At 46.1% G+C, this 116,364-nt stretch overlaps 34 protein-coding genes across 40 annotated transcripts; 13 read left to right on the top strand and 21 right to left on the bottom strand.

The window, feature by feature from the left end:
• Positions 1 to 6,067: 6,067 nt before the first annotated feature.
• On the bottom strand, positions 6,068 to 9,772 carry ONS95_014968 (uncharacterized protein). Of its 2 annotated transcripts, none has more exons than XM_058508653.1 (6): positions 8,019 to 9,772; positions 7,962 to 7,970; positions 7,493 to 7,917; positions 7,015 to 7,448; positions 6,515 to 6,966; positions 6,068 to 6,459 (listed from the first exon to the last, which is right to left on the bottom strand). In XM_058508653.1, exons 1-5 carry the CDS (start codon positions 8,969 to 8,971, stop codon positions 6,835 to 6,837), a joined length of 1,953 nt encoding a protein of 650 aa, XP_058356340.1. In that variant the 5' UTR covers positions 8,972 to 9,772; the 3' UTR covers positions 6,068 to 6,459; positions 6,515 to 6,834. The 2 variants fall into 2 exon arrangements, with proteins under 2 accessions (XP_058356340.1, XP_058356341.1); XM_058508654.1 differs by having other exon boundaries at positions 6,515 to 6,871; positions 6,928 to 7,448.
• A 2,080-nt stretch (positions 9,773 to 11,852) lies between these two features.
• Positions 11,853 to 12,308, bottom strand: ONS95_014969 (uncharacterized protein; the record flags this gene model as incomplete). The annotated part of the gene is made up of 1 exon (XM_058508655.1): positions 11,853 to 12,308. One exon carries the CDS (start codon positions 12,306 to 12,308, stop codon positions 11,853 to 11,855), a length of 456 nt encoding a protein of 151 aa, XP_058356342.1.
• A 557-nt stretch (positions 12,309 to 12,865) lies between these two features.
• ONS95_014970 (uncharacterized protein) lies at positions 12,866 to 13,195 on the top strand (the record flags this gene model as incomplete). Its single annotated transcript, XM_058508656.1, has 1 exon — positions 12,866 to 13,195. One exon carries the CDS (start codon positions 12,866 to 12,868, stop codon positions 13,193 to 13,195), a length of 330 nt encoding a protein of 109 aa, XP_058356343.1.
• A 624-nt stretch (positions 13,196 to 13,819) lies between these two features.
• Positions 13,820 to 14,906, bottom strand: ONS95_014971 (uncharacterized protein; the record flags this gene model as incomplete). Its single annotated transcript, XM_058508657.1, has 5 exons — positions 13,820 to 14,001; positions 14,053 to 14,158; positions 14,205 to 14,309; positions 14,363 to 14,555; positions 14,602 to 14,906. The coding sequence occupies 5 exons, from the start codon at positions 14,904 to 14,906 to the stop codon at positions 13,820 to 13,822; spliced, it is 891 nt and encodes a 296-aa protein (XP_058356344.1).
• Positions 14,907 to 15,023: 117 nt separating this feature from the next.
• On the bottom strand, positions 15,024 to 15,702 carry ONS95_014972 (uncharacterized protein; the record flags this gene model as incomplete). The annotated part of the gene is made up of 4 exons (XM_058508658.1): positions 15,024 to 15,187; positions 15,238 to 15,366; positions 15,424 to 15,476; positions 15,536 to 15,702. The coding sequence occupies 4 exons, from the start codon at positions 15,700 to 15,702 to the stop codon at positions 15,024 to 15,026; spliced, it is 513 nt and encodes a 170-aa protein (XP_058356345.1).
• Positions 15,703 to 16,265: 563 nt separating this feature from the next.
• On the bottom strand, positions 16,266 to 17,919 carry ONS95_014973 (uncharacterized protein; the record flags this gene model as incomplete). The annotated part of the gene is made up of 5 exons (XM_058508659.1): positions 16,266 to 17,007; positions 17,053 to 17,235; positions 17,287 to 17,357; positions 17,401 to 17,574; positions 17,626 to 17,919. 5 exons carry the CDS (start codon positions 17,917 to 17,919, stop codon positions 16,266 to 16,268), a joined length of 1,464 nt encoding a protein of 487 aa, XP_058356346.1.
• Positions 17,920 to 18,417: 498 nt separating this feature from the next.
• Positions 18,418 to 20,973, top strand: ONS95_014974 (uncharacterized protein; the record flags this gene model as incomplete). The annotated part of the gene is made up of 2 exons (XM_058508660.1): positions 18,418 to 19,122; positions 19,170 to 20,973. 2 exons carry the CDS (start codon positions 18,418 to 18,420, stop codon positions 20,739 to 20,741), a joined length of 2,277 nt encoding a protein of 758 aa, XP_058356347.1. The 3' UTR covers positions 20,742 to 20,973.
• A 224-nt stretch (positions 20,974 to 21,197) lies between these two features.
• On the top strand, positions 21,198 to 21,968 carry ONS95_014975 (uncharacterized protein; the record flags this gene model as incomplete). The annotated part of the gene is made up of 1 exon (XM_058508661.1): positions 21,198 to 21,968. One exon carries the CDS (start codon positions 21,198 to 21,200, stop codon positions 21,966 to 21,968), a length of 771 nt encoding a protein of 256 aa, XP_058356348.1.
• A 432-nt stretch (positions 21,969 to 22,400) lies between these two features.
• ONS95_014976 (uncharacterized protein) lies at positions 22,401 to 23,735 on the bottom strand. Its single transcript, XM_058508662.1, has 4 exons — positions 23,291 to 23,735; positions 23,105 to 23,192; positions 22,657 to 22,996; positions 22,401 to 22,520 (listed from the first exon to the last, which is right to left on the bottom strand). Exons 1-4 carry the CDS (start codon positions 23,665 to 23,667, stop codon positions 22,498 to 22,500), a joined length of 828 nt encoding a protein of 275 aa, XP_058356349.1. The 5' UTR covers positions 23,668 to 23,735; the 3' UTR covers positions 22,401 to 22,497.
• A 311-nt stretch (positions 23,736 to 24,046) lies between these two features.
• Positions 24,047 to 26,086, bottom strand: ONS95_014977 (uncharacterized protein). 2 transcript variants are annotated; one of them, XM_058508663.1, is made up of 4 exons: positions 25,569 to 26,086; positions 24,783 to 25,521; positions 24,596 to 24,729; positions 24,047 to 24,543 (listed from the first exon to the last, which is right to left on the bottom strand). In XM_058508663.1, the coding sequence occupies exons 1-4, from the start codon at positions 25,698 to 25,700 to the stop codon at positions 24,412 to 24,414; spliced, it is 1,137 nt and encodes a 378-aa protein (XP_058356350.1). In that variant the 5' UTR covers positions 25,701 to 26,086; the 3' UTR covers positions 24,047 to 24,411. The 2 variants fall into 2 exon arrangements, with proteins under 2 accessions (XP_058356350.1, XP_058356351.1); XM_058508664.1 differs by having other exon boundaries at positions 24,047 to 24,729.
• Positions 26,087 to 26,458: 372 nt separating this feature from the next.
• On the bottom strand, positions 26,459 to 28,274 carry ONS95_014978 (uncharacterized protein; the record flags this gene model as incomplete). Its single annotated transcript, XM_058508665.1, has 5 exons — positions 26,459 to 26,855; positions 26,911 to 27,073; positions 27,122 to 27,453; positions 27,503 to 28,115; positions 28,166 to 28,274. 5 exons carry the CDS (start codon positions 28,272 to 28,274, stop codon positions 26,459 to 26,461), a joined length of 1,614 nt encoding a protein of 537 aa, XP_058356352.1.
• A 744-nt stretch (positions 28,275 to 29,018) lies between these two features.
• On the bottom strand, positions 29,019 to 31,295 carry ONS95_014979 (uncharacterized protein; the record flags this gene model as incomplete). The annotated part of the gene is made up of 10 exons (XM_058508666.1): positions 29,019 to 29,086; positions 29,139 to 29,244; positions 29,298 to 29,631; positions 29,679 to 29,809; positions 29,858 to 30,236; positions 30,286 to 30,406; positions 30,454 to 30,551; positions 30,640 to 30,722; positions 30,780 to 30,916; positions 31,049 to 31,295. 10 exons carry the CDS (start codon positions 31,293 to 31,295, stop codon positions 29,019 to 29,021), a joined length of 1,704 nt encoding a protein of 567 aa, XP_058356353.1.
• A 1,810-nt stretch (positions 31,296 to 33,105) lies between these two features.
• On the bottom strand, positions 33,106 to 33,975 carry ONS95_014980 (uncharacterized protein; the record flags this gene model as incomplete). Its single annotated transcript, XM_058508667.1, has 1 exon — positions 33,106 to 33,975. The coding sequence occupies one exon, from the start codon at positions 33,973 to 33,975 to the stop codon at positions 33,106 to 33,108; it is 870 nt and encodes a 289-aa protein (XP_058356354.1).
• A 286-nt stretch (positions 33,976 to 34,261) lies between these two features.
• ONS95_014981 (uncharacterized protein) lies at positions 34,262 to 36,217 on the bottom strand (the record flags this gene model as incomplete). Its single annotated transcript, XM_058508668.1, has 1 exon — positions 34,262 to 36,217. One exon carries the CDS (start codon positions 36,215 to 36,217, stop codon positions 34,262 to 34,264), a length of 1,956 nt encoding a protein of 651 aa, XP_058356355.1.
• Positions 36,218 to 36,393: 176 nt separating this feature from the next.
• On the bottom strand, positions 36,394 to 37,014 carry ONS95_014982 (uncharacterized protein; the record flags this gene model as incomplete). Its single annotated transcript, XM_058508669.1, has 2 exons — positions 36,394 to 36,914; positions 37,002 to 37,014. 2 exons carry the CDS (start codon positions 37,012 to 37,014, stop codon positions 36,394 to 36,396), a joined length of 534 nt encoding a protein of 177 aa, XP_058356356.1.
• Positions 37,015 to 37,925: 911 nt separating this feature from the next.
• Positions 37,926 to 39,787, top strand: CNA1 (3',5'-cyclic-nucleotide phosphodiesterase (PDEase) (3':5'-CNP); the record flags this gene model as incomplete). Its single annotated transcript, XM_058508670.1, has 4 exons — positions 37,926 to 38,091; positions 38,163 to 38,752; positions 38,799 to 39,712; positions 39,766 to 39,787. The coding sequence occupies 4 exons, from the start codon at positions 37,926 to 37,928 to the stop codon at positions 39,785 to 39,787; spliced, it is 1,692 nt and encodes a 563-aa protein (XP_058356357.1).
• A 434-nt stretch (positions 39,788 to 40,221) lies between these two features.
• ONS95_014984 (uncharacterized protein) lies at positions 40,222 to 41,470 on the bottom strand (the record flags this gene model as incomplete). Its single annotated transcript, XM_058508671.1, has 2 exons — positions 40,222 to 41,402; positions 41,452 to 41,470. 2 exons carry the CDS (start codon positions 41,468 to 41,470, stop codon positions 40,222 to 40,224), a joined length of 1,200 nt encoding a protein of 399 aa, XP_058356358.1.
• A 789-nt stretch (positions 41,471 to 42,259) lies between these two features.
• Positions 42,260 to 46,295, bottom strand: ONS95_014985 (uncharacterized protein). Its single transcript, XM_058508672.1, has 3 exons — positions 45,683 to 46,295; positions 44,499 to 45,632; positions 42,260 to 44,455 (listed from the first exon to the last, which is right to left on the bottom strand). Exons 1-3 carry the CDS (start codon positions 46,004 to 46,006, stop codon positions 43,445 to 43,447), a joined length of 2,469 nt encoding a protein of 822 aa, XP_058356359.1. The 5' UTR covers positions 46,007 to 46,295; the 3' UTR covers positions 42,260 to 43,444.
• Positions 46,296 to 47,521: 1,226 nt separating this feature from the next.
• Positions 47,522 to 48,169, top strand: ONS95_014986 (uncharacterized protein; the record flags this gene model as incomplete). The annotated part of the gene is made up of 4 exons (XM_058508673.1): positions 47,522 to 47,537; positions 47,590 to 47,730; positions 47,849 to 48,041; positions 48,088 to 48,169. The coding sequence occupies 4 exons, from the start codon at positions 47,522 to 47,524 to the stop codon at positions 48,167 to 48,169; spliced, it is 432 nt and encodes a 143-aa protein (XP_058356360.1).
• A 618-nt stretch (positions 48,170 to 48,787) lies between these two features.
• On the top strand, positions 48,788 to 50,738 carry ONS95_014987 (uncharacterized protein; the record flags this gene model as incomplete). The annotated part of the gene is made up of 3 exons (XM_058508674.1): positions 48,788 to 49,357; positions 49,402 to 49,744; positions 49,789 to 50,738. 3 exons carry the CDS (start codon positions 48,788 to 48,790, stop codon positions 50,736 to 50,738), a joined length of 1,863 nt encoding a protein of 620 aa, XP_058356361.1.
• A 661-nt stretch (positions 50,739 to 51,399) lies between these two features.
• On the top strand, positions 51,400 to 56,046 carry ONS95_014988 (uncharacterized protein). The gene is made up of 5 exons (XM_058508675.1): positions 51,400 to 53,055; positions 53,107 to 53,370; positions 53,414 to 53,574; positions 53,620 to 54,705; positions 55,237 to 56,046. Exons 1-4 carry the CDS (start codon positions 52,255 to 52,257, stop codon positions 54,332 to 54,334), a joined length of 1,941 nt encoding a protein of 646 aa, XP_058356362.1. The 5' UTR covers positions 51,400 to 52,254; the 3' UTR covers positions 54,335 to 54,705; positions 55,237 to 56,046.
• ONS95_014989 (uncharacterized protein) lies at positions 55,064 to 58,269 on the bottom strand (the record flags this gene model as incomplete). The annotated part of the gene is made up of 3 exons (XM_058508676.1): positions 55,064 to 55,144; positions 55,362 to 56,044; positions 57,657 to 58,269. The coding sequence occupies 3 exons, from the start codon at positions 58,267 to 58,269 to the stop codon at positions 55,064 to 55,066; spliced, it is 1,377 nt and encodes a 458-aa protein (XP_058356363.1).
• An 11,162-nt stretch (positions 58,270 to 69,431) lies between these two features.
• On the top strand, positions 69,432 to 71,191 carry ONS95_014990 (uncharacterized protein). The gene is made up of 2 exons (XM_058508677.1): positions 69,432 to 69,967; positions 70,091 to 71,191. Exons 1-2 carry the CDS (start codon positions 69,704 to 69,706, stop codon positions 70,664 to 70,666), a joined length of 840 nt encoding a protein of 279 aa, XP_058356364.1. The 5' UTR covers positions 69,432 to 69,703; the 3' UTR covers positions 70,667 to 71,191.
• A 170-nt stretch (positions 71,192 to 71,361) lies between these two features.
• On the bottom strand, positions 71,362 to 74,485 carry ONS95_014991 (uncharacterized protein). Its single transcript, XM_058508678.1, has 4 exons — positions 73,996 to 74,485; positions 73,661 to 73,877; positions 72,895 to 73,530; positions 71,362 to 72,841 (listed from the first exon to the last, which is right to left on the bottom strand). The coding sequence occupies exons 1-4, from the start codon at positions 74,057 to 74,059 to the stop codon at positions 71,716 to 71,718; spliced, it is 2,043 nt and encodes a 680-aa protein (XP_058356365.1). The 5' UTR covers positions 74,060 to 74,485; the 3' UTR covers positions 71,362 to 71,715.
• Positions 74,486 to 75,222: 737 nt separating this feature from the next.
• PEX2 (peroxisome assembly protein (Peroxin-2)) lies at positions 75,223 to 76,632 on the bottom strand (the record flags this gene model as incomplete). Its single annotated transcript, XM_058508679.1, has 1 exon — positions 75,223 to 76,632. The coding sequence occupies one exon, from the start codon at positions 76,630 to 76,632 to the stop codon at positions 75,223 to 75,225; it is 1,410 nt and encodes a 469-aa protein (XP_058356366.1).
• Positions 76,633 to 77,258: 626 nt separating this feature from the next.
• Positions 77,259 to 77,950, top strand: DFR1 (dihydrofolate reductase; the record flags this gene model as incomplete). The annotated part of the gene is made up of 2 exons (XM_058508680.1): positions 77,259 to 77,441; positions 77,492 to 77,950. The coding sequence occupies 2 exons, from the start codon at positions 77,259 to 77,261 to the stop codon at positions 77,948 to 77,950; spliced, it is 642 nt and encodes a 213-aa protein (XP_058356367.1).
• A 351-nt stretch (positions 77,951 to 78,301) lies between these two features.
• Positions 78,302 to 80,479, top strand: PUT2_2 (1-pyrroline-5-carboxylate dehydrogenase). The gene is made up of 3 exons (XM_058508681.1): positions 78,302 to 78,528; positions 78,575 to 78,682; positions 78,736 to 80,479. Exons 1-3 carry the CDS (start codon positions 78,382 to 78,384, stop codon positions 80,233 to 80,235), a joined length of 1,755 nt encoding a protein of 584 aa, XP_058356368.1. The 5' UTR covers positions 78,302 to 78,381; the 3' UTR covers positions 80,236 to 80,479.
• A 348-nt stretch (positions 80,480 to 80,827) lies between these two features.
• On the top strand, positions 80,828 to 82,814 carry ONS95_014995 (uncharacterized protein). Of its 2 annotated transcripts, none has more exons than XM_058508683.1 (2): positions 80,828 to 81,032; positions 81,086 to 82,814. In XM_058508683.1, the coding sequence occupies exon 2, from the start codon at positions 81,147 to 81,149 to the stop codon at positions 82,749 to 82,751; it is 1,605 nt and encodes a 534-aa protein (XP_058356370.1). In that variant the 5' UTR covers positions 80,828 to 81,032; positions 81,086 to 81,146; the 3' UTR covers positions 82,752 to 82,814. The 2 variants fall into 2 exon arrangements, with proteins under 2 accessions (XP_058356370.1, XP_058356369.1); XM_058508682.1 differs by having other exon boundaries at positions 81,090 to 82,814.
• Positions 82,815 to 83,515: 701 nt separating this feature from the next.
• On the bottom strand, positions 83,516 to 84,869 carry HIS5 (histidinol-phosphate transaminase; the record flags this gene model as incomplete). The annotated part of the gene is made up of 2 exons (XM_058508684.1): positions 83,516 to 84,725; positions 84,784 to 84,869. The coding sequence occupies 2 exons, from the start codon at positions 84,867 to 84,869 to the stop codon at positions 83,516 to 83,518; spliced, it is 1,296 nt and encodes a 431-aa protein (XP_058356371.1).
• Positions 84,870 to 86,406: 1,537 nt separating this feature from the next.
• On the bottom strand, positions 86,407 to 90,160 carry GCS1_2 (Zn finger-containing GTPase- Activating Protein for ARF). The gene is made up of 7 exons (XM_058508685.1): positions 88,833 to 90,160; positions 88,688 to 88,760; positions 88,569 to 88,634; positions 88,374 to 88,519; positions 88,205 to 88,327; positions 87,571 to 88,156; positions 86,407 to 87,525 (listed from the first exon to the last, which is right to left on the bottom strand). The coding sequence occupies exons 1-7, from the start codon at positions 88,841 to 88,843 to the stop codon at positions 86,515 to 86,517; spliced, it is 2,016 nt and encodes a 671-aa protein (XP_058356372.1). The 5' UTR covers positions 88,844 to 90,160; the 3' UTR covers positions 86,407 to 86,514.
• A 152-nt stretch (positions 90,161 to 90,312) lies between these two features.
• On the top strand, positions 90,313 to 92,733 carry ONS95_014998 (uncharacterized protein). 3 transcript variants are annotated; one of them, XM_058508686.1, is made up of 6 exons: positions 90,313 to 91,026; positions 91,077 to 91,361; positions 91,409 to 91,909; positions 91,957 to 92,036; positions 92,090 to 92,510; positions 92,559 to 92,733. In XM_058508686.1, exons 1-5 carry the CDS (start codon positions 90,741 to 90,743, stop codon positions 92,123 to 92,125), a joined length of 1,188 nt encoding a protein of 395 aa, XP_058356373.1. In that variant the 5' UTR covers positions 90,313 to 90,740; the 3' UTR covers positions 92,126 to 92,510; positions 92,559 to 92,733. The 3 variants fall into 3 exon arrangements, with proteins under 3 accessions (XP_058356373.1, XP_058356374.1, XP_058356375.1); XM_058508687.1 differs by having other exon boundaries at positions 92,090 to 92,121; positions 92,171 to 92,733; XM_058508688.1 differs by having other exon boundaries at positions 91,409 to 92,121; positions 92,171 to 92,510.
• On the bottom strand, positions 92,734 to 94,888 carry COQ2 (Para-hydroxybenzoate--polyprenyltransferase, mitochondrial precursor (PHB:polyprenyltransferase)). 2 transcript variants are annotated; one of them, XM_058508689.1, is made up of 2 exons: positions 94,251 to 94,888; positions 92,734 to 94,090 (listed from the first exon to the last, which is right to left on the bottom strand). In XM_058508689.1, the coding sequence occupies exon 2, from the start codon at positions 94,079 to 94,081 to the stop codon at positions 92,816 to 92,818; it is 1,266 nt and encodes a 421-aa protein (XP_058356376.1). In that variant the 5' UTR covers positions 94,082 to 94,090; positions 94,251 to 94,888; the 3' UTR covers positions 92,734 to 92,815. The 2 variants fall into 2 exon arrangements, with proteins under 2 accessions (XP_058356376.1, XP_058356377.1); XM_058508690.1 differs by having other exon boundaries at positions 92,734 to 94,128.
• Positions 94,889 to 94,898: 10 nt separating this feature from the next.
• Positions 94,899 to 96,190, top strand: ONS95_015080 (uncharacterized protein). The gene has a single exon (XM_058508767.1). It carries the CDS (start codon positions 95,281 to 95,283, stop codon positions 96,130 to 96,132), a length of 852 nt encoding a protein of 283 aa, XP_058356378.1. The 5' UTR covers positions 94,899 to 95,280; the 3' UTR covers positions 96,133 to 96,190.
• Positions 96,191 to 109,743: 13,553 nt separating this feature from the next.
• ONS95_015000 (uncharacterized protein) lies at positions 109,744 to 111,695 on the bottom strand (the record flags this gene model as incomplete). Its single annotated transcript, XM_058508691.1, has 2 exons — positions 109,744 to 109,812; positions 109,917 to 111,695. The coding sequence occupies 2 exons, from the start codon at positions 111,693 to 111,695 to the stop codon at positions 109,744 to 109,746; spliced, it is 1,848 nt and encodes a 615-aa protein (XP_058356379.1).
• Between the last annotated feature and the right edge of the window lie 4,669 nt (positions 111,696 to 116,364).

The raw sequence follows: 116,364 nt of genomic DNA on the forward strand, positions 1-116,364 counted from the left end.
TTCCTTCACCCCTAATAAAGAAATATATATAGAGATAGATTCTTTAGACTAAGCTATTAGAGTTATGCTTAGCTAGCTAGGCGAGGATAGAAGATAGTAACTAGTTGCTTACTATTCACGGAAACTATTACTAGCAGAACTTAACTATAATATATATGATAAAAAATTACTAGTAATTATAGATATAGTACGCGAATAGAAGGTCTACCTCAAGGGCACTGCCTACGAAGTACAGATCCTAATAGACTATAAGAATCTCATTTACTTTATAACTACTAAAGAATTAAACTAACGCTAAGTTTAATAGTATAAAACACTCTCTACTATAAAACTTCGAATTTCTTATATTAAGGGAATAAAAAACGCCAGGGCCGACGCCCTAAGCAGGAAACTAGAATATCTTATAAACAAAACTCATGAATCTTATACTATACTACGAAAGGATAGTAATTCACTAATAGTTAATCACTGATAGCTAGCCTTAACGGGCTAGGTCGCTGAGAAAATCTAAAGGGGCTATACTAACGACCCGGTTATAGCTGAATAGAAGAAGTAGCTAGGCGAAGGATTCTCCTTCACCTTAGATAGCACGCTTTTATACTAAGGACGAATCTATATACCTACTAGGGATAGGATTAAATTCGTTACGTACTAGTATAGGCTACTTGCTTATAAATACTAAGGGGTAGCTAAGATATTATCTAAGCTATCTAGGGAATACTACTTCCCGGGTATAAGGAAAGTAGTTAAAGACGTGGTAGTATTATATAATATATATATCCAGAACAAAGTATTATATTATACTCTGTATAAGCTCATAAAGTCATTAATAATACTACCTCGCCTATAGAAATTAATCGCTTTAGATTTCGTGGTTAAGCTACTACCCTTAAAAGACCTAGTTATAAGAATCATATATAGCTTAATTTATATAATAACAGATAGGTTTATAAAGTATATATATATAGTACTAGTACTTAGAATATAAGACGCGCTTATAATAGCGCAGGTATTCCTTAGAATAATCTTCGTAAGCTATGAAATACTAGATAAGATTATTTTAGATAGAGATAAGCTCTTTACCTTAAAGTTCTAGAAAACTCTTATCACGCTCTTAGGAATAAAGCAGAAAATATTAACTATATTCTATCCTTAGACTAATATATAGATAGAACGAATTAACTAGATAATAGAGACTTATCTTTAGTATTATATAAACTATAAGTAGGATAACTAGGTATAACTACTCCCACTTGCCTAGTTTATATATAATAGCGCGGATCAAGAGACTATTAGAGTATCGCTATTCTATACGAATTATAGGTATAATCCCATGGTATATAAACTACTAATAGCTGGTTAAGGTACCGCGTAAGAAGCTATACTATAAGTAAGTAAGCTTAAATAGCTCTATAAAAAATTATCAGCTGATATTCTCTTTATCACGTAAAGATCTGTGATCTACTATAATAGAAAGTGTAGTATAAGACTAATACTTAAGGAAAGAGATAAAGTCTACTTACTTAGAAAGAATATTATAACTAAATAACTAAGTTATAAATTAGATTATAAAAAGCTAGGACCATTTAGGATTACTAAAGTCAAGGGACTAGTTAATTATTAACTAGCTCTACTAAAAACAATAAACATTCACCCGGTATTCCATATATCTCTCCTTAAACTAGCACCGCTAAGAGTACTACTAGCTCCTATTACTAAAATACAACCGATTAATCTAAACGCTGAATACGAAGTAGAGGCTATCCTCGACTATTAGAACTACTACAGTAAACTATAATATTTAATTAAGTGGAAAGGGTACCTATAGTCAGAAAATACCTAGAAACCTAAGTCTAACTTCTACTACTTTAAGTTACTACGAAGTTTCTATTAATAAAACCTAGATCTTCTTAGAAAGAGTTCCTAAAGTTAAGTAGTAGTTTATTAACTAAGGGGAACTTAGAGGAATCGCTAGCGGATAGTAGTATAAGTAGCTGAGTAATAGAGGCTTACTTCTTCCTCTCCGCTACTCCCTGCGCTTTCGCTTTTTCTACTCTTTCTTTTACTTTAGCCTTATTTAACTTATCTAGAGTTCTTAGACTACGACGAAGTATTTCCCTCCCTTGCTCGCGAAGCTTAGCTTAGTGCTACTTGAGCTTACGGATACGAGCTAAGCTAGCTATAGCTGCTTTAAAAGCTATATCTCTCTTAAACTTTAAGCGATCTTTCTTTATCTGAAGACTTTAGAGGTTATTAATAGAAACCTAAAGAGTATTATATTTTATACTGCGATAGATATACTCTCTATACCTTTAGGACTTTTTATTTAGGATTACGTAATTACGATAGTAGTAGATATAATTAGAATATAGTATACTAAGCGAACTATAAGAGTTAATCGTTTTAATAAGTACTATCCTTTATTTATATTTAGTAGTTTTAAAGGATATAATAAAAGAAGAAGATAGCTATAAGTTGTCGTTGATATTTCCTTTAGTATACTTAAGCATAGGGACTACGCTAAGCAGGAAAGGGGATAGTGTTACGAATGCACTCAGAAGGAGTATCACGTGTATCTTAGCCTTAAGGCTCAGTAGCCTTGCTATATAGAGAAGCTAAGAACTAGGAACAGAATTATAGGACTATATATCACGTAATAGTATAGAGCTTTTAGAACTATAGGATCCAAGGTTCCTAGAGCCTTAGATCGTAGTATCTTAAGGGATCTAAGAAGAACGAAAGTTCTATATAAGACTAGTATATCTGCTATTAGATAGGAGCTTTATACTTAACTTTAAATAGTATTCTAATACTTAGTAACTATCTTCTATCTACGTGATACACCTACTTCTCGATTATTAGAGATTAACTGCAGCTTTCTGTATTTATAGCGAGTAAATACCGGACCGTTATAATAATCTACTAATAACTAGTTAAGGAATCGCGTAGGAGGCTATACTATAGGTAGATAGGCTTAAGTAGCTCTATAAAGAATTATTAGCTGATATTCTTTTTATTACGTAAAGATCTGCGATCTACTATAATAGAAAGCGTAATATAGGACTAACGCTTAAGGAGGGGGATAAAGTCTACTTACTTAGAAGGAATATTATAACTAAGTAACTAAGTTATAAATTAGATTATAAGAAGCTAAGATTATTCAGGATTACTAAAGTTAAGGGACTAGTTAATTATTAACTAGCTTTACTAAAGATAATAAATATCTACTTAGTATTTCATATATCTCTTCTTAAACTAGTACCGCTAGGAGTACTACTAGCTCCTATTACTAAAATATAACTGATTAATTCGAATACTAAATATAAAGTAGAAGCTATTCTTAACTATTAGTATTTCTATAGTAAACTAAAATATCTAATTAAATAGAAAGAGTACTTATAATTAGAAAACACTTAGGAACTTAAATCTAACTTCCGCTATCTTAAGCTTCTATAAGGATTCTATTAAAGAAATCTAGGTTTACTTAGAAGAAAGGGGACTTAAGGTTAAGGGCCGGGCCCTTAAAGAAGGACACTAAGTAAGCGTTAAGTTTAAAAGTAGGGAACTAAGAAATAGGATTATCCTTAATAAGCTTAGAGAGAGGTATTAAAAGGCGAGTAAGAGTCACGGTTTTTCCTATCTTAAACTAATATATAGGTTATTTAGGAGTAAACCTCTTAATATACCCCGAGGTATTATAATTATAACACTTTAAGTAAATATACTTAGAGTATTATTTTAAAATAGATAAATCTAAGAAGTAAGTATAGGAAAAGCTATAGTAGAAAGAATAAGGCTTTATAAGTTACGTAGTACGCTTAATATAAAGCGCGAGCTAGATATTCTATTTTTTCTTTATCTAAGTGATACTTAATTTCTTTATAATATTAGATATAATAGATAAGGAAGATAGTTATTAGTAATTATCGACGTTTCTTAAGGTTATACTTAAGCGTAAGGACTACGCTAGGCTAAGAGGGGGATAGTATTACGGACCTCTTAGCGCTATAGTTCAGTTAGTACTTATATAATAATAAAACTATTAGTAGTACTATAGGGGTATTAGTACTAACAAGGGAGCAGTATTATTAATAGGGTAATACTAGCTAGGGAATAATAATAGGATAAGCGAGTAGTACTACTATATACTTACGCTTTAGTAGTAATAGTTACTTAGATTATAGTAGATAATAAGTCACGTGATAGATCCCTGGATCCCTAGATCCCCTTATAGGAAAACAGATCTAAGGATCTAAGGATCTAGTATCCTAAGGGATCTAAAGCGAATAAAGGTTTTATATAAGATAGGTATATCTGCTATTAGATAGGAGCTTTATACTTAACTTCAAATAGTATTCTAATACTTAGTAACTATCTTCCGTCTACGTAATACACCTACCTCTCGATTATTAGAGATCAACTATAGCCTTCTGTATTTACAGCGAGTAAATACCGGACTGTTATAATATCCAGCGATCCAGAACACGCGTTTTCTGTGGTAAAAATCACTCTTTCGGATCGTCGGAATAAGATAGGTATATATATAATTGAATATCTAGAGTGTTTAAAGTCGTGGACTAGTCTAATTAAGTAGGAAATTAAAGCTAAAGATACGGAGGTTCAACGGAATACTCTTTTAAAAGGGCTAGGAGTAGAGAAAGTAACTAGAGACGTAGTAAAGGTAGATTTATAGGTAAGTTTGTCCGTTCGTTCTTAGTAACGACCTCGTTCCGTTAGTTTATATACTTATAAAACGAACGGCGGTTCGTTATTAGGTATAGAAACGTCAGTTCGTTCAAAAGCCTTAAAACGACGTCGTTGAACGGCCGTTCAACTATCGACTACACTGGGTAGGTAGGTGGGTAGGTAGGTAGGTAGGTAGGTATTAAAGTGAAGTGAAGTGAAGTGAAGTGAAGATTAGTAAGTCAAGTCAAGTGCTGGTCATTACCTAGCCTAGGTAACCTTATCGAAACTTACCTAGTCTAGTCAGTGCGCTTAGCGATTGAGAAATGATATCAAGATCAATGCGATGAAATGAAATGAAGCGTAGAGTCTAGATTAGTGTCTGAGTGTCTGAGAGGAAGAACAAAGCAGGAGGGGGGAGAAGGAGGAGGAGGAGGAGGAGGAGGAGGAGGAGGAGGAGGAAAAATAACCATTGTGCTTGTGAGTGGCAATATGACATAGGGGAAAGAGGGGAAGGGGGAAAGGGGAAAGGGGTAAATAAGATATAAGCGAAAGGAACGAACGAAATAGGAAGAAATGAGAAGGAATGAAAAGAGAAGGAATTCAAATAGAAAGTGATAAAAAGGGACGAAAAGGGATAAGTGTTTAGACTGAAGAATCGTTTAGGATAGAGCAATCGGTACTAGGTGACTGGCTGGATGGATGCATGGATGGATGGATGGATAACTGGCTGGCTGGCTGGCTGGAGATGGAGGAGGTCGAAAGAGTGCGGATAGAAAAGGGAAAGAAGGAATAAGGAATAAAGAGGAGATAGGAGGCGAGAAGAAAAAGAAGATGAGAAGAAGAAGAAGAAGAAGAAGAAGAAGAAGAAGAAGAAGAAGAAGAAGAGGAGGAGGAGGAGGAGGAGGAGGAGGAAGAAGAAGAAGAAGAAGTCCGAACTGCGGATTTTGGCACGGCTCGAAATAAAACTATGGTACAAAAGCACCTCCTGGTGTTGGTAGCTAGCCATCCATGTCCTTGATAGATGGTGAATATATAAGAGTATATATATGTTTATATGTGTGTGTAACTATCAGCTCAACCACGCGACGGGATGGTAGCTTTTCCGGTAGATATATCCCAGTCGGTCCAAGGAACTCCATCACAAATCCGTAATCCGAAATCCAACACCCAATATCCAATATCAAGACCAGGAACCGGCCGTCTGCTCCAAATAATACACCGCTAACCCAAAAACCAGATTATACCTATCCGCTCAAACTCCACGCTAACCGAAAAAGAATAGCAATACCAGTATTGACACAAAAATCCTCCCTAACCGTCTCCTACCCCACCCATCCGTCATGACCCCTTAACCTCCCCCAACCTAAAACACCTCTCCACACTCCCCTCCGCATTCCCCCACCACCGCGGAAACAACACCCTTCCCCCCGCACTAAACCCCATCCACAACACCAACGCATTCAAATTATACCCACTATCAAACGCCGCCGCAAGGATATAATTGTACCGCGCCCACACCTCGTAGTGATACCTATACGCCCAGAACATGACTACGAACCCCCCGATGATGCCGGAGAGGTACCCCGTTGATATGTTGCCCCAGAAGGTGGACAGCGTGCAGAAGAAGATGGTGCAGTTCCAGAGGTGGAATTTAAGGCGGGATTTGGGGAAGAGTCGGTGGAGTGTGTACAAGGTTAGGGGTACGAGGGCCCCGAGGAGGAAGCCGTAGGGAAGGGGGCGGTAGATTGGGTGCGTGAAGAGGCGTTTGGGGCCCTGACATTGTGGGTTAGTCACTTGCTTACTTAGGGTGGGAGAGAGAAGTACATACAACCAACACATACTGCGTCGCAATCGTCAACTGCAGCGTCAACGTCTGTCCCGTCCACTGATTCGCCGGATCCTTCGTCTCAGCAAGTAAATAATCCCCCTTCCTATCAAGCACCCATCTTATCACCGCATAATTGATCGGTACACCCACCAAGGACCCGAAGATCTGAGAGAAGAATACTGTTTTGGGCGGCACGTGCATGTAGTGCCCTAGTTTCTGGTCTTGCAGGAGGTATTGTGCGCGGTACCAGGCGTTGCCCGCGATGGAGCCGTAGATGGAGGCACCGACGGGGTTTTTGTATCCGGGGATGGCGTTGACCATTAGGCCGTAGAGGAGCTCGTTGGTTGTTCCGATGGGCTGGGGGTGTTAGGCGTTGGTGATCGGGAAGAAGAGGGAGAAAGAGGGTGGCTTACTAGTTGGAAGTTGGAGAGGGAGTAGAGCCATCCGAGGGGCTGTATATATTAGGTTTGCTCGTATCTTGATAAGATCGAGTAACTCACAATGACAACGATAGCTCCAGTAGCTAGTGCTATGAAGTATGTCCATAAAGGGATGTATAAATACCCAGTCCCGATAATCGTTACAATGATGACGAACGATACTAGGAACAGAATCATGAACCATGATAGTGGGACTTCATCATACGAACGCATTAAAACGTTCAGTTGATCATTGTACTGTTCATTGACAGTCAACTTCTTCCCATCTCTCGAAACTCGTTGTCGTTCCAGGAACTTGATGATCGTTGTTTTGAGATGCGGATATCCAAATAATCCCATCCAGACGAGGACGGAGGTGTAGGATGCGTAATCGAAGAACGTACCCCATAGGAGTTGAGCACCAATGTACAGAGGTCCGTATTCGGCATAGGCAGTTTCGTTGAGTGTTGCTTGCGGCGTGATGAGTTCGAGAACCGGATATCTGGTTCCGTTTTCTGGCTCGTCAGTCAAGACAACATGAACGGGAGGAATATCTTACCCATAAACAGCCGGTTAGACATCAGCCCATGCTCCCAAATGCCCAAACCTCCCCATTTAGCAAGCGGCAACAAAATCCAGCAATTGAGAACGAAAGCCGAAAACACAATGACCTGAGTATACCACGGCGTCAAGAACAAACTTCCCATAGCACTGAGATTCCCAACACATGACCAATTGAGGGATAAATTCAGGAAACCCATCCCGCCTAGTCCACCACCGATGAAGTTCGCTGCGGAGTTGTTGGGTGCTACCCAGCATAGAAAGGCTAAGGATGAGAGCATAGGGAAGATGTATTCTGGAAGAAATTGCCATATAGCTACGGCGAGGAGGGTGAGGAAGAATACTCTCATTTGGCGCCGAGATACGGGGGATGGGAATTCTCGTTGGCGGGTTTGCGTTTCGAAGAGGGCTGTTTGACATAGGCTAGATGTGTTAGTGGCGTATGATATGAGAGTTGATTAACTCACGCGTCGAACCTAGATATATGTTAGTTCTGGTCATGAAGACCATGATTGAGGACTTACCATGGCTGTTGAGGATCATACACCAAAAACTGACGTCCAATTGCCGCATACGAATACCCCGTCCAAACAATCGCCAACATGAACGCAATCCATATCGCCGGGTTGATCTGATCCTTGAAATACAACTCCGATAACGAAAGTGGTGCCCACGCTAAATTATACGTCGCACCACTCGCCGCCGCAATCACAACAAGAACATGCTCCTTGACACTAAACGGCCCCGGATTCGTGTTGAACTTCCACTTCGTAAACGGCACCTTAACCTCCCACGACGGCATAGTCCTCCCCATCCAATCCCCCACATAGCTAGCCGCTATCTGCACAAAGAATATCGAGTATGGAGCGGAAGTCGTGCGAAACATATTCAATTGCTGCAGAAATGCACCTGGTGGCACGAACAGGAATACTAGCAGGAAATAGCGGAATGTGATGGTTGGTAGAGTCGTGTCGTCGTGCAAGCTGACGATTCGTCGGACGTGCCATGGTAGGTCCCGGATTGCTGCATCTTCTGGTCCGAGATCTTCTCCGACTTCTTCTGATTTATACTCCGGCCCTGATTTCTCATTCTCCTTCTTCTTTTTCTCCTTCTCCTTCTCATTCCTTTCATTGAACTCAGATCCAGGGGTAGTAACTTTCGATTCGTCTGGTGGGATTGCGGTTTTTTCGGAGGCGTCGGAGGTTGAGGATATCTCTGCATCTGAGGTTGTGGCTGGAGATATGCCTTCCAGCACACTTGCACTTAGTCCTTCTGGAAAGTAAGACATCTTTGTGATGGTCGTAGCTGCTGCCACGTTGTTTCTGCTGCGCAGCGAAGCTTGACGCTCGAAGTTTCTGCGATTGAAACCTTTCTTCCTCCCTTTCCTTCCTGCTTTCCTTGCTTCCCTCACAACCCTTGCTTGCTGTTTATACTTCGGCTTTCCCGATCTCACGAACACCAACGACAGCAGCAGCATCAACGACAGAAGGGCGAAGACCAGCGTCTATCGAGCATTGTGATGAGTAGGATAAGCTCATCGTCGTTGAACAGAACAACACAAAACAACACGACGATGGAAGAATGAGTGAGAGTGTAAGAGTGGTGGTGGCTGATGCAGCTTCCACCATCAGGTCATTCAGTCGTCAGTCAATCAATACATTTGCTCACTCCCCCAGTCCAGTCCAGACCAGTACAGGCCCAGTCCCCATGCCCGGTACAATTTTCCACCCCAAGCGGCGGGAGCTGAAGAGGAGTTCGTGCGCTGCAACGCCTGCAAGCGTGCTCTCCCCCAGCTCTCTTATCTGATTTATCCTTGCCATTGGCACGGCGTTCTAGGAAACTCCTAGGGTGTGCAGCGTCTGTGCCGCACTGGAGATAGCGGGTGGAGGCCAGGGAATCCCGCTCTTGTCAGATTACGAGCTAGGGGAGGGGTACACCGCGTGGTAGGGGTGGGGTGGACGCTGGACGGTGGGATTGGTTCCCTGTAGACAGCCTGTCAGGTCAAATCCAATTCGGCACGGGGTGCCATACAAGGTCTGTCAAGAAGGGAACGGCTCCCACGACCACGGCTTTTCCCCAAAGGCAGTGTTTGTGCTTATCAGACGAGACGTCTTGATGATTGCGGCTGATGAAATGGCGATTTTGCCCTCACGTGGGCTTACTTCCCGGCTTGCCGAAATGTCGTGCCGTGTGCTCGAGTGAGAGTTGGATGACTGCTATCTCTTGGCGTTGGATTTGGAGACTGGGAATATTGAACTCTGAAAAATGGACACCTATGTTGGAAGTTGAAATCTTAATATGATTGCGCTTCATCGAAACTCAATACTTGTGATTGCAAACTCAGATCAGCCTGGTCACATCTTTTCACCCTATTATTATGACATGATCGACCTCGCCCAGTCTTTCCAAACCATATAAATACTTCGAGACTTTAGCCTGTACAGGCACTTAAAAGGCCAAGGGTCGAGACTATCCATTTTCGGACCCAGCTGGTCGGTAACCCTTGTAAGCACATCTTCATAAACAGACACTCTCTCAGGAGTTTGAAGCGAAAGACGAATATTGAGAACCTTTAAATATCACGAAAAGTGGTTGTTAAGTTGTCTTTAGATTCCATGGGAGAATTACCCGCTTTGTTTAAGCTCGAACTCCTTGCTACGTTTCGCCAGCACGAAAGTGAGATAGCTTATCGTGACAGTCGTCGGTCTCTGCAGCTACACGGGGTCAGTAATGGTTTGAACAATTCTGTCGGAGGAGCTCCGCACTTTAAATCTTGTTAGTTAATCACACGACGAACATGTTTTCTTTGCTACAATAAGCTAAGCGAGCGTCGGTCCTGAAACACTTCCACTTCAAGTTATGTCGCCGCCCTGCTTCAACTGGTTTCAACAGAGCAAGTGGGCCCTTAACCTACTTAGCTGGTTGTAAGAATACTGTCTGTCCCCCCTACAGTCGCAACGTTGCCAGGAATAGTGATGTCAGGTCACTAGAAACAGCCAATTCGATCAGCGCATTTCAGACCAAGGCTCATCTCATATCAAAAGACTCTGTGCACCCCTGACGAGATGTTTTTCCGCTCTCAATGATCTAAAAATCTAGCACGGGTGAGCAAAAGGTCGTGCCTGTAATAAGACTCGTAGGGACAAACTCAGTAACAGATCCGGGATTCATTTCGCAGCTCTATATGCCATATACCTCTCCAGATCACAATTTTTTTTGTTTATCAAATGAGAACCACAGCACAACAAAATAATAGATATACCGTCGTGGATTTGATAAATTCGTAGATTTACATCAGATAACAAGGCAATGGCGGAAACTGACGTTGGCTCCCCCGTACATATATCCATGGAACCTCAGCTCAGTTCTCCTAATGCTCCGGAGTCTCCTGCTCCCTGTACTCTCACAACACTAGGCTGACCACACGCGACTGCTTAGCTTGTACCTTGAGCATCCCAAGAATATCAAGAAAAGCGCTAGCAGCAATGATCCCCACTGCAGCTTGCTTGCTTCCCGACTCCAGAAGAAACTATCAATTCCTCGAGCCTCCCTTCCAGTCAACACGCTCCTCGGCGCTGCTGTAGTAGTACTCCCCTTACCGCCCTTGTTTTTCTTGTTGTTGAACTTCTGGATTTCTCTATTGCGGTGACGTCCCGGATTTCTTATCATGCAATGCTGTCCGACTCTCTCCTTGGAGAGTGTGGCGGAACGGGGCGGGCAGTAATTACAGATAGTGTTGATGTTAACGAATTGATGAGAGTATATGCATGGCTGAGGGCAGACAGGGTGGCAGGTTTGGATATTTTGGAGGGATTCGTGGCCACAGGTCCAGTGTGTCGTGGTTTCGATGCACATTTGATGTAGTATGGAAGAAGGTTCTGTTGGGCGGGTGCTGGAGATTGGATTGAATTAAATGGACGAACAGTCGTGAAAGTCTGGAAAGCTTGGACAGAGTTTGATGCTTGAAGTGTTGATGGATGGAATAATTATGCAAAGGAAACGGAATGGGTCGTGAGCGTGATTTTATACTGTCTCGGACTGCTCCGGTCTCTGTAAGGCAGCCAAGGTACAATGCTGTGAGCCAATATTAGACGTACAATGACCATTGTCTAACGCTTTCTTCAACTCTAGTCTAGAAACACACCTTTGTTACGATTCGACTCTTTTGAATACGAAGAATGAGGGGCTTTGGTAAGGGAAAATGCTAAGGTTTCTTTGACGTAAAAACTCGAGGCTCTGGGATAGTAATGGTTGTTTTGCTAGCAAATGTGGCAATTCTTTTGCTTTGGTTGGAGACAAGACTGCTTCTCAGCACGTGAGTAAGAGATACTGAACGGAATATTTTCCTTCAGATGTAGTTATTTAAAGTTGGCTAGTTCCAATTTCGAGGCGTTCAGCTCATTCTTCACTTTTTTGCCCTTCTCAGCAGCCACTACAACTTCCACTTCCTTCCTCCACACCTCCGCATGTTCAACTGCTTCCGCTCGCGCGCCGACCTCCATTCCCATTTCATCTTCCCATCTTGCATCTTCAGCTTCCCTCTTCTTGTCCATCAACTTCGCCTTCAACATTCTCTTCCAAGCCCCAGCCTGTCTGTTTTTGAACTTCGGCGTCATCGGCTCTCCAGCTGTGATCTTGCTACACTTGTAGCAGACAATGCCAATGCCTAGACACCATCCATCCTCCCTGTCAAGGTACTTACTGTGTTCGTTACATGTTCCTTCGGCATTCTGTGGGCTTTCCGAGGAGCAGTCTTTGGTGAATTTCTCATAGTGATTCTCGCAGATTGAGCAGCGTTGGTGGGTTATGCACATGATAATTATTCGGATTTAGCTTTCCGCGTTTCGGATGGAGATGTTGTTTCGGGGATGCAGTGAGACTTTGGCGCAAGCGAAAGTTGTGGGCAGCAGAAATCTGCAGTGAAGATACTGGCGAGGAGTAGGAAAAATAGATGTGGAACTTATTCTGTTCTTAGATATAGAGAAGGACAACCGTGGAAGGTCTTTGATATCAACACAATGTCTTTATGCACCATACATCAAAGGTCTTTTGTGCTTTCCGCCACACCTAAATGTAGTTCTTTGACCCTATGAGCAGGTTCACACAAACAAGTAATTGTCACAGTTCTTTCATGGCCACCTCATTGTTCTCCATTTGCATAAGAAAAGGGGAATACATAAATTCTGACCAGGGTCTGCAACAATATCAGAGTAACAGCTCCCCGGTTCCTACTTCCCTGCGTTCTACTGTTCCCTAGGACCATCTCACTCCTCCCCTAAGAACCCTCATCCCAAGTTTCCAGTCTCCTTTCACCAGTAATACTTCCTATTCTCCTCCCTCCCTCCTCACCATCTCCTCCCACCACACACCCATGTGTCTCACCACGCCCACTCTCACGCCCGACCTCACGCTCACCCCGTGCATCATCTTCCACACTATCTTCAACTTCTTCACCAGCATGTGTGAATACCACTACACTACGTTCAAATGTACTCACACGATCCAAGAGTCCACAACCCTCTGCGCGGCCAAGATCCCCGGAGCCTGGACTTTTGCTTCGCCGGCGTGTAAAGATGGGACGCATACGAGAGAGAGTGATAGCCCGTGTCCTGCGTGTGATAGAGAGGAGATGGAGAAGAAGAAGAGGGATGCGGGGGTGTATTATTCGTTCCCGGAGTTCAGAGGGAGTAGAAGATGGTAGATTTGTTGGTGCGGGTGAAGTGAGGAAGGGCTTGGGATGAGAGGGGAGGGGATGACAGGTAGAGGATCACTTGCTGGTTCGTTGGAATAAAGTTTGGTGACCATGTTAGAAATGTTTGTTTGAGCTTCTTTGTATTTAGAGTAATTACAAGATTTTATCGTTGACGTGGCCAAGTACCTCAAATGCGCCGAGCTTACTAGGGGGTGTGGATGTGCACTTAAGCGAACTGAAACGTCAACATCAGGGTGGCAGCGGAAATTCGAATCAGGAATATGCGAGACTAAAAGCGGAAAAGAACTGCTACATCTGTGTAGCTGCAGTGTCTTCGGGATCTACCCCTGTCGGTAGAAATATCTAAACATAAATTACTGTGATGCTTTCTTCTTTCTTCTTCTGGTTAGATTATCTGAAGGTGCCCCGAATACAATTTTCCGAAGTCAATAGTCAATCAAAGCATGGACAGTAAACAATAAATATGCTTTCGCCTGCCGTCCCATGAACTGGTCAAAAGCTGTCAAGTTTGGTATGTGCCAATGTTCCGATATACAAGCTCCATTTTGTTGTAATAAAATAGCTACCTGGTAACTTTACATGAACAAGATCGCTTCCAACTCTTTCAATAAATTAAATAGCTTTCGGCAATGGGATTTGGTCATCATTTGTACTAATCTTATCCCTCTTCACATCTCGAGTCACGAACCACAGGATGACGAAGATCATCGCAAATTCGCCGACACTAAGTGCAGACATCACGGTGAAACCCAACTTAAACCTGGGTGCGTATTTTCCAACGTTTAGAATAACAACTACAAAGTAACAAAGGTTAGATATAGCTGGTAAGAGACAGCAGGACTTACCAGGAACCCATGCGATAAAGACCTGGCCCATTGTCTGCGCGACATCAATCACTATTGCTCGTTCTTCGGCGTCTTCGTGGCATATTTCATTCACCCATGCATACAACTAGTAGATCTTAGCCATGTTCTGGCTCCGTAGCGAATTAACTTACCACAGGCCACAGCCCCCATGAAGCTGCGTTGATGAGGTATCCAAAGAAAGTTGCGCCGTATCCAGGACCAGCAGCCACGATTACCATACCAACAAAGTTTATGGTCTGTAATCATCAGCTGTTTAGTCGTAGTTCGAAGAAGAAGAAGAATGATATACCGCTGGAACAATCATAACCTGCCATCTCTTTCCGCCAAGCCCGTCAGAGATCCAAGCATAAGCGAGTGTTGTGACAAGACCCAGTGCTTGTGCAGCAGTGGGGAACAGGTTGATCTGATAGACAGTGAAACGATCAAGCGACTTCAGCCAAACAGAAAAATAGTTCAGCGGTTGTGTGATAACGCAGTGGAATCTGGCTTTTTGTCAGTGCTAATCACTAGAGGAAAAGCAAAACTCACATGAGCATCAAGGTGATCACCCAAATTGGCCAATGCCCCAGTATCTTCCTGATTTTCACCCAAGAAAGTGGCACAGGTGCTCTACGATCAATTTGTTCCATCCTATCAATATAGAACTGCTTGGTGTCTTCTGGCATCCATCTCGCTTTCGTTGAATACGGATTATCAGGCACGGCGTAGTACCCCCAGATGGGTCCAGGAAGCGAGATAATGCCGCAGAATATGAATAGCCAACGCCAGCCAGGAAGACCGAGGCGACCGTCAAGTCCTTTGTATATCCCAGCTTGGAGATAACCACTAAACATACTCGCGGCGTATGATGCGGAATAGAAAATAGCTATCCGCTTGCCTAGTTCTAGAAATGGATGTCAGAAAATGACCATCCCCATGGAGAAGCGGTCAAGCATACCTCTGGGAGTATATTAACTTCCCATTAAAGTGATAACTCCAACTGCGAAAGGACTCTCCAGCATGCCAATGAGAAAGCGGAGGGCAAACACGTGTTTAGTACTTTGCACTACGGCGAAGCAGAACGTGATTATGGTCCAGAGGAGTTCGGCTGTGGGAAGATAATATGATGGACGAACTTCTTTGATTAGACTACGTAAATCTGTGACTGGGGAGGAAAATACACACGTTTTGTTAAGAGAAGTTGAGACGGTATCTGGCCAACCAGGTATCCCGATGTGAAGAAGGTTGCTAAAAGGTTGTATTGGTTTCCGTGAAAATTGAGATCCTCTTTCATTCCAGATACATATGCATTTGCTACAACAAGAAGCCTCAGCATCCATATCAAATCTATTTTTGAAAACAATCACTTACTGATGTTCCCGGAATCCAAGAGGCGAATGAAGTATCCATAGGTTGCCCAGCTCCTGTAGCCCGGCACTTATCAGTGCGAGTTCTGCAGATCAATAGTATCGACAATGCTCACATGATGAACAGATCCACCCTTTGGATTAGCTTTCTTTCCTCGCGAGATCTTGGTCCGTCCCAAACAACCTCTTGCAGCTTCTGCCATCTTGACTTCCGGCTTTGAACAACCGCATCCTGGACGACACCTTCAGAGATTACCTCCATTTCCTTGGCATCGATACCCATATTGTCAAAGAGGAACTTGATACAGGATAGACGATAGCTTTTGAAATCGAGAAAGCCGTTGACTGCGGTATTTAAGACAGATCCGCCTGTGCCTAGGCATTCCAGGTTATTGGGACAGACAGAGTGTCCACTTCATAAGCCACCAGTGGGTCATCATCCATGTCGTGTTTCTTCCCCTTGTATTGCGCCATCAAGTTTAAAGACTCGCTAGGTCTCTTAGTGCCTATGATAACTTGGCCCTACAAAATGGTCCAAATAGCGATGTCTGTGCTGAGAAATGTCGATATTGACGGTCCTTAACTGGAGTGATGTCCTGTAACAGACCACCAATTGAATTTGCATCCATCCCACTTCTGGTGTTACGAAAAATCCATAAGAGATTCCATCATGAATTATGTAGACCACTTGATCGGCAATTGCTAGTTTTTGAATTTCGGAGATAACGTTCGAAGACACCGGAGATAGCTTAGAACCGCTTTGCAAGAATGTGTGATAATGAGAGGAAACGTTTTATGTCATGCTGAGGAATTGTCACTTTTCCACACTTGTTTTCTCTCCCATTGCTATGTACTTGGGGCGCTCGAAAGGTCATCGCTAGCTTTTCTCTTTAGGCTAGGTACCATATGCTTATACTTGCTCCCCGTATGGTCATCCCTTAGCCCTCTTTGGCCCTGTCCAAATATTCGTTCCCTCATTGTGCCAGACTCACCCTTCGGTGCGTATCGTCCTCGTTTCCTCAGTTCGGGGACCACTAAATGCACCAGGTCTTGGAAGCTTCCTGGAGTGATAACATATCCAACATTAAAGCCATCTAAATCAGCTATATCAATCCATTCCTCCATCACATCCACCACTTCTTCTGCAGTCCCTACAGGTACCGGCCCACTTCCGCCAATTGAGATAACTTTGCCGATATTCCTCGGCGTCCATTTTGGGATGTCTGAACCGTGATACGTCAGACTTGAGATGAGAGAGTGTACTTTAGCATCGAGTGTGGAGTCCTCGGGTTTGATTTCAGCATCCAAGTCAAACTTGCTTAAGTCTATCCTAGAGCCCCCAGAGAAAAAAGCAAGTCCTCCTTCAGCACTGGCATATTTCAACGCTTCCTGATACTTCACCTGGGCTTCTTCTCTGGTCCTACCGACTATTGATGTGAATATAGCGAAAATCTTGACCGATCGTGGGTCACGGCCAAACTCGGCAGCCTTTTCTCTAATGGCTTTGACTCGTGGAGCAAGAATATGAGGCGATAAAGCAGACACGAATATTCCCTCTGCATGAGTTGCTCCGAAGGAAATACCTGCTCTATTCATGTCAATTGATCCCAGTCTGTCTGTCAGGGTGCCTTACGGGGAGGTTCCTGCTTGAAATAGAAATGGCGTTCTTTGAGGCGAGGGATCCAGTATATGCGGTGCATCAACAGTAAAATGTTCTCCATGGTGGTGAACAGTTCGTATACGGTTGTAGTCGGCATATATTTCGTTCTCACAATCCTCAAGCAGTGCATCATCTGCCCAAGAACCTTCCCATAACCTGAAAATTATGTTCAATCTTGATGGAACGAGCGATTTTATGGTTACTCACTGGTAAAGAACTCGTAAAAACTCGTCAGCAATCTCATAACGCTGGTCATGTGCAATGTACTTGAGACCAACCTGCCATGATCAGTCTTGTTCCATCTCTGAAAAGAGCACATACTGCTCTCGTTGCCGATTCCTTCCAAGAAGTAACGATATTCCACCCAAACCTCCTACCCGTGAGATGGTTCAATGTAGAAAACCTTTTCGCAACGATATATGGCGATTCATAAGAAGTCGAAGTAGTAATTGCAAAACCAAGATTCTTGGTCACCGCTGCCATTGCGGAAATTGGCTACCAAATATCAGAATATCCTCCAATGAGTAGCTACGGCTGGGGCATTACAATCGCAGGATCACCCATCGGATATTGAGCTCCTGTCCTGATTCCTGGCTCGGCACTTCCCTTGTACACATCGTACTGACCAAATGTATCTGCAAGGAACAGTGCATTAATATCTCCTTCTTCAAGCAGTTTTGCTAAATTAGTCCAGTATGAAAGATCTCGACGTTTAGTTGAACTTTTATCAGTTGGGTTCCGCCATTGGCCGAATGAAAGATGTCCAACTGTGAACATGTCGAAGGCATTGATGAAGATGCGCTTCTTCCGAGGTGAGTTGGGCTCCCATGAGTTCGACATCTTCTTGTTGAACTGACAGGAATTCAAAGGTGTAGACCAATGTCAAATTGAGGTTGTGCTCAGCGTGGCGGGACAGGTCATAGGACAAACGTGCTTTCGCTTTTCGATACACAGAATCTCCTTGAGAGGCACCTGGACATCACAAGCTAGGTATCATCATGCTCTATCTATCACGACATCTTGGTTTCGTTGACGCATTTGAGCCAAGGGTGGGATTGTTTAGATTTGGCGAGAAACAGTGGGAATGAGGACCGAAGCCAGGGGCGGGTCGCTTATATATTGTGGTGCTAGTCATCCATCTTGCTGGGCACACCCACTTCGTTCCTCTGCTGTGATGTTGATCCGCAATGGCATCTTGTTTCGCAGCCGAGATTCAAGATAAGCTCCCACTCTTGGGAAAAGCTGTTCTGAAACATAACTGTTATGAAAGCTGATCACATCGGTCACCCAGTGTAGCCTCTCGACCATTTCTGACTACTCGTTGCAATCTCTCCGATTATGGCACCTCACTCTGAGTCTCCAAACGGCGCGGAGACTTCTCACAGCTTCAGGGTGAAAGAACCACAAATTTCGGTTATCAATGACTTCCCTATCGAAAAGAGTGTTTTCCCATCAGCAGCAGCAGCTCTGTCTGCCGAGGCGAATGGTATGCCCGATGTTTTGCTTGGAAATAAAGAGACTTCCAAGAGTTCAGCAAAAGTTCAAAGGAACATGATTGAGCTTTTACCCAATCAGTTGGCAACAGTAGCGCATAAAGATGCTCAAGTTCATCACTTTCCAATCTCAGATGTGGCGCAACCGATATCATGCTCAGAGATTGGCGATCCCGAGCCTGTTATTCATGAACCGTCACAAAGCTCAGATAATAAACTTAGGAATGCTCTATATCATCAAACACAAGACTATTTCCAGCCTTTTGACATCGGCAGAGTCGAGAAAACCTCTCGGAAGCCCCAACACGAGAGTACACAAGTCTCTTACTCAGCTCAGCTTCAAGCCGAAGTACAGCCCAAATCGAAACCAAGAGCACCCCTTCGGACAATATTTCCTGCTCTGAAAATCGAAGATTACCCAATCGACCAACCTGCCCCTCTCAAGGCAATTGTAGTTGGTGCTGGCATCTCAGGAATCAATGTAGGAATTCTACTTCCGATCAAGATTCCTGGGTTGGAACTTGTCATCTACGAGAAAGCCTGTGACCTGGTATTTACACCACCTCTTATGAGAGCCCCCGGCTAATGTGTGAATAGGGTGGAACGTGGAACTCCAACATTTATCCTGGGGTCAAGTGTGATGTTCCAGCAGATGTTTACCAAAGCACCTTCTCTCCATCGCTTGACTGGAGCACAACGTATGCAGCAGGTGCCGAGATCAAGGACTACTGGAAGCGCGTAGCCGAGAAGTATGATGTATTGAAGTACATAACTTTCAACAGCCTCATAACTCACGCTGAATGGAACGATGGGAGGAGCAAGTGGATCGTCCATGTGACCACCAATGGTATCGACAGTACCGAGGAAACAGACTTTCTCATAACAGCTACTGGGCACTTCAGCCAGCCACTACTACCGAACTACCCGGGGTTAGAGGAATACGAAGGGCATTTGCGACATAGCTCCAACTGGGATCCTGACTTTGACCCAACAGACAAGCGAGTCGCACTCATCGGGAACGGAGCATCTGGTTTGCAAATTGTTCCACCACTCCAGAAAGCTGTGAAACATTTGGACCATTATGCACGAAGTAAGACCTGGATAGCTGGTTCGTTCGGTGGCGAAGATATGACAAACTTTAGACCAGATGAAGCACGAGACCCGGCCAGATTCCATGAATATCGCAAGAAGTTGGAAGCGAAATCATTCAATCGGTTCGGTGGTATATTACGAGATAGCAAGAAGAGCTTGGAGCTGAGGAGCAACTTTGAGAAGCTCATGGCGCAAAGGTTGGGAGATAGGAAAGAATTGCTGGACTCGATCATACCAGAATTCTCGCCAAGTTGCCGCCGACTAACGCCGGGACCTGGGTATCTGGAGGCTCTGACCAAAGAAAATGTCTCGTACATCAGTACTAAAATCGAGCGTATCACGAAGACAGGAATCCAAACATCTGACGGTGTACATCGAGAGGTTGATGCTATCATATGCAGCACGGGTGCAGACATCTCGTTCTCTACCGCCTTCCCGATTGTTGCTCACAATATCAACCTCCAAACTGCCTGGCGACCAGGTGGAGATCCTGGATTCCCGGATTCGTACCTTTCAATAGCTGCCCCCAATTTTCCAAATCTCTTCTTGCTAGTTGGACCCAATGCCACAGGCCCCGGTGGCACATTCCCTAACGCGGTCGAAAACCAGGTAACTTACATTGCTAAAGTCCTACGAAAGGTGAAGACTCAAAGAATACGAACTATCACTCCCACGCAAGCGGCTACAAACGATTTCCGCGCGTATTGCGAGTCTTTCTTTCCACGTACTGTCATGAGCGAGAATTGCAGTTCCTGGTACAACGGAGGAATCGCAGGTGGGCGAATTCATGGCTTGTGGCCTGGGAGTGGAACGCACGCCAATATCGTGCGACGAGATCCTCGATGGGAAGACTTTGACTATACGTACAGGAGTGGAAGTGGAAACAGATTTGCTTATTTTGGAAATGGCTACAGTGTCATTGATGCACAGGCCGAAAATGACCCTGATGCGAAAGTCGACTTTACACCGTATCTGACAAGAGAAGCGGCTGAAGGGAAAGTGGATCTTCGGGCGTACAATGAATTATGGTTTGATGCTGGAACGGAATGGGATTCGCAGAAATATATCAGCGCGTGATGGAGGATGGAAGTTTGAGCTCGCATGTATTGTTCTGCAAGATGATCGCCCCTTGATAGAAGAACTTGGAAAGTAGTACAGTGATATAGAGATTAACGTCTCAATAGCCATTCTGCCAATCCTTCTAGAGATTTTTACCGAACAAGGGTATCTAACCCAATAGCGCTTTGGCATGCAGAATTTTTGTCCCTGTTCAATAACAATAAATTTAATGTCTTGTCGCAAATTTTATCCAGTGACAGAGTGAACTTCAGGGGAGATATAAAATGCAGGACAGTATTGGACCGATAACTTAACCATTCCTTTAGTCTGCGGACATAAACTCCGATCCCACCAAATAGCGAAAGCCAAGCGAACTTTGACACAAGGGCGTTGCTGGAGAAAGTGAAGTACACGGATGCCTACAGCACGTTCGATGTCCGGCTCCTCACAGAGCGTGGTCAGCAACCATTTACAATGGAAATTCCCTTTTACTTTCCAGAAAACGTTCAAGAATTCGTAGCCGTCGGTGGCAACTCGTTTGTTGGGCTCGTTGACAATACTACGGTTTTCAAGTATCCACGCACTGTCGGAGAGAAATCTGCAATTGCATCTTTACGAGTTGAAGCGCGAATTTACGAGGCTATAGGCCCTCATGATAGGATTATTGGGTTTCGGGGTCAAAAGGGTGAAGGTCTCTTGCTTGAATACGCACCTCATGGATCCTTAGCCCGATATCTCACCGAACATGCCGCAACAGAACAGCAGCGGCTCAAGTGGTCACGCCAAGCTACAGAAGCCGTTGCAGTCACTCACAGTAGAAGGGTTATACATTGCGATATCAAGGTCTCGAATTTATTGCTGGACACAGAATTTAACGTCAAATTATGTGACTTCCAAGGACGTCTCCTTGGATCGAATGGCCAAATCTTGAGCGATGGAGGATCGTCCGAGAATCCGAAGTTTTTCATGCCACGAGATGACCCTACACCCGCCGACTTCATTACAGATATCTTTGCTCTTGGCTCGACGATATTCCACATTTTCCAAGGCCACGCGCCTTTTCCAGAGTTAGACTCTTTCTCCGACGAAGACGAAATAGCCACAAAGTTCTCCTCTGGCCAATATCCAGCGCCGGACTGCACCTCTATCCGAGAAGTGCTTCACAACTGCTGGAGCGCGAAGTATAGCTCAGCAGATGAAGTCTTGTGTGATCTTCAGCAGATTTGCGTATCAGAGGACCAATAGAGAATGACAGACTGGTATGTTGCACCTACATTATATCTTATCAACTCAACTGGATTGAGGGCTTACAACGCACTAGAAGGGTCAAATTTCGACATCAGACATTGGACTGTACTATCTCAACACTTCTGAGACGCCTTAAACAATCGTACATCACATCTTCACATGGTCCATCGCTTGCAGCATACTCCATAGTTATCAGTAAAAATGCAAAAATTCTCTGATTGTCCCCCGTGTTTATTTCTCTCGTTGTTCTCAGCACAAATTTCATCTTCCATGGTATCATGTTGCAGCCTCTTGGCCGGGAGTTGACCTTTCTTGCTTCGTCATCTGTGTCGCTGTCCAACTCAATGTCAACGTTGAGGTTGCAAACACCAAGTACTGTTTCGCCGTCTCCCAGCGAGGTTCTCAAGAGATTGACCACGGTGATTTGTTTTGTCGAAATGCATCCGAGAAAAGATTGATCGAAGGCAGATTGGCACGGTTTGATCTTGGAATGAGGTTAACATCCACCGGAAGGAACATGTTCATTTTAAGCCCAAGATACTCGTTTATCTGTGGCTTCCACAATCAGCTAGTTCTATCTCTACCATACCATCATCATTCACAGCTCTTTGCGCTTAACTTTTCAGCTTATAAGACCGGAGAAGATCAACTACAGCTTGCGACGTCTCCGAAAGTTCCCACTTACCATCTTTCTTTAGAAGAAGTTGTTCGGCGGTTACACAAGAAAATCTCCAGCTATTTACTTTCTTCTTCCGATCTGCGCCTGCATCTAAGAGCATTTTGACAATATCTGCATTATCGTAAAAGGCAGCAAGGTGTAAGGGGGTACCCCAAGTTTCGGACGTGGCTTGGTTGGGGTCAACGCCGTGATCCAGAAGGAATTTAGTCATGCGCTCTCTAATCCCAGTATCCGGTCCACGCCAGCGAAGATGTATAGTAGTGAACAGAAAATTTGGTTCTAGCTTAGTTCCGTACTCAATAAGCATCTCGGCCATGTCTACATGCTGGTCCTCCAGCGCCTTGTACTGATCAAGAAGTTAGCGTGTAGTTTTGTGGACATGCGTTCAAACTCGGACAGCAGAATCCTGGCTCGCTTTCAGACCACAGGAAGCACAAGGGCAGGATATACAAACCAGGGCAGTCTCCCCACGGGGACCAGTGATATTGGGATCAGCTCCTCGTGAAAGAAATTCTCGAGCACACGCGGGGTCGTTAATAAAGCTTGATTTCTATGTCAGCTCTGAAATATCGGAAGCCATCAAAAGCACATCCATTTTAACAGAGACTGTTTCCACATATACTCCACATCTACTACGTACTTAAGAAGAGGCTCGCCACCAGTCTGTACCAGACTATCAGCGGGCTCGAAGTCCCGACTCTGGGACGCATTTGGATCCAAGCCGTTGTCAAATAAAAGGCGAAGAACAGCAGGGCTTTGCTCGAAATTTTCACCGTGCACGGCGTCCCTGACCCTGGGCGTGATAGGTTCACCGGCAGCCAGCAGCGCAGATATGACATCTACTACGCCAGGGTTGATACCTGCTAGCACGGCGGCCACAAATCCCTCGTTGCGGATCTTAGGGGTAAGTTGATCGCTGGCAAGAGCTTCCTGAACTTGTGACGAGTTTCCAGCTTCGCATGCATCCCAAAACGTGTGACAAAAATTCTTATCTTTATCGGCGGACGTTGATGTCATGATCGTGGATGCCCAGGAAGAAGGGGTAATGCAATGGAAGAAGGTGAGTTGTGTTTAGCGGGACGAAATATGGTGATATAGAATGGTGCTTCGCCTAGAACCAAAGATACTGCAGTGTTGCTTCTTCAACCCTTCTTGTAAAAAATATCAATTGTTGATGAGACATCCAAAGATCAAGTGGAGCAATAAATGTGTGTTTGTACAGGGGGATGTGCTGGATTTGGCGGCCGTAAGCGAGGTGTGGAGATACAACATTGCTTGTTATACGACAAGGCGAGCGAGAAAAAATGCTCGGGCCCTCTTGTTGTGGATACTGCATCCCTCAGGAAGAAAGTCAGACCTTCCCTAACCGAAAAGACTGTCGTAGTATACTTGTAGAAGGACCTCGTCGCGCCAAGCTCTTTCTCAAACTTCATCGCACCTTACAGAGACCTACCAAATAGGGGAGGTCTATATTTTTTTACTTGTACCCGCGGTTACATGAATTATTGTTTCACTTAGAGATGTCCTTGAAGTCACGAGGATACGAGAAATTGCAATTTGAACCGAAACGGCGAAGATTACTGCTACTTGAAGCTTACAGGCCTAAAAATCTCATGAAGATTGAATGAACACTTTGGCACAAAATAGCTGCTTTCTGATACTGCAAATCAAACATCCACCAACGTTCCTCAATCCGAAGCGAAAGCCCTGCCCTCCTTCACATTTGAGATCTTTGGTTTCTGCATATATCCTGAAGCCTCATCACACAGCAGCCGTCTCTGCTTTGATATATGGAGTTTCGTATGGGGCCTCAGCTTGAGGTGTAATACGAGCCAAATGTCGCCTCTCCCCTGTGGACCAGTCAAGTGTTGCCGAGTGGACAGTGACACGATTCTACCTTGCATTAGTACTCAAGCTTAATCATGATATCTGCTTTTGCACTTACATCCCAAACGACCACCGTTTTGGGTGCCCACTTCACGCGAACTTGGTAATCGATACCCCTCGCAATGTGAGCGAACAAGAACTGTAGCAAAGCATCTGACTCCTCTTTCTTGAGTCCAACGATACTACGAGTGACTGATCACGATTTAGCATGGGTTTCTACCAAGGTCGGAACCACAAATACTTACATCCAGGGTTAACAAAAAGTGCCTTCTCCCCCGTAGCGGGATGTGTCCTGATGATGGGATGTTCGTTCTTCACTGGCTCGCGTCTCACGACGCCACCCCTATCACGACTGAACTGAGCCTGCTCGAATCCGGAATGAAGAGCCTTCAATCCATGAAGCCTTTCTTTTAATGGTTCCGAAAGTCGATTATACGCCTCAACCTGGTTGGTGAAGAGCGTATCACCGCCTTCCTCAGGTCCATCGAAAATGTACAAGAATGTCGTTCCAGGAGGTTGGGCTTCATACGTCACGTCCGAGTGCCAGCTCACACTGCTATTACGGCCAGCGAGGAAAGAATCGAACTCGGAAGTTCCTGGCATTCCATACCGATGCACGATGTGCAACTCAGGGTAGCCTTCTGGCGAGCCGGAAGTAGGATGGATGTGGTGACGTCCAAAGTAGTTCCCGAAGTCTAGGGCTATATCCAGTGGTAGATCTGCAAGGTTTTGGTCTCGAAAAGCAACCACTTTACGTTGGGCTACCAAGAGGGCAAGTTGGTCTTTTCCTTCGGCTGAGAGCTGGCTGAGCTGCACACCTGTGACTTCCGAACCGGTGGTTGGAGTGAGTTTCTTGATCTTGCTTCCTTCGGGAAGAAGATCTTTGAATGTTGGATCTGCATTTAATCCGTGCTCGATATGTACAAATGGCTCCAGAGCCGGATATTTCTGGCCATGGTTCCACGTTGGCAGATATGCGGGGTACTGCAAGTATGAGAATTGTACCTAAAGATATCAGAATGGAGACATACCGATGCGTCTGTTTTTCCACCTTCCTCCTCAATCTGACGCTTGATCTTGACTGGCTCCTTTTCTTTGAGTGAGAATTTTTCAAAGGAGACTTCTGGGACATCTTCAGCCAGTTGCTGAACAGAGGGTGCCATGATGAAGAATGAATGCTCCGAGGGATGGGTCCTTGTATCACTTGTAATCGTGGTACCTGGAGAGATATGTTTGATGGTGGTCAGATTAATTTGACTCCCATCAGTTCTCTAGATTCATATATCAGCCAGCGGATGTAGTCTTCCACATCATGGTGCACAATGAAGTCTTGGCGTGTGATGCCATCCTTGACTCAGTATTTCGCCATCTCGACCACAAGTAACAGAACAGACATACCTTAAAGCCCCAGGGATTTTTATTGATGGAGTTAAAGCTTACCGACTATGTCCGTCGTCTAATGCCGTATGTCACCCCATCTTTCAACGAATATCAAGTGAAAGCGGCTTGTTAGGCACCACAGTTGGTCAGTTGGCCCAAAATATTGAAGTCTGCAAATCTTGTGCCAATCAAGATATGCACCAATACAGTTCAAACCAGTCATCCATTGAGAGGCTGCGAGTGCCATCCTTTGTCAGGGGCGTCCCACGATATTCGTTGTTCAGGTGATGATGTGCTTTTGCTGCGGATGGTACAAACGGGGGTTAAGCGAATAGCAACAAATCACACAAGAATCTCCCAAGTCGTCGCCATATCTTCCCCGCACCTTCAAGTCCTGGCTCCAGCAGTCAGGGAATTGCACTTAGGAAGATAAGATAAGAAGATCCATGATTATCAAATAAATATTATTATTTCTATCGTCTAAGAGAATGAGAGTCTGGGCGTCCAATCCCAATCACACGTCGCTGGATAGCAAGCAAGATCACGCAGTCTTTGGTCTCTTAACAAAGATGTTGTGAGTCCAGCCATCTTTTCCAATGGTGTTCTCTCGTACGAGCTCGTAGTTCCCAAGTCTTGGGAGGATCTGTGCCCAGATAACCCAGTAGATGGCACCGACGACGAAAATTCCAATGCCAACCACGCAGTGAAGCCAGTACGGCAAGGATTTGTAAACATTCTGTCCCTCATCAGGAGGCACATATGGGGCGATGACCAGAAAGAGATTGGCCAATAGGAAGAAGATCGTGACTGGCAGAGTGGCCTTGAATGGTGGTGCCCATTGCTCGGGATTACGGTTGGGCGAGAAGGGCTTGAGATAGAGATGAATGAGTGCGATGGCAACAAAGACGTTGACGATGGACAATGGGTATGAGATGATGCTATGATCCTGTTAGTATGGAATATGAGTATCCCTGGGAAGTGCTTGTTGCTTACTTGAGGATGAAGTTGTATGCATCTCCAGGGGGTGGAGCCAGCATAGTAATGACAGACACAAGCCAGTGCTCGAAAAGACCGACGAAAGGAGCGTTGAGTGGCTTGTTGCTCGACCAGAAGCGGGAGAATGGCAGGATACCCTCACGACCAATTTCTTGGACCACTTTTCGCTTCGTTAGCTTGGTTTCTCCAGGATCAGAGGGCTACTTACGTCTTCCTTGGGAGAAAATGACACTCAGAACGTTTCCAAATGCGGACAATGCCACGAAAACGGACAGGGCTCGCTCGGCCTTCTCACCCATTACATTGCGGAAGAATGAGGCTGCCAAAATACGACCGGAGCTGACAATCTCTTCTTTGGGAACGGCAGCAAAGTATGCAATGTTCACCAAGATGTATAAGATCGATACCAGAGTAAGAGCGGCAGGGAGGGCAATCTTCAAAGTTTTGACAGGGTTCTTGGTCTCTGCAAGTGCGTAGTTGGCGTTGGAGTACCCGATCAAACTCCAGATGACGTTGTACAGTGCAGTAACGATTCCATAGCTAAGAACTGTCAGTAATGACAGTAGAAGATCAGCTTGATAAAACTTACGCGCTTGCAGTTGTGCCCTCAAATGCATTAGTGAAATTCTTCGGCTTTTCATCAATCTTCAGATGTCCACCAAGGGCGACAAATCCACCGATCACGATGATCAACATGATAGAGAGCTTGATTATGCCGAGAGCATTTTGCAATCTCACTCCCCAGTTCAAAGCCAAGCCGTGAATCAAAAACGCAGTGGTGATGCAGGCCAATCCAATGCCTCTCTGGTTCCATCTGGTAACCTCCACGTTGGCGGCGTGCAAGATGTACTCTCCGAATATGACGGAGTTTCCTCCCGCCCAACCAAGAAGCATAACCCAAGAGGCGTACATGGCTGTAGCGAGAAACTTGGGCCTCGTGAATACATACTCGAGATAATTCTTCTCGCCTCCATTTCGGGGTAGGCCGGTTCCGAATTCGAGATAGACAGCTGCACCAGCAAAAGCGATGACGATTCCAGCCACCCAGATGAAAAGCGATAGGCCAACTGAGCCGGAGAGAGCGACAATTGAGGATGGTGTTGCAAAGATACCAGTTCCGACCATGCGATTGAAAATCAAGAAAATGGCACTGGCAAGCCCAAGCTGGCGACGCTCCGGACTGGTGATGTATGCCTCCACTTCTGGTTAAAGTTAGTCGATGCTGAGTGATGCACCGCAGAACATTACGTACCACCATTTCCATTGTCGATACGCTCACCAGCATGTTTCCCATCACTGCTGCTGCTGTTTCCAGGAGGAGAAATCCCTCCATCTCGCGTATACACTGCTTTCTCCGCCATTATTTGAGCCGCTTCTGAAGAGTGCACGTGTTGATGCGGCAAGCCAAATCGGCGCAGAAACAAGGATGCAAGTCAACTGTGCGCACTAGGGCCCAGAGACAGTGACGACTTAGTAAAAATTGAGTTACGATTGGCTTGAAAACATCAGAGGTACTAAAGAGGCTCCAGACGGTGGCTGACCCACAGCGAACGCCCGCATATTTATCTGTCCGTCAACTGCACCCCGAACCACACTCTAATTTTTTTTTTTGACATGCGATGCAATTGCAACATTCTGGGATATGATATCGCCATCTACGCTGCAAGGTATATATGTCTTGGTATTGAAAATCTTGTTCAAGCGAGCTTCTGGAAGTCTGATGTTGTTCGGTTCTGTTACGTTATTGGTTCCACTACGGACCGAACCGAGAGGCTGATGAAAATGTCGTGCTCGGAACTCTCGCTCATCACTGGACACCGGGAGACAACCGAGAAAATTTTGTTTCATTAAGCAGTTCGTCCGAGTCGTCTCATTCACGCAAAGCCTCTTTTTGCGGGTATCGTCGGTCCTGGATATTCTAGAAGCTCACTCCATCCGTGCCATTGGGACATGGTACACATTTGTCCAGTTGGCAAATCTTACCGCCTTCTCCTTACTTTCATTGTGGCCGAAAGCACGATTTTTGACATATTTGAGGCTCAAGTCTCATCTCCAAAGATCTTGCCACCTTCCTATACTGTCCTGCCATGCCTGGATCTCACGCCTCAAAGACGGTGTTCCTTGATGCAAAACGCCGCCAAGAGGGCGACAGTTGACCCGATTAGTGAAACGCCTATTTATTGTCAGCATGCCATGGAATGAGGCAATCCAACTGACAATCTCACCATGTGTGTACGTGAGACAGCGAACATATGCCTCGGTGACAAGCTGGCCTAGACGCCCTTCAAGCGATCGCACGTATTCAATATCTGACAGCGCCTTGGTAATAATCTGCACCATACTCAGCATCAATGTCCTCATCCATATGGAAAGATGCAAAATACCTGATCTCGGCCCTCCATTCCCTCTAACGATATTCTCAACTGTTTTCGCAAAGTACCTTGAAGGACAGCGGCAGCGATGCTGAGACCTCCCACCATACCGATGTTGGAACTGAGATATAGACCGGAACTTGCAATGGCCAGTTGGCTCGTATCTACGCCTGCAGTGAGAGCGATGAATGTTACACCGATGGCAATTCCATTCCCAAAGCCGCCCGGAACGATATAAAGAGACTCCAAGAAGGAGGTATGACCATGCCAGCGTGCGAGCATCAAGGCGTACGAAAGGGAAGCTGAGATTGCGCCCAGGATAGATATGAGCTTGTATCTCCCTGTTCTACTTATTGTCAGTGGCAGTCTGCAATTGTGTAGGATTCACCGCACCTTCGAATGATATACCCAGTAAGAAGTCCTCCAATGCAATTCCCAAGCACCGATGGCATCAAGTGCGCTCCAGCATTCGTCAAAGTCGCATGTGCTGAGATCTGAAAATATATGGGAACTAGCATCATCATCTGCCGAATATCAGCCTCTACTTATCATCCTCACTGTTCGAGACTTACACCTCCTTGTGCACCAGTCTGGAAACAAAGATTGATATACGATGTAATCACATCTCGATTCAACAACAGTCTCAGAGGGAATATGGGCTCCTTGGCAAAGAATCCTTCCACAAGTGCAAACAAACTCAGGCTTGCCGTCGATGCAGAAAATAGAGCCAAAATCAGCGGATCCGTCCACAGCATCCTCTGGCCCCCCATATCGAGAACCAGGAGCCCGCAAGTTATTGATACAGACAGGAACAAGGCACCGAGGAAGTCGATCCGTTTCAACTTTGCAAAGTTGGATTGTGTAGGACCCTCGTCTTCCATGGCGATGTTGAGCTTCCAGGCGACTAGAACTAGAGCCAGCATGGTCGGTGGACATTGTCCTAGGAAAGACCTGTTGTACCTGTCAGCTGCTGTGTAACTTCGACGGTGAGAACACAAACATCCGCCATCCCACAGTATCCGTCAAATATCCGCCAATTGGTCCTCCTAGACTTCTACCGGATGTTGCGGCGATGTTGGCATAGCTCCTCCAGGAAGCAACTTCTCGAATCGGTACCAAATCTATGGATGTTAGTTCGGCAACAGAAAGAGACCATCACGAATCTGACCTGCAATGACAATGGAAACAAGACATTGTATCCCAGCTCCTCCAACGCCTGCCAGAACTCTCCCGAGAATGACCTGCTGGAGCGACTGGCCCAATCCACTATGAATGGTTAGCCATTGGAAATCAGCAGACTTTGGTGAGCACATCGCTGCGTCAGCCGCTTCTCGTGGATCAGGGGAATACCTACCAAATAGCACATCCAACGATGAAGAATCCATACGACACAAGAATCGTACTTTTCCTCCCATAGATATCACTGAACTTCCCATACTACTCAACAAGTCAGTACAGTACTGACCTGCTTCCCGACAAGCATTGGAGACTCACCAGCGACTGCGTGGCACACATCGCCAGCGTGTACGAAGTAATCAGCCATTCTGCACCTTCAAGATTGTTGAACTCGCTGCTAATCGTCCCACTGGTAGCCAGAACCAAAGAACCATCTGCATTGGCGACGAAAACACCTTTGAATTTTGATCAGCCTGGTTCTGACAGCATTCAAAGACAAAAGTTCGAGAAGTTCCGTTCAATGGAAAAGTACAGGAAGTTACGATAGGAAGTCAGGGTTCCAAACAGAATACAATTGGAGAACCCACCGATCAAAAGAATCAATATAACCCCCGCGACATTTTGCGATTCCTTCTTGTGAGCCCCATCCTTATCTAGCAACCCCCCATTGCAAGCCTCCTCATCGGAGACACTCCCACACGAATCCCTACACCTCACTACTGGCCTCTTGCTTGATACCTCTGCTTTCAACAGGGGCGTTCTCTCGTCGAAGTCAGGCTCCTTCACCAATTCGGAGTTCTCATTGGCGAAGTTTGGCATCGGCGAGCACATCATCGTCTGAATTGCAACTAAGCGAATCGATGGTGTTTTTGGGGATGAGAATGGTGTGATCAGGATAGTGCGGGGGCAGGCACCTCGAGTTTTAACAGTTCAAATAAAGTTTAGAGATTGTCAACACTCGGGATCCGAAGAAAACATGACAGGAGGTGACTTTTCAGTTGATGGGATTTATCAATGCAGGTTTGTTCATATACTCCACAGACTGTGACACGGAGGTCTGCGGAGAGGGTGGAGTCTTCTCTCAGGTTCTGCACAGGGAAAATGTCAATCGATGAGTGCAGCCTGTATCTACCTGCGGCACAGAGAAAGGCAGAGGGAGAGAAGCTTGTGAAAGACAATTGCCGAGTGGCAGTCCTAGATCGGAGGAGACTTTCTGACGAATGTGCAAATCAAAACGCCTCCCGACAAGGGTGCTGGGGTAGAACTTGTAAGGAAACTCTGGTAACCATGCTTGTACTGAGTCTTGCTCTGATCTGATATTCAGCCTTTGATCCATGTAAATTTGTCTTCATTCTTGCTTGTCCAGGCTGGTCCAGCTTCTGCATGCTCAAGAATGCAACGCTTGTTGATATTAATTGGTGGGCAGGTCAGACAGTTCCGCCACTCCTGCTGCAAGGGCCGTTTTTGAGAAACGAGAAGCGTGCGGATTCGACTCTGCCAGCTGCTGTGTAACATGAGGTCTTGAGAACGGGGTGAAGGCAACTGATGGAGAGATCGAGTTGAAGGGGCTTCGACCTGTCACCGCATTGGGTCTTTGGCGGCAGTTCTGTTGCGGAGCCCAGTGTCCGCTCCGTTCGAGAAACAGACATCCCAGCATGTAGCACTTAGCTAATGAGCGCGGGATGAGGCAAAAGTGTTGCTTAAGAGCTCGTGGGGCACTCTTTGAAAACAAGGATCCAGTGTGTAGAAAAGTGTTAATGGAGGGAAAGCGAAAGCCAAGAGACGGCCGAAAACCATTACTGCTTGGCGGAAATCCCAAATGACCGGCATGCTCCGATTTACTCGATTTGAAGCTGTACATGAAGAGCTTATCCGCTGAAATAAAGTCCTATTGGTCTGGGACGTCTTATGCTTGCTGCATTGTACAAAGTTTCAATCATCTCTTATCTTTCAAGTCTGAAAAGATCCAATGGTTGCAACACCCTGAAATGAACGAAAGTCTTTTCTGACTTACCCCTCATTTAGTGTCGCGTACTTGAATGATTGTCTCGTTCCTGCGCGTATATGCGCGCGGAGCAGATTCGAGGCTGATAGACGGATTGCTGCAGACACTCGACCGGTGGTGGACGCGATGGATATCTTAGAAACTGCCCGATCATCAACCCAACCTGTGATGTTCCTCGAAATCTTTTAAATTTCTCCTTGCGTGAGTCTTCACCTCTAGATCACGCCCCGGTTTTTGCAGGCTAAGGATCTCGGATGAGCCCGTTCTGGAGTAATGGCAGATGAAGCGGTGTGAAGGACAAAGACAAGATAAGATAAGACCGGATATCCAAACTAGGGAAGTCGAGCTCAAGCAACTCGCCGCCCTGGCTTGCTCGGGCATGCGGCCATCTACCTCACGAGGGTCCAGGACTCGGTATGGAAGCCAGTATGTTGTATAAGAGGTTGATCATCCATTGAATACTTCTCGCGATACTTGCTGAAGGTAGGCCTGGTGCAGGTTCCATTAAAATGCCCCTGTTGCATCTACCATCTCTAAACTCCACATATGCCAGCCAACTCCAGCCCCGACCCCGTATGTAACGCCAGACCGTGCATGCCTATATTCATTCCCGTGGTATTGATTCCCTCGTACATGCTCTCAATCCCTCAGCCATGCCCTGCGCTTCTCTTCTTTCTTCTGTTTTCGCTTCTCCTTGAACTGCTTCAGCTCGGTCTTTGATATCTTCTTTCCACTCCGCTCAGCCTTCAGACTTTTTCCATCATGACTGTTCGCTGCGGCGTCGACATCGAAGAAGGCGTTCATCTGCCGCTTACTCTTGTTTTCGTCGTTGAAGTTCTCCGGGTTCAGATCCGCCGCTTGGTATCTGCCAGTGAATCTGTTGAAGGCAGCAGTTGCTGTGTATTGGGCCGCGGGGTCTACGGCTTGGCCAGCGGCTGGTTCTGGAGCACTGGGCTGCGCGTACCAGGCATTTGGATCGTAGTCGCCGTGAATTGCTGGGTTGTAGCCGGTTGTGGAAGGGGGAGCAGCCGGAGGAGTCTCGACAGGTAGGGGAGCTTCAACACCTGGGGGACCTGGTAGAGAGACATCGGGAACGCGAGGGTTTGTCCACTGTGTTGCGCCCGTGAACCGATTGTAGAAGTAGAAAGCTTGGGCTGTCTCCTCCCACACCGGGGCCCATCCATCATCTTCCTCTGTCGCAGCTGGTGGGGGCTCTGAGGGTAATGGAGGGAGGTCTTCGTTCGGGAGAGGTGGAGCTTCTTCTGTAGCAGGAGGTGATGATTGCTTGCTCGCGGGTTGCCCCTCGTTTTCTTTCGATGGGCCCTGTTCACCTTCACTCGCCTCACCATCCTCCTGATCTGAAACATCACCGGACTCTGGCGATTTATCAGCCTCCTGCGCCGGTACCTTTTCTTCATCCACATCCTTATGCACCGACGAATCTCTGGCCGAGCTATCCACCGAAGTGGGAATCTGCTCTTCTCCCCGCTCCGTCACAGCTGAAGCCATGGTCTTGGAAGATCAATGCGCCAATACTCCAAATATCCAAACAAAGGAAAGGCGTCGAACCCTGTAGTGTTGGTAGTATGTAAAGTTCTGCAAGAATAGAGTACATTGGAGTTACAAGTTGTGACGCATTTAGGACGTGACGCTAAGAAAATACTAGCGCGCTCTGCACGTGATGATTTAGTGAGGCTGAAAGGTTGTAGGTTTACACCAATGAGGAGCCAGACACGCCGAAGGCTGAGATGGGGTTTCCCCAGTCGTATTACATTTCTATGGGTATTATACAATACTATTTAGTTGCCTTGAGAGCTGCCTCGGCTCTTGCAACAGCATCTCTTGCCTTCTCAAGAGCATCGTCCTCAGCCACAGCAGGCTTCTTCTCCTTGAGCACGTCGCCAACCACGCCTTCGACAGCCCTCACACATTTCCGACCCTCTTCTCGGACTTCTCCTTCCCAGAATTTCCTTGCTGTTTCCCACTTTCCTTGCATTCTCCTCAGACTCCACACGATGCCAAATGCCACCACCCCTCCTGCTTCGTAGAGTGTGGTTGTAATGGAAGAAAAATACATCAGACCAGCAAAAGCGGATGCAAGCGATGACGTGCTTAGTGTTTGGAATACGAGCTTTTGAGCCAGTGCTTGAAGCGCTGGGATAGTTTCTTGCGACAGATATGCTCGCGTTACTGGTATATGGAGAGGCCAGGGTCGTGGCTTGATCCCCGCATGAATCACATCTTGTGGTGATTCGACCAAATCCCGGAGCTTAGGAGGTTGTGGTTCTGAGCCGACCGTAGCTACTACAAGCTTTTCCTCGACAGGTTTGTAGGCCCAGTTCTTTGGAGATGTCTCATGGTCTTTTGATACGCCGGCTTGTGCTATGCAGCCTGCAAGATAGATGATTTCCTTCTCGGCGCTGGTGAGAAATCGCTGGTTCAAAATGTCGGAGGCAATCATTGAGACATCGTCGACTCTCCAGAAGAGCTTCCACCATCCCAATTTCCGCCACCTTTGGCCATTGAAGGCAATATCGAGCTCGTCTCTCAGCTCAGTATGTGCAATTTCAGCCCACCCAGATAAGCCTTTTCTCAAAGCTAGAAGATCTGAAGATGGTACACTGTTTGCTATAGCTAAGCCCAGCTGCTTACTATGTTCTGCCCCAATTGCCGCACTGGCGTTGCTGAGTAGTGATTCCACAAGCTTGCGTACCGGAGCTTTCATTTCACCATCTGTAGAAGCAGTTCCTAATTTGATCCACTCCAAGATTTCTGGCACTGCGCTCTGGAACCAGCTTTTCTCGTAAATCAAGGCATTGTCAACACTTTCTCGAAACGATTGGATGGCTTCAGCTGCCATTGAAGTATCGATAACTTGAAAAGGGAGGGCTTCTCCATCATCAATGCGCAGATCAACCGCCGTGCCAATAACATCTGTATCTGTATCGATCGGGTAGTTCATGAGTGTCGCGGCTCCAAGAACACCTTGCGACACGATCAACGACTTATGAACCGGAGTTGTCACAGGTGTATATCTCCCAGTATTCGATGTCGGTATATCCATAGTAGGAACCAGAACTGCCTCCGCGAATTCGCCCTCCCCACTGCCTGACGTTGGAGGGTCCATCTCCAACACCAGAATCTCCAGCTTATGACCATTCAACGTCGGCGACGAGACATGAATTTCCTCCACCAGTCTGTTGCCCTGTAACGTCTCTTCAGAGCCATTCTGCCCGACCTTCAAGAAGATTGGCCTCCCACCCTCTTGATGTCCAAGTAACGTCCTCTCCCATTTCTCCTCCGTCTTCAATGGATCGGCTAGTAGCAGTCGCAGTAGTTCTTTGGCTTTCTTTAGAGAAGCACCACCATCTGCAGTACCAAGAATTGCTATCCTGATCGTTTCGTCCCCAGCTTCTTGTTCCAGACCTCGAAGAGCAAGTTGAAGTCTTGAAATGTTGACGTAGCTTGCGGCATGTTTTTGGATATCCAGGAGGGCATCTCGCAGTTCGATCCGAGGAGGCCTAGATAGAGGAACAGTAGACGAATCAATTGCAGTTGCGCTGGACAGATGGGATTGCAAACGTGCTTGGACTCGAGGTTGCCGAAGCTGGGTTGCAGTAGGTCGTCGTACAGGGCTGCGCAAAGTTCCGGAGATCGAGCATATTGGACATATTTGTTTGGTGTTGGGAGGAATTGAAAGCCGAATTGATCTCGACTGCCCAATTGCAACCCGGGGTATTCGTGGAGGCATGGTGATGCTCGAGGGAGAAAGTGTGTCCTGGTTTGGAGCTTGCTTGAGGTCGGCAGTTAAGCCTGAGATCTCAGGCACGATCATCAGTCTGGAGGTACATTTGTGTTGGACAATTATATTGCAATATCATGTTCTCGGTATTTGAGTCTCATTAAAATTATATAATCAGGTAAATGCTACTTCTGTATTGTCATACCTCCAAAAGCTCTATCCAATTCATCCCCTTCTCCATTCGTTGCCACAACAGGAGCATTTTGTAGACCTGATGCCTCAGCACTTGATACATCAACATCCATCAAATTACTCTGTGACTGCCCGGCTTCTGGTTTCCTCTCCGGCTCTAATATCCTTGCTTCACTGTCTAGCCAGCCTGGAGCAACTCTCCTCTTTTCTGCAAGATCTCTCGCCGCAATAAACTCATCCCATGCCTTCAACTCCTTGTCTGCGTCATCTTGGACTTTCTGTATGTAGGCTTGCAGCGCTTTACATGATGCAATGATATCGTCCGGGTGTGCAGCGTGTCCCGAGGAAGAGACGACGTACGGGGTCTTCTCTTCGCCTGATGAAGGCGCTCCAGTTGAAGGCTGTGGTAATGAGGAGGGCAGTGTTTTGTAGGTGTATGGAAGTGTAGTTGCTGTAGGAAGAGAGACAAATGGAGATACAGTCAAGGGCACTTGGGCCAGCAGTGGATGAGTACCTGTGGGGTGTTAGACTTGATATACGATACTTGATGTGGGGAATAGAGAGGAATGAACAGGAGGGGTAACATAGGTAGTTAACGTACGATTGTCATGCATGCTGGGCTTCAATACCCTCTTGATTCGATATCAAAAGTACGGGAACCAGATCCTGGATGATTCTCACAAACCTCAAGCCTTCGACACTATCCTACAGTCCTGAGATAGAGGGTCCGCCGTCTGACGCAGCTATGATGCAGCCCTATCGCCGAGTGCCTATTCGGTGGCTAGCCCAGCACAGCCCTATCGGATAAACTTGGGCATTCGTGTCTTAATCTCGACACGGAGCCAAGCAGCTTTTGGGTGCTGCTGATAGCTTGTCAGAAATTAGTGGTTGGCTGAAAGCTGTGAATATCTGGAGATGCGGGCAGGCGTCTCTGTCTTGTCTCTGTCTCTGGCTGTTCTGAGTTGTGAGTTGTCACTCGACTTCCCTTCCCAGCCAAAGTCGAGGCTGCGCTGCTCCAGCCAGCCCTCTTGCGCTAGCGGCCACTAGCGGAAGTCAAAATCAACACCTCACCTCACCTCCTGGGTGCTCCCTTCTCACTTCCCCAGCTGTGGCTCGCCGCTTTGTTTGAGCCTCAGTCGAGTCCGAAGTCCAGCTCCAGCCATCCCGCCCGTCAACTTCTCCCCGACATCCCCTCCTCGTCCAAACATCGCAGCTCAGCCCTGCGCCCCACCACCAAAACAACACTATCGCAGACTCAACTAACAACAGCCTCAAGTAGCTACGTCGAGGACTACTGGGTACGGCGATAACGACGCATTTTCACGACCTAATCCAGCCCCTTTTGCGCTGACCAAGTGGACCTCGCAGTGTGCGTGTGCCTTACGACATTTGCCTTCCTCGACCCCCAAAAAAAGATCATTGCCTCCTGAATACTCGATACCAACATACTGCCAGCTGGTTCTGAGGCTCGAAATATAATATCAACACCCACCACCTCCCTAACCTTCACATCGCCTCCTCCATCATGGACGAGGAACAAAGAGATCAGCTCCCTCCCGGGCTCGATCCTGCCCACCTCGACAATGCGGTGAGGGCAATCCAAACGAAGAAGCCGATTCCTACCATCGACTTCACTCTGCACACCATGGAGGATGGCCAACAGGTCAGCACATTGGAGAGAGTCTGCAAAGGTACTGCATCCCCAGCTACCCCGCGATCAAAGCAAACTACATCACCGGATTTCTAACAGCTGTAATGTCAGACGTCCAAGCTCCTGCAATGCACCCTCCCACCAACGAGCAGTTCTTTTCCCCACAAGATCCAACAAAGCCCAACTTAGCGTTTCTCAAGCAACATTTTTACCGCGAAGGGCGTCTGACTGAGGAGCAAGCGCTGTATATTCTCGAAGAGGGTGGTAAGGTTTTGAAGCAGGAGCCCAACCTTTTGGAGATGGATGCACCGATTACTGTCTGCGGAGATGTTCATGGTCAATACTACGACTTGATGAAGCTCTTTGAAGTTGGTGGAGACCCAGCAGAGACAAGATACCTCTTCCTCGGAGACTATGTCGATCGAGGATACTTCAGTATCGAATGTGTGCTCTATCTCTGGTCCTTGAAGATCTGGTATCCAAACACCCTGTGGCTCCTGCGCGGAAACCACGAGTGCAGGCATTTGACTGACTACTTTACCTTCAAGCTTGAGTGCAAGCACAAGTACTCTGAGAAGATCTACGAGGCTTGCATGGACTCTTTCTGTGCTCTACCACTTGCTGCTGTCATGAACAAGCAGTTCTTGTGCATTCACGGCGGATTGAGCCCGGAATTGCACACGCTGGATGACCTCAAGTCGGTACGTGCCCTGTAGGTGTATGCATGGCCAAGACTAACCCGCTTAGATTGACCGTTTCCGCGAGCCTCCTACACATGGATTGATGTGCGATATCCTTTGGGCAGATCCACTCGAGGAATTTGGCCAGGAGAAGACGTCCGAATACTTCATACACAATCACGTGCGAGGTTGCTCATACTTCTTCTCCTACCCTGCTGCATGCAATTTCCTTGAGAAGAACAATTTGCTTTCGGTTATCCGGGCTCACGAAGCTCAAGATGCTGGATATCGTATGTACAGAAAGACAAGAACTACTGGATTCCCCAGTGTGATGACCATCTTCTCCGCACCGAACTACCTGGACGTCTACAACAATAAGGCTGCCGTTCTGAAGTACGAAAACAATGTCATGAACATCAGACAGTTCAACTGCACTCCTCACCCGTACTGGCTACCAAACTTCATGGATGTGTTCACATGGTCGCTACCTTTCGTAGGAGAGAAGATCACCGACATGCTGATTGCAATTCTAAGCACTTGCTCGGAGGACGAGCTCAAAGAAGACGCTACACCTTCCACTGTATCTCCAGGACCAGTGTCTCCACCGATCAATGCCAATTTGGACCCAGACTCGATCGAATACAAGAGACGAGCTATCAAGAACAAGATTCTTGCTATTGGACGTCTGTCCCGAGTCTTCCAGGTCTTGAGAGAGGAGTCAGAGAGAGTCACAGAGCTGAAGACAGCATCTGGAGGCAGGCTTCCAGCTGGAACATTGATGCTTGGTGCTGAGGGTATCAAGAATGCCATCAGCAGTTTCGAGGACGCGCGCAAGGTTGATCTGCAGAACGAGAGGCTGCCACCCAGCCACGAGGAGGTCGCGAGACAGAGTGAGGAAGGGCGGGCGCAGGCTTTGGAGCGCGCCAAGGATGCGGCGGATAATGACAAGGGACTGCAGGCACTGTCTAGACGTCTCAGCACGTAAGCGACCCGGCGTCATCATCAAACTTTGAGATGAAAGCTGACGAAACTAGTGACCGAAAACGATCGTCGTAGGGGGGAATTCTGACTGATGGAATGATGTTGATGTTGATGTTGATTGCAGGGCACAGCGATAGATATTGATGATTGCGAGGAAAGGGAGATAGTTGGCAACAAATAAAATACTAGCGGCCAATTTCATTTGAAACTCGGCATGTTGTTGATGATGGTTCAAAAATGCGTTTTCATTCGAAGGCTAACCAGTAACTTCTTTCTCGCTGAGCTGCAGTTCAGCCATTCCATTCCGTATCTATATGGTTCTAGGCACCATCTCTACTAGATGAACCCCACCCTTCTTTCAATTTCCTATTTGCGCCACCTTTATCCCCCGAAAGACATGTAAAAAAGAAGGAAAAAAAGAGAAAAAAGTTTTGAATATGAACAGAAGAATCCGAATCGGTCGTATCAAAAGAAAATAGCTATAAAGTCACACCAAGAGTAGATCCAAATCACTCTTTCAGCTCGTACTGATCTCCAAACAAGCCGCTGTCGTTCCTCGGCGACCTAGCCGTCTTCTTCACCGTTGCTTCCTCCACCACAGCAGTGAGGGTGCTACTGCTAGATTGACGAGGGTTTGGCAGAGGGTCGCTAAAAGGACCTTGATCGATTGCTGGAGTGTCATCGATGATGGTGATGGCATTTGAGTCACGAGCCACAGGGCTAGCGCGTGGTGTCATCTCATCATCAGAGATAGAAGGGGCTGGCGTTCCCTTTTTCTGTGTGCTCACCACCTTGACGACTTGAGGCTTGACTTGTGTAGCTGTGTTTGCGTTGTTCAAGAATGTAGAGCCAACGCTAAAAGCAGGACTAGGCGGTCCTCCGGGACCGAATCTGCTGTAGTCGACTGAGGGTACGGGTGGTGTCATTTCTCCGGATGATTGACCATTTGACTTGACACTGACCACAGCAGCCTTGCCTCTGATCATGGTTTGAGCAGGTATTGGTGACACTATAGCGTTCTTGCCATAGATGGTTGACGTAACACTAGTTCTGGCATAGGACGTCCTGTCACTCAGTGCCGAGTAAGTAGAGTCTCTGAGGTCGCCAGGCATAAAGAAGTGCTCTTGTTCATATCGTGGAGTGCCAGCATCAGACAAGGCAATTGGAATCGGAGGAACCGGTGGAACCAGCAGGCCAGGAGTTGACGGAGCAGAACGATTCGTTACGCCAGGAATGTAGGCGATCTGGATAATGTTGGACGCTCGAGTGAGAACAGTAGAAGCTATAGAAGCAACCGTATGTGTCGAAGCCCTCGCATCTCGTCTCATGGTAAAATCCTTCTCTGCCTCCATCGCCTCATCCGGATCCTCTGCCCAATTCTCTTGTTCGTATTGCTGCCTCTTCGTCTTGATACAGAATCTCCATACTAAATAGGTCACAATTGCGATGACCGCGACTCCACCGATGATACCGCCTGCAATTGCTCCGACGTTAGGTCCTGAACCCGACGACTTGGGTGCTGTAGAGATTGTAGAAGGAGCTGCCGATGAAGCGACACAAACGGTCTTTTGGCACTCATTACAAGTCGGTGGAACGAGGGAGCAGATTTGACCGCTTGGGCATGTTTCTGGACAGCTGGGCGTGGCGTCTCCACACTCTACACATCGTCGAAAGAGGGAGGAGAATGAGGCTTTATTAAAGTTAGTTGGGGTTATTTGTTGGGATGTTGATATACATACTTGACCCGTAAGCTGCCATGTTGAACTGTGATGTCGATTATGGCCTGATTGGTCGTAGATTATAGATGAACAAATCTTCGTGAGGATCGGGGAGGGTATAATTGGCGTCGTGACAGAGGTCGTGATTGAAGGAAAGGGCTCTCTCTCAAAGGGTTCCCGGATGTCCGTACTGCAGGATGTGGCGGAAGATCAGAAGGTATGTATCAAATAAAACAATTCGTATCGCTGATACAGATTCGAGAGATGAAGAAAGGATTGTTCAGAGAGCTGCGAGATCCCGTTGGGTGGTCGAGAGGTTGACTCGGGGGCTGCGGTCGCAAGAGCTGACGAACGATAACGAGTGTAAGAGAGAACAAGCTCTGTGTTTGAAGTTGACGACGGCACACCTACATCGGCATCAATGTCAAAGTCAAGGCGCACATGAGCAGCAGCGACAGCGTGATGCCTTGGAGATGCCTTGGAGGTACGGTGCGGTGCGATGCGGCGATGAGGTGTCGTTGAGCGGCGGCGTCGATCGGTCGGATGGGATGGGATGGCTGGATGGGATGGAGGAAGATCAAGAGGGAACGAGAGTCAAGATGGGGCAGAGACAGGCACGGGGCACGGGGCACGGGGCACGGGGCACGGGGCACGGGGCACAGGGCACAGGCACGGCCGGGCAATAAGGTACCTAACCTTGAACGGAATGGGACCTGGACCAATGGGCTGGCAGAAACGCGGTCAGAACTAGGTACGGTGCCCCACCTATTTTATTTCAGGGGCACAGCCCCGACCACTCGTTTTACCTGCTCAACACTATCTCCAAGCCAGAATACTCAGTGTCCGCAGTCTAACAGTCAAATCTATATCAATTCTCGATAAATGGATACTACTATACAACGACAAAAGCTGGGAGAGCGGAACACACAAATAAAGTAAGAAGATCCGATTGTAAGAAGTGCTATTACTCGCATACGTAAAGTCGCATTCAAGAGTAGTAGACTGTCTTACATAGCAGCGAAAGCTAGTTAAAAAGGACAATAAGCTGGAGTTACACACTATTACTCGCATAATAAACAGGTTCACGTTTCACTTTCGCAATAGGAAGAAGACATTCCAAGCGGATATACAACAGCGAAAGAAGAGCAGGGAGAATTGGACGCTATCGGTACGAGACTCTCAAACTTAAAAGTCCAGTTGAGGACAACTACTAGAATATCTGTTGATTACATAAAGGTGAGAGGGATTTAGTAAAGTCATAATCAAAAGGGCATCAGACTCTATTCGAGGTACTTGCCTAGACTATAGGGGATAACTTACTACTTTTTACCCATGCCTTATTCTAGCTCGTAAGCACTGGTTGCCCACTGTTCATTGTCCTAGCAACCCAATTTCGTCTCTCCTACCTCATTGTTTTTTCACATCCACAAGCTTTGCAACGCTCGATCCGTCACTCAAGAGCTTTACTTCATCCTTGGCCATACACGCGTGGATACGCCCCTTTTAAGTAACAGCACGAACTTCAGATACACAAGTCTAGCATAGAACCAAGAGTAGAGACTGATACCCTTTTAAGTCCGACATTACCGGATTTCTCTTACTTATACTAAGGTTACCCTTCAAGGAAGGGGTAGGAGCAATTAAGAGGACAGGTAATTCTGGCTCGGGTGATGGACCCCTCTCAGGCGCGGACCAGCAGGTATATCTCCTCAAATGCAATTCGCCGCGCAGCCTAAAGACCCCTATGGCAGTCACTACAGCCTATCACTGAATATGTGAGGCTCGCCAGAACTCAGTATGTCTGGAGCACTAGATCACCTGTATTTCTCGCTGATCGGCGCTTCGCTTTAGGTAGCATAGAAATTAGCAACATACCGAAGACCAAGACACGATCGAATACTGATTCCGTGGCGTGCCTCTTCAAGTAGGGGTAATAGAATGCTTATAATCCAGCACCTTTCCAAGGCGCAGTCAAAGCAAAGCAATGGTCAAATTTTTGTGGCCCTACTATGTCTCAAGGATTTTTCGCCTTCCACTCGTCATGCATTTTCTTCTGCCTGTCCCACTCCTTCTTCAGCTTCTTCAACGCACTCTTCGGCACATCCTCACCCTCCTTCGTCTTGGTCGGCATCCCATCCGCATCCCAAGCACTGAACCGCTCATCCCGAAACATATCCGCTGGACTGAGTTTCGCCTTCTCTGCTTTCTCAAGTTCGGCCTTCTCGCGATCTAAGCGAGCCTTCTCCTTCTGAGCCAGCTTCTCTCGTTCTTTAGCGGCTTTCTCCTCTTTCTGCGCGAGGAGCTCTTCTTTGGGGATGAACTTGATCAAGGCGCTCTGGCCGTCACTTCTGTCGTCCAGGTACACACCTAGATTAGTGAGATCGTTGTCTCGGATCTGGTCGGAGAGAACAAGAATCTCCTTCTTCGACTGCGAGGTTGGCGCAATCCTTCTCAGCTCATCGCGTACCTTTGCCACAGCACGAAGATATGGCATAGCAAGGGCTTCAGGATCCTTGGTACCAGCAGATTCAAGAGCAGAGAATTCCAAGTCTACATTAGCAGCCAGAATTCGGTCAAGAACCTCTGAATTTAAAGATAGGCTCTGCAACTCTGCTTTGACGGAGTCGTATACTTTGGCGTATGGAGCAACGACTTCCTTGGGAGTCAAGTTTGAGCTTGAGACATTGACCCATCCGAGTCCCTCGTAAGGCGGCGAGGCATTCGAATCTAGACCAAAGATGCCAACCATCTTCGTCACCCAGCGAGCAGCATCCTCCAGCCCCTTGATGTCGAGATCCGATTTGTGCGTTCCGATGTGAATGTTGGCCTCCTTGATCAACTCGGAGATGACGCGCATTGCACGAGGGGTGTCGAATGAGTCTGTGAGTGCAGACCTCATTTCGGCTTGTGCCTTCTCAACAGTTGGCACAAATCCTTCACCAGTGCCATTCAGAGAAAGAGACTTTAATGCATCCGCTGGGCTACCAGCCTCGGCGATCAATGACTTCACAGTGATGAAGAAGTTCTTGAAAGTCAGCATTACTCAAGGCTTACGCCGGTGAACTTACATTGACAGTGCTCTCCCAGACCTCGGCCATTGTCCTCATATCCGCAGAAATCTCAACACCATCATTCCATCTCCCCATCAAGAAAACGACTCTCATCCCTCTAGGCGTGTAGTCCTTCAGCGCATCTCTGATGGTCTGGAAGTTCTTTAAGGACTTCGACATTTTGGATCCCGATATCGACAGATGACCCATATGCATGAAGTATCTGACCCAATTATGAGGGCCATGCTCGCTGCAGAAGTAAGCTTCACTCTGGGCAAGCTCGTTATCGTGATGTGGGAAAGCCAAGTCAATTCCTCCCGAGTGAATGTCCATCTCTGATCCAAGAATATCCGAGGCCATGACAGAGCACTCAATATGCCAGCCGGGTCTTCCCTCTCCCCAAGGACTTGGCCAAACAGGCTCACCAGCCTTCGACTTCTTCCAAAGAGCGAAATCCCCCGCGCCACGCTTCCCACCAACGTTTTTCGACAGGGAGCCCTCACCCTCTTCTTGCAATGCCTTGTCATTCTTGCTTTCTGGCCGTAATCGTGCGTATGGGTTTCCCGCCTTCTCAAATGCCGCGATATCGAAGTAAACTGACCCTTCGGTCTCGTATGCAAAGCCCTTCTGAATGATCTTCTCCACGAAGTCCGCAATCTGGGGAACGTATGTCGTCACCCGAGTAATGACATCTGGTCGTAGGACGTTCAGAGCATCCATATCCCCCATAAATTGATCCTCCCAGTACTTTGTAACATCCGTGAAAATTGTATGGTCAGTTCCATCAATCGATTCCTTGTACAGCGAGTCCAAGTATGGGAGCAGAACCTCGTCTGCTCCTCCAAACACTTTCTTCTCTTGTATGGCCGTCGCTGCTGCAGTCAAGTTCGCCAGGTGCATTTTCATCTTGGCCTCAGCATCTCCAGGTTTCTCTCCAGTCAACGATCCCCCAGCAAGAACCGTGCCGTATGCCGCATCTCTTCTTTCCACGTAGTTGGTCGGACTTAGTTCTCCACCCTTCAATAGCTCTGGTAGGTTTCCTTCCGCATATAATTGGAACGCCGTGACAGCCAATTTGGAGAGGTCGGACTCGGAATATGTCTTCGCTTTCTCAAGCTCCAGCAGCCTTTGTCGCCGCGCCTTCAGGATAATCTGCAGAGGTCAGAGAAATCCACAAAGTGACTTTTCAACAATCAACCTACCTTATCATCCACGTCCGTAATGTTCATAACGAACTTGACACCATAGCCAAAGTAGTCGCGCATTATCCTCCGTATGATGTCCGTCGAGACATAGTTCCTAGCGTGGCCCAAATGCGAATGATCGTAGACAGTTGGTCCGCAGGCATACCAGGACACCTTTCCCTCGTCCTTGGGAATGAAAGGCACTGGCGCTCCAGGCTTGAGGGAGTTGTGGACCTTCAATTGCTCCATCTCCGTAGAAAAAGTGCGGCTGGCGATGCGGGAAGTTCGAAAGACGTGTGGTTTCCGTGCAGAGATGCGGACAAGGTTGGAGAAAAAGAGCATTCAGTCGCTGCGCATATTATGTTCTTCGTAGGCACTTGGACTTTGCCTGTTTCGTCTGACTCGATACGACTGTGTCTCCGGCCTTGTGTGGTACAGGAGGATGTGAAGGCTGAGGAATTTAGGATTGACTCAACGAAGGCGGGGAGGCCACGATTCGCTAGAAAAATGACTTGGCACTTGCGGGATCTCAGCCTCGCCTGAACAGCCGAGCCTTTCTGGTGTCAACAAATATGCCATTCGCTACTATTATTAACAATAATATATCCGAATGACTTTCAAGTGACGAAGATTGTATTTCCGTCACATGATGAAGTTGATTGAAGAATTTCCTTTCGAACTTGTTCCCTTGAACCAGCGGGCATTCCTCTCACAGTAGAATGGCAGCGCACAATAACTTGAAATACACTCAGAGTCTAAACAGTACCGTAGACAGCTTCAATTGGAAAGGAATAAAAACAAAAGGAGGTTTCTAGTTAAGAACGGTTTCTCTCTTGTATCTCCTCTCCAAGTGGACAAAATAAGCATCAAACGCCAAGATTCACCCCACCATTAGCGTCAGGACCCCGCGATTCCGAAAATACTACCATGTTGAGAAATCACGTAGCTCTAGATGCTCGGAGTTACGCAACTAATTGTTTATTTCCAGGTTTCCTCGTCATATGACCGGTCCTTCGCTATGTTAACGCAAGTTTTGCCCAGTCACCAAGTATGGTAATGCCGATTGCCGGCACTGACAGGCAGATGCACGTTGCTGAGCTTGCATATCTAGTTTCGGACATAAAACAAAGTAGATCTAACCGAACACCCAATGGCATGCTGTACCATTGCAAGTAGTTTGGGCAAGTGCTCAAGAAGATTATTTTGCCTGCTACTTAGGCATTTTTCACAGTTAGGAAGCATAGAAACGTCCGAGGAGAAAGAGTTCAGGAACATGGCATCTCACAACTCCAACGAAAGCTTTCGACGAGAAGCAGTCGGGTATCTCTTTCGTACCACTGCTCCATCTTACTGACTCTGCCAATGCCTTCCGGCTAGTACGGAACGGCGGGAAAGCCTCAGACATTGGTGAGGACATTCGCTAGTCGTAGCTTGCTGAAGATGCAGCATACATAGATCTTTGAGAACTGGTTTACGGGGCGGTTGACTGAGATCGTTTCGTTATTGTGTTCCATGTCGTCAATTTTGGATGGCAATGGTCTATAAGCCGAACGCTAAGTCGGCTTACTGTACAGTACTCTGAATGTATGTGGCGGCATGATGACACGGATTTGACGGAAAGAACAGTCGAATTGAAGCCTGCGAGATATTGGACCGGACATGGATAGTCGCATGTCTGGAATATAAGAAACTATCCTGTCCCGCCTGAATACCGTAGTCTCTTGTGCAAACAGGGAGCGCCTGCACGCAGGAAAACAGCAAAGCCCCCGCAGAAGCCTTTCAAACACTCTCAACTGAACATTAAATCATTCAACCATTCCACTAGTCGAACTTTATCAGAGGTAGAACATCGTGAAAATGGCCTACGGTTGGGGTATGAACTCTTTTGCCTTGCATGATGTATCACACAACCTAACCGACAACAGATGATTCAGAACGATCATATCAGGACTCGCGAGATAACACTGGAGAGCCACACCACAAAGCAAAACTCGGTCACGAAGCACTAGCTGGAGCAGCTTCTTTTGGTGCTTTCAAATTGTTTGAGGACCGACAGAGGAGAGAGGGTGAGTGCGGACCTAGTGATCATCTGCTCAGAAGATACGGGATCTGCCAATCAGTCCTTGTTACTAGAGCTCTGGATCCCAGGAAAAAAGACCAATAATACTGATAGAGAACTAACAGGTAAACCTGTCTCCCACGCTTTCGCCAAGGAGCTTCTGGTCGGCATCGCTGGCGCTGAGATCGACAAACTCATCGAAACAAAAGGCCTGGATTACATAGATCGGCAGAAAGCAAAAAGACATGCGCGGGAAAATGTAGAAAACATGTATGATCAACACTATGTGCGAGGACATGGTGCTGATCAGTACGACCCGTGGGTTGCTCCCGTGACAGTTGAAAGACTCGCGCTAATAGACCAGAAATCAATATGCGCCTCCTGAGCACTTGGAACGGCATAGACACCATCATCATGAACGCGGGGAGTGTGCTGAAGACTACTAAGCATGAGAAGTAGTGTTTTGCCCTCAGAATGGTTGAATCGCGAATTTGCATGTCCAACCGTGGTGCAAAGGGGAGGGTTAAGTGCTGTACAATAAATACGGAGTTGTATTCCAAATGAAACACGAAAGGCAATTTAATGTCCGACAGCGGACTGCTTAAAGTTTGCTATCTCAGTTGTCATTGCAAGACGTCTAGACTGTAAAGTGTCAGACGCTGGTAGCGACATGAAGCGTTGTGTTTTGTGTCTTTATATTGCTCCCACTGAGTTGGGGTTGATCTCACAGAAACTTCATCCAGAGCATGCAATGTCAAAAGCGACTCATATAACTTTGGTAATGGGAAGAGAAAGATTTGGGGTCAAGGCTTCGATATCAGTGGTTGCGGCTATTTCAAAGGAGGAAGGAAACGAAAGTCGGCGTTTGTAGGGGATGTTTGCCAGTATCGACGCCAAGCCAATCCAGGATAACTGACCACCCAACATCCGACACCCCAGAATCAGCCTCTCTTCGTTCGTTTCACAACCACAACCACAAGAACAACTTTCCCCTAACTTTGAGCTACTTTAGATATCCTCCACATCCCCCCAATCGAACCCCTCCCCAATACTCGAGCTTCACGATGGTTCGGAACGGCCCAAACTCCCTTCGTGGAAGTGTATCGACATTGTCCCTCCGAGCAAGAGTGGAGGACGACATCGAGCGAGAACATCGTGAACGCATCGCAGAGCTACAGTTTCAACTGGCAGAGTCAGAGCAAAAGATGGCAGATGCAGAAAAAAAGATTGCCGCGAGCCAGGCAGTTACGAACGGCATTCTATCCAACCTGCACGGCACAACAGTCGGAGACGCGCTTGGCCGTGCTGAAACTGGGGAGGAAGCCATGTTACGGTACCAGCGGTCTGCGGAGGAAAGAATACGCCGCCTGCACCAGGCGACTGGTGGTCGAATCACATTAGAAGACACATTTCATTATGATCCGACGTTCAAGAGCTTATTCGAAAAGTTCAATGAGAGCAGGCAGGCTGTCCGACAGAGCCTCATCTCCAACGGACTGATGTTGGGAGGAAGCACACTCAAGAGTCCAGAAGCATACTGCCAGCCTTTTTGCGACTTCTTGACCGAGAATCCAACGGTGTTCCATGCGGTTGACTATTTCGGCACCAAGTTAGAGAAAGCTGGATTCAGGAAGGTACGGATACATTTCAGCATCTAGTACTGTACTAACCCCACTAGCTATCGGAACGCAAAGCCTGGACAGATGAGCTCAAGCTTGGTGGAAAATATTATGTTACAAGAAATGGAAGCTCTCTTATCGCTTTTACGGTTGGTGGTGGGTATGCCAGTGGGAATGGTGTTGCAATGGTTGCAGGACACGTCGATGCGTTGACGGCTCGCCTAAAGCCTGTCAGCAACAAGAAGACATCGGCTGGTTATGTCCAACTCGGTGTTGCGCCTTACGCTGGTGCTCTTAACACAACTTGGTGGGATCGTGATCTTGGTATCGGCGGAAGAGTTCTTGTCAAGGATGCAGATACTGGAAAGATTACTACAAAGTTGGTGAAGTTGGGCTGGCCCAGTAAGTCAGTCGCCTCGAAGATATGTCAGAACTGACTGTCGCAGTTGCCAAAATCCCAACTCTGGCTCCACACTTTGGTGTCGGTATGCTTGGAACGAACAATGCAGAGACGGAAGCCGTTCCCATTATCGGACTTGATGACTCGAGTGCTTCATCAACCGAAGATTTCCAGAATCAGACCCTTGGTGGCGTTGGGAGCTTTGCCGCCACGCAGCCACCGAAGCTCGTCAGAGCTATTGCTGGAGAACTCAGCATTCAAGACTACTCTTCAATCGTCAATTGGGAGCTTGAGCTTTATGACATTCAGCCTGCACAGTGTGGTGGACTGGAGAAGGAATTTATATTTGGAGGACGTATCGATGATAAGATTTGTTCCTGGGCAGCTATCGAGGGTCTCCTTGCAGCAGAACCAACCTCTGAAAGTGATGGCTTGATCAAATTGGTTGGCGTCTTCGATGACGAAGAGATTGGATCGCAGCTTCGCCAAGGTGCAAAGAGTAACTTCCTGCCTGGCACTGTTGAGCGCATCACGGAAGCATTCTCCAAGTCCGGATCCAGCGCCAACGTCCTCTCCCAAACTTACGCCAACTCTTTCCTCATCTCGGCAGATGTCACTCATGCAGTGAACCCTAACTTCTTGGGTCGTTACCTCGAAAACCATGCACCAAGATTGAACGTTGGAATGGCCATCGCCGCGGATTCGAATGGACACATGACTACGGACTCTGTCTCAACTGCTCTCCTTACTCGTGTAGCCGAGAAGAGTGGCAACAAGCTCCAAATCTTCCAAATCCGCAATGATTCCAGAAGCGGAGGAACTGTTGGTCCAATGCTTAGCTCTGCGATGGGTGTTCGAGCTATCGATGCCGGTATCGCTCAGCTGAGCATGCATAGCATTCGTGCGACCGTTGGATCATCAGACCCTGGTCTGGGAGTCAAATTGTTCAAGGGTTATTTCGATCACTTTGAGAGCGTTGACGCAGAATTTGAATAGACTGATAAATGGGAACTTTAGCGAGGCGCGGGTGTTTGTACTCTAGGTAGAAGGTAGACTCTCTACGGCTTGAGAAATTCCTGCTAGACACAAAACCAACCGGATTCAAGAGACCCATCTCTGTTCTACGAAAACCTGTGGAGTTATCTTTAATTCTTGTGTAGCCACTAATCCTCTTCCTATTGGACATCATACGACGACAACGTATTTTTATAGAATCGGTTTTACATCCCCGACATTCTCTGGATCTCAAACATTGGCAACACCTTGAGGTCGCCTATTTCGTCGTGTTTCCATTCAATTGTTCTAGAACGGTTCTGTAGCTGATCGTTACTCAACAGCCACACGTGCAGCTGATATTTATTTTTGATTCCACTCACAGGGCTGATATCAAACGTGCTGACCGTCCACCCTAAACCCCGAACTTTAGCGCACATGTATCGTGATACAGACACGATATAAATTCAAGTTAGGCCACCCAGATGGTATAGAAGTAGTCGATATCGCCCCTAAGAAATTAGAACGTTCGATTTCAAAGTTTAATATTCGTCCGTCTGTCCATTTGGTCATTTTCTACATTGCTTTGCATCTTCGAGTTGAAAGCATCCGACAATGGTCCAAGAAGTAAGTAGCATCACGTGCAATGTTTCACAGCTCTAGACTCACATGGGGTCCCGTTATCCCACTGGAATTTCATCCGAACCACACCGCCGCAACTCCACTTCCGCATCACGAGTCAGAATTCCGTTCAACGTCCACCTGGACGTGTCACAACACCACAGCCTATTCGATCGACAACTACGACCGAGCCCAGGGCGACGTCCACGTCCACCCTTTCCTTCCAGGGACCCAGGTCAGATTCATCAACATGGACGTCGCCGCCGCTGGGCCCGGCGCTGGGATGCAGCAAGATCCTGCGAAGACTCTTGCAAAGGGCAGCACCAGCACTAAGCGGTTTTCAAAAGGCGAAGCGGCGAAGCCCAAACCCCTTTCCAATCTCACAGGCTCGCGGTTTCAATGCCCCAAGTGTCCCAAAACTTTCAGCCGCATTGAGAACCTAACCCGCCATCAAGCAAATCGTAAGTTATATCACCCAATATAAACACGGTGCAACAAAAAGTGAAATAGCAAGCAATGCCGACACTGTATAGATGACGATGTGGGCAAGTTCCCCTGCGTCGTATGCAACAAGCGCTTCACTCGAAGCGACCTCCTCAATCGCCATCGACGTATCCATGGACCGCAACAGGAGTCCAACCCCCACGTGACGAACGAATATGTTTCAGCTTCTCCGGATCAAAGAGCCTACGGTGATCTGGCTCTTCGAGATGATCGTAGCTCAGCTTCTAGAGATGGATCAAGCTCAATCGCAACCTCTTCTCCTGCTGGGGGATACCAGCCGATCCCTCCACCGTATCAACAACCTGTGCAGCCCGTCTACCAACATCCGTTGCAGCCGGGCCCGGACCCGAATATTCTGCAGCACCAAGTGAGGACTCAGGGCTTGACAAGTTTGATGGAGGCTGCTTTAGCACCACAAGAGAACTTTGCCTTTACACCTGTCGAGAACATCAACCCCTCACTGTGGGATGGATTCATGCGGTTCGGTGAGAACACGAATATGTACATGGGCTCGTATGATGCGGATATGTCCTGGACTCTGGACTATCTGCCATCAGAACACTCCCCCAACTATCTCTTGGACCAGGACATGTTAAGTGCATTTGACGACTTTAACGACACATCATATCAGTATCAACAGATGCAGTATGAACAGCCGCCTGCTGTCAACGACACCGAAGACGCGGAAGGCGAGGATGAGGATACTACGGATTGGCCGGACAAAGTCGAGAAACCTGTAGCTCCTACGAGATATGCCCCTCGAGTCATTCCAATCCATCTTCGACAGATTTCATGGCAGTCCGTTGTTGACGAGGCCAGATCAAGTGGATACTCCGCGGTGACAATACGGCCCATGCACAACATCACCAGTCAGCTTCGGGACCTTCTGCTCAACACTCTGAATGGAGATAATATCAGGAATGAATTCTCTCGGCCTGAGATCAGTGAAGCACTCTTCCCACCTGCGGAGGCGCTTGATTACTTCCTTCGTCTCTATGTCCGGTTCATTCAGCCTAGATATCCGGTTCTCCATTTACCAACTTTTGACATTTACAACTCACCTCCTCTAATGTTAATCGCTATGATGTTTCTTGGGTCGAGTCATTCTACTGTAGATCGCGGCCGGTTTTCACGGCTTTTCCACGAACATCTCCGGATAGCATGTATGAGGAAACAAGAACTTGAGAAAAAATGGGTATGTAACATTTTTTCCATCAGGCAGAGAAAATCGTACTGACGCTCGCAGTTACGGAGTATCGACAATATTCTCACTTACTTTCTCCTCTGCTTGGCTGGTACCTGGAGTGGAAGTAAACACTCCTACGAGTTCGCCGAAGGTGGGCGTGGTATCCTCGTGACCGCATGTAGAAGGGCTCGTCTCCTAGATTGCCGTCCTGTATCACGGGTTGAAACCGAACCATATCAGCGTCCTGGTAGGACTCACCTAGAAGCTGTATGGTTAGCATGGATCGAAACAGAGAGGAGGAAGCGATTGGGTCTGTCAATTTATGTAAGTACCAAGTTGATTTCCTAGTGCCTAGCTAACGTCACAGATCTTCGACTGCCAATACCCAGCACTCTTCAACAACCAACCCTATGTCAGCAAAGCCGAAACCACAAACTGTGTCTTTCCCTGCTCCGAGAATCTCTGGGAAGCGCACAACGCAGAAACCTGGAAAATGCTGGTCGGGCCACCAGACATGCCTCCACCAACGTGAGTTTCCAACCTTTCCTCCACCGCCCACTAACAAAATTTCAGATACTACCTCCACGCACTAAACTGCTGCCTCCTCCGCAAATGGATCAAGCCCTCCCCACCCATCGTCAAAGCCGGCGAATTCGGCAAAATCGTCCTCATGTACGCCCTTCACACGCACATCTTCGAATGGCGGCAATCAACCTCGATGCTCAACCCGACAGGCCTAATGGGCACATTCGGCAACTCCGCGCACGACATGGGCGAAGGGCTGCGCGATCGCCGCAAGTGGCTCGTCGACGGGCTCGACAGTTTCGCAGAGTGCTACAAGACGCCCGGCACGAGCATGGCCGCCCAGCTACTCCACTGCCTCGGCTACGTGTCTTTGGACGTCAGCCTCTCGGATATGCACCTCGTTGCCGGGCGCTCGGTTAACCAGAACGATGGGAATTTCGCCGAGGAGAACCTCAAGTATTGGGCGAATAGCGAGATTGCGGAGAAGACCATGGGCCATGTGTATAACATGCTTGCGCTGTGCCATCACTGCATCAACAATGGGATCGCGGCCGATAGCTCGTACGAGGTTGCGGTGTGTCTGTTTACGGGCGGGATGGTGTGTTGGGCGTTTGCGAAGTTGAAGGGGGGGAATGCCTTGACGGAGCAGTATGTCGAGCAGGTGAGGAAGGCGAGTCTCGCTTTGAGGCAGATGGGGTGTTGGAGGATGTGTTCGATGTTTGGGAGGATTTTGCAGGGGTTTGAGAGTCCGAAGGGGTCGTAGATGGGGAATGTCAGTGGTTTCCTCCTATCAGGGACTGGCGAGTTGTTGAGATTGAGTTTTGCTTGCTTGTGTCGCTTAGATCTCGCTTTGGTGTTGACGTTGGGTGTACTAGGTCTGTTCGTGTTTGAACTTAGCGGGAAGGAAAAATGGTTGGCTGGGTATGCTCGATTGGGATGGGATGAATGCCCAAATATCTCTGGTTAACTTACTCCTTGGATCTGGCGTTTCCGGATGGAATTCTGTTTCAAGTTTTTCTGGGATGGGGGTATGGTGTTAGGAATTGCAGAACAGGACATACAGCGTCGGAAAAGTATTGAAGAGACGAATGGAACGACCTGGGATGGGAAGTGAATGATGGATGGTATACCCAAGTACGTACATTTCCAACAGCAGAACTCCTAAAAAAAAAAAAACATCTACAGACCCCTATCCTATCCATCTCTTTCTCTCTACGTATGTATGTATGTCTTTCTTTCAATCTTTCTTTCGTTCACATCAGTCGTCCCTCACCTCATGTCATGATACGATCCCCAGGGCAATCCAATCCCACCAGTTCCTGCAAATGCAAACAACCTCCCATGAACAAGGAAGTAAAGCCTAAAACAAAACGCCAGCAAGTGCTCTCCTCTCCTCTCCTCTTCCTCACTTACTCACCCTTCACGCATTCACGCCTCCCCTCCTCCCCTCCCCTCCCCTCCACTCGCCTGTAAGCGAGTGTTTGCTTCCATCTCAATCTGTTCCCACGCCATCCTTGTGTTCGACACCTTTCCTATCTCCTTCAATGACTTGGTCTCTTTGTTTCTTCAATGCCTGTTAGTTACCAGTTAGTTAATTATATTCTTCATGATTCGCTTCTCAATTTCTCGTTTTCTCGTCCACTCATCTCCTGTCCAACCGCACAGTCCCCCGACTCTCATCTCCCCCTTCGCCCTCACTTTCAACCACACAACCCTCCTTACACACCCTCAGAAAAAAAGCCCGCAAAAAAAGCCAGCAGATGAAAGGGAAAAAGGAAAAAGAGACAAACCTTCAACTCCTCCTCCTTCGGCCCCACAATCAACCCCTTCAAAAACCGATTCTCCTGCTCCAGCTCCCGGATGCGGCTCTCCAGCTTCTCCAGCGCCTGCCTCTTCTCCCGCGCCTGCTGCTCGAGCGTCTGCTCGCGCTGCTTCTTCTTGGCGCGGAACCGCGCGCTGGCCGCCGTGTTGCGCAGCCGCTTGAGGTCGGCTTCCGGGTCGCCGCCTTCGGACGTCGGGTACGATGCCGTTCGGGGGGAGGAGCTGCTGGATGGGGGTCCGCCGCCGCCCCCAGGGTACGCGGTGTAGGTGGTTGGTTGGGTGTGGTGTTGGGTGTAGATGGGGACGAAGCCGGGGTGGTGGTGGTGTGGGTGTGGGTGTGAGTGTGGGTGTGGGTGAGGAGTGTTGGATGAAGAGGCGGTGGTGTAGTAGGGTTGGGTTGGGGTCGTGGCGGCGTGTTGGTGTGGGTGTTGGTGTTGGTAGTAGTCTTGGTGCTGGTCTTGAGCGTCCATGGCTGCTGCTGCGCCTGTTACGAATTGGAGGGGTGTGTGTGGTTGAGGTTGGGGCTGGTGGAGGATTTGACTTGGATGGGTTTGGATTGGTGTTTGAGTACGAGTCTGTGTCTGGGTCTGGGTCTCGGTATCCCAGGGATATATTGGAGAGGAGAGTGGTGAGAGGGCGGCTTCTAGGAGAGCTGTTGGTATGTCAGTTGGAGAGTCTGGGATGTTTCAAACAGTATTCCAACCCAAAGGAAACTCGGTTCAGCAACTACTTTAGTAGATGCAAAAGCAGATGAAGAAGCGGAAGTAGGAGCAGAAGTAGGACTCCAGAAGTTGTGGTAGAGAAGCACAAGCAGGTACAAGTGTAGTAGAGATGCAGACTGAAGTCAACAGAGGACCTAGATGCGGAAGTAGGTTCGGTAGATTGATGCAGATCAAGAGACGGGCAGGAGACAAGCTCAGATCCCAAAACTCAAACTTGAGGCTCTCTACCTAGATCTTGATGTTTAAACTTGCATCAGCTTCAGCTTCAGCTTCAACTTCAAATTTCGTTCGTTCGATAATAATCAACAAGCCAGCAAGCCACGCAGTAGTAGTAACTCCCCTCCCCTCCCTTCCCGGGACCCCTCTATACTTATCTCTCTCTGGCCGTGGCCGTGGCCCGTCCCCTCCCCTCCTGCACTCAGTACCCGTCGCGATACCACCGCCGCAGCTAATGCGCGGCTTCTGCAGCGAAACGCCCCGTCACGTGGTATTTCGTGATTCCATGCGTATATTCGCAATAGATACAAGCCGGGTTCAGCCAATTACAGACCCGCATTACAAGGCTGCGACAACTGGGAGAGTAGGTGCAGCGACTGTGAGGGAAGAGACGGGCAGGACAGCAGGGGAAGTGCCAGTGGAGGTAAGAGATGTGGCCCCGAGTGGGAATTGTTTGGTACTGTGACAAGGGTGCCTGGGAGGTTTCTACTGCATCCCGCTGGTTGATCTTGCGGGTAGCTTGCTAGGCCCTGGCTAGCTACTCCGTATGTGCTGTAAGGGAGTGGAGGAGGGTGGCCAGCTAGGGATAGGGATGGATGGCATGGCCAACTGAACGGAGCCAGCACAACAGAGTTCCTTCGCTGTAGGGAGCACTTACTCATGTAGTGGCAATCCCAGCGAAGAAACGGCATAGCATTGGTCTGGCCAAGTGATGGAAGAGGCTTGAGCTTGACTCGATGCTGAAGCTTGAAGCTTTCCAGCTTTCCCTTGCTCGCTTGAGCCTTCACTTGCCGACGCTGCTTCCCTTCCATCCTTGTGATTGTGACGGGTGCGTCCACCATTCGGATGAACCACCGTTGCACATTTGCAGATTGCAAATTGCAGATGATCTGGACATTTTCATGTGATGCAGGTTTGTCTTCCCCCACATGCTTCATAAGGTATGCGTTGTTGCAACTGCTATATGCTGGCAAGGTGCTGGATAGAAAGTCCGAATGCCATGCAATGCAAGGTCCGTCTTGCATCTAGCTCGCTAGAGCTGTCATCTGCTTCTTTCGAGATCTCTCTAAAACATAGATACGAAATAAACAAACTCCAGATCATGCAGAAATCCGACGCAAGTACTTCAGGAGTGAAGAAAAATTTCCAACCTCGATCACTAAATCGAGTAGAAGGCCTGCAATTATAACCACAGTTTCTCGTAATATCCCATCTTGTATTCACAGTCTCCTCCAAAGCATCCAAAAACTGCAAAAACTCCAATCCAAGAACAAACCAGATACACAATCAAAGAAAACACAAACACAAACATAAACATAAGCATACCTCTATCCAAACCAGGCACAGACCCCGACCTCGACGCATTCGCGCCCTGAACCCCCTTCCTCCAAACATCCAATTCACTCTCCCTTCCCTGACCACCCCTCTGTCCAAGTACATGTACATCAACAAAACCTCCTCCATCTCCCTCCTCTTCTTCAACCACAAAAAAGTGACTCTCCATCTCCATCTCCATCTCCCCCTCCGCCTCACCACCACCACCACCACCACCACCGCCAGCAGGCAAACGACTGAAATCCGGCTCTAGCTCTAGCTGTGATTGCAGCTGCAGCTGTGGTTGCAGCTCCGAGGGTGAAGCTGAAGCGTACTGCCTCATCATCATCATGGTATCGAAATCCAGACCCGAATCAACTTGAAAGAAGTCGTCCCTGGCCCTGTCCCGATTCTCGTTCTGATTCTCGTTCTGATCCAGATTCAGATTCTCTCTCTCTTTCCTTCCAGCGGCAGTAGCCGTGGTAACAGAATGCTGGTTCTGGTTCTGGTTCTGGTTCTGGTTCTGTTCAATAACACTACTATCCGGTGGTGTCAGAGGGACGAAGACACCGCGCTGGAGCTGGTAGTGCAGGATGGTGGTGCTCATACTCATACTCATGCTCATGCTCCCGGATGATGGAGTTAATCAAGTTGAAAGGGTAAGAGTAAGAGTAAGAGTAAGAGATCAGATTTTCGGAGGGCTGAGAGCTTTTTCAAAATTGGTTTATAAAGGGAGTCTGTACGTGCAAGCTTTAGCTAGCTAGGTAGATTGGTAGGCGGTCCCGAGGGTGCGGTATGACAGCCGAGAAGGTATGTCGTGCTTGCTGATATTTGCTAAGGACTCTTTTTTATTTCCCTTTGTTGGCTTGTTGGCTTCGGTTTCGCGTGTTTCGCTTGTTTGGATAGATAGAGTAGGAGCTCCGAGGTTTTGTCTTGCGTGCTTGCTTGCTTGCTTGCTGGTAGGTAAGCAGAGAAAGGCAGTAAGTAAGTATTATGGGGGCTTGTTTCCGACTACTCGACGGCAGAGAGGTGGGTACTCTATCTGAAGTAGTGTCTGTGTGAGTTTGTTCGTTCGTTCGCTCCGTTCGTTCGAGCCGAGAGCGATTATTGTTGACGGATTTCGGGTGCCCACAGTGGGGTGGGGGTATCTTGCCGTGTCAGACGTACTGTCATTTAGTGTTTGTTGTGGATCATACAGTATGCACGGGAAACAAGTTGACTTTCGACGAAACGAAAACCTAAACCTTGACTTTGGGAAAAATGCGTATTTGGAGTTTGAGACGAAGTGTGAAGTATGAAGTGTACATCAACACATATACACATTGAACCAGAAGCGGCTTTCCCGCCACTAGCTACAGTAGCTAGTTGCCTTGACTTGACTCGCTTTTCTTGATCTTATCTACCGTCACCCAATTCGAAGGCTCTAAGCCAGCCTCGGATATGCAGCCTCAAAACTGTCAGAAAAAGAAAATATTTCAGTCGCCGACTGGCAGATCTACATACATACGGCTGAGGGAAGGGGAGGGAAGTCAAGTGCCCTGAGGTGCTTGAGGGAGGGAAAAGCGGGGGCGGCATCGGCGGGTACGTTGAGAAATTTCATGATCCGCTACAGTAAATTTACCTACAGAGCAGGGCGCCTAGGTGCTAATCGCTAGTTTGGTAGATCGGAGGGTCCTGTCAAGACAAGGTAGAAACTCAAAGCTTTGATTTGCATGCCTAGTTGTCAGTTCGTGGCTACAAACCTGTGTACCGTCAAGTCGCATTCAAGAGTAGAAGACATGCCTTACATAGCAGCGACATCTAGCTAAAAAGGACAATAACGTGGAATTAAACACACTTGTCAGTTTGTTAATTTCCGTGAATGTTCTGATAGGAAAACAGCAAAGAGCATTTCGTTGGACCTAATGTACCATGAGCTTCTCTCTAGCATTTGGCGGATAGTTGTTGACTATTTGCTGCAGGAATAAAGTACCAAATTACTCTACCTAGCCAAAGGATTAGAAAAAATAAAACTAGATCTCAAAAGTCCCCAGCAGATATACGACAACTTGCCCCATTCAACCAATTTCTATGTGTACTATATTCGCCACCACCATACACTCGACAGCTAGGTCCCCTCGCCACGCCACATCCCGAATCGTGACCCCCAACGCCCAACCGCCCTCTCAGGAGCAATTGTTTGGTCATGATATTGGAACGGAGTGGGGTGCGTTCATGCATGTATCACGGAGCATGTGTGATTTAGAAACCCTGGTCAATTTCAGGGAAAATACTGTAAGTGCCCCCCACATGGCTGGCTGTACATCATGTTAGGTAGGTACAGTAGTAGAGCCTTTTCTCTCAGCATGCATGGTAAGCTAGGCTAGGCTAGGTGGCAGGGCTGGTGGGTACTGCCGACTGGGTCTGTTTGGGCTGATCGTGAACGTGAATATGCGAAGGCCGAGACAGAAGATGGGACGCTTGTGATGAAGATTTCATGGCATCTGAGCTGACTGGCGAGTTGAGTTGGTAAAAATGGTCTCTTGAGCTTCTGGCTATCCTGCTTAAATCAAAGACCAGTACCAGAATAGATATACATATCTGATTTGGGGGTGTCATCTCATATCACATTTCTCTTGCAGATTATCTCTGCTGACCGGTCAGTCAGCTGCGGCAGAGCTAGGCGGGAGGGAATGTCTCGGGCAAGCAGTCTCCCGTGAGAATCTCCCATGGCAGATCTGGAGATCGTGGGGATAGAGAACAGAGGAGAATTGAGAATCCGAGATGGATGACGTACTTTGGAGTTTGGAGAAACACTTCGTTTTTGCCCCGGAGGAGTGTTCCTAACCACATGGACAGAGAGGTTTGAAACGGGCGCGGTGACCACGCCGTGATGTTTGAATGAGTACGCTATACTTTCGGTCCTACGAGTCCAAAGAAGGTATCTCGTTGATAGAAATGATGGTTTCATGAAGTGAAGCTGGATTGAGAGAGAAATTGGGATACAATTCTGGTGGCTCATGTGGCCTTCTTCTCGGGGTCAGCCATCTATTCACAGTGGTATTCCATCACTACTCATGAGAGGCCAGCACCTATACTTTGAGGGTGCAGGGTCAACCATAAGGCTGTCCAAGGTGCTGGCCAGAAGCTTGAGCTTCAAGCAACGATCAAAGGAAAGGGGAATTCCGGTGCCAATCTCGACCAAGCACCTGTGTAAGACGTCATGAGGGTGCTTGTTTGCTTCTTGCAGTGAGATAGACAGAGCTGGTATCGTGCAAGATGCTGAAAGATAATTGCTTGACTAGTGGTCGCATTGAAAGTAAACAAACCAAAGCGCAAGCGATAATTCATTGTTCAAAGACCAGAATCAGGTCTCAGCGACGGTTCAATAACCCGACATGTCTGGAAACATACTGACATCATATCTTCATATCCACAGCACAGTAAATCCCCATGTCCAACTTCAAGATTTTTTTTTTCATTTTCCTCCCCAAGCACGTCATTTAGCGAGAGATGGCAGAAGCGACTTGGCGCTAAGGAAAAGGGGTTATTCCAGGAACACACTTAAAGGCTTGGATGGCATCAGTGCAGCATATGACAGCGTCTTGATGCATTATTTTTATTGGTGAGATATGGTGTCTTTGATTTGAGTGTGGAGGTACTGAAGTGGGGGTGTTGTCATTATGTGGATTGGGGGACTGAAGTGAGACTACTGCAGGACTCTACACCCCGCGGAAGTAGCCGATTTCAGACACACGCTTCTGTTGGCTTAGGGTCGAAGTATTTCTACCACGAAAATGGAATTTACTGTTCATTAATACCTTAGAGGCAAAGGCAGGGGCAAATGGACCGTCCCGTGGCGCTCTTAGGACGGGTTTTTCGAAGAACAATCTCTAGTCTGGAAAACGTTCCTCGGACTGTCTTAGAACGGTTTAGGACGATTCGAAATTACTACCTAGGTGCCTTATACTTCATGGAATTTTTATTAATCCGAGTACTCCTTTTCAACCACACCTAGTTGTACCTTACACGTTAACTTAATAAAGTGAACTTTTTGCAAGTCAATTGATTTACCTACTCTTGGGGCTCAGTAGAAGTGGGAGTTAATCTTATACATAAGGTACCGAGTATTCAATTAAAGTAGAGAGAAATCGATTTATATTCCCTTATTGAGAAGGAACAAAGGGACTCTTACCTTAGAGGTAAAGTCCTTAAGAAAATAACTGTTCTAAGAAGGTCTGAGGAACGCTTTTAATCAGGGACAATTCCTATAAAAAGAATCGCCCTTAGACCGTCAAGGGACGTGTCACGAACCAGGCTCAGTCTTAGTACAAGTCACGGGTTAGCACTATAATACTAATAGTACTACTAAGTGGATAGCACCAGTCGGTGTTTAGTACCAAAGGGTTAATAGTACTATTAAGAGAATAGCACTAATAAGAGAATAGTACGAATTAGCGAGTAGTACTATACTCCACGCTTATTATTATAATAATAGTTATATTAATCATAGTAAACATAAGTCACGTGATATACTAGCTTACTAGACGGGCTTACGGGCTTACGCGCCTTGCAAGATATCTTACATAGCTTATATAAGAAGTCGGAAGTTCTATATAATAAGTAAGTAGTTTCCTAGATAGTAGAGCTTCATACTTAAATTAAATAGTAAGTTTACACCTAGTTTACTACTGCTTATAACGTCTTAATTCTTATTAAGAATTAAGCGTCTTATTACCTTACTTTATAGCTAATACTAACTAACGAGTCTATACTCATAACACTGACCGAGTTAGAAACGTTACACTTTAAGCACCTTACTTGAAGTATCATTAGTAAGACACAATAGCCCCTAAGGAAGGATCTGTTATAAGAGAAAACTCCTAGACTAGTAAGAAGGAAGATAAAGTTACTCTACCCCGAGTTAACCTACCGGATACCTTCTATAATTAACGATCTAAGCTAAGATAGTTCATACTCTAGTACTAGATATACCTAGCTTTCAACGGAGATAAGTTTAAGGCCGAATCCCTTAAGGTCTTATAGATCGCCTTATTCTTCCGCGACACTATAGCACACTAGATCGAACTAGCCCTTAGCGACTACCTTCTTAACTAATATATAACCGGAGCTTACTCTACTACTATAACCGAGAAGAGTCGCGTTATCTTCTATACTATCGTAGGATTTACTACAGCTATTAAGGGAGTCTTTAGAGACCCTAACGAGAAAGAATAGTCCGAGAAATACCTGCTTAGCATCCGCTAATAAGGATCTGTTTATAAATACACTACCGAGTTCTACTATTACTTTATGCGACTAGACTAGACAGATAGTGGTTTAAAAGCCTAGTACTATAAGGGCCTAAAGGACTATATCAAAGACGAACTCTCCAGGGCCGATAAACCTAACAGCCTAGAGGAAATAATCAAAACAGCTATAACTATCGACGAACGGATCTAGGAACGATAGAAGGAAAAAAGAGGGTATTTTACCCCTACTTAATATAGGAAGCCTCAGTTCCCGGAATAATATAGGAAGAGAGAAGGAAACTTCTAACCCTACCCCAATAATAAACGGAGTCATTATAACCCGATAGAAATAGATAGAGCTAAGAGAAGAGGTAAGGGCTAGGCTAAGAAGCAGAAACAATAAGAGAAGAGCTTATACTACACCTATAGCAAGGCTAGCTACCTCGCTAGGGACTACTCTTAGAATAAGAATAAAGGGAAAACCCCTTCTAAAAACAAATAATAATTCACTTTAGCTGAATAAAAGACTAAGCGCCGCGAAGCGGCAGTACTCGAACGAGTTAGCGAGGACAATAGTTAGGAGGAAGTCCTGACCGAATCCCTTGAAAACCAGCGAATTAGTGATATAGAATCCCTAGACACCTAATAAGAAAGCTAGGTAACTAATAATTACTAAGTAGACTAGCTGCCTAGTATTAACGAAAATTAGACCCTCCGCTCTTATAACAGAGAATAACAAGTCTAGATACACATAAGAAATAAGCTAGACCTAGCGGAAAAGTGAAGGACTTACGATACCCTAGAGTAAGGCCTTAGTTATATCGTTATCTACTAAGACGCCGAGATTATTATATTCTAAGAGAACACTAAGTATATAGACCAACGATCTAAAAGATACACAGCTAGCCTTATAGAAGAACCTAAGCCTTAGGAATATAGCTAGCTAGACGACTATCTAGAAGTCAAAGATACATGAGTCGTAACTGTAATAGCTAGCAGAAAACAGTATTAGAAGCGAAGATAGTAAGTATAAGAACCCCTTCGATTCTAGAGGACGAGAGAGGAACTTATACAGAGCCAGGTTAACCTTAAGGAGGATATCTCGTACACCCTTATTAGTTATAACTAAGGCTTAAGGAAGTAGATAGATAAGATAATAAGAGAAATCGTCAAGGAATAAAGGGATTTACCTATAAAACCGCAGAAGTACCCCGATTACCTTGATTACCCTGAACTTACTACTACCGGAGAGATAGACTAACTAGTAGTCTAAGTAAAGCTAAATAGGAATACAGCTAAAGCCTTGATCGACTCAGGAGCTATAAGAAGGTTTATTCACCCACGACTAGTGGAATAACTGAATATACCTATTATATATAACTCACGCCCTTATAGACTTACTCTATTAGATAGGAAAAACGTAGGGGTTAACGGATGAGTACAAGATAAAACAGCGAGTATTAAAATAAAGATACCTAATAATCATATAGAGTACTTATTATTCGACGTTATCCTAGTTGAATAATACAATATTATCCTCGGAACTATATAGATAAATAGCTATAACCTTAGTATCGACTAGAAAGTAAGAACGCTTACTTTTAATAGATGTAACTATCGCTGTAGTTAATTATCCGGCGAAAGGGAGGCTAGCGCTGCCTCTTTAAGAATAATACCGATTAACTCTACACAGAAGAGTCCGATTCTTAGCCAGAAGGAATCTGAAAGTTATCTTAGATAGAAGGATAACGTATAAGAACAGCTGCCTATACCCTATAGGAAGTACGTAAAGATATTCAAGGATCCACAAGATATAAGGGTATTACCTAAATATTAACCCTAGGACCACGAGATCAACTTTAAAGAAGGGTTTATACCTATTACAGAGAAGCTTCACTACTATAATTACGCTACTACGAGGACGCTTAAGGAATAGCGGGAATAAAGAGTAAAGAAAAGATAGATTCGGAAGTCTAAATCACTATACGCGGTTAATATATTAGTCGCTAAGAAAGCAGGGGATCCTAAAGGAAGACCTTATAGCGACTATCGTATGATTAATAATAGGACGATAAGGGACGTGTATCCTTTACCTAATACTTAGTACCTACGGGATAAGCTAGCTAGAGTAATAGTATACACTAAATTAAACTAACGTAACGCGTTTAATTTAATCCGAATTAAAAGAGGGCACGAATAGAAGATAGCTTTCATCCTACCCTTAGGCTTATAGGAACACACGGTGATACTATTCGGACTTATAAATACACCGGCTATATACTAAAGGTAGAATAACGAAATTCTAAAGGACTTTATCAGAAAATTCGTAATATACTACTTAGACGATATCCTAGTCTACTTGAGAACTATCAAGGAACACTAAGGACACGTCCTATAAGTTATAGAAGCCTTACACAAGGTAGATTCTAGACTGAAACTATTAAAGTATGAATTCTCGGTTAAGTAGGTCACTTTCCTAGGATATGTTATAAACCTAGGACAGATAAGTATTGACCTAGAAAAGGTCAGAGCAGTGAAAGAGTAGGAGTTACCCAAGAACGTTAAGGATATGTAATCCTAACTAGGATTTACTAATTTTTATTAACAGTTTATCCGAAACTACTCTAAAATCGCTAAACCGCTTACTAACCTAACTAAGAAGGGTGTCTCTTTTACTTAGACTAGCTAGTGCGAGGAAGCCTTCTAACGAATTAAGAAGGAATTCACTAAGGAACTAATCCTTTATAGTTTTAATAAGGAAAGGGAAAGTATAATCGAAACCGATGCTTCGGATACCTGTACTAGTGCAGCCTACCTATAGCGAGACGAGGAAGGCCGACTACACTTAGTCACCTACTATTCTGAAAAAATATCCCTAGCTGAACAAAATTATAATATATATAAGAAGGAGCTTATGACTATCGTTAAAGTATATAAACATTAGAAGATCTATCTGTAAGGAGCCAAGTATCTAATCATTATCTATACCGACTATATGAATCTTCGAACCTTTATAACTACTAAGGTCTTAGATAATCGATAGTTAGCTAGGTAAGCTGAGGAACTTGCCTCTTTTGATCTTGTAATTAAGTACGTGTAAGGAAAAGATAACGCTAAAGCCGACGCCCTAAGCAGGCTACTAGGGTACAAAGGAGATAAGATCTATAATAAAACCGCCTTACTTAAGGAATTAGATAATAGGGACTTAGTCCCCTATATCTGAGAAGTAGCGGCCTTAGAACTCAAGGGACCCTAGGCAGAAACACTAAAGAAAGCTCAGGAGCTTGAAAGGTCTCTCCTAAAGACTAATAACTACACCACAGTTAAGAAAGAATACGTGCGAGTAAATAGGAAGCTATAGCTCCCGCCTAGCCTAACTAAGGAATATATTCAGGAACAATATAGACTACCTGCATATAGATATTAAGGGGTACGAAGAACGTACCTAAGGATTTCGCGATACTACTAGGGCGAGGGACTTCGCGCAATAGTCAAGGAGGTAGTTAGAAATTATAATACCTACATCAGAAACAAGCTAACTAGGCACGTACCTTATAGGCAGATAATCATAGTACTTATACCACTACAACCTTAGAAATCGATATCATAGGATTTTATTGGACTATTACCTATATCTAAAGACCCGGCCATAGGAGTTAGCTATAATATAATACTAGTTATTATAGAGAGACTTACTAAATACATGAACCTAGTACTAGTTAAATCAACGCTTATAGCCGAGGACCTAGCGTAAGTATACCTTAAAGAAGTAGTCTCTAAGCGTAGAGTACTAGAAGAAATAGTATCCGACCGGGATAAGCTATTTATATCCAAATTCTAGAAGGTATTAATAAGTTTCCTCGGAACCAAACGAAAACTCTTAATAGTATTTCACCCTTAGATAAATAGAGGAAATAAATAGATAAACTAAGTCGTTGAAGTATACTTGCGATACTATATCAACTACTAATAAGATAACTAAGTAGGACTACTACTACTTATAGAGTTCGCCTATAATAGCTTAACTATAGAAACAACTAACGTAACACTATTCTTCGCTAACTACAGTTACGAACCTATCGTATATAGAGAACCTAACCTAACAGTTAAAGATAATAATACAGCTCGTATCTAAGTCCAGAAGATTCAGGACCTATATAAGGAATTATCCTAGGAACTCTAGTTCGTAGCAGAAAGAAACGTATACTACTATAACAAAACGCGTAGCTAGGAGCTAACACTACAGGAGGGGGATAGGGTTTATCTTTTACAGAAAAATATTAATATATAGCAGCTAAGTGATAAATTAGATTATAAGAAATTAGGACCGTTTAAGATTAAGTAAGTCAAAGGACCTTTAAATTACGAACTCTAACTACTAAACACGATAAAGAAGGTATTCCTAGTATTCTATATATCCTTATTAGAAAAAGCACCATTAGGCGTACTACTAGCCCTAAAAATAATCGCAGAACCTATTAATCCGCTTAAAGAATACGAAGTAGAGGAACTACTAGATTATTAGTACAAGTATAGTATTATCAAATACCTAGTGAAATAGAAGGATTACCTATAATCCGAGAACACTTAAGAACCTAGGTTAAACCTTCGCTACCTAAAGCTACTTACTAGTTTCTATTAACAAAGCCCAGGTCTACCTAGAGCAGGTCCTTAGGGTCGAAGGGAAGGCCAACTGTTAGGTTATAGGGGGGGTCGATATTACTAGAACTAAGATATTCCGCGCCTACTAACTTAGTACTTTTCTATGCCTCCTCCGCTTTCCGCTTCTCCTTAGCTTCCTTTTCTAACGCTTTAAGAGCGTCGAGCTCTTCTATTAAGTTTAGCCCGGTAGTAATTATCTTCTACCGCCTTTCGTAAAGGAAACGTTTCTATTTCTTTAAATAAAGGATTTTCGCTATCGCCTCCTCTTCCTTAGTATTTAACTTCTCGATCTAGGAGTTAAGGGACTTCTAATCTAACGCTATTAGTATACGGTTCACGGTACACATATCGCATATCTTATTTAGACAGGTATATTAACTATACTAAGTCAGTTTAGGATCGCAGGGCGATACACAGTCTTTATAATTCGTATTTTTATATCTGGTATAAGGTGCTATAATTTTTCCACTTAATTTAATCTATCGCCTAAGCGTAATATAATCGACTCTTTTAGTTAAGTGTTCAGGTAGTATGATAAAAGAAGAAGACGGCTGTAGGTAGTCGTCGATATTTCCTTAGGTATACTTAAGCGTGAGGACACGCTAAGCTAAAAGGGGGATAGTATCATGAACTAGGCTCAGTCTTAGTACAAGTCACGGGTTAGCACTATAATACTGATAGTACTACTAAGTGGATAGCACTAGTCGGTGTTTAGTACTAAAGGGTTAATAGTACTATTAAGAGAATAGCACTAACAAGAGAATAGTACGAATTAGCGAGTAGTACTATACTCCACGCTCATTGTTATAATAATAGTTATGTTAATCACGGTGGATATAGGTCACGTGATGTGCTAGCTTACTAGACGGGCTTACGGGCTTACGCGCCTTGTAAGATATCTTATACAGCTTACATAGGAAGTCGGAAGTTCTATATAATAAGTAGGTAGTTTCCTAGATAGTAGAGCTTCGTGCTTAAATCAAATAGCAAGTTTATACCTAGTTTACTACTGCTTATAACATCTTAATTCCTATTAAGAATCGAGCGTCTTATTACCTTACTTCATAGCTAATACCAACTGATAAGTCTGTACTCATGACACCGACCGAGTTAGAAACGTTATACCAATCAGCTTAAAGATATCTATAAGCTAATCAGCTCTGATATTGCCAGCTTATAAGCTAGCTTATAAGCTAGCCCTTAATTTTTTACTGATTTTGGAGTGAGATTCCTGGTACCTAATATATCGATTTCATGCTCCGCTTACTAAGAGTGGGGGTCCCGGAGCGGAAAAACCCCCTCCGGTTCGCTAAAATTAGGCGGTCTGATGCGGCAGGATAATTAAACCTCGTCTTGAAGCTACCTACCTTATATTTTAACTCTTTAATACTATATAAAACACTATAAATATATCTTATTCTACTATACCTTTTAATAACTAATAGTATAACCTAAGAGGCTTCTAGATTTCTATAAATAATTACTATAAGTGCTATAATTAACCCTTTTACTGGAATAATAGTAATATTTCATACAGTTGACTTTAGCAGGGATTTTTTGTATACGTCTATTCTTAGAATCAGCTTTTAAGCAGCTTTTAAGCTCCTCGGCTTAAGCTATTAAGCTGTGGTTTCCTTATAAGCCGGTCAGTTCAGCAAGTTGCTCAGCTGATAGCTGACTGATTGATTTTTCGGCCACTCTGGACGGTCCATTTGCACCTGCCCTTGCCTCTAAGATAGAATAAACTAAACAAGTGATATCAGAGCAGTATGCCAATATGAATACCACGACAAAGAATTAGGGGATACATGAAATACTCTGTATTCTGAAAAGACGAACGTCAATCGTAGAGGTCCATGGGAGCCTCTCCGTGGGCAGGGCAGGCGAGGCTACGAGACAAGGCTCGCTTGAAGCGGCCTACGCTAAGCGCTAAGCCATATCAGGAAATAGTCCATCGGCTGGCAATAGGTGTCATCGGCCGAGGGAGCTGAACCCGACCGTTCTTTGCTTCAACTTTCCCTTACGAGCCTGCCTCACATTACCACCAATCGCAACTGACGGCCTCCTTTCTACAGTCTCTCCTATACAATGAAACCACCCTCACGCCCACGAATCTGAAATTCCTCCATCCAATCCATCTATCACACTGATTTACCCACCACCATAATGCTCTCCACCGGGTTCGCATCCGCTCCTGTCTCCCGCAGCCTCGCGTACGGCATTATAGCCACTTCCCTCCTAGCTAGCATCACCGATACAAAACACTACTTCTACATCCAGGTCGACCCGCACATATGGAGGTATCACCAACTATGGCGTATACTAGTCTACCAACTATGCTACACGAATTCGACAGAGTGTCTATTTGCTGCCATGACGGTGTATAATATGAGGGTTATAGAGAGAGTCTGGGGGAGTAGGAAATTCGCAGTACGTTTCCTTTGCGCTTGCGCCGCGATATTCTCCCTTTCTATGCCTTCTGCTATGTGTCAAACATGTAGTAGCCTCCAATGCCCAAGAAGAACCAAGCTAATACCTGTCCTTCCTTGATAGTCCTTCCTAGCAATCAGCTACCTCCTCACAACCCTCCTTCCCCCACTCCTCCTCACCCTCCTAATCCGCCCCCTTTCCCTCCACACAATCAACTACCTACCCGCCGGTCCCACGCCTCTGATTTTCACCCTCCTTGCACAATACCACGCTATCATCCCCCACGTCTACAAATACCGACTTGCAGCCTCGCCGTACAACCCGACTACCTCCGAGCCTTTCGTCGGCCTCACCTTCTCCGACAAGTCGTACGTCTATCTGCCAGCGGTCCAACTATCCTTGAGTCAATTCCCGGGCTCGTTCCTATGTGCGACCGTGGGCTGGGTGGTGGGGTATAGTTGGCGGAATGAGGTTCTGCCTGGAAGATTGACGAGGTGGAGGGTTCCGGCTTGGGTGGTGGGTGAGGTTGTAAGGAAACGCGGGGAGGATTTTGAAGGCTTAAGGAGGAGGTTAGAAGGGGAGGGGACCAGTGGGGAGCAAGCGGCCGTGACGGGGAGTGATGGACGACTAGGAGGAGAGGTAGGGAGACGGAGGCCATTGGCGAGGCAGCTTGTTGATCAATTTCGGGGGGCATTCTAGGTGGGCTTATGCTTGGAGGGCTTATGCTTGGAGGGCTTATGCTTGGAGGGCTTATGCTTGGAAGGCTTATGCTTGGAGGGCTGGCACTTGTGAATGAGCAAGACTTGAGGGAAGGATGGTGTTGTGAGGTACAATTGCACTGCTACACTGCTACATTGCTGTAAATACTACATTCACCAGGGCAGGTTGGACCGTTTGAAGATACCAGGCCAACACATCCAACCTAACGACGATCCTGGGGGAATGAGATATAGCGAGTGTGATATGGCATAGCAGAAATCGAGTTTGGAGATATTAAGTGGAGGCACTACCCAACCAGAAGATTATATGGCTGAGGGCAGGGACTGATTCGACTATCACATAGGACATGATATAGATAGACACTTCAAGCGTGTATGCATAGCAGCAATCTGTAGATTAATCACTGTATATAGCTTTTCATGATCCTGGTGATTTCAGAAATCGTCACAATTACTATTACGACACCAAAGGGTATGCTTGTCCCGGTCGAGGTGATCATCTACAGTACCGAGAAAATCCATGGACTGTTCGGTTCGCATAGCCACTCCAGATATGCCCAAGCTGCTCCTCAATGCTCCTTGAACAAGTCATACTAAACCTGCGGCACTTCCTATCACACTTTCGAAAATAACAACTACAGCGTCCGCTCCCGGGAGAAGTAAGCAGGACTCAATGCCAAACCAAATATGATGCAAATACTTCGAGATGACTATCTATCTACTACAAATATGCACTACTATCCAGTTTCGAATGTACATTACATCGTGAACCAGCTATCATATCCATAACAGACCCTAGTATCGTACATGGAGATTACTCCTAGGTCGAACCCACAGTCATACACCGATGCAGTCCAACTTACTCCAATCCATTCCCCTACCAATCCGTCCATTTCGGATCAGTATAGCTCGTTGCCAACAGAACACCTAATTGCCTCCCAGAAATACACCCATTCCACAACCGAAAGCACCTATCCATCCCCCTACACAGACGAAGTCGTAAGAGAAACGTAATCAACATCTCAATCATTAAATGATTCCCTCCTCCATCTTCAACCACGCATCGTCTCCCACAACCCCTCCTCCATCAGCCGTCCAAACGGGATCACTCGCACCCGCCCAATTCGACGCCTCATCCCTATCCCCGTTCCCATTCACCCCCTCATGCTCCTTATACACCCCATCCTCACCAATCTCCCCCACAATACTCCCTCTCCACTGCCTCGTACCCACAGGAGCCATGAGTCCCAACCCCGCTCCAACACCATCTAAACTCATGCCGCCGCCCTCGCCAATCTCCCCCACAATACTACCCCGCCAGCCCCGAGGTACAGGCAGACCTTGCATGTCGATATCCGAACTAGCTGCCGTAGTGGCCGCAGCAGTATTCATACTTATATACGGAAACGCACCACCTTCAACAGGGGACGTCGTCAACCCCTCCGATCTCGAAACCGAGACCGACGCCGCAGAAAGAGGCGCACTAATCGGCATACTAAACCTCTGAATCTCCGGCTTCTCCGCCGCCTTCGCCAGCAATAGATTCGCATACTGCCTCTGCGAGTTCGGCGTCTGAGACAGCGTCTTGACAAACACCTCGAAGGGGTCCTGCGCCACGCCGTACGATTCAGACGGGATGTTGGTCCCGCACGCCTGCATGACGTCCAGCATCGTGTTGCCTATCTCGAAGATCTTCTCAAAGATTCCCATCCCGTGGACCTCGATGCTGTACGTGGGCAGGCTGGATATCACGTCCAGGAGGGAGTGGGCGATCTTCAGCGGGTAGCGGAATGTCATGCTTTCTTCCGAGGCGGTGCTGCTCAGTAGGCCTTGGCGCATGCTGGACTGCCAGACTATCAGGCGTAGCCATTGCTGTGTTACGAGGATGTCGGCTTTTTGGATCGAGGTTAGAGATAGGGATGTGGGGTGCGGCCGGGACAGCTGTTGTTGGAGGGAGGTGTAGGTTGCGGTCGAGGCCGGGGCGGAGGCGGATTCGTTCCAGGAGTCGACGAAGGAGGAGTCGAGGAGGTGGTAGCTGTTTACCAGGTGCATGAAGCCGGAGTGGATCTCGGGGGATTCGTAGCTGTGGAGGGTGGAGGGGAATTCGGGAGTTTTCTGGAGAGTGAGCGGTTTGTGGCGGAGGATGGCGAAGGATCTGGGTTTTGTTAGGGAATGTTTGGGGTAAAGGGCTGAAGGGAGTTGGTGTACCGTTCAGTCACGTAAAGAATCCAAAAAGTCCGTCTTCTACACAACGCCTCTGCAGGCGATAAACCCACATATGTATGCTCGTCATGAAATCCTAGATCTTGGCCCATCGTTAATGCCTCCCTCAAATAGTACCAAGACTTGCGGTTCTGATTCAACTCAAAGAATGCCGTTGATACAAAATAGGACGATATGACGGCAGATAACGTCTTATCTTCCACGAAATCGTAAGATTGCCGAACCGAAATACATTCATCTAGGAAGAATCGTCCGGCTGCTTCCCATGAGGGAGGACCAGGAGCTAGGATGCTTTTCCCAGACATATGAGTTGAGGTCAAGGCGCAGAGAGAGTAGAGCAGGTTCTTCTCGTACATTTCGAGAGGACGAGTGATGGAATCGCGAAGCGTGGGCATGTGGACCAATGGCATAATGGGATAAATGTGTTCCATGAAGAGGTCGATGCAAGTGGGGATTAGGTGAAGGTAGGATGGACTTGTTGGACGGAATTGGTCGGTGGTGAAGATGCTGTTTGGTTCGTCTGGAAGGGCATGAGATGGTTCGGACATTATGGGGTGCCATATTTGTTGGTTGAGGGTTGGGGATATGGCGTCTGTGGAGTCTGATATCCATTGATCGATTCTGGAGATTTTATGAGCTGAGAGATTTGTGTGAATGAAGCGATGTAGCATGTTGGAGACGAGGAGGTGGTCACATGATTGATATCCAGGACAGCTTTCAAATAAGGAGGATATAAAGACAATGAACTCACGACGGTGGACCGGAAGTCTGGCTTCCCCCAGAACCATTTGACCCTTGTCCCTTAACATTGGGTAGTTCATCACCATGACCATCTTGAGCCCTCAACTCATTGATGACCCTTCCCGTTCCCCTCTTTGGTCCTCGCCTCTTAGGGACATGTTCTCTCTTGCATGTCAACGATGCATTGCCGCATTGGTTACACGGGAATTCACCATCACATCGGATTCCTATAGCTAGTCAGCGCTCAAGCTCCAGGTTTAGGCCGCGGGAAGTAAATCTGATAGACAAATAGCCGTCATGTAGATCAGATGCGCGTGTGCTGTGAGGAAATAATGTTTGACTTACGTCGTCTTCGACAGTGGTCACACACCGTACGGCGGCCTGTTACTGGTTTACTCCCTGGAGACATGCCTCTGACTCAACTGTCTAGTCCACTAACTGCCCTGTGCTTCTGAATCCTCTCGGCCGAGCAGGAGCGCTGCGCTGCACTGCACTGCACTGCACAACTCACTCGCTCACACGACACTGTACTACCAGGAAATCATAGAAAGCATAAGGTTGCTGGATAGATGATCTAGAGAAGATCGAGCGCAGGATTGAGCGAAAGATATGGCGAAGACGAAGTGGCTTTCTTTTTCTGAGAGGCCAATTCCAAGAGAGGGGTAAACTTGTTGCAAGCGTCTGTCATGTTTGAGGCGTCCAGTAGGCAGTGAAGCTTCAGCTCGAAGGAGGGCGGGGGCGGGGGCTAGTGTTGAAATGCGGGGAGATGCGATGGGTGGTGGGTTGGGGTGCGTTATAAGTAAAGTACGAGGAACACGAACATTATATGGATTAGTAATGTTGGTCTGCAGACTTATTCAGAGGAATATACGAGTACGAAGTAAGGGCAATCAGGTGGACGGGAAATCCCAGTCAGGGTGACGGACCCCTTTCGGAGGCGAACCGTGCCAGTCGCGAGTGGCATATATTCTAAACCTTAGACACTCCTTACAATACACTTTTGAGCACCTTTGAATTGAACACTTGGAATTTGACGTGTATCGATATACACTTGTTATTTGTCTCTCAGTACAATACCAATACCTTACTATTTCGGTATAGTCTAGCTGTCTACCAGTACAATACCAACACCCTACTAATTCCGTAAAGTCTAGCTATCTAAATTGTGACTTCTCTCTTCTCTGTGCTGCGGCTAGAAGGGCTGCCATATGATAGTAAGCAGGTCAGCATCTACTGTTCAAGCCATCTCAGGGTCCCTCTTCCTTGAGTCAACATTAATCTCCTGTACCTGTTGTCCATAGTCGGTGACTGACTTGTAAGTTGTAATTCCTCTAATTTTCCACCCTCTAGTTATTTAGATAGAGACCTTGCCGCCTGCCTCAAAGGGGTGAGTTGACTCGTAGGTGGAGTTAGGTAAGTGTTGCCAAGATTGGCCAAAAACATCAAGTCGAACACTTTTTCCTTGCGCTAGAAGTAATATCTTATCTTCATGTCAACAAATCAAACAATATCTACGCTTTTCCTTGGAAATTGTAACGCCAGTCCTCGCAATATTTTGTACGATAAATGAAATCATTCATCATCTTCAATCACCCCATCTTCTTCCTCGTCGAACGCTTCTGAGTCTCCAAGTGCCGAGGGTTCTGATGAAGAGTCTTCATCTCTAACACCTTGACTTTGTGCATTCCCATTCTCCGGACAATGCTCAATATTAGCTATAACACTCGGTTCTGAAAATCCCACTGATTTAGATGGCCCCGTGGGTTTAGACGCCTCCTCGATTACGTCTCCACTCCATGGTTTGCATTCCTTGACTTCTGTGCCACACCTCAAACAGATCCAACCTTCCCCATCCTCTGCTTCGAGTCGGCTGGCTAAGCAGACAAAGCAGTATATACAACCACAGGGAGTAGTCTCGTACGGATTGGTGATATCGGTCTGAGCTGATCCAACGACTCCTGATGCCCCAGAAGCAGCAATCACCTCCGCCTCAGATGTTGATGTTGTATTCTGGTCCTGGTAGCAGATCGCACAAGTTCTCTCCGGCAGGAAAGCAAATTCTCCGCTCTTGATCTCAGTCTCATCTTCTCTGGCGCTGCGCATCACTGACTTCGTTTTCCGCCAGGCTCGCGCGAGCCATCGTCTCCATCTACTGATCCCAACGAGAGGCAACACAAACAGTAGAAACTCTGTAAAGGCGTGCCATACCAGCTGTCGATTGAGATATTCGAATGATACTTCTCGACTAACCTGACTTGTAGGAGGAGCCAGACGGAGTCTTAACATCCTATCAAGTAGTGTTCGATACCTCCCATTTACAAGGAATACCAGAAAAGAAGCAAAAGCGGCTGTAGAGTGAACTGTTGATATAGAATCCGATAACCTTGATAGCTTCCGAAAAGTTGGACTCAGCTGATCGTAGCCGTTGTCATTATCCACAAGCCAGTTCTCCCACCTCGTCCAAGCATATTTTCCCCCAACTGTGAATAGTCCATAGAAGGTCTTCTGCCATTTTGAGGGGGTTACCAAGACAGGCCCTTTGTGTCTCGCATCTGTAAATTTCAGATTCTGCAGCGCAGCGCCGTACGTCGCATCGTGGTCCCAGACTGTGACTTTGAACAGTATTGCTCGTAGTGCAAGCATGATCTCGGCAGACCAGTCGTCCTGCAGATGCGATCCGAAGTATTTCAGTGCGTCTCCCACTTGTCCCTTCAGTAGCTCGAGCAGCTCCTCGTCCAAGAGCTCAGCGTCCACCTGCCCAACTCTGAAGGCTGGCCGAGTACCCTCTCGCCCGTTTATGCCATCCCATACTGATATACCTGCGTGTCCGAGTCGGTTGAGGGGGTAAGGGAGTTGGTTCAGTTGATTTGAGGCCTGCGCAGCTTGTTGTTGCGCAAGTATTCGAGCCTGAGCATCTGCCTCTCGTGCCTGTCGTCTTGCTGCGAGCCGCTGTTGGGCTAGGGCGAAGTCATTAGAGGCCATCGTTGGAGCATTTAGAACCAGCCACCGCTTGCTGAATATTTCACAGTTCGATCACTGTTGTCCCTGTCCCTATCGAGGCTGTCATGAGCATGTGGATCACATACCTTGGTTGGAGTTGTCATTAGACACGCCGAGGTTCAGGATATTGCCAAGCCCATCCCCCCATTGGTCGCACGACGTCCCCTACTTTCCTGCACTGCAGGGGTCCTCGTCGCAAAGCTGAGGCTGAGGCTGCACTCAAAGAAGCTCAAAAGCTCGCCGACTACTCGTACTCGTACCTTAATGCTCTGAAAATGTTCAAATCGGCAAGCCTTTCTTGTGCTACCTTACCTCTGGAAATTTCACATCAAAAAGATATCCCACCAAATGTCTGCCAAGACCTTAAAAAGTAGATAAAACTGTCCTGGAAGCCAGCGGCGCGTCCTGTCCCCTCCACGTGAATTCGCGTCTCACCCTAACGCCCCCCATCGTACTTTCAGTGCTTCCCGTCTCTTTCCCCCGCCATCACTTCTCACTTCCCACTTCCACCTCCACTTCAATCTCAAATTCTTAGTCCTGCTACTCTCCACAGCACCGTCAGTCCCACGATTATCAGAGGAGCCGCCCTTCGCTTCCTACTTTCTGCCATGTCAGATTCCCCCGACATCATTAGCTCCTCCAGCGATTCCAGCATGATCCCACAAGAGCTCACCTTGATCGTGGCGGCGACAAACAGTATGGGGATTGGACGAGCAGGCACTCTTCCCTGGACAGGGCTTAAGAAAGAGATGGCCTATTTTGCACGCGTCACGAGGCGTACGAGCCCGGGTGTAAGTCTGTTCTATGTCGGCGACTTGACCTCTAGCTGACTGGCCTCAAGGCCACGAATACAGTTATCATGGGCCGCAAGACTTGGGACAGCATACCAGCAAAGTTTAGGCCACTGAAAGATCGTACAAATATTGTTGTTAGCCGTGGAGATGCTAGTGCAGCAAACGAAGGCGAGAAGATCGTGGCAAAGTCCTTGAGCCAAGCTGCGGAATTTGCGAAGACACAATCAGGGAGTGTGGCATCGAAATCGTTCGTTATTGGCGGAGCACAGATATACAAGGCTTCTCTGGACACCAAGGAAGCGAAACGCATATTATTGACCAGAGTACTGAGTGAATTCGAATGCGATACCTTCTTTCCGATCATGTTACGAGAGGATGGGAAGGCAAGTGGCTGGGTGCGAAAGAGTAAAGATGACCTGGATCGATGGACGGGAGAAACAGTACCAGAGGGAATACAAGAGGAGAATGGGATACGATATGTATTTGAGATGTGGGAGAGAATATGAAATCTATCACTGCTTTGAGAGGTAGTCGAATGCAGCTCCCAGGTGATATAACATAGCTAGAGATAGGAGATGATTGAGATGATTAGAACGCCGACGCTATTTGTCAAGGAGAGCAAAAATCGACATAGAAATTCCAGTACAGCCGTTCGCATTTCTATAAACCATAACCATGATCAAATGTTAATTAATATCACTGACTCAATAACAATTGGAAGGCTCCGATCTAGGACGAAGTTGCAGGGATGATGACTGCCCCTCCATAACTTTATCATGTCGCAGTGCCGTTGGTAGCCGGCCAAGGGTCTGCATATGTAAACCGACAGCTGCTTGTCTCGCAGAGCTTCATCAACCATCAAAGCATTTTGAGGTACGCTCATTTTGAGTTCTCACAGTCGATTCTTTGGCAATTATTTGCAGTATCTATTTCCGCAATGGCTACTAAAAGTCTCAGGAGTTTACTTCGGAACAATCCGTTTCTCCAAGCTGTCAAACGCGAACATCCCACCGCGATACCCCGCAATTTCAACATGTCCACTCTTGCAACTTTCTCCATCCCAAAGATCTCAAACGAGCCAAACGTGAGCTTCAAAGGTCAATTGGGTGTCTTTATACTAACCCTAACAGCACCATTATGCGAAAGGCTCGACCCAGCGTGAGGGTCTCACGGCCGCCCTTGACAGCTTCCAGAAAGGGACGCCTATCGAAGTCCCAATTGTGGTTGGAGGTAAAGAGGTTAGTCAATCATCATAAGAGCATTGATAGAAGTACATTTCTAACCACGGCAGATCAAAACTTCGACAATTTCAACCCAACAAAACCCTTCTAACCACTCCTCCACCGTCGCCTCCTACTCAAACGCCTCCCCATCTGATGTATCTGCTGCCATCGATGCTGCATTGGCAGCAAAGCCAGCATGGGAATCTCTACCCTTTTCGGACAGAGCTGCCATCTTCTTGAAGGCTGCGGATTTGATTGCTGGGAAATACAGATATGAGATAATGGCTGCGACAATGCTTGGGCAAGGCAAGAATGCGTGGCAGGCAGAAATCGATTCGGCTGCGGAACTGGTCGACTTCTTGAGATTCAACGTGCAATTTGCGGAGGAACTGTATGCACAACAGCCAGCACATAACTCACCAGGTGTATGGAACAGAGTGGAATACCGGCCACTGGAAGGCTTTGTCTACGCGGTCACCCCGTTCAACTTCACAGCTATTGCTGGTAATCTGCCTGGTGCACCAGCGCTGATGGGCAACGTCGTGGTATGGAAGCCCTCAGATTCGGCAATTGCTTCGAATTGGCTGCTGTACAACATTCTTCTTGAAGCTGGTCTTCCAAAGAACGTTATTCAGTTCGTGCCCGGAAACCCAGAAGAAGTCACAAAAGTTGTGCTTGCACACAAGAAGCTCGCGTGTCTTCACTACACCGGTAGTACCGCCGTCTTCAGGAAGTTGTACGGATCTATCGCCAATGGTGTTGCGGAGGGCAGATATCAAGGTTACCCAAGAATCGTCGGTGAGACGGGAGGAAAGAACTTCCATCTCATCCACCCCTCGGCAGATATCGAGAATGCAGCAGTACAGACGGTGCGTGGCGCTTTCGAGTATCAAGGACAGAAGTGTAGTGCAACATCCAGAGTATACGTCCCTAAGTCTGTCTGGCCTCAATTTAAAGAAAAACTTGTCTCAGAGACATCTGCGCTTTCTATTGGAGTACCGACAGATCATAAGAACTTTATTGGACCCGTCATTCATGCTGGATCCTTCAAGAAGCTTTCAGGAGTCATTGACGCTGCGAAAAATGACAAGGACCTTGAATTGCTCGTAGGAGGCAAATATGACGACTCGACTGGCTATTTCATTCACCCTACAATTTACACTACTACCAACCCGAACCACCACCTTCTTTCGGCAGAACTATTCGGCCCAATTCTGACGGTATACATCTACGATGATACCACATCCCCCGTTGAGGCATTTAAATCTGCCTGCGAGCTTGTTGATAGCACATCAGAATATGGTCTTACTGGATCCATTTTCGCCTCTGACAGAGCTGCTGTCCGCTATGCCGAGGATGCTCTAAGGAACTCTGCAGGAAACTTCTATATCAACTGCAAGAGCACGGGAGCTGTTGTTGGCCAACAGCCATTTGGTGGTGCTAGAGCCAGTGGAACAAACGACAAAGCCGGAAGCCAGACATTTTTGACGAGATTTGTGAGCATGAGGAGTATCAAGGAAGAGTTCAACCCGACTCTCAAGGTTGCATACCCGAGTAATGAGGTTTAGATTATGATTATTATTATGCGATTTGACATGTACCTAAGGGGGCGTTACGACTACACATTGAAAAGTGCAAATACAGGAGTGCAAATAATAAAAGTATATTAAGGTTTCCTGACATCAAAACATTCTTTACTTATTCATATTACCAGTTGTAATGGCATTTGTAATGGCAGTTGTTGTAGACCGAAACCAAGTTTGAATAAACAATTTAGCCGACGAAACAAAAATAAACAAACATATCTACCAGAATCTCGACAGGGGTCGCAAGAGTAAACATGCCCTGTGGTTGACGCAACTTGTTGAAAAGTTCACTCCTTACACTTCCGTGCTAGACTACATGATGGGCATTTCTGAGTGAGGGGATACCCTGAACTCCGTTCTATTCCCACCAGGCATGACCCTGATGTGGCAGCTGCGAGGAAGACGTAAAGAGTCAATATCTCATATTCCGGTCCGGGGCTGTCAGATCAGCAGTTCCTTGGCCAAGCATGTGCTATCGATGTTTAACTACATATTGTATGTTTTGATATGCAGCTAGTGCCAGGAGGAGCTTTAAGGTTCGAACTCCTCGCTCCGCTCTCCAACGTCACCACCAAAGCTGGGGGAGGGGGGCGGCAACGCTTTGCGAAATGTCAGCGAATCAAGCATCAGATAACATGCTGCTCTCGCATCACTAGCTACTCACGAACATCAGCACAGACAGCTTCACCCTCATTTCTAGCCGACCTAAGATCGTGAAACAGCAACACGTGACCATGAAACACTTTTCGCATCAGCTCTCTCAAAAGCAAGATATCGAGGTGAGCCTCACTTTTAAACATTTTGGCATTCGGTTCTTTTGATATTTACATAGTCAGAGGAGGCTGTCACAGCTACTCAACCCCGTCTCTCACGTCGGCTTTCCACCACGACAAATGTTAGATAGGGTGATAATCTCGTCAGTGTCAGCGCCGGGGAGTCGATCAGCGTCGAGGGATCGAGAGCCGAAGGAGTGCTTTCTGTTCTCTAAAAGCATGGACATGGGCCATGATAGAACGGCATTCTTCAATGCTCGTCCTAGCATCGACCTGGATCTGGAGTCGCGAGATGGATCTTTTGACTTGGAGGCTATGATGCGAGATGAGGAGGGACTGATTCCAGGATCGCACGTCAACAAGCGCTCGAGATCGTTGTTTTCTTGTCTGGAGGAGTCGCCGATTATCCAGACGCTGCTGTCGTATCCTGCTCCGGACTCACTGAAGATTAAACCGACTTCTTGGCTTGATGGCGTGAGGGGAATCGCGGCATTGGAGGTGTATGTTTTCCATACCATTAGCTGCTGGCATACGATATTTCCAGCTTGGCATGCTGAGCCGGATCAGACCAACATCTTGCAGCTGCCTGCGTTGCGGACATTCTTTGATTCTGGAGGAGCCTCAGTTTGCGTCTTCTTTGTGCTGTCTGGATACGTCCTGACGTACCGATCTCTCCGGTGGATACGAGCCGGTTCAAGGCAGCTTGTATATCCATCAGTCGCTTCATCCATGTTCCGTCGAGGATTCAGACTGTACCTTCCACCTATCCTCCTGACGTTTTGCGAAATGATCGCGACACGGTTTGGATACGCTCCTCCACTAAACTTCACATTCTTAGCCGAATCTACAGCATGGGCTCAATTTCTGGACTGGATAAAAGAGACCAACTACCTAGTCAACCCGTTCTACAATTTCAATACCGCAATCCAAGGATTCGTCATCCATCCCAAATATGACCCTGTGATCTGGACCATCCCGCTGGAATTCTACGGCTCTTTCATCGTGTATTTCCTCCTCCTGCTACTCGCGCGCGTTCCTAGCAATGCGACAAGAATGGTATTAGTGGCCATATTCGCAGCAGTTTGCATGTACCTCGGAGCTTGGAACGGATTCTGCTTTTCGACCGGAATGCTTCTAGCGGATTTTAACCTTGCACAGGAAGACAACGGCGCGAGTCCATTATCGACCCAACGATGGCAGTGCGCCGTGCTGTGGAAGATTTTGTTTGCAGTTGCATTCTACATCGCTGGTTTCCCAACACTCTCGTATCCAGAAGCTCATGTGCTGCCGATGGTAGGGTACGAGACTTTACGATCCAGCATCCCCATGACCTTGAACATGGAAGACCATTCGAGGTTCTGGTGGTCGATATCTGGGCTCACAATGCTACTCTGCACGTCTCAACTCCCCTCATTTAAGAGTTTCTTCGAGACGAATATTTGTCAGTATCTCGGCAAGATCGCGTTCTCACTGTACCTAGTACATCAGTTCTGCGTGATGCTCTTTGGATTTGTGATGCAGCGGTTCCTACTTGGGCTGTTTGGGCTGGTGCAGAATCAGGGCGGTTTCTGGTACTGGCTTGTTTGTGTGATTTGGTATGTGCCGTTTACCACGGTTGTATTTGCTATAGCGGCACAGGTGGAAAGGTTGGTAGATGCGCCGAGTGTAAGGTTTGCGAAGTGGTTGGAGGAGAGGTGTTTGGCGATTTATAAGGATTTATCTTGAAACCTAGAAATTAGGTACAGAGACATTGGTCAAGTGAAAATATGTGATATCTTCATAACCTCATTACTTTCGTACTGTTTGCTATGAAACTCGATTCATGTGAGTGCGAGTTCAGATTCCAGCTCTTCCACTGATTGATTTATGTCTGCTATGGAATACGCTTCCTTTGCGTTGAGTTACGTTACTTACGTACTTCATTACATAGTTTGGATTAAATGAGCTTTTGTCATTTTAATCTGTATACTCCGTCCCTTGACGTGAACGATATTCTTTCTTAACAGGCTCTGAGAAATACTAAGCTAGCCTTACCGCCTAACAACTCATAAAGGCGATAATCTAGAGTTGGGTTCTGAAGGCTTTCTGTTTTCCTTTTCATGTTGAATTTTTGGGAACGTGTTCCACGACGGAAATCCAATAGCAAGAACCAGTCCAACAATGTAACTCTGACAGGCGGGTATTTCACAATCTTTATTGGAATTATATATTCTTAGATGGTTACCATTGCTTGCATAAAAAGGGGACTAGATTTGAAATCAATAGGGAGAGCAGTCGGAAGTTTGCTTTATATATATATCACATATCTAAAGAGCTATCTCCTGGCATCTTGTATATGTGACGTAGCCTACTTAACATAGCATTGATAGAAAGCTCGAGACGTGAATCTTATTCCCTACTCATCATGTGCTTCGTATTTAGATGTTAGAAATTCTCAAGGGTGGAACAATGAATATCACCTATTATGGTTCTCTATTTAGAGAGTTTATCTATGGAATAACCGCATTTGCTTCCTCCTCTTTCTTTGCCTCTAGACTTCCATTGGATATTTCTGACCTTAAGTTGACCTTCTTCAGAACGTCCCTTATCTCTTCTAGGAATCTCGTGACCTCCTTTTCTGTCCCAACTGTGATTCTCACACAGCCTAAACAACCGTGCTCTTTTCCTCTAAACCTAACCACCACGCCCCTATTCTGTGCTAGTGTCTCGTACACTTTCAGTGCAGTTGTGTTGTTTGGGTTGCCTTGAGAGTCTAATATTTCTACAAGCAAGAAATTGCTTGCTGTTCCACCTCGGAATCTCCCGACACCTGTGATTCTCGGGAGCTCAGCAAGTAACCTGTCTCTCTGCTCGATGATTTTCTCCTTCTTAGAAGTCATGATATCCAAGTTTTCCGGCGACAATGCTGAAATAGCAATCTGACTCGTTGGATTACTGATGTTATACGGCGCCTTTAGATTGTTCAGTAATGAAGCAATTGGAGGTGACGTAAATGCAGCACCTAACCGAATACCAGCCAGCCCGAATGCTTTCGAAAGTGTCTGCATAACAACCAGGTTTGGCCACTCTGCAACCCATTCCGCAAGAGATGAACCCTCTGGCGCAAAATCAATATATGCCTCGTCCAATACAACAATGCCATTCCACGTTGGGTGCTCCAGCACTTGTTGTAAATCTTCCTTCTTGATCAATGAACCCGTCGGATTTCCTGGCGAGCAGATATATATGATCTTGATATTCGCCGCATCGGGAGAGGAAAGCGCAGATATTATGGCCGGGACGTCGATTGCAAATTCCGGCGCGGGAAGGAGTGGCACTTTTACAAGCCCAACATCGTTCACCTGTGCGGACACAGAGTACATTCCGTATGTTGGCGGACATACCAGAATCTTGTCCTTTCCGGGCACGCAGAAACAGCGCAGCAGAGCATCAATTGCCTCGTCGCTTCCAACTCCTACAAACAGATTCTCGGGTGTGATGTTCTTCGGTGTGTGAACGTGAGTGTTTCGTACGTTGCATAATAGCTGCTTAAGAGGGTATTGGTGTGGATCTGGATAACGGTTCAAACGGTACAAGTCGATTTGCGTGTTTCCTGCTTTTTCATCTTGGGCATTCGGATTGTTCAACAGAGGAATAGCTGGCCCGAATGCATTCTCATTGGCATCGAGGAGGATATTCGATCCGTCGTCTTTGTAGTCACTGGGGGGTGAGTCAGTGCTCATGCAATCAACACCAGGAATATGAATTAACATCGTACTCTCTTGCACAGCGATATGGTTCCAGTGCAAGTATATTCGGACGAGCACAAGTCTGCAGATTGAATGGAGAGTTTTTGCCAGCCATTTTGGGGTAATGCCGAGAAGAATTGTTATAGATGTTGACGCAATGCGACAGAGGGGTAGAGGGGTAGGTAGAGGGGTTTGGACTTTTTGAAACTCAGTTAGAGTCCGAGAAACGGGAGGGACGTCATGTGACCAATGGGAAATGGGCTTGGCGATGTCCAGGACCTCGATGTGACAACAGCAACAGCATTGACAATCCTAGGTTGCTTAACGAGCGGAAAGATCGAATTTCTCTTACATCAGGGGATGGGTGACAAATAAGTTTGTCCAAGAAGTGGAATGAGCGAAATAGTCGGCGGGAACAGATCCTCAGATATTAGAGTCATAGTCACAGCTGCCCTTGAGAATTTTATGTTTTAGGTACCCAGTTATGTCGGCTTCATCATATGGGGTGCTAAGGGTTAGGCCAGTACACCGAGTCCGCAATCGTTCAGAGACATCAACTACGGATATGTATTCTCGAGGGGAAGCACTGTGTTGAGGATCAAAAAACAGGGTCGCCACAATGCGGAATACTTGGTGTTCAGTACGAACAGGAATTTTCTCACAGCGTCCAAAGTTTTACTCTTACAGACAATTCTGGCACTTCCTGACAAGAAAAGCATGTTTCATCGAGGAAGGGGTAAGAATACTTCCAGCTCTGGCTTTCCTCGAGAGTTTAGAATCTCGTTTGAGAAATTCTGAGATCGAGAGACCTCATTTCACAGTTTCACTGCCATTAAGACTCGCACATCACAAGCCACATCACCGATAGCATCTTCGCTTGGCGGGTGGACTTTATCCAATCACAAGAGTCATTAAATATCTACCAAATATCAAATACAATAAAGCCACAGCAAAACCACGAGCATTCGCTCTGGGAAGTGTGCCAACGGAGTTATTAATGGTAGTAACTATCTGGAAGCGTTGCTTGTACTAGTCAGCCCTATTACCCGTCTATGTCCCCTAACGTGCCATCTTTGATTCCAGCACTTAAATCCAGCTCCCTGATCTGTCCGCCGGAATCGAACAAATGTTGCACCCGCCAGCTCATCCAAGTGCGATAGATCGTAGAGCTGACTTGGCTTAAGCTCAGAACCGTTGTCTTTCTCTGCATTTTCTTGGGACCGAACAGTTGTTGATGAGTCGTTAGAGACAAATCCATAAAATAGAAGGGGTAGCAGAGATGCTTTCCAACTAGGCACATAACTTTTGTCGCAGCGGCGAAGAACCGTGGCCAGGAAGAAAAGAATCGCAGTTGCCAGGTTCAAACCGGCGGAAAACAAGAGCCACTGCCAGTTGAATTGGGTGCAGATAGACGTCTTATGGACCACGCCTATTATGGTCGCTGGTCCGTAAAGTGCGACGTTAGCTGAATTTTGGCCCTTGACATACGGCAAGGGCCTAAGCCGGCGTGGAAAGTCAGGATGTCTCATGTACATAGTCTCTACTCCTCCCTTACCTTCTTCTCTCTTCAGCTGTAGACTCTAAATAGAATCTGATTACCTTCACTTGAGTCTAGTTGAGATCCGAGGCCTCTGTGAGACGCTCGAATCTGTTTTATATGGCCAGCGTCATGGATAAGATCTAGTTGCCACTACATCTTCACTACATGTGCACAATAGCTGATTACGTACCAGCGAAACCACTCAAGGCTTCACTGATCACTAGCTACACCATGAATTCTCTTTCCCAAGAAAGCTCTTTATATCCTTAACGTCCTTCCGTCCTCCACTCTCAATCTTAATCACCGCCCCAATCAAATCATGATTGATCTTCTCTCCCACTGCGCTGTCCCCCTTGTACTCCTCATGGCTTCTCACAAATTCCCTGATCCACTTCGCAGCCGTCCAGAGCGTGCCGTCGGCACGCCGTCTGATCAGGTTCAGGTACGCAGCTAACTCGCACCTCGTCTTGACATCGACGTTCATACTATCGAGATAGCTCTCCACGAGAGGGATCAGACCTGGGAAGTTGTTATCAGAGTCAGGCTTGCTGCCATTCATGATCTCGTCGATGCTCATGAGCGCGTATTCGTCCTCGACTGGGCCTGTAGGCGAGGGCGGACGGCTGATAGTAGGGGTGTTAGTTCCTGACCTCGAGCCGCCATTCTGAGAATACGGGCGGGGAAAGCGTGTCGGGAAGGGGTTTTTGCGGAAGTAGAATTTGTCTTTCAGGACAGCGTCACGGTTGTGGGCTGTTTTCATGTTCTCGTCTGTTTTAGGGATAGGGATATAGAAGTTGAGGTCGAAACTGAGGATAGCGCGGGTGATGAGGACAATGAACACCGAGAATGCGGCGTTTTCAAAGTCGGTGATTTGGATTTCCATGGGTCGGAATTCGACTCGCCAGCCGATGTCATTGTTCGGTGGTGGAGGCTTGAAGCGGATGTGCTGCCAATTTGTGGATTGCAGGTTTTCAAAGTGGTCGGTTTTGGTAAGGTCGAGATCTTGGAGGTCTTCGGCGAAGATTACAATAGGGTCGCGGATAAAGAGATGTGCAAAGTGGGTAGCGAGGACAGAATCCATACCGCCGTCCATGAGTTGTTGTTTAACGTCTGGATCTGTGACGAGTTCAGGATCAAGATATTCCTTCCTTAGGCGGGGATCATCTGATATGTAGGTAGAGTTCGAGGCATAACGAGATTTTGGTATTCGCCAACGGCTGTCTTTCAAGGGCTGGAATATGTTAACTTCGTAGCGCACGAAGTTTAGAGCGCCTACCTTCTCCCCTAATTCCTCAGGTGTCCGATCATCGACTGCGGCGCTGATCTGATTCCACCGCACATCTGTGTCTGCTAAGAATCCTTTGTAGATTGGAGTAGCCGCAGTTAGAGCCAAAAGAATTGGACCTAACGGACTCAACTGATCATACATCTTTCGTCCTTCTGTGATGTTCTTAGCCTGAAAAGTGATCTGTAAACAACAGCTTCCCATTCCAAAAGCCATGGCATCCATATGAATGAAATTATCTGGAGAAGCCCCATTCCGGACATCATCGTCTTCAGGCCAGTTGTGTAAATCATAGTTGACTGTAGGATCTTTCCAAGGCCAAGGAGTATTCTCGTCTTTGAATACTGGAACGTTCACTTGAACCTTTCGGCCTCTTCGTGAGCGGATATTTGCTGCCAAAGTAGGGAATCGGATGTGAGGGTTTGCAATTTCGTCAGGGACAAATTGTGACCGTAGCTTACAGCCAGATAGCGGGAAATATGGTGTCGTGAAAATCCCTGGGCTTCCAAGTCGCGGATATGTCGTTAATGTGATGGGATATTCTTCTGGATGCATATGATCCTTTGCAATTTTTCGCCTGTTCTAATTAGAGAAATTCGAAAATTTCGATTATCATCAGCCTTACCTCAATCTCATGTTTGTCTCCACATCTAATAAATCCTTGAAGCCGATTCCCCACGGTTTTCCAGGTGTAGCCTCCAGCATGAATCGTCCGAACTCAGGATGGAAGATTGGTAGCGTGCTTGCCCTGTTCAAGTCAGAAAAGCTTGTTACGAAAACCACACATGTTATACCTGTCTACATCCTGCAAATCTGGCACACAACCTCCTTCTATGCATAACTTCTCGTCCTGTGCCAGAGCAGTCAAGATATCCGCCTGTCTCAAGGATAGTGTAACCCGAGGATCTGTTTCCTGATATGTAACAACCAGATATTCGACCTGTATCCCTATCAGTGCCATTCACCCATAATCTGTACCTAGAACGAACCTCATCACCCCAGAGTAGAGCATCTTTCTCTTTTCCCTTTGCCCTATTCCATATGGCTAACAATTGCTAATCAACCGCCTTATCAGTATGCGGTCCTCTCAAGTCATAGCTATCTGTACCTTGATCCCCCATTCCCGGACATGATTCGCATTATTCTTAGCTTCCGGCCAGTCGAGCGGGGTTCCTAAAGCTCTATAAAGATACAGGATTAGCGTCTACCTATGTGATGGCATTTCCATGCTATAGTCTCCTGGCAAAACTCACAAGAGCCCCATTTTGCTCTACTCACTCACTCAAAGAGGAGATATGTTCTGGAAGCACGTATGTTCTCAAGTGCTGCCTTCCTTTTCCTCGTGTATGCTGCTGGATGTATGTTCCGAATCGTACAACTATTATGCTCTTGAAGTCTCTTTCTCTTCGAATCGCATGCGCAGGTTCCGCCGAGGCTGGAGAAGGCTACCAGCAAATATCTCGAGACAGAATAGTTGTCGCGTCCGGGTCTTTTCTGTTCTGCCAACAATTAACCGCTTTTGCAGATGCAGTCTCACCCTCTTCCCCCCCTCGATGGATATCGTAACAATTCCAGAAGTCCACCACTTCACCACACGCAGATTGGATGCACTGCGATGCCCCTTTGTAATCAATCCTCTAGGAGACCCCCACTCTGCCAGGCCCTTTCCGCAGCCTCGCGCGGGCACCCACTTAAAGACCGTGTCTCAAGCACGTAATATGCACATCCCCTAACTCGGTCTTCCTGTCGTGTCTGGCGTGTCTTCACCCCACTATCTCTCTCTTCGGTCGTTAGAGTTTCCGAGTGTAGGTAGCGTTGCATCTGAAATAAGGTAGAGCGAGGCGCGACAAGAGACAGTGCAAGGAGATATTTCAGATGTACAATAGACCAGAGTTGAAGTGGGGGAACGAAAACTAGGGAGATGTTTTCGACTTGCAGGGCGCCATATGATGCGGCTTAGTGGGGCTTCGGCAACGTCATGGGGAATCCTCGGCAATGTTGAATGGGCTTTGGAGGACCTCCCAGCCTCTTCCACATCGACTGCCCGTATTACCCTTCAGATCTCTCGCATTGCCACTCAATTCAATTACCCAAGAGAACAACAGATATAGTACAGGAGTACAAATATCGATTCTAGAAGTCAGGTTCACAAGTCGGCGCTGGTGATAAAATGGTTCTCTGTTGCTGTACCCCAGGATCTGCTCTTCGAATATCTGAGGTAGAAGGGATCAAAGACTTATAGGCTAGCTGCCTTCAGTGGTCTGGGCTATAAATGTTCTTAGCAAGTACCTTATCAAGTTGTTAAAGGGCTGTGACGATCAGAGATAGGAAGAGCGTCTTTGGATTAAGGCTCTCCACAGCCTCGCTGCATAAGATAGCGGGGAAGCTAGATACCTACCTACGAGTACAGTCCCTTTCAACTTAATTTCGGAGTACTTGGCAGTTGTTTGAATAAGGTAAGAAACGTTGCTTTTTCTACGAGGCCAAGCAGTATAATTGTTTGTATATAAAAAAGCTCGGGGAAATGGTGTAGACCCTGAGAACCGGAATGAAAAGCAAGTTACGAACAGTTTCCGGATACCTTACCTATAGCTAAGTATTCCGAAACTACATTGAAAGGGACTGTAGTCAAAGACGGAATCCCAGTACTTAGAGTCACATGATTATCATAAAGCTTTCAGAGCTTTACCTTAGGATCTACCTGGGTACCTAAGGCTCAAAGCTTCTGAGTAGGTAGTCTAGTGAGGTTTTTTACTATCTTTCACTTGCTTTACCCATAAGATCTATATCTTTCGATTCACAGCAATCGGCAACAGAAATACAGCCGCGCCGTCTCGGAGTTTAATTCTAGAGTATTACGAGCAAAGATCCTTGGTATTCTCACGTGCCATCATATTGGGCGGGCGTAGCTGGCGGTCCTACCCTAGGTAAAGCCGGCAAAGGTAACATCCGAACGCCTGCAAGATCCCGTCACTGTCGAGTCCATCGCTAATAAAACAATGGCCGATCCATATTTGTCGGGCTCGGAGCTGTGTGAGCAGAACTGGTGGTGGAGAACAGGAATCGTCATCATATCTTCGACTTCAACCTCCACTCCATGTTTACAATTTTATTTTGTTTCCTCTACCTTACCATTTAGACTCTGATTCCAATCTGTAAAAATGGCTACCAGACGCATCGCAACCATTTGCCTAGCAAGCTCGACACGTAATGCCATCTTCAGAACCGCTCGAACGAACCCCACCCCACGATTCCTGATCCTACGACAGCTTCACACGACGTCGATACGATACGAACAGAAAGCGAATACCAGCGCGAAGCGAGATCCGGCGCCGACAGCTGTGCGAGGAGGATCGAAGGTGTACAAGAATGCGGACGATGCGGTGGCAGATTTGAAGAGTGGATCAATAGTATTGAGTGCTGGGTTTGGGCTTTGCGGGACAGCTGGTGAGGAAATCACGCACCAGGATTTGATACTCATGCTAACTCAATCGTAGAAACCATTATCGCAGCCATCGAAAGGAGAGGGAAGGAGGGGTTGAGTGGCCTCACAGCAGTGTCAAACAATGCGGGCTCAGGAAGTGGTGGAGGATTATCACCTCTTGTGGAATCCGGACAGATCGAACGATTGATCCTGTCTTTCCTCGGCGCAAACAAAACACTGGAGAAAAAGTATCTGTCTGGAGAGATTGCAATTGAGTTGTGTCCGCAGGGAACCATTGCTGAGAGGATACGTGCTGGTGGTGCTGGCATCCCAGCGTTTTATACCCCTACAGGAGTTAGTAAGTTATGTTTGGTCTTCCCCATGGAACCACACTGACTATTATAGATACCTTGTTACAATCTGGAGACATTCCCGTAAGACTCGGACCCGTGGACAAGGCGACAGGAAAGACCACCATTCTCGAGGCCGGCAAGCCCAGAGAAACAAGGATATTCGACGGCAAGATCTATAACATGGAGAATGCGATTAAAGGCGACGTTGCGATTCTGCGAGCATACAAGGTCGATGAGGCAGGAAACTGTCAATTCCGATACACCACCAAGACATTTGGACAGATCATGGCAAAGGCAGCTAAGATTACCATTGTCGAAGCGGAGAACATCGTTCCTGTTGGAGAGATCCACCCCGACAATGTTCATATTCCTGGGATTTACGTGGATCGTATTGTACCTGCAACAGTTGAGAAGACTCTCGAAAGTAAGGTGCTGAAACCGGTTGAGGGTAAGGGTGAGGTGAAGAAATCTGATTCTCAGCTGCGACGAGAGAGAATTGCCAAGAGGACGTCGAAGGAATTGAAGCATGGATATTATGTGAATCTTGGAGTTGGTGAGTGTGCATTCTGATGGTCTTTGTGCCGTCTTAACACTTTCCAGGAATGCCTACCCTGGCACCATCATACTTGTCGCCAGAGACCAAAGTTTGGATTCAGTCGGAGAATGGACTTCTCGGAATGGTAAGCTCAACTGTGCCTTCAACTGAAGCGCGGAAAAATCTAAATAAAACTAGGGACCATACCCCACGGAAGAACAGGTTGATGCGTAAGTACTTGGCACGTAAAATCGCAGCAAATCAAGCTGACATTAACAGCGATGTAATCAACGCCGGCAAAGAAACCGTGACTCTCGTACCTGGCGCCTCAACATTCGATTCTGCCGAGTCTTTCGCTATGATCCGAGGCGGCCACATCGATGTTTCCGTTCTCGGTGCACTCCAAGTGTCTGCTAATGGAGATCTCGCAAACTTCATGATTCCAGGTAAGGTCTTCAAGGGTATGGGAGGAGCGATGGATTTGGTTGGAAACCCGGATCAGACCAAGATCGTGGTTGCTACGGATCATGTTGCGAAGGATGGTAGCCCGAAGATTGTTGAGACTTGTAGTCTGCCTTTGACGGGGGCAAAGGTCGTTAGTACGATTATTACGGATCTGGTAAGTTACGTGTTTTATGTTTCAGAAGGCTGAAGCTAATCTTTGTAGTGTGTATTTGAAGTGGATAGAGTAAAGGGCGGCTTAACACTCACGGAGTTAGCACCAGGAGTTGATTTGGATCAGGTGAAGAGTAAGACTGGCGCGAAGTTCAAAGTTGCAAATAATGTCAAGTCTATGGAGTAGGCCATTGTCAATTGTAAATAGAGGAGTTGAATTGTACAAATGTCAAGTTTATGTGTTGGTATCGTACAAGCCCCCCTTGAATAGGTTTGTGGATCAACAGTCACGGTCGAACAAGCGCTCTTTCATCTATCTTTAGCCACCACCTTTGCTGTATCAGATCTCTTTGAATACTGTACGAGATACTCTGCTCCCAACCCAGCTGATATTACACCACCAGTCAGCCAACACCCATTCACAAACCACCACCAGCAATCCTTGACACTCTTGAGATTGACTTTCTTGATCATAACAGCCAATGTAATAGCCGCACCTCCGCAGCTACCGACGAAGAAAATTGGACCTGCTCCCACAGCGACCCCAGCAGCTGCCAGCAAGCCGATCTGGGTCACAGCTAACCCACTCAGGATCTGCTTCGTTTGCACATCATGTCTCAAGGCAATACTTTTGATCCCAGCTTTAGCATCGTCCTTGATATCCATATGAGCATAGATCATGTCGTACAACACCGTCCACGCGATATTGGAAGTGTAGAGAAATCCAGCAGCAGCTAACGCAGCATTGTTCTGCAACAAGTCCACTCCAAGAGCTGGGAAACCCATAATAGCTCCCCACGAGAAAGTCAACCCTAGAACAAATTGTGGATAATGTGTGACTCGCTTGGCCAGTGGGTATGAAGCAACAAGCAACAAGCTGGGAATCCCATAGAATAGGCATTGAGTTGGGAACTGGAGAAGTATCCCGAGTCCGGTGAAGAGTTGTACGCCTGTGAATGCCAGGGCATTGAAAGGTGTCACTGCTCCTCGAGCGATGGGGCGGAGACGTGTCCGTCGCACGTGCGGGTCGAGGTTACGATCCCAGAGATCATTAATGGTGCAGCCTGCTCCACGCATGATAAGGGCACCACTGAAGAAGAGTATAGATGTGCTGAGAACGGAGAGAGGAGGTGCCATTGGGACTGCTAACGGAGCAGCGAGGAGGGTCGAGAAGAGACAGGGAAAGAAGAGGTAGTAAGTTCCAGTAGGTTTGTCAAGTCTGACAAGCTCTGCGTAAGGTACCCATGACGAAGGTAATATTGAGAGGAGCCCGGTCTTTGGAGCCTTGTATGCTGCTAGCGGTTGAGTTTCTGGCTCAGGAGACCGCGAGGTTGGTGTCTGGGTTGCAGCTAGTGAAGGTCTGTTGAGCGATTGGTGAAGATGTCTTCTATGCAATGTAGAGCATACAACTTGATGAGTTGATACAAGGCCAGACTTTGGTTGTAATTTGCTGCCGGCCAAAGAATAGCTCTCATGTGTTCTTTGGTATCCGAGTGCAGTCCGCACCACGGACCTCCTGCACCCACTTGGCAGGCGAAAAATCGCGCATCTCGACGCGGAGCTGACCAAAGTCATGCTGTGCGCCTTTTTAATAATCAGCTTATGGACTTCATGCTGGCCAACTGCTCAAAGTGGAAAAATTTCAGCCTGATGATGTTCTAAGATGCCCAATCATTTTACAGAAATGATTCAGGGATGGAGCTGTACAGGAAGAACATATAAAATAGGGTGCGACACGACTCACAGTTGGAAAGAAGTAAACTTTGTTTGACCTTGTAACTCCACAAAGCGCAAATTACTAGATGCATCCATTGCCCGTCATGTCAGCCGAACAAAGTTGAACGAGTGTAAGTGTAAGTGTATGTGTCGCGGTCGGGACAGAGTTTGGTGGTTTGAGAAGGCTGTTAAATTTAGGTGGCCTGTGCTCGGAGTGTTTAGCTGATTCTGCCTAAGGCGCTAGCGATTTCGGCGAGGCGTTAATGCTTTATCCTTAGAGCTCACAGCCTTATCCCCTTAACTGTGGCATGCACGTCTCCTTCAACGTGCTCCAGGGTGGCAACAGCGTGTGGGGCAAGCTTTAGCGGCCGATCTGACAACTCTTTAGGCGAGGAATGATACACAGACGACCCCCCCTTGCAGCCAATAGAGGACTGCTATCAACACTACTTTGCACATTCACACTTGTACTACTCCTGAGCATATTTCTAAAGGTTACAAACGGTTAGGGTCAGTTAGGGTTAGAGCGTAGGTATAGCACGGGGTCCCCTCTGGGGGTTTGCTAACCAAAGCGTGGGAGAATGTGATTTTAATACCTTTGTGCCTACAATTTTTCGTGGTTTTTGAAGCTTCTGATTCGTCTGACAAGGGGGGAGGTCGTGTGGGGGGGGTCGTCTGTGTATCAATCCTCCTTTAGGCTAGCAGTCTCGCTTACAGGCTTCACTTACAGGGCTTTCAGGACGGTGCATACGGAGTAGAAACGCAGTTAAGGGGATAGAAGATTAGATACTTTTGTTGGTCCGCAGACCTATACCATGGAAATATCAGGGGCAATCAAGGGGGACAGGTAATCCCAGTTAGGGGAAGGACCCCCTTCGGAGGCTAGCCGGGGGCTGTTCGAGAAGTGGTATATATTCTGACCCTTAGACACTCTTTACAATACATACTTTTGAACACCTTTAAATTGAACCTTTGATTTTGACGTATATCGATATACACTTGTTATTTGTTTACAGGTACGATACCAACAATCTGTTACTTAGTAGTTGTTAATCAGAATGCCTTCTACTCAGTGTCAAGGTTCAGAGCGAACTGCTAGTGAGCATCTCTCTGCGTTTAGAGATCTGCTGTTATCTGCAACTAGTACCCAGAGGCAATCACTGACTGCGTTTTGGAGGGATGTACGACGTTCGCTTAATGACCAAGATGCTATCATTACGACTCTTCAGCCTCCTCCTTTCCCGCCTTGTACCCCTCCTCGTCCTAGTACAAGCCAGTCTGTGAATATGATTCGGGATACTGTTGCGCAAGCAATAGTTACTGAAGAACAGCAAATGGACGACGCTAGTACTACTATTGAGTCGATTTGCGACCTGAATCCAGGGTTTGCACTTGATTTCTGTCGGCGGCAGATAGGTGCAGTGAGTACAGGACATGAGTTAGGGTGTTGGATGTCAGGGAATGCTACTGCGCACGAAAATGGATACGTCAAATTCAATATGCGTAATACCTATCTACCTAGTAGCCGGGGGAAAGTGGGTTCACAGCCCTTCAGTCATCAGTTAGGTGTTGTTGCAGCTGGATATGGACAGGATCTTCGCCTCACCTCTCGAAAGACTAGTGAACCTGAATATCATGTGTCGCACTTGTGTCATAACACTGCATGTTTCAACCCGGAACATCTTATGATAGAAATAGCAGACCAGAACAAGCTGCGAAATTCATGTAAATACTCGTTTATTATTCGGACAGCAGATGGGACAGTGATTCATCCTTGTACGCATTGGTATTGGGGGCGCCTGCTTCGTTGTATTCTCCCGCGTCGAGATATTCCTTCTGGCTCTGCAGGTCGGTGGATCGACATGACAACAAGAGGACCTGTACTTAGAACTGGCAAAAGCAATCAATGATAGCAACCTTGACCTTGGGTTTATTTTACATGCACAAGTTTTCTGATCCTGCAACGCGATACATAATGTGATGGACTGATCACATGGGCAAGGCTGACGTCGCAAGGCTGCGAGGCTAGAGTCATACGGCGAACCTAGGACTAGCGAACCTAGGACTAGCCTAGCGAATACAATCCTCCCTCTTCCTCAGAAGCCGACTCTCCTACGTCAATCGAACGCAGAAACTGGTTCACTCGCAAAGACCCCTCAGTCGTCTCAGGTATCTCTACCTGCACTTCACTTTCCAGGAACCCTCCCTTCGGACTCGACGTTCGACCCCCAGAACGTATTCAACCCGACTACGATCATTTCTTTGCAAGAGAACAAGAACCCCGCAAGCAACGCCGAATCTACAAATACTGGACTTGTGAGGAAACGCACAAATGGCTTCGACGGATAAATCAAACTCCTCCTAGGTTCTCGCCTCCTGCCCGGACCTCTCCAAAGCCAACTGGGTCGACTGGGAGCGACGTATCAAGGACGCTCTTGTGCAAAAATCCTACCTCTACCGAAAGATCCTCAATTAAACCCTAACAGTATTCCTAGTAGAAGTATAATGTACTTCCTCTGCTGATTAGCGGAGGCAGTAGCTCCCGCCCTACCTTAGTCGCAGGAGAAGTACAGTAGACTTCTCTTACTAATTGTTACGGACGCACTCAGAAGGAGTATCACGTGTGTGTCTTAGCCTTAAGGCTCGGCAGCCTTGCTACACAGAGAAGCTAAGAACTAGGAATGGAATCACGGGACTATATGTCACGTGATAGCATAGAACTTTTAGAGCCATAGGATCTAAGGCTCTTAGAGCTTTAGATCGCAAGACCCGTAGGGATCCTCAGGGAACAAAGGTTTTATATAAGACTAGTATATCTGCTATTAGATAAGAGCTTTATACTTAACTTTAAATAGTATTCTAATACTTAGTAACTATCTTCTTATCTACGTGATACACCTACCTCTTATTTATTAGAGATTATGTCGTGCACCTGACGTACCTGAGGCACTCCCTAAGGCGCTCTAGCTAACTAGAGGCTGCTTATATAACTAGAACTCCTAGAGCTTTCTCTTATAGGAGAGCTCTAGAATACCTTAATAAATTAAGACTTTCATACTACATAAAGCTCCTCCCTATAGTACACGATAGTTAAGAGCTATATTTACTCGTTTAAGCTACTATATAAGTATACTACATAGTACAAGTAGAGTTATAGGTAGTATTAAGAGATACTTATACCGCTACTTAAAGAACTCCTTTAAATACCTCCCTGAACTTCCCGAAATACTCTTAACGCTATTAGTTCTATAGAAAGCCTCTTAGATATATTAACGTACTTTTAAGATAAGTTAATTAAATATAAGGGCGATACTCTTAATTAGAGAAAGTAGTAGCCCTAGTAGTAAACGACCTTCTAGTACTATACTGAACTTAAAGGAATCTGGAGATTTATTAACCTTAACGCTAATAATATTAGAAATATTATCAAGTAATAACTGAATCTCCTAAGTATCGACGATTTTATATAGGAGGAGATAAATAGTCGCTTTAGTAAGTAGATAGTATTGTTAATATAAGCCGACCTAGATTTACTAGTGAAATAGAACACTACTACTGCTAAGGAAAGAGAGAGTATAATAGAACTACCGGCGTTTATAAGTAAGCCCTTGGAAGCTAAGTTTAAAGATATTAAGGTACTCTAGGAAGCTCGAATAAGGGAGTACTCGAATAAGCTAGCTAAATAGATAGCGCTTAATAACTGTATTCAGAACCTCTTTAACTAGGTAAATAGTACTATTAGCTAGTCTATTCTAACTGATGTAATTAATAATAATACGGCCGAGAGCGCCGTAGGACTATAAGCACTAGTCAGGTCTATTAAGTGTAATATAGCACCTTTAGACGCGGTAATACTAACCTCTGTTATTTCGGATTATACTAATACACTTAGCCTACTAATACGTTAAGATAAGAAGTCGCGAATTGAACCTCGTATGTAGTATAAGCTATAGTAAAAGAACTTCCGTCTTACGAGAGCGTATAATATTCCTAATATATAAGAAGTACGTGGTATACGAGCTTTCCTGAATATAGTATTAGTTTAGTTAAAGACTTAGGCCGCTTAAGTACTCGCTGATATTATAAGAGATAACACTCTAAGACATTAGTATAGTATAACACTAGAGGAGTATAGTCTAGTGTTTATAGTGAATATAGAGGAGTATTATTAGAACAGAGGCAAGGGAGCTAATAGTTTCTATGCTATACTGATACTAAGTAGTTGTTCTAATACAGGAGGCTTATAAGACTATTCCGGAAGCTCTCGGAATCGCTCTCGTTTAAATTAAGGAGATAGGAAGACTAACTGCCTCTATAGAATTAGATACTAGCACCTTCTAATTAAGTGCTAGAAGCTCTATTTCACCTATAATAGCTTTTAAGCTAATAGTATAAGATTCCGTCTAAATAATAAGTAAATTAAGAGGATTCGTAAAACTATCTAAGCACCTAAGTATATAGAACTACGCTGAGAGATCTCTAAGGAAGGCTAGACTACTATCTCTATAGCTTAGATTACTAGGAAGAAGCTTAGTAAGGACTAAGAACTATCGTCTTAATAAGCTAAAGGGAAGTACCCCGGAAATGTTAATATAGCTACTATTAATTCAAAGCTCTTAGACCTTAAAGAGATACTTAGAATCTACGCTACGGACTTTATTAATATTCCTTATGTACTCTTAGAGAGTACCTTAGTTAATAACTATAGCGCTTAGCACTTAGTTAATTACGAGAATAAGCTAGTTCTAAGTTCCTTTAAGAGATTAACTAATAATAACTACGTGGAAGCTAGAATATAATAAATTCCAGTAGTTAGTAAAAGGAAATAAGTGTTTAAGAACTTCTTAGCTAAGCTAAATAGTCTAAATACTTAAGACTTATTACTTAATAATATTACTATAATCTGTGATTTCTATATTAATATTATCTTAGAGGCGTTACTAAAAGACGCCGGGCTATAGTACTTAGGGAAAGATACTACTTTATAGTACGGGGAGGTTCAGACGAGCGTAGTTATTAGATAGCTAGTTCAAAAGTTTAACCTGACTTTCTTTAAATATAAGCTTTCAGATACTCTTATCGCTCTTATAACTTAGTGACCTTAATACGCACGCCTATTATAATATACCCGACTCTAAGTCGTAGCTTAAATAGGTAAAGTTTCTAATTATTAAGTTAACTACTTAAAGAGCGTTCTGTAACTCCGTAATTATAGTACTTACGCACTAGCTATTTAAGAGAGAGTACTCTATAGGCGTTACTTAAAGTAGGGAGAGGTGTATAATTCGACGGAGTATCAAGAATCTAGTGTAAAGATTATATTATTATATACGCCGGAAATATTATATTAAGACGGGAGTCAGAGAATAAGGTAGTTAGGCTGTTCTACTGAATCCTCTAAGACTTATTTAACTTTAATATAGGTTATAATAGCACTCGCTAGCTACTTATTATTAAGGACGAGTATAGTAGGAAGCTCTTTAGCTACATGTTACTAAGTAAGTTAGCTAGCCATGTTATACTAGTCTTAAAGAACTTCGAGCGTTAGACTAAGCGTTAATATAAACTATTAGTCTATATTATTCGGTATAATAATAACACCTTAGTTATAGCTATTCGAGGTATATTAAGGTATAAGGAATAGACTACGAGAGAAGGGATAAAGGTAGAGAATCCCTTACTATATATTAAAGAACTTATAGGCGGCGCGGAGCGCGTAGGATAGGAGATTATTACTAAATCTATTAAGATACACGTTTAGGCGAACCTACTAGAGAAGCTTTACCTAGAGGTATATTATATAGTAATCTACCTTTATAATATAAGTCCTCTCGTATACTAAGGGATAAGGAGTCTAAATTAAGTACTCTAGGAATAGTTTCGGAACTATTTTCAGTAGTACGATCTACTAATAGTAAAGAAGCTCTTAACTGACTTAAGACCTAACTAGAGTAGAGTATATATATATAAGGCGCGTATATATCTAGTTATAACTAATAGAGAAGCTAGAAGGAATTATAGAGGTAGCCTTAAGGCGCACGTTAGATACTTAGTTAGTTATATTACTTCTAACTTATATAGGATCTAGGTGCCTTAGCTACGCCGTGTAGTAATCACGTGTAACGTCCGGTTTAATAAGATAACGTTCTATTCCCCTAAGAAAGAGAGGAAGGTTAGCTAACTTACCTCTACTCTAAGAGAGCTTATTAAGGACCTGGAAGAGAACGTTATCGCTCTAGATATAGAGTACGGTATTAATAATATTACTGATGTAGTTGCAGCGGAATATACGGCTAAACTAAGTAAAGCTGTATTTAAAGCTGATATTAGTATTAAGACTACTATACTAGTCACTAAGGAGGTACTAGAACTAATAGATATTACTCTGATAGAGCTTCTACGAAGCTCGGGGGTAGTACTAGAGGTATAAGAGCTAATAGAGGTCGACTTACTAGAGCTCCCTTAGACCTCTGAATTACCCCCTTATAAGAGTTAGACCTTAGGGGTAGAGAGTAATAATATAATCTTTTATAATAATAACTTCGCCGATAGTAGTAGAGATCTAACTCCTTATAAGAGGTTAAGTCGAGGCGCCTCGAGAGATACTAAAGCTATAGAGACTAATTATCTCTTACTTTAGCACCGGAGGGACGCTATAAGTAGTAATAATACCGGTCTAGGTATTAAGGAGGCGTGCTAATAAATATACCCTTAAGTTATATTACCTAGCTAATAGTTATAAGACCTTAAGTAATAGGTCACTAAGCTTCTAGAAGCTCCTCCTAAAGCGATAGGGACTGAGTTTCTATAAGTAGCTAGAAATAGCCGCTAATAGTAGCGGGTAATAAAGTGTAATGAAATCTAAGTAACTTAGGAAGCTTGGAGAGAACGTGAAAAGCTTACTATACGCGGCTATTACTCTATAGTAATAACTCTAAGATAAGATAGCTACTCGCGCTTTTAAGAGTTTATTATAACCTTCTATAGTAAGACTCTAATATGAGCTAATAGCTATAACACTATTATACTTTACGTAGTAGTTTTAAGCGCTATATTAGATATCCGAGTAAAGGTAAGAGCTTCTAACTTATAAAACTAATATTAAGGGAAGCTCCCGAAGCTACTTAAGAACTAAAGAGAGCTAGAGAGTTACCTATATAGTAAGCAGTTTAAGGCTAACGCGGAAAGGGAGATATTAAACTTAGAAGCTCGAGATTATTAGAGACTAATTCCTAGGGAAGATACAGCTACTTTACTAATTCCCTTAAAGTAGGTATTTACTTATAAGGTAGATTCTACAGGATAGCTTAAGCGTTATAAGTCTCGGATTATAATACAAGGTAATATATAAGATAACTTTATAATATTCTTAACTTATATAGCTATACTTATAGCGAGGTCGTTCCGAGTTATAATAGCACTAGCGGCTTAATTTAACTTAGAAGTAAAGCAGTTTAATATAATTAACGCCTTTATTAATATAAAGAGAAATAAGAGAAGCGCCTTAGTCTTATATTTCCCTCCGGAAAGCTAGAAAAGACTAGGAATAGTAATAGAAATTAACTAAGCGCTTTATAGCTTAAGAGACTCACCTATACTTTAGTATAGTGACTTTATAAAGATACTTAATAAGTTAGACTTATCTCTACTCGCGGAGAAGCTATATATCTTTACAAACTAGTATAGGACTATCTTTATAGCGTTTTATATTAATAATATTCAGGTCTTATATTATATTAGATACGCTGAAGAGAGCTAGATAATTATAGACGGACTACACAAGGCGTATAAGCTAATAGTCCTAGGAGACGTGGAATAGTTCTTAGGAGTACAAGTAGTACGAAATAGGGAAAAGAAGATAGTGTCTCTCTTATATAATATCTATATTAAGAAGATAGCTCAGAAGTTTAATATAGTAGATAGGAAGTGCCCTAGTACGCCTCTCCTATACTATGAGCTAGTTAAGAACCTTAGTATAGTAACTTTTAAGTAAATTAAGGAATATTAAGAGAAGGTTAAGTTAGTACTATATATAGCTATTATACTCCGGTTAGATATCGCCTTTATAGCCTCTTAACTGTCATACTTCCTTACTAACTTAAGCGCGCTATACTTAGAGGCGGTTAATTAGATTATATAATATCTGTTTAGCTTAAGATTCCTAGCTATTATCTATAGTTAGAAAGATAGAGAGATATACCTTCTTATTACCTTAGATACGTCTTTTATAGATAATACTAAATCGCGTTATTCCTCCTAAGGATTCCTAATTATACTATTTAGAGAAGCTATTATTTGGAAAGCCTCTTAATAAGATACTATCACTACTTCAACAACCGAGGCAGAGCTTCTTAGTATAGAATAGACTACTAAGGAGGTAATAGTGCTTTAAAGGTTCTTTAAAGAGCTAAGGCTTAATATAGGAGCTCCATAGAATATATTCTATAATAATAAATAGATGATTCAGCTGATAATTAAAGAGAACTAGCGAATCTTAACAAAGCTTCAGCACGTTAATATATAGAATATATAGCTACAACAGGAGTATAAAAAGGGGAGTTTTCAGGTGACGTATCTCCTAATAAATAATATACTAGCTAACAGCTTAACTAAAAACCTACTAAAGCAGAAGTTTAAAGTATTTATCACTCTTTTAAACCTTCAAGACTCTTAAGCTAATATTAAGAAGCTCACTTAAGCTATATAATCTATATAGATACTTTCTTTTATTATATTTCCTTTACTTTATATTTATAGTTCTTAAACGCTATTAGAAAGGAGAGAAGAGGTAGAATTATAGGACCTAATCCTAAGCTACTACTTCAGGGTTATAAAGCTGCACTAAAATAATATAAAGAGTAAAAGACCCGATCCTAAGCTACGACTTCTGGGTTATAAAGCTGCATTAATATACTAGCCTGAACTATAATAATAAAAGAGTAACGTTCCTAAGCTACTACTTAAAGGTTATAAAGCCTATACCGCTTACTAAGGAGGGAAGAGAAGGTTAATTAACTGCTAAGTAGCGCCAGTTATAATATTAACTTCCGCTAAAGTAGAGGCACGTAAGGCTAAATACGCTGTAGGGGTAATAATAGCAGCTCCTATAGAGCCGGAGCTTATTCCTATAGCGCTAAAAATAAGGCAGGGGGGGGGGGGAATAGTAGTCTCTCTGCGGAGAGCAGAGGCAGGGGTAGGAGTAGCGGCTAATATTAATAGTTAGATAATATCTAAAATCTATAAGACTACTATTATAACTTATAGATAGCGGTATAGATCTTATCCTTATCTTTATCCTCGTTCTCCTTAGCTTCTAAGGCCTTTCGAATAGTAGCCCGGCGGACTGTGAGAGCTTATATATATTATAGAGTTAGCCTCGCTTAGTACTTTAATATTAATACCTTAATACTTTATTATTCTAATACTATAATATAAGGAAACACTTACACGTATGCCCTCTAAGAGGGCCCGGGCTACTAAGTAGCCGGCGAAAAGTTCAGTAGCGTAGGCAGGGGTAGTAATATAACCTAATTTATTATTTTTATAATAATAAAAATAGTATAAAGCTATCTCTTTATCGCGATAGGGGTCGCCTGGTGTACCCTGTAAACTACTGCGAATACAGTAGCTGTAAGGTATAGCACGGATAGCCCCTGCTATAGTAGGGCGGCAGGTAGAAGTTAGTGCTAATACTAGTAGTAGTAATAGTAATAGTAGTAGTAATAGAGTAGCGGCGGCAGGGGAGCTGCGGCGGCTACGGGCTTATTTTATAAGTATTAGCGTAGTTCTAACGATTCCTTATAACACTAACTACGTCGGAATCTTTAAATTAATAACTTACGGTCTTCTTCTTTACTACGCGAGTAGTAGCGAGGTTAGAGGCGCGTGAAGCGCGGGTAGCGTAGGAGCTTTTAGCTATATTTACTAATATTACGTCGAAGTTATTATTTAAGAAAAGAGCGTTCCGGGAGACTTACCTAGTTTATATATTTAGAGCTACTAAGCGCTTAAGACCTAACGCCGTTAGTTAGTATCAACTCCTATTATAGTTCAGGTAGTATTGTTTACACTATTTATATCGCTTCGCTTACTATTATAAAGCTAAGCGAGGGGGTATATTATGCACCTGACGCACCTGAGGCACTCCCTAAGGCGCTCTAGCTAACCAGAGGCTACTTATATAACTAGAACTCCTAGAGCTTCCTCTTATAGGGGAGCTCTAGAATACTTTAATAAATCAAGACTTTCACACTATATGAAGCTCCTCCCTACAGTACACGATAGATTAACTATAGCCTTCTGTATTTACAACAAGTAAATACCAGACTATTACACTTTAAGTACCTTCTTATTAAAGGTACTAACTTATAAAGATAATATATCCTCTGTTAAAGGATCATTAAATAATAACCTAGCTTTTACTAAAGTCTTTAACGTAAAGAATATACTCAAGATCACTGCCTTAGATCTTTATAGCAGAGACCGATCTAAACTTAAAGCGTACCTTACGTAAGTTAAGCTTTATATAGGTTTTAATAGTTATCAGTTTACTATAGATACTAATAAAGTCCTTTAGGCTTTATTCTTTCTTTAAAGGTCTGCCTTTAATTAGATCGAGACCTTCCTTTCAGATTATATCTAAAACTAGACTAAGGATAAAAGGGTCTTTATAGTAATAACTAAAGAATTCTAGAGAATCTTCATGACTTTTAAAGGTTTCGAATATAAGATTAATCGCGTTTTTAGCGATATTAATCAGAACTATACTATTAAACAAAATATCTAGAACTTAAAGTAAGTCAGGTTAGTAACTATATATACTGCCGTTTTCTAGTAATTCACTAATCAGATTAGCTGAAATAACGATGCCCTTTAAGTATAGTACTATAAGAAGTTAAAGGACAGAGTAAAGGATAAGATTACAAGATTAGATACACTTACTAGTTTATAAGAACTTATTAAGATAGCTATTAAAATTAATAACTGAAATTACAAGAGGGCACTCAAGAGAAAAAGCTAATACCGCTCTAGAACATATATATACTAAAAAAAAGAGAGTAATAATAAGAAACTATTTTACTTTCAAGAAATAAAACTCGATATAATATTCTAAAAGCCAAGTTATTAAGGAAAGCCACACGGCAGCAGGCTATCTAAGAAAGTTATAAACAAATAGTGAGAAAAGAAGCTATACTTTAAATATAGCCTCCCTAGTTATATAGCCAGCTCTTATTAATAAAAAAGGTCGTAGAAGAATAAGAAGCATACTAATATTATAAGACGGGGCTCTTATAACAAGCTAACACGACAACTTACTATAGTGTATTAATATATAACTACTAATAAGCTTAAGGAAAATCACATTTACACTTAGTTAAGTAACGTTAACAACAGTAAGCGAGATTCTGTAAGTGTTATAGATCCGCTTAAAGGGGACGTTATTAGTATATCTCTTAAAGACTATATGTATTAAAATAATAATAGCTCTAAGCTAGATAACAATATAGAGCTAATATTAAGTAATAGTAAGACAGAAGCCTAAAAGCTAGAATAGACTCTAAAACTAAGGCTACCTTAACTTAAACTCTTAGGACTAAAAGTAGGTGAAATTTGGGAAGTTACCTAATAAGAAGAGAGCTTATATCAGGTTAGCTATAACACTCGCTACTAAACTAACGTAGCTACTAAAGTTACTTACTAAAAACCAAGCCTTATCAGCTTAAGGGGTTTAGGGTTACTTAGGGTTAGGGTTTGAGGTTTGGGTTATATTTGTTTCTAACTACGCTAGCTTGCGACGAGTGTTTTTATCTCTCTCTAATAGTCTTGGGGGGGTTTAGGGTTAGGGTTTGAGGTTTAGGTTATATTTGTTTCTAACTACGCTAGCTTGCGACGAGTGTTTTTATCTCTCTCTAATAGTCTTGAAATACAGAAGGACTATACTAATAATACAGAGGGTAGGGTTTGAGGTTTGGGTTATATTTGTTTCTAACTACGCTAGCTTGCGACGAGTGTTTTTATCTCTCTCTAATAGTCTTGAAATACAGAAGGACTATACTAATAATACAGAGGGTAAGAGCCTGAAGGTGTCAGGGGTACAGAAGGTAGAGTACTAAGACAGAAGGAGATAATACAGGGTAAGTGGAGTGTGTACCAAAGGGTAAGTAAAGTGTGTATCAGAGGGTAGGCGTAGTGTGTACCAAAGGGTAGGTAGAGTGTGTACCAAAGGGTAGGTGTAGTGTGAGTCGCAGGGTAGGTAGAGTCTGTACCATAGGGTAGGCAGAGTATGTACCACAGGGTAGGTAGAGTGTGTACCAAAGGGTAGGTGTAGTGTGAGTCGCAGGGTAGGTAGAGTGTGTACCATAGGGTAGGCAGAGTATGTACCACAGGGTAGGTAGAGTGTGTACCACAGGGTAGGTGTAGTGTGAGTCGCAGGGTAGGTAGAGTGCGTACCATAGGGTAGGTAGAGTGTGTACCAAAGGGTAGGTAGAGTGTGAGTCGCAGGGTCGGTAGAGTGTGTACTATAGGGTAGATAGAGTGTGTATCACAGGGTAGGTGAAGTGTGAGTTACTTAGGGTAGGTGAAGTGTGTGCCGTAGGGTAGGTGTCGTGTGTGCCGTAGGGTAGGTGTAGTGTGTGTTATAGGGTAGGTGTAGTGTGTGCTGTAGGGTAGGTATAGCGTGTGTTATAAGCTACCTACGTGCTAGGATCGAGGTTGCAGCGATTCCTCGAGCCTGAGTTAGGGTGCTAGCGATATACCCGTCTAACCACTTAGCCCTAGAGTGCCCTAATAGGCCCTGTAGGGCCTTATAGGTCTTCGCTGTTTCGGCTTCCATTAGGCCTCCTGCCGAGAAGATCAGGGGGTGAAATACAGGGCCTAAGTCGCTGTATTTAAGCCGTTTAGCGTTTGCTGCCTCTGATAGCGTAGCATAGGCTTCTTCGCGTGCTGAATCCTTGTTGATTGCTACTATTTGAACGTCGTAATAGTGCCTAGAAGTACCTATAAGCACTGAAAAATCCGGTCGTTGGCTGTTTTCTAGGGCTATAGGCGTTCTAGCTGGCGTAGGCTCCGATTCCACTTTAAGGTCTTCCCGGCTAGAAAGGGTAGTAATAAATGCACGGGTAACCTGGTTATGGCGTATAATCCAGCGTCGTTCAGCACCTCTACAGGTGTCTTCGTGGCCTATTTGAGGGTAGGCTCCACAGGCGGTACAGGGCGAAATAGGGGGCTTTACAGGGAGTAAGAGCCTAGTCCGTAGTGCTTCGGTAACTGTAGAATCCGCTAAAAGGTGGTGTTTTTGCGTGGGCAGGGTTCTAAGCCAGTATCGTCCGAGGTAGCTAGCGTTCTCAAGCTTCGATTTTAGCGCTTGTTTTGATAGGGTAGGTAGAATCTTCTCTTCTAGGTCTTGGTTAACACTAGAGAAGACCTCTTGGGCTGTCGGTACAGGGCGTCCAGGGGGTTCCGGGTAGAGATTAGGGCATATAGCCACTAGAATCGATCGAGAGGCTTCCTTAGCTGCCCTATAGAGCCCTGGGGCTAATAAGGCGTGTATAGGGAGCCCTAGGCCTCCCTCTCTCACTGGAAGAGAGAGTAAAGCCTGGCGAATTAGGGTAGTCTTCTCCCCTGGCTCCCTAGCGATTAGGGCTTGTACAGCGTACTTGATTCGTAGGTCTGCTAACCTCCAGAGGTCTAGTAGGTCTTCCGAGTACAATTGGCGCTGTAAGTGTCGTAGGAGTAGGTGTATACTACCCCGTAGGAGTAGGGTAGCGTGTTGTTTAGGGAGGTCTCGTAGGGTATATAGCGCTGTAGCGAGAGTGTCGATTTTCCCCTGGAGGAACGTTCGGCGGTGTGCTACAGGGCCTATAAAGGTCCCTAAGGCCTTAAGTCCAGTGGTTTGTAACTGGGAAATAGGGCTTTCGGTGCTCTTTTGGCGGTTAAGAGCTACTGGAGAGTCCCTGAAGGCTTCTATAACTACAGGGAGTAGTGCTGTAGTTTCAGGGCTAAGGATATAGATATCGTCCAAATAAGCTATAATTGTAGCCTTCGGTAGGGTCTTTTGGAGGTGCTCTAGCAGGGGGCGGATCGCTAGAGAGAATAAGAGGGGGGCAATAGGGTCTCCTTGGCGTACTCCTTCAGCGCTTGCTAGCGTGTGGCCTTCGTTTGTTACTAGCACTGAAGGCTGGTTATAGGCCCATTTAGCGGTCCGATAGAGAGTAGGGGCGTATTTAGCGACTGCAGCTGCTATTGAGGTTCGTCCGATTCGGTTATAAGCGTTGATAAGGTCTAAGGAGGCGATTTGCTGAGTTTTTAGGGTATTTGGGCCGGTAATAGCGTCGTCAAGGAGGAAGATTATAGGCTCTACACCACCTGGGGTGCTAACGCCTAATTGGCAGGGTAGAAGCATAGACGGCTTGAAGGAGCTGATAAGGATCGCTTTTAGGGCTACCTTATAAATAAGGTCCCCTATAGCGATCGGTCGCACACCTCCGTCAGGCTTCTGAAGGCCTATAAGTCGGGAAGCACATAGGAGGTCGACCCCTGGAGCTGTACCCTGTCGAATCATATTCGCTAGGTGTGTAAGCGCTATAGTTACAGGGGAGTTTTCCGAATTTAGCGCTATATCAAGTAGCGGGCGGGTCCAGCCGCTGAGGCCAGGGGCTTTCTCTCTATTAATCGATCGAATAGCCTGTCGTATCGTTTCAGGGGTGATATTTTGCCCCGGGGAGGGGTTAGCGTTACTGAAGGGGTTATTATGCCCTATAGGGTGCTTCGAGTATAGCGTATTTAGCGTCTCTGGAGTGCTAGGAGCTAGAGGCGTAGGGTCGATTAGGGCTCTAGAGGCACGCCCTATATAGCCTTTTTCCAGAAGCTTAGTCGCTCTTTTGGCGGGGGAGTCGTTTGAGGGGGTAGGGGGTTCAGGGGGAGGTCCCTGAGTTTCAGGGATATCCGGTATAGTCGTAGGGTAGGCTTTCAGCGTTTTAGCGAGCTCTTCCTTCTGTAATCCTAGGCCGAGAACCCTGGGAAGCAGTAAAAAGTCCAGTAATTGCTTCTCTCTAGGCTGCCGTAAGAACGCTAAAGCCGCTCGATTAGCGGCCTCTGTAAATAGCGCTGCTTGCCTGGCGTGGAGACGTGTTTCAGGGACCTTAATAGTGCTATATCTCATGAGGGATTGCATATAGGGGTTTCTTAGCGCTGAGCTTATAGCGTTCAAGTGGTCTTTAGCGCTCTCGTCTAGGGGTGTAGGCGCTGAGGAAGCCTGTGGGTGTAGGGGTGTAGGTGCTGAGGTAGCCTGAGGCTGGGGGCAGTGGATCGATTGTTGTAATCCAAAGGGTAGCTCAGATGTGAGGGGGTCGGTAGGGCGTTTTAGTGTTGACGTTCTAGGGCGTTTAGGCGCTGAAGATGCTGTGCCTTGTGTTGATATAGGGCGTTTAGACGCTGTAGGCCCTATAGTACGGCCCTGGAGTGTTGGGTTACAGGGTAGGCTAGGTGTGGAGGTTTCGCAGGGTAGGTGAGTTGTGGTGTTTTTAGAGGGTAGGTGAGTTGTGGTAGTTTTGGAGGGTAGGTGTGTTGTAGGGGTTGTTGGGGGAGAAGAGCTTATTATTATAGGCTCTTTAGCGTGAGAGGGTGCTGAAGCTTGGGGAGCTTTAGGGGGTGGTTCTAGGGGTGAGTAGCTTCGGTTGCTTATAGGGGAGCCTACTCGTGATAGTCGAGGGAAGTAGGGGCTATCAGAGGGTAGGCTAGGTGTGGTAGGCGTCTTATCGGTAGGTGTAGTTGGTATAGGCGTTGAGATAGCGTCTTCAAAGCTAGGGGTAGGGGACGATGGCGCTGTAGAGGCACTATAAAGATCTTCGTCGGACGAGCTGTCTTTGATTATAGGCTCTATAGGCTGCGTAGGGCCTATCTTTTGGCGTGTCGTAGGGCGTTGAGCCCCTGGGGAGGGTGTTCTTGCAGGGCGTTTAGTGGACGGCTTCGGGGGTATATAGCCTGTAGCGACGATTTGGGCGTATGTAGGTGACGTAGAGCCTGTAGGCGTGGGGGGTCGAGAGCCTGGGAGGGAGTCTGGTTCAGGGCCTGTAGGGCCGTCGTACGCTGGGAGTATAGCGTCTACTTCCCCTGGAATCGAGTACCAAATACCCCGTGGGGTCTGAATCCTTCGGGTGCCTGTAGGGAGGTCGGGGCCTAGAGCCGTCGGGTACTTGGAGCCTGTAGGTACTGACGGTACAGGGGTCTTAGAGCCTGTAGGTGCTGAAGGTGCGGGGTACTTGGAGCCTGAAGGCGTAGGGTGCTTAGAGCCTGTAGGTGTTGAAGGTGCGGGGTACTTGGAGCCTGGAGCCGTAGGGTGCTTGGAGCCTGCAGGTGCTGAAGGTGCGGGGTACTTGGAGCCTGGAGCCGTAGGGTGCTTAGAGCCTGTAGGTGCTGAAGGTGCTGGGGTCTTGGAGCCTGCAGGTGCTGAAGGTGCGGGGTACTTGGAGCCTGGAGCCGTAGGGTGCTTAGAGCCTGTAGGTACTGAAGGTACAGGGGTCTTGGAGCCTGAAGCCGTAGGGTGCTTGGAGCCTGCAGGTGCTGAAGGTGCGGGGTACTTGGAGCCTGAAGCCGTAGGGTGCTTAGAGCCTGTAGGTGCTGAAGGTGCGGGGTACTTGGAGCCTGGAGCCGTAGGGTGCTTGGAGCCTGCAGGTGCTGAAGGTGCGGGGTACTTGGAGCCTGGAGCCGTAGGGTGCTTAGAGCCTGTAGGTGCTGAAGGTGCTGGGGTCTTGGAGCCTGCAGGTGCTGAAGGTGCGGGGTACTTGGAGCCTGGAGCCGTAGGGTGCTTAGAGCCTGTAGGTACTGAAGGTACAGGGGTCTTGGAGCCTGAAGCCGTAGGGTGCTTGGAGCCTGTAGGTGCTGAAGGCTTAGAGCCTAGAGGGGTGGCGGTAACTTGGGCGTAGGTAGGCGATTTAGGGCTATTTGGTGCTGAAGTTACAGGGGACAGAGAGCCTGTAAAGCCTGGGTAGATATCGAATGGGGGGCTTGGTAGGGGTGGAGGGGTACTGAGATTTCGGCTTGTAGGTGCTGGAGGCGACTTATACAGGCCTGTAGCCCCTGGAGCTGTAGGGTATTCAGAGCCTGAAAGGCCTAGAGAGGCTCTGGCCTTAGGGGTAGCGGCTCGAAAGGGTGCTAGTAGCTGAGGGAAATCGATTACAGGGTAGGGGGTGCCTATAGAATCGTCGATTTCAGCGTCTAAGGGTGCTGAGGCAGAGGGGGTAGTATGGATTCGGTGCTGCGTTGATACCCTAGAGCTACCGGTGATTCCGTGGATTTTAGCGCTATGAGTCTTAATCCCGTGGGCTCCTTTACACGCTGTAGCACAGGTAGGGCAGGGAACAAGGCCTATAGGCTGTAATTGAAGCTCTGTAAAGGAATCAGTAGGGTGTTTTTTACGAATATGATCGAGAATATCGATATATTCATTTTTACACGCGGGGCATTCGAACGGCATAGTAAAAGAGGGGTAGAGGGGTAATTGCGGGGTAAAGTGCGGGGTAAAAATCAGGGGAAATATGAAAACTTAGTGATTTATCAGTAGAATTGCGAGATAACTTATAAAAGTGATGATATCTCGAAAACTAGCCGGTAGAATCGATTTTTAGACGGTGGAAATTGATCCTTAGGTGCTGAAATAGGGGGGTAAGTAACGAATTAACGGTAAAAAATCGGAGAGGGCGACGGTGAGGTAGGCGCTAGTAAGGTAGGCGCCGGTAAGGTAGATAGGAGAGGCCTAGGGTAAGGCTTAGGGCAGGGATAAGGTAAGTATAGGGTCGATAATAGTAAAGTAGTTGAGAGAGTGATAATTCAGAAGGATAAAGTGAGAGAGTAATAAGGTAAGAGAGTAATAGTTTAGAAAGATAAGGTAAGAGAGTGATAATAGTCGAGAGAGTGATAATCGTCGAGAGAGTGATGATAGTTAAGAGAGTGATGATAGTTAAGAGAGTGATGAAGAGTGAATAATCGAAAGGGAATAGCCTTCTATATAACCCTAAGTCTGACCCTAAGCTCGACCCTAAGCTCGGCCCTAAGCTCGACCCGAAGTCCGACCCTAACCCTTAAAATATTAATTTCAAAGTATCAGTTATAAGGTTTAATCTATTGATTTCAAAGTATTAGTTATAAGGTTTAATCTATTGATTTTAAAGCATCGGTTATAAGGTTTAATCTATTGATTTCAAAGTATTAGTTATAAGGTTTATGTTACGAACGCACTCAGAAGGAGTATCACGTGTGTCTTGGCCCTGAGGCTCGGCAGCATTGCTGCACAGAGAAGCCAAGAACTAGGAACGAAATCACGGGACCATGTGTCACGTGATGGCATGGAGCTTTTGGAACCATAGGGTCCAAGGTTCCTGGAGCCTGGGATCATAGGACCCATAGGGATCCAAGGCTAACGAAGGTTCTATATAAGACTGGCACGTCTGCCATTAGATAGGAGCTTCGTGCTCAACTTCAAATAGTATTCTGATACTTAGTAACTGTCTTCCCGTCTACGTGATACACCTACCTCTCGATCATCAGAGATCAACTGCAGCCTTCTGTATTTACAGCGAGTAAATACCGGACCGTTACACTTTGAGCACCTTCTCGTCAGAGGTACCGACTCACGAAGACAACATGTCCTCCGTCAAAGGATCGTCGAACGACCACTCGGCTCCCGCCAAGGCCTTCGACCCAAAGAACATACCCAAGATCGCCGCCCCGGATCTCTACAACGGAGACCGATCCAAGCTCAGAGCATACCTCACGCAGGTTAAGCTCTATACGGGCTTCAACGGTCACCAGTTCGCCACGGAGACTGACAAAGTCCTTTGGGCTTCGTCCTTTCTCCGGGGATCTGCCTTCAACTGGATCGAGACCTTCCTCTCGGACTACATTCAGAACCGAACCAAGGATGGGAGAGTCTCCACGGCAATGACCAAGGAATCCCAGAAGATCTTTATGACCTTCGAAGGTTTCGAGCATAGGATCAACCGCGTCTTCGGCGACATTGATCAGAACCGTACCGCCGAACGGAACATCCAGAACCTAAAGCAGGTCGGGTCAGCGACCACGTATACTGCCGCCTTCCAGCAATTCGCGAATCAGACCAGCTGGAATGACGACGCCCTTCGGGCACAGTACTACAAAGGGTTGAAAGACGGAGTGAAAGATGAGATAGCAAGATCGGACGCGCCTACCGACTTGCAAGAACTCATCGAAATGGCTGTCAAGATTGACAACCGAAACTACGAGAGGGCACTCGAGAAGAAAGGCCAATACCGCTCCGGAACGCACATGCACCAAGGAAGAGGGGGCAATAACAAGAAACCATTCTACCCTCGGGAAATGGAACTCGATGCGACGTTCCGGAAGCCAAGTCATCAAGGAAAGCCGCGCAACGGCGGGCTATCTAAGAAAGTCATGAGCGAGCGACGAGAAAAGAAGCTGTGCTTCGAGTGTGGCCTCCCTGGTCACATGGCCAGCTCTCATCGACAAAAGAAGTCGTGGACAGACAAGAAACATGCCAACGCAATGGGACGTGGCTCTTACAATGAACCAACACGACAACTCGCCGCGACGTATCGACACATGACTACAGACGAGCTCGAGGAGAATCACATCCACACCCAGTTGGGCGATTCTGACGACAGCGAGCGAGATTCCGCGAGCGTCGTGGATCAGCTCGAGCAAACCGTCGTCAGCACGCCCCCTGAGGACTATGTGTATCGAGACAACGACAGCTCTGGGCCAGACGATGACACAGAGTTAATGCCAAGTGACAGCGAGGAAGAAGCCCAGGAGCCAGAGTGGACTCCAGAACCAGGGCCACCTCAACCTGAACTCTCAGGACCAGGAGTGGGTGAAACTTGGGAAGTTACCCAAAGAGAAGAGAGCCTGTATCAGGTTAGCTGTAACACTCGCCACTGGACCAATGTAGCCACCGGGGTTACTTATCAGGAACCAGGCCTTGTCGGCTTGGGGGGTCCACCGTGGGGGGCAAGGTACGAAGTAGTCTACCGGGACTATAAGCGTATCGGATGGAGAATGGCCGGCAGCTGGGAAGGACCGACGACCTTTATGCAGCACTTGCCACTCCAGAATACCGTCATTCTTAACACCAGCGCGCCACCAGGGGTGGGCGAGGAATGGGAAATCATGGCTGAGAACCGACATAATAGGACATGGGTCCACGTCAATGATGACGGCCGGTACTATTACGAGATGTACAACCCAGTAACATACACCGAACTCGGAATAGGGCTCGTATACAAGGTCAGCCTAAGCTATGGCAATCGAAGGGTATGGGAAAGTGTCCTCGACCATAGCGTACATTGGGAATATTTCTGTGTGCGGCAACTTGCCGCCATTGGGGATAAACATCTCACGTTGGAGGTTAAAATCAAGGGAGTCAAGCTTCAGGCGATGGTAGACTCTGGGGCACAAGGGAACTTCATGTCTCCTACTGTTGTGCTCGAACACTACCTGTCAACCGAAGTAAAGGACAAGGGATACCATCTGGTACTGGCGGATGGCAAGATCGCCTCCGATGGACTGATCGAGGTCCAGACCGCTCCAGTCCATATGGGCATCGCCGGACACTCCGAAATAATCCAATTCGACGTCGTCAGGATTGGAAGGCACGACATCATCCTGGGGTTGCCATGGATGGAAAAGCATAATCCTGTTGTCGATTGGCAGACAGGAAAACTTGAGTTTAGTCGTTGCCAAGACTGCTGTTATCCACCGGGAACAGAAGCAGTGAGCATTCGAGAGGTTAGCGCCACCTCCAAGGAAGAGCTCGGACACCAAGACAAGGGTCCACTGATGAAGGATATACCATCAGCATACAAGAAGTTTGCGGCACTGTTCAAAGAAGAACGAGGCATCGAGGCCTTGCCGAAACACCAGGACTACGATCATCGGATCGAGTTAGAACCAGGTACCAAACCGATATTCCAACCACTTAGGGAATATTCGGCGACAGACTTGATGACGATCAAGCAATACATCGATGAAAACCTAGCGAAGGGATTCATCCGAGAGTCCAAATCTCCATGGGGGAGTAACGTCTTATTCGCAGAGAAGAAAGACGGTGGACGACGAATGTGCATCGACTACCGTCGATTGAACGATGCCACAAAGAAGGATCGTTATGCACTACCATTGGCCAAGGAGCTGCGGGACAGACTCGTTGGAGCCAAGATCTTCACTCAGCTTGACCTAAGAGGAGCATACAACCTCGTTAGGATGGCTGAGGGTGAAGAAGAGAAAACAGCATTTCGCACTCGTTTCGGTCACTACGAGTACACGGTCATGCCCTTCGGCTTGACTAACGCACCAGCCACATTTCAGCGTCTGATCAACAATGTTTTGCGGCCTTACTTAGACGTAACGTGCATATGCTATTTGGACGACATACTGGTCTACTCCAAATCAGAGGAGCAACATGTGAAGGACGTCACAGCCATTCTCCAGAGGCTGGAGGACGCCTGCCTGTTACTCAAACCAGAGAAGTGCAACTTCCACGTGGACGAGGTTGTCTTTCTAGGCTATGTGGTCACCACCGCAGGATTGGCTATGGATCCCAAAAAGATCAAAGCAATCATCGAGTGGACGGGGCCCACGAATGTCAAGGAAGTACAATCATTCCTCGGGTTTGCCAACTTCTACAGGCGATTCATCAAGGACTACTCGAAAATCGCCGGGCCACTCACGGAGTTGACCCACAAGGACAAGGAATTCCACTGGTCCGACAGCGCACGAAAAGCGTTTGAGGCACTCAAAGCGGCTTTCATCGCGGAACCAGTACTCACTTCCTTCACCCCCGACAAAGAAATACGCATAGAGACAGATTCTTCGGACTACGCTATTGGAGCCGTGCTCAGCCAGCCGGGCGAGGACGGAAGATAGCAACCAGTCGCTTACCATTCGCGGAAACTATCACCAGCAGAACTCAACTACGACATATACGACAAAGAGTTGCTGGCAATTGTGGACGCAGTACGCGAATGGAAGGTCTACCTCGAGGGCGCCGCCCACGAAGTACAGATCCTAACGGACCACAAGAATCTCATTTACTTTACAACGACCAAAGAATTGAACCGACGCCAGGTTCGATGGTATGAAACACTCTCTAC

Source organism: Cadophora gregata (assembly GCF_030347475.1).
Source record: "Cadophora gregata isolate MNR1 chromosome Unknown scaffold_9, whole genome shotgun sequence".
Classification (NCBI taxonomy): Eukaryota; Fungi; Ascomycota; class Leotiomycetes; order Helotiales; family Ploettnerulaceae; genus Cadophora; species Cadophora gregata.

Excerpts from the sequence above, each read along its gene's own strand:
- ONS95_014990 (XM_058508677.1), top strand. The coding sequence starts at position 69,704 with ATGCTCTCCACCGGGTTCGCATCCGCTCCTGTCTCCCGCAGCCTCGCG. Across the intron at positions 69,968-70,090 it reads GGGGGAGTAGGAAATTCGCA|TCCTTCCTAGCAATCAGCTA; the intron begins GTACGTTTCCTT and ends CTTCCTTGATAG.
- COQ2 (XM_058508690.1), bottom strand. The coding sequence starts at position 94,314 with ATGCATCTAGTAATTTGCGCTTTGTGGAGTTACAAGGTCAAACAAAGT. Across the intron at positions 94,129-94,250 it reads AAGTTTACTTCTTTCCAACT|TTGGCCAGCATGAAGTCCAT; the intron begins GTGAGTCGTGTC and ends CACTTTGAGCAG.
- ONS95_014977 (XM_058508663.1), bottom strand. The coding sequence starts at position 25,700 with ATGGCACCCTCTGTTCAGCAACTGGCTGAAGATGTCCCAGAAGTCTCC. Across the intron at positions 24,730-24,782 it reads ACTTTTTGTTAACCCTGGAT|TCACTCGTAGTATCGTTGGA; the intron begins GTAAGTATTTGT and ends AATCGTGATCAG. Across the intron at positions 24,544-24,595 it reads AAACGGTGGTCGTTTGGGAT|AATCGTGTCACTGTCCACTC; the intron begins GTAAGTGCAAAA and ends AATGCAAGGTAG.
- ONS95_014976 (XM_058508662.1), bottom strand. The coding sequence starts at position 23,667 with ATGACATCAACGTCCGCCGATAAAGATAAGAATTTTTGTCACACGTTT. Across the intron at positions 22,997-23,104 it reads CCCGTGGGGAGACTGCCCTG|TACAAGGCGCTGGAGGACCA; the intron begins GTTTGTATATCC and ends CTTCTTGATCAG. Across the intron at positions 22,521-22,656 it reads ACTTCTTCTAAAGAAAGATG|ATAAACGAGTATCTTGGGCT; the intron begins GTAAGTGGGAAC and ends TGGAAGCCACAG.
- ONS95_014995 (XM_058508682.1), top strand. The coding sequence starts at position 80,988 with ATGAAACACTTTTCGCATCAGCTCTCTCAAAAGCAAGATATCGAG. Across the intron at positions 81,033-81,089 it reads CTCAAAAGCAAGATATCGAG|AGGAGGCTGTCACAGCTACT; the intron begins GTGAGCCTCACT and ends TTACATAGTCAG.
- PUT2_2 (XM_058508681.1), top strand. The coding sequence starts at position 78,382 with ATGGCTACTAAAAGTCTCAGGAGTTTACTTCGGAACAATCCGTTTCTC. Across the intron at positions 78,529-78,574 it reads AGATCTCAAACGAGCCAAAC|CACCATTATGCGAAAGGCTC; the intron begins GTGAGCTTCAAA and ends TAACCCTAACAG. Across the intron at positions 78,683-78,735 it reads TTGTGGTTGGAGGTAAAGAG|ATCAAAACTTCGACAATTTC; the intron begins GTTAGTCAATCA and ends TAACCACGGCAG.
- ONS95_014985 (XM_058508672.1), bottom strand. The coding sequence starts at position 46,006 with ATGCTCTTTTTCTCCAACCTTGTCCGCATCTCTGCACGGAAACCACAC. Across the intron at positions 45,633-45,682 it reads TTACGGACGTGGATGATAAG|ATTATCCTGAAGGCGCGGCG; the intron begins GTAGGTTGATTG and ends TGACCTCTGCAG. Across the intron at positions 44,456-44,498 it reads TCTGGGAGAGCACTGTCAAT|AACTTCTTCATCACTGTGAA; the intron begins GTAAGTTCACCG and ends CTGACTTTCAAG.
- ONS95_014991 (XM_058508678.1), bottom strand. The coding sequence starts at position 74,059 with ATGTCTCCAGGGAGTAAACCAGTAACAGGCCGCCGTACGGTGTGTGAC. Across the intron at positions 73,878-73,995 it reads TGACCACTGTCGAAGACGAC|GAATCCGATGTGATGGTGAA; the intron begins GTAAGTCAAACA and ends GACTAGCTATAG. Across the intron at positions 73,531-73,660 it reads CAGACTTCCGGTCCACCGTC|AATCGATCAATGGATATCAG; the intron begins GTGAGTTCATTG and ends TAAAATCTCCAG.
- ONS95_014998 (XM_058508687.1), top strand. The coding sequence starts at position 90,741 with ATGGCTACCAGACGCATCGCAACCATTTGCCTAGCAAGCTCGACACGT. Across the intron at positions 91,027-91,076 it reads TGGGCTTTGCGGGACAGCTG|AAACCATTATCGCAGCCATC; the intron begins GTGAGGAAATCA and ends ACTCAATCGTAG. Across the intron at positions 92,122-92,170 it reads ACGGAAGAACAGGTTGATGC|CGATGTAATCAACGCCGGCA; the intron begins GTAAGTACTTGG and ends TGACATTAACAG.
- GCS1_2 (XM_058508685.1), bottom strand. Across the intron at positions 88,635-88,687 it reads TCCGGGAATGGGGGATCAAG|CAATTGTTAGCCATATGGAA; the intron begins GTACAGATAGCT and ends GCGGTTGATTAG. Across the intron at positions 87,526-87,570 it reads CTGAGGAATTAGGGGAGAAG|CCCTTGAAAGACAGCCGTTG; the intron begins GTAGGCGCTCTA and ends AACATATTCCAG.
- ONS95_014968 (XM_058508653.1), bottom strand. The coding sequence starts at position 8,971 with ATGCTGCTGCTGTCGTTGGTGTTCGTGAGATCGGGAAAGCCGAAGTAT. Across the intron at positions 7,449-7,492 it reads GTCTAACCGGCTGTTTATGG|AAAACGGAACCAGATATCCG; the intron begins GTAAGATATTCC and ends CTGACGAGCCAG. Across the intron at positions 6,967-7,014 it reads CTGGAGCTATCGTTGTCATT|CCCCTCGGATGGCTCTACTC; the intron begins GTGAGTTACTCG and ends TAATATATACAG.
- ONS95_014988 (XM_058508675.1), top strand. The coding sequence starts at position 52,255 with ATGGAGGCTGCTTTAGCACCACAAGAGAACTTTGCCTTTACACCTGTC. Across the intron at positions 53,056-53,106 it reads AAGAACTTGAGAAAAAATGG|TTACGGAGTATCGACAATAT; the intron begins GTATGTAACATT and ends TGACGCTCGCAG. Across the intron at positions 53,575-53,619 it reads CCAGACATGCCTCCACCAAC|ATACTACCTCCACGCACTAA; the intron begins GTGAGTTTCCAA and ends ACAAAATTTCAG.
- ONS95_015080 (XM_058508767.1), top strand. The coding sequence starts at position 95,281 with ATGCCTTCTACTCAGTGTCAAGGTTCAGAGCGAACTGCTAGTGAGCAT.